Raw genomic sequence first — 144,179 nt, forward strand, 5'->3', positions numbered from 1 at the left:
AAAATATATGTGTATGCACCTCATAATAGCGTCAAAGTATATACAGCAAACAGTGCAGATCTGTGAGGAAAATGGATATGTCTGAAATTCAGGTGGATGATATTTTTACAAACCCGTCCCAGTACCTGCTAAAATTAGCCTAAAAATAACGTGGTATGGGTAAGACTGGTTTTAATATGGTTAATTACCCTGACTTATGGAATGTAAATCACTATATCCCCAAACTGCATAATATATACTCTTAAACAAACAGGCAATATATCCAACAACTGACCATAAAACATAAAAACAAGCAGAGATAAAATAGATGAAACTCGTCTGTAATATCATATGAACATACTTCACCCTTCCCATAGAACTCCACACCCATGCATCAAAATCTAGGTACCTATTATGTGCCCAAGTAATTGAATGTTACTGAATGTACAGGATTTATATATTTTACAAATAAATTTCTTTTATACTTTCATTCATTAATGAAGTTATTGTAGATAATTTAGAGTGTGCAGCCTCATTCTTTCTCTAGTTCTTATGTCAGATAACAAATAACCATGAAAGGTACTCTGATTCACCCAAGTTTGGGCCCGTGCTCAGCCTAAGTCCAATTTACCATGAGGAAGGAAACAGGGTTATTTTTTTACAAAATATCTACTCAATTGCAGTTTCTGTGGGGGTGGTGAGGTGAATGAAGGACAGCTATACACGCAGAGCATCCAGTGACTTTGTGGTGCTGCTATAAAAATTAAGTGTATTTAAATGTGGTAATCACTGGTAATTATTATGATGATTAGAAGCATTCAGATTCAACTACTGATTCTATTTTGGTATGTTTACTTAAATCATTTCACTTCTTCTATAAATGTGCATATATAACTAAATCATATACATATGTGTGTATATATGTATATATACTTAAATATGTATACATGCCATTTAAATAAGATTATGCAATAAGTAAAAGCATACAAATTTAAACGATTCATTTTCACTATGTTCTAAACTTGTATGGGCTATATTAAGTTCTGTATAAAGTGTTTTTCATTGGCTGTGGTCTTATTCTTAATACACTAGTGCTATAATTGTTTGTTTTACCTAAATTAACCTTCATCTTCAAGATGAATTGGCAAGTTGGCCTGAACAGATTGAAAAGAGTGGCAGTAATATTCTAAAATGGGTTTGTGCAATTTATTCCATTTTCAGGCAATGATAATACGTTTTTGATGTCAGATAAAATGCACAGAAGAGAATTAACAGATATGCATATGAGCATATCCTTCATAAACACAATATACCAAATTTCAAATTCTGTTACCACTAATTGTTAGTAACATCATTTGACAACTGATCAAGCCTTTGACATTTATGTTCTGTGATATTTCTTGCACTGTATAATTTTTGTGTTTCTTTTTTTTTTTTTTTTTTTTTTGAGGAATCTCAATAAAGAGAAAATAAACAAATTTTCAAAAGGTTTTTCTTCTTCATTATAGGGCTTTGGAGTGAAATTGGCTCTGGTAAATATATCTTGCTTATAGGCCAGATATACTATTGGAAGCAAGAAATGATTGATTACTATTTGATATTAGTTGTATAATTATTTTTCTTAAAATTATTTCACTAAGCTATTCATTTTTCAATATTTTAATGGTTTTGTCCTTTAAACGTAGTACACAGTTGGTTTGAAAGGAGGTAATTGAGTTTGCTTTGCTAGTTTTGGGGTAACATATATTGGGTTCTTACTTTAGGTTCTTCTTTTTATAGTTCATTCTGAGAAATCCTGTTCTCTCCTTATCTATGAAATCAGTGCCTGCACTTGCTATATTGTCTCAGTATGGTCAAGCCAACTCAGTCTCCCCATAACTTATCATCACACTTTGTAATGTTGGTGGCTGGGAATTAGTTTATGATTCTGTACCCTAATAGCTCTGATATTTGGAAGGGGAAGGAGGAGAAGCGAAAAACGTGATGCCTCTCTATGGTGGTTTCTATAGCAACAGTGCAATTTTCCTTGTTAAGTTATGACTTGGCTCAAGCTGATTGCTTGAGATTATCTTTTCCTTGAGAAATGTGGAGTAAGCTATATTAGATGGAGCTACATGAACGCGATTATCTCATTCTTGATAGATAACTTTTGTATTGGTTGACAAGATCTGTATTTAACTGGAAACTCATTTGTGGATGACAAGGTAAAATCCATGTGGTGTCTTGTCTTGGAATAAATTCCATGCTCCATTGTCTAGTCTTGGAATAAATGATTGGGGATATATTATTAGCAATCACACAGAGACCTGGCAGTAATTAAAAGGAGATCTCAGAAGGCAGCCAAGTCTGATTTGTTTCCTACTAAATAGCATTTTTTTAACACATCATTTGAAATTCCGGACATATATCGGTTTTTTGTTTTGTTTTTTTCAAAATTATTTTAATACCACATTAACTAAACTATAATCATTTTAAGGTCAAGGATCTATTTACTTAGGGGTAATTTTTGCCCCTGTTTAATAAACATAGTTTAGATTTTTTTAATATACAACTTGGATTGCCTAACGATTCTTTATTTAATGTATCCTATGTTTATTATATGATTATAAAGTGTGCTTATTCATTTTTTAAGAGCTGATTAGACTCACAGCAAACTGAGAGGAAAGTACAGAAATTCCCTATATGGCCCTATCCCCACAGATGCAAAACTCCTCCATTGTTAACATCCCCACCATAGTGGTACATTTGTAACAATGGATAACTACCTTAACACATCATAATCAGTAAAGTCCATAACTTACCTTCTTTTCAAGAACTATTTTGTGTAGAAAAGAAGACAGAAAATAAATGGGGAAGATGGAAATAAAAATATCTAATATTTTTCCTAGAAGATGATGAACAAGGATATGACAGGGAAAATACGGAGATTCATAGAGCTCTGGACAAGATGGAAAACGTAGGAGTGGTGAGTCAAGACCAAGAAAATTGATGTTATAAAATCTTTGTGAAAAAATGATTCTGTGTTGAGAAAAGTGGGGCATCTGCTTGATGCCTATATTATAGGCGAGGGACATCTATTAACATATATCATCTCCAAAGATTTTGTCTGATTTATGTTATGTCAAGATAATAAAAGAGTCATGAGATGGAAGTGGGTTTTGTAATGCTAAAAGTTGGGTTCCAAAAAAAGTGAATGACTCTATGTCTATGTCTAATAAATGTCGCTGCATCTTTTTGTTTTTAATTTATGGGGGTGACAATTGTTAGTAAAATTACATAGATTTCAGGTGTACAATTCTGTATTACATCATCTATAAATCCCATTGTGTGTTCACCACCCAGAGTCAGTTCTCCTTCCATCACCATATATTTGATCCCCCTTACCCTCATCTCCCACCCCCCACCCCACTTACCCTCTGGTAACCACTGAACTATTGTCTGTGTCTATGGGTTTTTGTTTCTCATTTGTTTGTCTTGTTTTGTTTATTTTGGTTTATATACCACATATCAGTGAAATAATGTGGTTCTCTGCTTTTTCTGTCTGACTTATTTCACTTAGCATTATACTTTCAAGATCCATCCATGTTGTCACAAATGTTCCTATATTATCTTTTCTTACCGCCGAATAGTATTCCATTGTGTATAAATACCACAACTTCTTGATCCATTCCTCTATCGAAGAACATTTTGGTTGTTTCCATGTGTTGGCCACCATAAACAAAGCGGCAATGAACATTGGAGCACACGTGTCTTTATGGACAAATGCTTTCAGATTTTTGGGGTGGATACCCAGGAGAGGGATTGTTGGGTCATACGGTAATTCTATTCGTAATTTTTTGAGGAACCTCCACACTGCCTTCCATAACGGCTGCACCAGTCTGCATTCCCACCAACAGTGCATGAGGGTTCCTTTTTCTCCACAGCCTCTCCAACACTTGTTACTCTTTGTCTTGATGATAGCCATTCTGACTGGGGTGAGGTGATATCTCATTGTGGTTTTGATTTGCATTTCTCTGATGATTAGTGATGTTGAGCATTTTTTCATATGTCTATTTGCCATTTGTATGTCCTCTTTGGAGAAATGTCTCTTCAGGTCCTCTGCCCATTTTTCAATTGGGTTGTTTGTTTTTCTGTTGTTGAGTTGCATGAGTTCCTTGTATATTCTGGATATTAGCCCCTTATCGGAGGCAATGTTTACAGAAATCTTCTCCCATTGATTTGGTTGCCTCTTTATTTTATCGATGGTTTCTTTTGCTGTGCAGAAGCTTTTAAGTTTCATATAGTCCCATTCGTTTATTTTAGCTTTTACTTCCATTGTCTTTGGAGTCAAATTCATAAAATGCTCTTTGAACCCAAGGTCCATAAGTTTAGTACCTATGTTTTCTTCTATGCAGTTTATTGTGTCAGGTCTTATGCTTAAGTCTTTGATCCATTTTGAATGAATTTTGGTACATGGTGACAGATAGCATTCCAGTTTCATTCTTTTGCACGTGGCTATCCAATTCTCCCAGCACCATTTATTGAAGAGTCTGTGTTTTCTTCATTGCATGTTTTTAGCTTCTTTGTCAAAAATTATCTGTCCATATTTATGTGGTTTTATTTCTGCGTTCTCAATTCTATTCCATTGGTCTATGTGTCTGTTTTTCTGTCAATATCATGCTGTTTTGATTATTGTTGCTCTGTAGTACAAGCTAAAGTCAGGAAGTGTGATACCTCCAGTATTTTTTTTTTTAGTTAAGATTGTTTGGCTATTCGGGGTCTTTTGTGGTTCCAAACAAATCTGATGATTTTTTGTTCTATTTGTTTAAAAAATGGCATTAGGATTTTGATGGGGATTGCATTAAATCTGTATATTGCTTTGGGTAATACGGCCATTTTAACTATGTTGATTCTTCCAATCCATGGGCACAGAATGTCTTTCCATTTCTTTGTGTCTTCTTCAATTTCTTTTAAAAATATCTTATAGTTTTCAGCATATAGGTCTTTCACATCCTTGGTTAAGTTTATTCCTAGATATTTTATTCTTTTTGCAACAATTGCAAAAGGAATTGTTTTTTGTATTTCTTTTTCTGAGATTTCATTGTTAGTATATAGGAATGCAATGGACTTTTGTACGTTGCTTTTGTAGCCGGCAGCTTTACTGTATTCGTTGATTGTTTCTAATAGCTTTTTGCTGGAGTCTTTAGGGTTTTCTACATATAGCATCATGTCATCTGCAAAGAGTGACAGTTTAACTTCTTCATTCCCAATTTGGATGCCTTTTATTTCTTTCTCTTGCATGAATGCTCTGGCGAGGACTTCCAACACTATGTTGAAAAGCAGAGGTGATAGGGGACAGCCCTGTCATGTTCCTGAATGTAGAACAAAGGGCTTCAGTTTTTCACCATTAATTATGAGATTAGCTGAGGGTTTATCATCTATGGCCTTTATTATGTTAAGGTATTTTCCTTCTATACCTATTTTATTAAGTGTTTTAATCATAAATGGATGTTGTATCTTGTCAAATGCTTTTTCTGCATCAATTGATATAATCATATGATTTTTGTCCTTTATTTTCTACATTTTATTCTTTAATCTATCTTTCACCTATCTTTAGAACTAAATATTTTTTATCACAGCTACATGATGATGTAAGAGAATTCCAGCCACTAAATGTTTATTAAACACCTTTGTGTTAGTGCGACAAGGAATGCAAAGGTGACGAACAGAAATATTCTCCCTCAGAAAGCACTTAACTTAGCAGTCCAAATAAGTAAAATGTCAAACTGTGGGCTAGAGGAGACTATCAGAAAAGCTATTTTAACTTCTACTAAGTATAATTTTAAATATTGGTTTAATTTTTCTTTCACATAAATCTCACATTATAATTTAATTAATCATAAAATTATTTTTAAAAACCTTTTGAAAGATCTATTTTTTTCTGTAATTAAGTAAGGTCCACGTATATTATTAGTGATAGTTAACATTAGGTGGCACTGTTTTCCTTTTGCAAAGAAAAACAAACTGCACTTGTGTTGTAAGTCAGCTCATAATAAAATCTTAAAGTATTTACACAGAGGTAATTTAATTAAAACATGACAGATGTTTCAGAAATGTATTGCCCACCAAAAATTTTACACACTAGGTGTTCTATTCACAGTAATGTAATATGTTACAAAGGGAAGAGTAAGAATACATGTAATCGGTTATGAGTCAATATCCAATGGGTATACTTTAAATTATGTTTCCATCTGCTTATTCTGACTTGTGTTTACAAGGTTTTACATAGTTCACAGTACCTTGCAATCTAAAGTTCTAGTGGTCGGGGGCGGGGGGAAATTTACATATCAACAGATATAAAATTTAAGTTAGGATGACATTGTTTATATTCTTATCTTTGTTAGTAATTATTGTGTTTGCTTCAGCATCTAAAATAAGAATTTTTGTCCACTTTATATTGCTCTATGAAAGTTTTTAAGTTTCTTCAAATTTAATTTAAGATAATAACCTATACATGACATCTAAATATTTGCATTTTGATATGCACAAATCCTTTTCTAAGATCTTAAATGCATACCAGCAACAAATGATTGGGGAAACACACACACACACACACACACACACACACACACACAAATCACACAATCTCATTAACCACATATTTAAAGACAAATCTAAGTTTTTGCTACACTTTCAATGTTTACTACCTCTTACCAGTACTATTGTAATTACTTTTTAAACGATCTTACTTCCGTGTTTTCAAATCAGCCTCTACCCTAATGCCATGGTATTTCTTCTAAAACACAAATCTTCAAAGACTTCTTTTCACTATGAATATAATATATAATTACTTCTTTTGTCACTTGACCTATCTGTCGCTAAGTGTTTTTCCAAATGTATTTCCATCATTTTCTGTGTAACATGGTATTTACAGTTCCTGAGCAAGTGTCTAACTAACTCTTCCTCATTCCTACCTTTGCACATACCAAGCATCCTCTACTCCAAATAGTTTATCCCTCTTTTTCATTCTGTCAAATTCATGTTTGTGCATCAAAAACATCAACTAAGCTGTCAATCATGCACTGAAAGTACTTTCCTTTCTATCCTATTTTTGTATTTAATGGTGCTCATACCACATTGTTCTGGAATTGTGCATGTATCTTCTCCCCACTGGATTTCAAGGACCTTGAAGCCAGGGGCCATGTGCCCGTGAGGCTCAGCACATAAAGAGGCAGCACAGTGTAATTATGAAGAGTCCAGTCTGGCATCAGATGCCTGCTTTTAGCTCAGAACTTATTAACTGTGGGATCTCAAACGAATCATTTAACTTTTCGAGCACACGTTTCTCATCTGTAAAATGGGAATAATAATAAGACTTCACTAATAGAATTGGTATAAAATGAGCTAATAGTCAGGCCTGGAACATTATAATTATTCAATAAGTATTTATGGTTATTATTATAATAGATAGCCTCAAGAATAGTGATTGCACGAATAAGTTAATTTTGATGTTGTACTCCCCTGAAATCACAAGCATTCTGAGGAATGTTAATACAGCAGAAATGTGTGTAACAGTTTGCAAAATGGCTACCTATAATACGTTATATTCAAAGAGTTTGCATGAGCATCAGGATTTTCCATTTTTGTTTAAACTCAGAAAATCTGGCCACTTTTGACCTTCTTCCTAGTTGACAAAAATAAGCTTGAACAGAAAGAATTACAGCATCTCCCTTAACATAGGAAACATACCCCCAACTTTCCTGTGGTGTCCACCCTTCCCAGCACTGTGTCTATCATGTGTCATTAGCACTTGGATGTTATTTTTAAAGAGGTTTACCAATATATACTTCGCCCATTTAAAGTCTACAATTAAATGGCTCTTAGTGTCTTCATAGAGCAGTGCACTCATCATCACAATCGATTTTAGAACATGTCCTTTACCCTCAAAAAACACACACACATATATCTTGCTTCTCAACCCCAGTTTTGCTGTCCCTAGTCCTAGACAACTACTAATTTACTTTCTTTCCTTATAGATTTTCTTATTCTGGATATCTCATATAATGGACTTCTACAAAAGTGGTCTTTCATAAGAGGCTTCTTTCACTTACCATCATATTTTCAAGGTTAACCCAAGTTATAGCGTGTGTCAGTACTTAATTTACCTGTATTGAAGAATAACATTCCACTGCTTGTATGTAACAACTTTTGTTTATCCCTTTTTCAGTTGATGGCCATTTGGAATGTTTTCATTTTTTGGCTGTTATGGATGAGGCTGCTATGAACGTGAGTGTAAAAGTTTTTGTGTGTACATATGTTTTCATGCCTGTTAGATATATTAGTATGCTTAGGAGTAGAATTTCTGGATCATATGGTAACACTATGTTTAACCCTTAAGGAACCACTAGTCTATATTTCCAAGCATCTACATCATTTTACATTCCAACCATTTGTATAAGGGTTCCAATTTGTCCATATCTTTGCCAACACTGTTATTACCTGTCTTTTTTGTTCCATCCAAATAGTGGGTATGAAGTGGTATCTCATTGTGGTTTTGATTTGCATGTCCCTAATGACTAATGTAATGAGCATTGCTTCGTATGCTTATTAGCCATTTGCTTGTCTTCTTTGGAGAAATGTCTATTCAGATCCTTTATACATTTTTAATTGGTTTATTTGTCTCTTTATTATTGAGTTGCAATGGTTCTTTATAGATGCTAGATAGGCTATATGATTTACAAAAATATTCACCCATTCTGTGGATTATCTTTTGACTTTTTTGATGGTTTTATTAGAAGCTCAAAAGTTTTTAATGTTGATAATGTGTATTTTATCTCATTTTTCTTTTTCTTATTTATGCTTTTGGTATCATATTTAGGAAACCATTACCTAGTCTGAGATCATAGAGATTTACACCCTCTGTGTTTTCTTCTAACGGTGTTATTGTTAGCCTCCTACATTAAAGTCTTTGATACATTTTTTAGTTAAGTTTTTTATGTGGTATGAGATAGGGGTTCAACGTCCTTCTGGTCATGTGGTTTTCTTATTGTCCCAGAAACATGGTTGAAGAGAACATTCTTTCCCTATTGAACTGTCATGGAACCTTTGTTGAAAATCAGTTGACAAAAAAATGAGGGTTTAATTCTAGATACTCAATCTTATCCATTGACCTATATGTTTATCCTATGCCAGCTTTACACTGTCTTGATTAGTACATCTTTGTAGTAAGTTTTGAAATTGGGAAGTGTTCGTTGTTCTTCTTTTTCCTTCTTTTGGCTATTTTGAATCCCTTGAATTTCCATATGGATTTTAGTATTAGCTTGTTAATTTCTGCAAAGAAATCAGCTGGGGTTTTGATGAGGTTTTCACTGAATCTGTATTATCAGTGTGTAGAGTATTGCTGTCTTCATAAAATTGCCTTCTAATCCATGAATATGAAGTAACCTTCATTTATTTAGATATCCTTTAATTCCTTTCCACAGTATTATGCAGTTTTCAAAGTGTACATTTTACATGTTTTTTGTTAAACTTATTCCTAAGCATTTTATTTTTAGGATTCTATTGTGAATGGAATTGCTTTCTTAATTTTGTTTTCAGTTTGCTCATTGCTAATATATAGAAACACAATTGATTGCTGTATATTGAAAATGTGTTCTGCAGCCTTGCTTAACTCTTGATTAGTTCTAATAATTTTTGTGGATTATCTATATACAAGATTATGTCATCTGCAAATGCAGTTTTATTTCTTCTTTTCCAAATACACCTTTTATTTCATTTTCTTACCTAATCACTTGACTAGAACCTTAAGAACAATATTGAATAGAAAAATAGGGAGGTGATAACTTTATCTTATGCCTGATTTTAGAGGAAAAGGATTCAGTCTTTCATTATTAAAAATTATATTAGCTGTAGGGTTTTTTAATTAATTATTTATTTATTTTTTAGTTACAGTTGACATTCAATATTATTTTGTATTAGTTTCAGATGTATAGCATAGTGGGTAGAGATTTATATAATTTATGCAGTGATCACCTCGATTAGCATAATACTCAGCTGGCACTATACATAGTTATTGCAACATTGTTGACTATATTCTCTATGCTGTGCTTTACATGCCCATAACTAGGTTTTATTTATAGATGTTCTTTATGAAATTGAGGAAGTTCCCATATATTCCTAGCTTATGGAGTGTTTTTACCATTAAGAAGTGTTAAATTCTGTCAAATTCTTTCCTTATGTCTGTTGAGATATTCATGTAACTCTTGTCGTTTATTCTATTGATGTGGTATATTACATCAATTGATTTTGAATATCATTTTTATAGAAAGTTCAGAGGGAAGTGAAATATTTATTAGATCCATATTTCAATCAAAGTAGAAAAAATTGTTTCCCACGTTAGTACATATTTATTAGGAAATGAGAATAAATTGTAAAATGAGACATCTGTCTAATTCGAAAGTCAATTATCTTAATCCTTTGAAGAAAAGCTAGTGAGAGTTCACAATGGACCCTTCATTTCACACTACATTGATTTCTTTTAGTATCATGATTGGAATTCATAGACAGTATTAAAAGTATGAATGGTATGTCTGGATTTTAGCAATAAATATGTCATAGTATTATACTATACTTTTAAACAAAGGAGAGATATAGACCAGAGGCTTCATGAGGATTATCAGCAATACAACTGGCCATGTCAAAAGATTTCCAATAAAATGAACACATCTTAAAAGATTCACTAAGATTATGTCTTCAGCTCATCTTTCCCAAGTTTTGAACAATGACTTAGATTACTATGTATCTTTCTGCATTTTTGATAGTTGTGGCAGCATATTAGTGCCCAGTGGGATATAATTTTGCTATGATAAAGATGTAAATCCTGCCATTTGCAACAACATGAGTGAAATTGGAGGACACTACGCTAAGTGAAATTAGCCAGAAAGAGAAAGACCAATACTGTATTAATCACTTATATGTGTAATCTAAACAAAAAAACGTCAAATCGAGAGTAAAATATTGGGTACCAGGAGCTAGGAGGTGGGGAAGATGGGGAGATGCTGGACAAAAGTACAAATTGTCCTGTATAAGATGCATGAGTTCTGATGATTTAAGGTACAGCATGGTGACTTTTGTTAATAACACTGTATTGAATACTTGAAATTTGCTAAATCTTAAATGTTCTCACCACCAAAATAAGAGAGGTAACTATAATAAGCGAGGTAATGGTTGTGTTAATTAACCTCATGGGGGAATCACTGCACAAAGTATGCGTATATCAAATCATCATGTTGTACACTTTAAATATATACAGTTTTGTCAGTTATGCTTAAATAAATCTCAGAAAAAAAGAAATCTACCCTTGAGAGTTAATTAGTTAGCACAAATAGATTTTACAAGTAAATGTGTCACTGGTGAAATGAGTTTTCAGAAACTGAGCCTTTTGAACCACTACTGCCCTAGATGGGTACAGTATCAGATGAGATTAGGTTCCAGAGCCTCACATTTTACAAGCAATGCTGCATGTCTGCTGATCTGTAGGCTTCAGGCCCATCTTTCATGGGGGTCTCTGTTTCCTGATACTATGTAGGGCTGGCTGGTTCTGCAGTCATAGTAGTGTTTTATATGCCTCAAGTACACCATTCATATAAGAAACCATTGGTGTCACCTGAGGACAGAGAGAACTACCCCAGGTTTATTAGAATAGGCTGTGTGATATTTTTATTCCTATTTGCTAATAAATGTAGTTTGTCAGAAAAAAGAAATGACAAAAGTTTTATGTTTTTATTTTTTACCATTTTATTGGACTTTAATTTTTAATCATGTAATATTGGTTTTGTTATCATATTGACTTTAGTTATCATGTACTTTGCTCTGTGATTTTATTGCCTGTGTTTTGGAGAGATTCCTGTTGGGGGATCCATTCATTCAAGGTAAATAGTTCATCACTGAAAATTTTCTCATTCATTTATATTTTATAATACTAGATTTACACAAAGTTACAAAACTAATATGTAGATTTCAAATATGCCCTTTATTAGCTTCCCTAATGTTAGCATCTTGCATAACCTTACTGCAGATCTTAAAACTAAGAAATTAATGTTATTATAGTAGACCTCTCAGAAGATAGGCTTTTCTATAGTATCCTTTGTCTTTCATATTATGTTATCTATTTAAAATATTGTTTTTCAATGAAACGGGTTAAATTTTTACATCCTCACTGCCTTCAGTGTGGTTAGAATTGAAATATTATAAAATAGTTATTTTTATAGTTTGTGTTCCATTTAAATACCCTCCAATATCCTGGATGTTTATTTTTTTAAATTTGCATATAGTAAAACTCTATCTTTAGGGTTTACAAACTTATAACTTTTGACATGTACAGAGAGTCATAAATCTACATGCCATCAGGATACAGAACAGTTTCATCACCACCAGAATTCTCTTGTGCATCTTTTTTGTAGTCAACAATTCCTTCCATGCTCAGTCTATGAAAACCACTAATTTCTTTGCCATCTCTATAATATTGTCTTTTTCAGAATGTCTCATAGATGTAAACATACAATATGCTACCTCTTGTGTTTGGCCTCTTTCATTTAGCAAAATTAATTTATGTTTTTTTTATTTTAAGCATTTTAATAAGTATGTAGAAACATCTCATTTGATTTTAATTTGTATTTGTCGAATAATTAATCATGTCAGCATCTTTTCTTATGTTTCCTTGCCATCCATATGTCTTATTTGGTAATATGTTTACTTAGCTCTTTTGACCAACTTATTATTTTTTCTACTGTTTAGTTTTGAAGGTTCTTTATATCTTGGATATAATTTTTCAGAAATGTGATTTTATAATATTTTTATCCCTGTGTCTTTTTTTTTTCATTATCTTAACAATATTTTTCACAGAGCAAAATATTTAAATATTTATAAAGTACAATGTGTCATTTATTTTCTTTTATGGGTTAGGCTTTAGTGTCATATTTCAAAAATCCTTGCCTAACTCAAGGTCACACATATTTTCCCTGTGTTTTCTTTTAGAAGATTTATAGTTTTATATTTTGTACTTACGATTTTTTTTGAGAGATACTTCTCTCTCTCATATTTCTACCCATCTTATCCATTGAGCAAAGGTACTAACTGCCACTAAGGATGTAACAACTTAAAAATGTGGATGGCATAGTGAGTAAAATTGAAGGACCATGTGAATAGCCATGTCTTTTTTTGTCCCACATCCCATGCTTCAGAGGAAAAAAGATATAGGGCACTGAAAAAAACACCTTAGTCAGAAGCAAGAAAGGGAGAATTATGGAAGAGAAAATATAGTGGAAACAATGAAGAAAAGTTTCCCTCAGATTGCAAAATGAGAATGAAATATCTTATGCTCAGCATTGCAGTGAAACTTCCTGTTGGGACAATCAGGAAATTGGCAAAAACTGAAGAGAAAAGGGTTGTGTGGTATGGTAATAACCTCTCAGGACAATCTGTGGTCCCTCAAAAATGCTAATGACCCTAGTATGGGTGATACAGAAAAACTAGAGTGCTAGGCATGCTAAAGTGCCCAACTGAATGGAAAGACGAACACCACACCATGCCTCCCATTGGTGCCCAGGAAAATATAAGATTCTGGAATGATGGCATAATTTTATACTGTGGATTTGTGGTGTCTAGAACAATGACTTAAACATTCCCAAACATAGTAGAAGTGAACTGAAGTATAAAAAGTACAGGAAAATTAATATCTTGACATGGAGTTTATGATTGAGCTTCATACCTGCTCTAATTGCTCAATGAACTTAGTACATTGCATTATAAAGTGGTGCATTCTCTGTGTCTCCCTTTCTCTACAGTCTCCCCCAAAGTCGTCTTTTCTTGAAGAATGAGCTATGTCTTACTGCTTCTTATTTAACACCCGAGGCTTTACCTTACTCATATTAGACCCTGAAATAATGTTAGTGAATGAATGAATAAACAATGTTTATGAAAGTGTTTCTAAACTAAAATAGCTAAAAGTCATTATTTTAACATTTGAGGAAAAAGCTGTTGTCTCATAATTATATTCTGGTCAATAGCTTAGGCTAATCTACTATTAATTTCAAATGGATGATTAGAGATAGGTTTTTGAAAATACACAACTTTTACAGAAATATTTTCTTAAAACAAGTTTTAATGTTCAAGAGAATTTGGGAGCCATTCAAATGTGAAAAAAAATATTTATCCTTCCCATAGTTATCCAAAGGAAAGTTGCTAATATATTCAATTGTTATGCAAAAATATTTTGCCATTACTCTATTTTCCACAATAGGAAATGAAATTTGTTCTACCTATTGTATGGACTATTCATTTAATGAATTTTCTTTTCCTTTACCACTTAGCACATGAATTGGGGTTTATGAGGCTTCTTCTTTTCCTGAGAAGGACAGCAACTGAAATAGTATAATACCTCATATTATGCAACAGAGAATGTCTGATAAACTGCATGTAAATTAATCTTGATGAACAAATTATATTTCCCCTTTGAAAAGTATTCATCATAAATTGAGAAAAGACTACTGTACTGGATTTATCCCATTGGTTTTACCTTTTCCACATAGCCACTAACTTTAAATCATCTCTCCCTATTTTGTGAGTCTGGGCTGATACTCAGATTATATCTGTAGGCACCCTTGCAGGCCCCAAACTGGAGTTTGGCAAAGACCCAATGGATGCTTTGTTTCACTTGAAAATGTTGCTGTTTACATATGAATATTTTCCTTCCTAGGGGATTTCATGATGTTGTATACAATATGTTGCTTCTTCTCTCTTTAATGCATCCTTTTAATTCCTTTATGATTTCCTTAAGATTTCCTTAAAAGCTATTAGTACCAGCTTCAGGTTTAAATTTAATTATAGGAGAACTGACTCTGGGTGGTGAATACACAATGGGATTTATAGATGATGTAATACAGAATTGTACACGTGAAATCTATGTAATTTTACTAACAATTGTCACCCCAATAAATTAAAAAACAAATAACAGCAACATTATTCATTATAATGATTTTAATTTACATAAACATATATGACCATCCATGGACTAGGGACGCCTTCAGCATATAGTCAGAAGACCTGAACTCACGAAGCTTCCTTCAACCCAGAGCTGCAGCTTCTTCATTTTGTAAAATGTGGTGATATTCCCCACCCCAGCGAACTCGGTCTGAGGTTGGTTGAAGAAATAAAGTATGTGCCAGTTCTAAACTATAAAGGGCCACCTGAATATAAAGCTATTCCTATAATCTGTACATCAGGGATAACTACTTTTCTAATTAAATTCAGTCATCTAGGATTTATCTATTAGTTAAACAAATGTCAACTGAAGTTCTACTATGAGCCAGTTACTGTGCCACATCCTGGTGATGCAAGAAGTGACACAGACGTTATCTCTACCTCCAAGGTCCATTATGGAGCCATTTCTGAAACACCAAGACGTGATGTTGGAAACTAACAAAACTAATTCTAATTAGAGCCCGTAAAGGTGTTAGAACTCAATCCAGGTACTTAACCTATCTAAACTACCATTTCTTTATGTGTCAAATGGGGTGATAACTCCCATTTCAAAAACCTGTTCTAAAGATTAAGCCATGATGCAAAAGTGTTTGGCATGGGACCTGGCACATAGTAGGACCTCAATAAACCTCGCTATCACCATTTCCATTATGAATCCCATTGTTTGCTGATTTAATCACCAATATATCCTCAGTAAATTTTTCTTCAAGTCATTTGATAGCATTTTTTTTTTCACCAGGCACATTTCAATTTCAATCAATACCACATCTTTCACTATGTAGGAAATACATTAAAAAAAAAAAAAAAAGTGGAAAAAAAAAAGATGTTTCTCTATAGATTGAAATTCTATTTCCATAAGAAGCTAATTAATATGAACTATTTTAAAAAAGTATTTCCTAAAACCTATAATATTTGTACATATGCATATATATATATAGTAGCACATATACAGTATAATGCATGTATAATGTTTATATATATTTAACAAAGTAAATAACTTGGCCTTTTAATAAAAATGAATGTAGAGTATAAGCTTGTTAAAACATTAGGAACGTATTTTCTTTTCCAAAAGCGTCTCCCATTTAACAATGGGCTCGATTATTTCCTTTGAGATTTGTTTTGAAGATTTCATGCAGAATTAGAAATTAAATGTCATGATGAAATAGTGGTATTTCCCAACTGTTACTCTGTATAGTCACAGCTTTTTAAATACTGCTTTGAAAAAATTAGCTATATGATACCTGGACCTGAATTCAGATCCTTACCAGAGTTTTTGTTTGTTTGTTTGTTTTCCTTAGATATTGTATGTTTCTTTTTGTGTGTATTTGTTTCAGTTCATTTTCTTTTTAAGTTTATTGGGGTGACAATTGTTGATAAAGTTGCATAGATTTCAGATGTACAATTCTGTAATATATCATCTGTATATATCCCATTGTGTGTTTGCCACCCAGAGTTTTAATATGGTAGGGACTGATAAAATCCTGATGCTCACTGTAGCACTGTGGAGGAAGGTACTCAGCTGGAAGGATTTAAATTAGTGATGGCCAATCTAAGCCTATAAAATATTTCTTGGAAGATGTGACCTCCTGTTCTGAACACAGCCAAGCTAAATGAAAGCACATTCTATGGATAGCCTCTGGTTCTGAAGTATGTCAAGCTCAGCTTAATAAATAAACCTGATTTATGGGCATTAAATATAAAGTTTATTCACAGCTGTATAATGGATGTTTTGCAGAGACCATTTTTACATAAGCAATATTTCATTTTCCAGAGTGAAAAGAGTGAGCGCTTCATGGAAAGGAGGGTGCTCTATTTTATATGTGCTTTTTTGCACTTTCAATTTTGAGTTTGAAATACTATTTTTCTTCATTAATCTTGATGCTTTAAGTGAAGAGAAAGATGCTGAAATAAAATGGAGAAGGGCATATTTGTCAGCTCCACAAATTTTCCAGAGTGAGCTTAAGAATAATTATATTAATACATACTATTTGTGGATTATAATTATATAATTACATTATATATATAAAGATCATGTACATAAACATACAGAGATGAGTATATTACACACGCACATGCACACACACAGACACACACACATACACACACAGAACACATTCAAAAAGTGTTTTGTTTTTCAGTTAGCATCTCGAACTTTAGCACTTTTCTGTATCTTATTATTAAATATTTGATGCATACAAAATAGTATATGTAAAATATACACAAAGTATAAACATACAGCATAATAATCTCCAATATACCTACTACCCAAATTAAGAAATAGAATATTATTAATATCTGCATGTGTCTCTCTATGAAGATTTTCTTTATTATTTGTGTGTGTGTGTGTTAGTACATATGCATCTAAATACAATATGATGACAATTGTTTTTTATTATCTATTTGCTTTTAATTATGTATGCATATGTAAACGTGTTCATATATTTAATTAGACATTTTATTAGTAATTCTTTTTATAATCATTATTATGTTTTTAAGACTCATGTTTGATGCAGCTCTTGTCCTTTCGTTTCCACTGCTATATAACATTTCATTTTGTGAATATACCACGAAAATTAAACTATTTTTGGATTGCTTTGCACAATAATGAAGACTGCTGATATTAAAATTATTGAACACGTATCGAGCATTAGTTTCTGGGTCTTTGAGTGAAAGCATGTTTATTCTTACTAGATAATGTCAAATATTTTTCAACATTTGTTTACAAATATATACTCTTAATAGCCCTGTAGGATAGAAATGTTTCCCTTGGTTATATCTCAACTACTTGATATTGTCAAACTTTTACATTTTGCCATTTTTTAATGGAGAAAACATTAATTTGCATTTCTCTATATTATGAGGTTGATCTTCTATTTGCTAATCTTCTGTTCTGGACCATTGTACTTCCTTCTCTATGAAATGCCTGTTTATACTTTGCCCATTTTCTTGTTTGTAAATTTGTCTTTTCCTCATTGAATTTTAGAAATTGTTGCTTATTTTTTATAATAGTATACTGTCCATTTTACATGCTGCAAATATTTTCTCCCAGTTTATGGCCTGTATTTATCACTTAGTTTATGGTGTTTTTGGACCCTTTAGCTGCACCTCTCATTGGCTCCTGGCAAGACAAGAGAGTATAAGGACTTATTTATACTTCCAAAGTTGTAGAATAGACAGGGCCTGAGCATGGAAATAAATATTCTAACATTTGTATGCCTTCCAGTCTCCTCTTGGCACCTCTCATTTGTTGCATCCAATGGGATAACAGAAGGCCAAAAAGTGGGTCATGGCACTCATAGGGATTAGACCCTGACAGTGGAGAACAGAGAATGAATCGGGGGATCACATATGGGAGTAACAACACAGCTTATTATAATTTATTTCTGCCAAGTAAATTGTAATAGTTTTAGGTTTAATTTTTCCCTCTTTGTGAAGTCAATTTTATTTCCGAGGAAATAAAATTATAAGAACAGATTGACAGCTATGGATAGATCATCCAAACAGAAAATAAATAAAGAAATAGCAGCCCTAAATGACACATTAGATGAAATAGACATAATTGACATTTATAGAGCACTTCATCCTAGAACATCAGACTATACATTCTTTTTAGTACACATGAAACATTCTCAAGAATATATCACATATTGGGACATAAAACTAGCCTCAGCAAATTTAAGAAAATTGAAATCATACCAAGCATATTGTTTGATCGCAAGGCTTTAAAATTGGATATTAACTGCATAAAGAAAGCAGGAAATCCCAGAAATATGTGGAAATTAAAGAACATACTTTTAAGAACAACTGGGTCGAAGAAGAAATAAGAGGAGGGATCAAAAGATCCATAGAAACAAACGAGAATGAAAATACATCCTACCAAAATTTTTGGGATGCAGCAAAAGCAGTTTTAAGAGGGAAATTGATATCATTACAGGTCTATCTCAGGAAACAGATAAAATTCCAGATAAATAACCTCACGTTACACCTTAAAGAACTTGAAAAAGAAGAACAAATGAAACACAAGGTCAGCAGAAGAAAGGAAATAATAAAAATGAGAGCAGAACTAAATGAAATAGAGAACAAAAAGATAATAGAAAAAAATTAATGTGACAAAGAGCTGGTTCTTTGGAAAGATTAACAAAACTGACAAGCCTTTGGCTAGACTCACTAAGATAAAAAGAGAAAAGACACTAATAAACAAAATCAGAAATGAAAGGGGGAAGTTACCACAGAAATACAAAGGATTATCCAAGAATACTATGAAGGACTATATGCCACCAAATTCAGTAACCTAGAAGAAATGGACAAGGTCTTAGAAACATATAACCTTCCTAGGCTGAATCAGGAAGAATTGGAAAATCTAAATAGACCGATCAACAGTAAGGAAATTGAATCAGTCATGTGACACCTTCCCAAAAGCAAAAGTCCAGGACTAGATGGCTTCACTAGTGAATTCTACCAAACAATCAAAGAGGATCTAATACCAGTCCTGCTCAAACTCTTTTAAAAAATTGAAGAAGAGACAATACTCCCTAACTCACTTTATGAAGCCAACATTACCCTGATACCAAAACCTGGTAAGAATAACACAAGAAAAGAAAATTACAGACCAATATCTCTGATGAATACAGATGCAAAAATCCTAAACATAATTCTAGCAAATCCAGTGCAACAATGCATTAAAAAAAATTATACACCACGACCAAGTGGGGTTCATCCCAACAGTACAAAGATGGTGCAACATATGCAAATTGACCAATGTGATATACCACATAAACAAAATAAAAGATGAAAATCATCTGATTATATCAGTAGATGCAGAAAAAGGAAGGCTTTAAAATTGGATATCAACTGCATAAAGAAAGCAACTGCATAAAGAAAGATACAACATCCATTTACGATTAAAACAATAAAATGGGTATAGAAGGAAAATACCTTAACATAATAAAGGCCATATATAACAAACTCTCAGCTAACATAACATAATTATCAGTGAAAAACTGAAGCCCTTTGATCTATGTTCAGAAACAAAACAGGGCTATCCCCTATCACCTATGCTTTTCAACATCATATTGGAAGTCCTAGCCGAGCAATCAGGCAAGAGAAAGAAATAAAAGGCATCCAAATTGGGAATGAAGAAGTTAAATTGTCACTTTTTGCAGATGACATGATGCTATACATAGAAAACCCTAAAGACTCCACCAAAAAGCTATTAGAAACAATAAACAAATACAGTAAATTTGCTGGCTATAAAATCAATGTACAAAAGGTCCTTGCATTCTTATATACTAACAATGAAATCTCAGAAAAAGAAATAAAAAAATAATTCCTTTTGCAATTGCAACAGAAAGAATAAAATACCTAGGAATAAACTTAACGAAGGATGTGAAAGACCTATATGCTGAAAACTATAAGACATTTTAAAAATAAATTGAAAAGGACACAAAGAAATGGAAAGACATTTCATGTTCATTGATTAGAAGAATCAACATAGTTAAAATGGCCATTTACCCAAAGCAATATACAGATTTAATGCGATCCCCATCAAAATCCCAATGGCGTTTTTTAAAAGAAATAGTACAAAACAATCATCAGATTTGTATGGAACCATTAAAGACCCTGAATAGCCAAAACAATCCTAAGAAAAAAAGAACAATGCTGAAGGTATCACACTCCCTGACTTCAGCTTGTACTACAGGATAACTATAATCAAAACAATATGGTATTGGCAGAAAAACAGACACACAGACCAATGGTATAGAATCGAGAATCAAGAAGTAAACACACATAAATAAATATGAACAGATAATTTTCTACAAAGAAGCCAAAAATATATAATGGAGAAAAGACAGCCTTTTCAATAAATGTTGCTAGGAGAATTGGAAAGCCACATGCAAAAGAATGATCTGTCACCGTGTACCAAAATTAATTCAAAATGGATCACAGATCGAAACATAAGACCTGAAACAATAAACTGCATAGAAGAAAATATAGGTAATAAACTTATGGACCTTGGGTTCAAAGAGGATTTTATGAATTTGACTGCAAAGACAAGGAAAGTAAAAGCTAAAATAAATGAATGGGACTATATCAAACTAAAAAGCTTCTGCATAGCAAAAGAAACCATCGACAAAATAAAGAGGCAACCAATAGAATGGGAGAAGATTTTTGCAAACAACACCTCCAATAAGAGACTAATATCCAAAATATATAAGGAACTCATACAACTCAAAAACAAAAAAGCATACAATCAAATTTAAAAAAGGGCACAGGACCTGAAGAAACATTTCTCCCAAGAGGACATACAAATGGCAAATAGACATATGAAAAAATGCTCAACATCACTAATCATTAGAGAAATACAAATAAACATCACAATGAGATGTCACCTCACACAAGTTAGAATGGCTATCATCAACAAGACAAATAACAAGTTTTGGAGAGGCTGTGGAGAAAAAGGAACCCTCATACAGTGTTGGTGGGAATGCAGATTGGTGCAGCCGTTATGGAAGGCAGTGTGGAGGATTCTCAAAAAATTAAGAATAGAATTACCATATGACTCAGCAATCCCTCTCCTGGGTATCTACCCAAAAAATCTGAAAACATTTATCCATAAAGACGTATGTGCTCCCATGTTCATTGCAGCTTTATTTACGGTGACCAAGACATGGAAACAACCAAAGTTTCCTTCGATAGATGAATGGATAAAGAAATTATGGTATATATACACAATGGAATACTATTTTGCCATAAGAAAATATTAGATAGTCCCATTTGCAACAACATGGATAGATCTTGAGATATAATGCTAAGCGAAATAATGCAGACAGAAAAAGTCAAGAACCATATGATTTCACTGATATGTGGTATATAAAACTGAAAACCGCAAAAGAACAAGACAAGCTTATGAAGAAACAAAAACTCATAGACACAGACAACAGTTTAGTGGTTACCAAATGGTAAGGGAGATGGGGGGTGGTAGATGAGGGTAAAGGGGATCAAATATATGGTGATGGAAAGAGAACTGACTCTGGGTGATGAACACACAATGTGATATCTAGATGATGTATTACAGAATTGTACACCTGAATTCTATGTAACTTCACTAACAATTGTCACCCTAATAAACTTTAATTAAAAAAAAACAGAAGTGATATAGTCATTGATTAAATCTATGGCTATTTTAAATAGTAAAAAGAGTAGAAAAATATTAGATCAGAAACTAATGGATATAAATATGAAACACTGAATTTGTAGTTAATTTGATTATAAGTTTTCGCTGCAGTATTTTTAGAAAATCTATAAACATTTTTTTGAAGAATACAAAATGAAAAATGAAGGACAGATATATAATAAAATAATACATTGGAAAAAGATATATGTATGTATATAGATATAGATATACATAGACATATACGTTTCAAAGCCCAATACTGGGCACCAATCTTGAGTCTTCTCTTGCACTGCCTCCACTGTGATCAATCACCACAGTCTCTGAATTGAACCTTTTGGTTTTCCTTTTTCACTATCTCCATATTATTCCATCCCATTTCAAAATTCTACCAACCTTCCTAGATTACTTACAATAAGCTCATGATTTGTCTCTTGCCTTTACTAACACCTCTTTCAATTCTTTCTTCAGCTGAAGATAGAATAATCTCTCTTAGAATCAAATACTGTCTTTTTTGTGGTTGAAGTGCATTCTTTACTATAAATGTATGTTTGGAAAGCCAATATTTATAACTTTTTATTATTATTAATTACCTTTCTTTCTGTAGTGTAAAACTGTACTCCAGTTTTACAGATTTCTCTCTTGTTCATCACTTTATATCCAGTATTTTGTACATGTGCAAGATATATGGTACACAGTAGTATATAGTAATAATATATATGGTCTATAGCATATGGCCAGTAAATATTCATTGCCTTGATTCCAGGCTGGAGTGGCCTTATCATAGGCTCATTCCATCCCTATAGTCTTAATGGCTGCATGTTCCTATTGTTCCACTGCTGCCCCTGCTGCCATCTCATGCAGATGCCACCTGGCAAGGAGAGACTATTGCACTTGTACTTTGGCTAGCATGAATACACAGATGTTCTGGTTGTCCAACAAGGTGCCAGTAAAGGCTAAATTAGCAACACGGACTCACAGGAAAGTTGGCACCTACGAGAAGGATTTGGATTTGACCAACGTAAGAAAAGCAATAGGAGAAATCCGGCAGATAAATTGTTTGACCTTCCTCCCCACAGTGGATCATTTCAAGATACACTACTTTCATATATGCCTTCTCTGAAGATATTGACCATGACTGAACAAGCTGCTGTGTTGGTTGTGAAGATTTGGCTAGCTCAGTATTATTCCCTTTGAATTGGCGACCCCTTCATCCATTCTTGTCTCCTCCCCATCCTTGCAAAATGTTAACATGTAATTTTTTCTTGAGGCCTTTTTATTTCTTCCTCTAGGAAAATACAGACTAGAACTCTAGTTACAGCCTTGGAAAAAACTGTATTGAAATTGTAATACTCAATATATATCAATAAAAGCTGAATACAAGTCATGTGTATACATTTTTTGGCACCCCTGGTATATAGACAGACATCTTGATCATCTTAACAATTGGGAGAATATCATGCTGGTCCTTTAGATTGGTGATATTATGCAAATGGAACTAGCTGAGCAAAAACTCAAGTAACCTAAATGTGCTAATAAGATAATTGCATGCCAGAAGGTGAAAAATAAACCTTATGAAATTTAGATTCCTGCCAAGCCAAAGTGTTTGGGTTTCAGTGGTTCCAGGCATTTTATTATCTCCTCTAAAGCGAAGATAAAAATGGTATTACACATAACATCTTAGGGAGATGCACAGCACTCCGTTGTCCTTTTTGGATTTGAGAGGCACATGCAGTGATCTTAGGAATGCTACTCTGACTCATTTGTCAGGTTACTTGCAAGGCTGCTACCTTCGAGTAGGGCCTGGAACAAGAAAGGGCTTTGCAAAAACTCCAGGCTCAAGGGCAAGCTTTCCTGCAACTTGGGCCATAGGACCCACCATGGTTCTGGAGGTATCTTAGGCAGATAAATATGCCTTGTGGGCATGTCTGGTTTACCTCAGTAGGGGAGTCTCAGCACAGACGCATACATTTTTGGAGCAAATCTATAGTATGGAACTACTTTATTTTTGAAAAATAGCTCCTGGTACTGTTTTGGAATGAAAAAAAATACTGCTTCTACTAATAAGAACCTGACTACGAACACTAATTGTCTGTGACCTGATCATCTCATGACCAGAGCGCTAATAAATACAGTACATCAAAAAGCTACACAAGCACAGCAACAATCCATTTCAGACTGAAAGTGACACATTCAGGATTAGGCTTGAGTGGCATGTCTAAAAGGTATAAGGAAATTACACGAACAAGTCACCCACTTCCAGACCTCTGGTGCCTCTCCTTCAACAGACCCATCAAGGCTTGGCAAATTCCCTTTGAGAACAGAGGAATAAAAGTCTCAAACCTTGTCCATGGATGAGCCAGCACAATGTATTGATGCTAGATGTAGCATTAAAGATTCATTATGGATAGCCCTGAATGACACTGGTGAAAGAACATCTTCCCATTGTTGTAAACAGTATATTTGTTCTTCTACTTTGCATGGAAGGAGAAATATTCTGAAGGATGAATTTACTCTGATTCCCTTTAGAGGCCAGCAAGAAACAAGAGTAGAATTTCTGTGGCAAGGTAGTCCCAGGATGAGGTATGTGAATTCATTTAAGGGAGTGAGTAAAAGGATGTGCGTTTTTGTATCTCATGTTAAAGTCCATCAGAAAACACCTACTTAAGAAGAGGTTCTCAGTAATCATATAGACAGGTTGATACCACACATGCACTTCAACCAGCTTCACTTTCTCAACTACCCTCAGTATAAGAGCAGTGCACTCACGATAGATGGCAGGGATGATGACCATGGCTAACTATTTCTTATCAAGGCTGATCCAGTGAAGGCCATCATGGGCCCAATCTTCCAGAGCAGAAACTGATGCTAATCCCTCGATGAGCAACATTTTTCTGGCTCATCAATTAATTTCTTGGATCCCTTTGATCCTATTGGGCTATCAATACCTCTGTAAGGGACTATATATAAATACACACACATGTTCATATATGATATTGTCTTCTCTGCCTTTAGTACCTCGACCAGCACCTCCACTTAAGACAACTTACAGAATGCTTAATATGTTGAAATGCCATCACATAACACTGACTTGGCCCAAAGGACAGACAAGTCTTTTGACAAAGCAATTATAGTAATGACCACAAGATTCACTGTTTTTGTTTGTTTGCTTGGTTGATGTGCTTTAGTTTTTAATGATTTACTCCTCCAAATGTGAGACAGCCACTGTAGTATAAAGTTGAATAGCTCATGGATTTGTTAACTAAGGTGCCAGCTCATTGCACATGTTCTGAGAAATTGGTGCACTATATTCCAACAAAAGCATATGAACATAACCAATGCCTGATATCTGAGCTGTACCCCAAAGAGCTGGAATATACTTGTCTGGGAAACTGTATTCAAGCAGAATTTGCCCTTTTCACCATCACTTCTGGTATCCACATGTAATTTATGCACAGTTGAATTGCTTTGGCCCATGTTATGTTTTTGTTACTTCAAAAAATTGTGTACAAATTTGACTGTTTTAACTAGCAATTTGGATATTTCAATCTTTTTATTACATTTTCTTGATTTCATTAAAATTACCACATTTAAATCATTCATATATGTATAGAATAAGGGACATATTTTTATTATGCCAGTTATTAAATAAATGTACTTGGACACGTAACCTCTAATAGAAGAAATTATTAAAGTGCTTGTTAATTATGGATGATTGATACTGAAAGAAAAATAAGGTTCTAATTGAAGATAAAGTAGACTTGACATAAATTCAATTGAAGGTGAAAGAAAAAAATGGAACAGTTGGGAAGGTAGGAAAAATAAAGGCTATTTCTGATGGATAAAAAGACAAGTTAAAAAGTGTTTTTTCCTGTTGCTTATGTATAGATGATGAATTTTACAAATAGAATTCCAGTTTTTCTGCATTAATCAACTTTTCTACACAAATTCTTTGCAATATTCCACCTTGATATAAAATGACTATCAAATAGAATATCATTTATGGAGCAACAATGGATCCAATAGATTTTTTTCTTCTCTAAATAGCCTGAGAGCTCAAGCAGCTCTATTGTAATGCAAATTCTATTATTATAGTAATTTTGGATGAATATTTTCAAAATCAGTTATTGCCTGTCAATAATGTTTATGATTACCCCAGATGCTTTAATGGCTCTCTTGAGATGCCAAATGCAAGGACAAGTAAACAGTTTTCTGAATAGACATTAATGGAGGCAAATAAAATCCTGTTAGTAGCTTGCTTTTTATAAGTTCTTTAACTTTTTTAAAAATTCCTCTGGATCAAGAAAAGTAGTATATATTACTGATGTTATTTTCAAAAATCCTTCCGTACTTTTCTTTGATCCTGACTTATTTGGGGAAGAGAATTATTAAATCTTTTTTAAGGCAACACCTTGAGTAGGAAGTAGAAAACATGTTAGTAGTTACTATTGATGATATTGGGTGACAATATCATTACCATTATAAATGAGAAAATCTACATAATATACTTGCATAATTTAACATGGATGCCCAAAATATTTGTCAGAATTAAACAGAGGTGAAATTTAGTGGCTATTGGCAATTCAAATAAAACATATAAACTTTTTATAATTAGCTTAAATATAACAAAGAGACACAAAAATGGTTTATGTTTAATGGTTTTGTAAAACACATTTATAAAGTAATTTATTGCAACACATCTTCATTTATAAACTCGCTGAAAAATAAGTAGCCTTCATGAATTAGTAAACTATTTTAAGAACGTATTATTCAACTCATCAAACAAACTGTAGCAATTAAACAATAATAATATATATGCATAGTGCTTTATATATTTAAAAGTATTTTACATACTGCATGTAACTTCACTGTTATAATAAGCCTATACTTTATTTTATTTTCATTTAACATACGCAAAATATTTTAATATGATTATTTAAATCACTATTGAATTCCCTAATATATGTGTGATCTTATTTCTAGCATGCTATTTTATACTTTCTCTTTTTAAACATTTCTTCATGTGCTTTTTGGGGGTGGGGAGGAGTGGACATTTTCTGTGGTGAATTCTCAAATTTATGTATTACTATAAACTACCTAGACTTTTGCTTTTTTATAGGTTACATTTTTACTAGGTATTGTAAATAAAGACATTAAATTGATAATTGAGTAATTCATGCATAAAATAAGCAGATCTTAAAATAATTGCATTGTAAATTCCTTTGTTAAAAAAGTATTATAAATCAAGTAGCAATATCTTACTAATGAAAATTTATAAGATACATACCTAAAATAAAGATGTGGCAAATAAATATGAAAAACTGAAACCAAGAATCATGCCTATAAACTGACATTTTAAAATGAGAAACAGTAAAATTTACACTTATAATTTTTAAAATGTATTGCAGTAATTATCTTTGCATTAAGAAGAATATAGTAAAAGTTCTTAATATATAAACTTGGGAAAATGCTTTATTTAGTTTTATTAGTTATATTTTAATAGCTCAATTAAGTAAAATAATATGAGCGGATATTAAAATATAAATTTTAAAATCACTGTAGATTCTTAAACAATGTCAATCAGATTTATTAACCTTTCATAAATATATATGTTAAACTAACAGATGCTGTTTACAAAACTAATTTCATACAAGGTCACAAAGAAAAAAATCTGTTTCTAAAAGGGAAATTGTACATGAATCAATCTATGACAACAATAAAATTTAGGAAGTAGTTATGAAAATTAATAAAAATAAAAATTAAAACTGAAGAGACAAAAATATACAAAAAAGGAACATATGTCTGTATCTTATTTTTGTTGGCTAAAGAGGAGATCAAATTAGATATGTGCTTCCATCACTGGGAAGAATTATATAAGGTCAGGGGACCTGATTTAATCAAGTAGATAGAGCATTTGTTGAGATATTGCTATTATTGCACACACACAAATAAAGGGGCACAGAGAGAGACAAAGTGTTAATGTTTCAAGGATGTATGTCCATAAAGAAGAATTTCTGTTTATTTAGTCGTTTACTTACAGTCAGAAATTTTTAGGGTTCTTACTGATGGGATCATTGGAAGGCACACTTATGTATGTCCTGAAGTGATTCAATAGGTTCAAGATGGAACACTTATATGCACACCTGAACAGTAAAATGCATATTTATTTTGAGAAAAAGGAATAAAAATAAATTTTATATAAATGTGTTATGATATATATGTATATATATGATGTATAAATCTATAGCTATCTATATCAAAATATCCATCTATATGTAATGTCTGATTTATGCATTTGTATACATATATGTATAGATTTTCCTTCCTTCTTCTCTCTTTTCTTTCCTTCCTTTCTTTTTTCTACACACACACACACACACACACACACACACACATACACACTCAAAAACTCTTAAGAGTCTCTTATTAGAGTTAAATGATAATATGAGGAAATAACAGTTGTAGAATATTGACAATCTCAGGTAATTTTTAAAAACAACTTAGCAAAATGTATATCTTACGTCTCAAAAAGCTTTAAAAAATGGTGAAATTAAAAACAAACAAAGAAAAAGCAGGGGTTTTACTATATGTTTCTTACTGCCATTCTTTTCCATCGTCCTATTCCACATCCTAGGGGAGAGGACAAAAGTGGTTAGGAACCAGCTGCACCGTGCAGCATAATTGACTTAGGTGAATTCTCGAAGGAAATCTATCCTGTGGAAAAATTGGACTGAGACAGAGCATTGACACAACAGTCTTTTGTCGTTTCATCACCTGGTGGCTTGTTGCTCTGTGGTATTGCACGAGTAGAACTTATATTTAGTTTTAAATGGAAATTTCTCCTTCTGCTTATAGCCATGGGAGATGTGCTCAGGATGTTTTTATACTACCAGAATATTATTAGTTCTCTCTCTTAGCCAGGACATAGTTTCAAAATAGGGACATTTTCTTTTTCAGCCATCACTCTTCTTAGTAGTATTTGTCCTGTACCTCCCTTCCTTTTCTCAATGTTTCCACAACCTCAATAGAAACAAAACAAAACAATAAGCAGATAAGAGTGAATTAGAAAAACATTTTATTTTAGGTTTACCTGAATTTTCTCTCTCTCTATGTGTATGTATTTGTGTGTTCTGTGCAAATATTATGTAAGGCAAGCATATGGCTTCATATTGCACTTAGAATAAAATATAAACAATGCCTAAAAATTAAAGAATGTTGTTGACTACCATGGCTTGATCATATGGTTCCTGCCCACCTGTCCAAATGTGTCATCTCATGCAATTCTCATCCTTACTTCTGTTATGTTTGTGTTCTATGAACTTTGTACGAATTCCTAGTAAATAATAAGGTCTGTTCCCTCCCCCCATTTTGATTGATGGCCCCTTATTATTTATCAGATCTTCTTCTAAATATCACCAGTAAGGCCAATTTCAACCACCAAATCTAAAGTTCTTCTTGCTAGTCTCAATACCAGTGTCCTGCATTTCTTTACTTCTTTGTCTTCCTTAAGAAAATTCTATATACCCTGTAATATTTTTGTCTATTTGTTTTTACTTGTCTTCCTTCACTATAATGCAAGTGCTATGATAACAGAGATTTGTTCATTTTGGACACAATTTTAAGTTAGCACATAACATTATGCCTAATGCTTAGTAGGCCCTAATGAAGCTTTATTGAATAATAAATGAAAACTTAAAATATGGAATTTTCAGGAATTATGGTAAAAACACTATTGAGTTGCATATTCATTTATCCTAACTCTTTTCAAGTTACACTAAAAAAAATAGTGTACTCAAAAAATGTGCACTGTCTACTCAAAATGTCAGCTCTTTATAATTAAAATTGTTTTAGTACAGGGGGATAACAAAGGAAAAAACTGGAAAGGAGTAAAATCATTCCTATTCACAAGACCCCCAAAATGGAAATGCTGTTGCCACCATTTAAGCATTTGCAAAGTTTTATACATAATTCCTGAACAAAATAATCTCTTAAGACCTAAATAAATTTATTAATCCAAAATAAATTTCAATGTAGATAAATATTATTAAAAGTATCACAGTTATTTCTAAAAATAAAAAAATAAGTTAAAATTTCCTAATGTGGATGATAATGCCTTAGTTTTTAATTACAGAATCATATTTCCCAAATTTGGGCCTGCTCCAATTTGCTATTTATCTAGAAACAAATGATTAGTAGCTTCAGAATGAATTCTGCAACAAACACTCCAAGCAAATAAAGTGCTACCTTTGTGTACTTTTGTCAAGAAGGTGTACAAAATGTTTGTACACATAGACTAGAATAATAGTTTTAGGTAGTCATCTGGAGAATTTATGCCATAATTTTAAAGTTTTCCTTCCTTCCATAAATTAAAAAAAAAAAAAGGAATCAACATTCCCATAAAGGGAGAATTATTCAATTGACTTGGTATAGTATTCAGACTAACTAAAAATTTCAGAAGAAAAAAATCATTTTAGAATATTACTGAATGTGCAAGCCATCCCATTCATGTCTGAAAATGTATTCAGCCTCTTGCTACTAACTCTAACCATATAGGTCAGAGACGAACATAGATATTTGTCACCTAGTATATACAACATTATCTAACTAAACCAATGAGTGTGTAAATACAGAAAATTGAAGCTTTAATTACATTGTTGTGGTACTTGAACAGAATTTAGCTGTAACCTAAAAAACAACTGACGTTTAGATAAGAGCAATAATAAACTCTACAATGTAAGAAATAACTGGTGTAAAATTCACTTTAAGAAGAAGAAAAAGAGCAAAAACATATAGACAGAAATTATAAATTGAACACAAAATAAACAACCTCTGATTTCATGTGTGGGAGAGAGAGGATGGATGTTAAAAATTAAATTTTCAAAGAAATCTATATGTATTAAGGAGTTTTAAACAATAGTTTACATTTTGTCCAAACTATTCCTTCTTGGTTAGGAAAGAAAATAAACTATGGTACATGTCTTATACAGGGAATTGTTTTTCATTCTCAACTCAAGCTGTTACTAGCCTTTTTACTTTGTAGTTATTAAATATATTTTTTAAAATATCAGTTTTCTCCTATATAAAATATGAAAAATAATATATACTTGGAAAGGTTTCTGGGAAGATTATATGGGAAATGTGTTTAAAAATTTTTGCACACTTTTTTCAAAGTATAAAAGTTATTAAAATATTTTAGCACAATTACAGTGTTAAAATATTTTATTAATGTTTTCAACTTTCTTCCTGAAATATCATCAACATGTGCATATATATTTGTCGTATCTAGGAAAAGTTAAATTCTGGGATTGCATATATTAAGGACCTGTGGAGAAACTCTTGTTGATTTCTTCATCTTAGTTCCAAGGATTTGACTTTTTCATTCTACTCATGTCCTTTCTTATATGACCCCTTGTATCTTAAAGGGCATTCTTACTGTGATTTTAGTTAAATTTTCTACATTGACATTTCAAAGATAAACTTTCTTTTTTTAATTTTCAAAATATCAATTTTGTCTATGACTTTCTTTGGAAGGAATAAATATATAACACAATATAAGATGAAATGATGGATATATAGTGGGTATCTGGATATGTAGCTAGAAACCAGTATGGTAAAATGTTAATTATGAAATATACGTGGTGGGTATATGGATTTTCATGCTAAAAGTTTCTCAATTTTTCTGTATATTTGAACATTTTCATAATAAAATGTTAAGTGAAAAATTTACCTTTTAATGCTTCCTACAATTTATGAATTTACCCCATGTGTTTGTCCAACCTGACTATTTTCCAGTCACTTTATTTGTTTTTTTCCCTTGAAATTGAATAGGAAAGTAAATGGTAATAAATATGGTAAGAAATAGAACCAGTATAATTCCTGTCACTGTGCACTACCCTGTCCCTATATTAAACTATATTTAATCCCAGCAATAACCTAGATTCTTGCTCTAGCAAAAATCTGCCCTGAAAGGTAAGATTGCAAACAATCTAAATATATTACTTATCAACATTAAAGCTTACTAATAAAAACTTGCTTAAAGACCTTTCACTTTCTCTGCCTACCAATTCAAAGCAAATATTGTCATAAACTCTGTCCAATCTCATCCAGTTTACTACCTTCTAAAAACTGCTTTAAAATTACCTCACCCATATCCTAAATTTCTATAAATCCTTTCTTAATTTCCCCACATTTGAGACACCACCTAACATTCTGTTAAAGTGGATTCCTCCCTTGTTTCCATAACTCTTATAAACTAAGATTTACATGATCAATAGTTTTCTTATCTTAGTTGTCTTCTGATGTGTCAATACTGGAAAATAGAATTTTAAATGATGAGTTCAGTGAGAGAATTATTAAATTTATCCTATTTTAAGCATTTACTCAGCAATGTACCTGAAACTCTTTCAAGTTCAAGGAGCTGATAGAAACTCTAGAAAATCTGATTCTTTGATATTTTCTTTGTAAACACTAGAATCAGGCATATATTTTGAGTTTTAGAAATAATCATACCATTGTGTAAGTCTAGGCTTTAATAAACATTAGTAATAATCTTCAACAATTCTCTAATCTCTCTAGGAGATAGAAATAATAATGTCTACTGCACTAAGGCTGGTATAGGTAGGGATATATATATATATATATATATATTCTGATATGTATTATATATATATAACTTCATTCATTGTAGATGCTCAAATAATAACTTTTATGACAAATATTTTTTTCATGTGTTGATATTAGTAAAATAGATATATACGAGGTCTGACAATTACGTTCATGAACTTGCCCCCATACACTTACAGTGGCAACACTGTACAAACAGCTCGGTAAGGTTTCATAAGCTTGGTATATCAGTTTCTCACAGCTGTGTTCATGTTGATGTGTAGCTGAGTGGCGTTCATTAGTGTTGTGTGTTTTTGTGTGCCTTCGTGAGAATGTCTGAGCTTGAATTAGAGCAACAAACCAACATTACATTTCTTGTTAAACTTGGCAAGAGTGGAAGTAAAATCAGGGACATGTTAGTCCAAGTTTATGGAGATAATGCCATGAAGAAAACGGCAGTGTACAAATGGATTAAATGTTTTCTGAGGGGAGAGAATGTGTCACTGATGAAGAGAGATCAGGGTGGCCAGTAACGAACAGAACTGATGAAAACATTGCAAAAATTCTTCAGTTGTGCATTAAAATCATTAGTTGACTATGAGAAGCATAGCAGACTGAGTAAACATCAATAGAGAAACAGTTAGGAAAATCTTAACTGAAAATCTTGGCATGAGAAAGGTGTATGCAAAAATAGTCCTGAAGGAGCTCACCGATGAACAAAAGCAAAGGAAGTTTGCCAAGACCTTTTGGAGAGGCAAGACGATGTTTTGGGCCATGTTATCACTGGTGATGAAACATGGGTGCACCCATATAACCTTGAAACAAAGCGTCAAAGTGCACAATGAAAGTCAGCTAATTTTCCAAGACCAAAAAGTTCTGTCAGTCCAAATCAAGAGTCAAAACGATGTTGCTAAACTTTTTCGTTATCAAAGGGATTATTCATTATGAATTTGTACCAACTGGACAAACAGTTAACCAACTTTACTATTTGGAAGTGCTGAAAAGGCTGTGTGAAAAAGTTAGACAAAAACGACATGATCTTTTCACCAACAATTCATGGCTCTTGCATCATGACTATGCACCAGCTCACACAGCACTGTCTGTGAAGGAGTTTTTAGCCAGTAAACAAATAACTGTATTGGAACACCATCCCTATGCACCTGATCTGGCCCCCAGTGACTTCTTTCTTTACCCAAACACAAAGGAAATATTGAAAGGAAGACATTTTGATGATATTCAGGGTAATAGGATGGGAGCTCTGGTGGCCATTCCATAAAGAGTTCCACAGTTGCTTTGAAGGGTGGACTAGGCACTGGCGTGGGTGCATATCTTCCCAAGGGGAGTACTTCGAAGGTGACCAGAATAATATTCAGCAATGAGGATTCAGCATTAATATTCAGCAATTCAGCAATCCTTTTTCTAGGATGAGTTCGTGAACTTAATTGATGGACCTTGTATTTACTGGCGATAAAACTAGTATGAGTTCACTGAAAGCTTTCTTCATCATTATCTAACTTTGTTACAGTCAGATGAATAATCCATATTATGATGATCACTATAGAGAACACATTTTTGGATGAATATTAATTCTCAAGGTCATATTTTATTTAAGCAATTAGTAACATACTGTTTTTCCCTGAAAATAAGACCTAGCCGGACAATCAGCTCTAATGCATCTTTTGGAACAAAATTTAGTATAAGACCTGGTCTTATATAAGACCTGGTATTCTATTCTATTCTATTCTATTCTATTCTATTCTATTCTATTCTATTCTATTCTATTCTATTCTATTCTACCCGGTCTTATAGTAAAATTAAACCAGGACTTATATTAATTTTTGCTCCAAAAGATGTATTAGAGCTGATTGTCAGGCTAGGTCTTATTTTGGGGGAACTACGGTAGTGTCATTAACTTAAAAAAAATCTAAAGTCCTTCATTTATTTAGATTTCCATTTTTTTTTTTCAACCTAAATTTTCTTTTGTGCCAGTCAGAGCACTCCACATTTTCATCCAGTAGAGAGCTTCACATTTAGTTTTCAGGTTTCCTTAGGCTCCTTTTGGCTGTGACAGTTTCTCAAACTTTTCTTGTTTTTGATGACCTTGATATTTATAGGTTTTCTGGTCACTTATTTTGTAGGATGCCACCCTATTTAAATATGTCTGTTCTTTTCCTCATTATTAGACTAGGTTTATACATTTTCAGGAGGAAGACCACACAGTTAAGATGCCATTTACATCACTTCATATCAGGTGTACCAACCATCAACATGTTTGTCACTAATGATATTGACCTTGATCACCTGATGGTGCAATACTAGTCAGATTTCTACACTTTAAAATTATTATTTTCTTCCCTTTCCATACTGTACTGTTTAGAAGGAAGTAATTAGGTACAGCTTATATTTAAATAGTAGTAAGTTAGGTTACTCCTTTTTGAGGGTGGAGCATGAATTCAAATTTTTTGTGCATACTAACCTGTATATATCCACATCTACAGATATTTCAATATGTAACCATCTTTATCTATATTAAGCTAAACATGAGTTCATATTGATGTCACCAACTCTAATCTGTTACCATATGGATCATCCCAGACTCATGCCCTCGCTTAACTGGAAACTCCCACTCTAACAATGAGAAAATCAACATTCACTATCCAATTATCGATTTACTTAATTGTATAATTCTAGTACACATGTATAGTAGTATCAGAATTGTTAACTTATACTTCCATGGGAAATAAAATATTTTATCAACTAGACTACAAGTTTATGTACAGTGTTTTTACCTTTAGTCTTAAAGATCCCACTAATTATGGAAGTTACTTGGTGAGCAACCTTTATCCCCACCTCCTTCACTAAGGATGTTACATGCATTTGTAATACAGTTAGATTATCTTGTCATACTCTGCATTTCTTCCAGGGGTTTCTCAAACTTCTAAATGATTTTTTAAAATTTGCATACATTAAGGTTGACTCTTTGTGCTGCAGAGTTCTGAGCTTTGCCAAAAGTATAACATTATGTATCCACCATTACAGTATGTATTCAGAATAGTTTCATGGCCGTTGACCATTCATTCCTGTGATTCACCTATTAAGAATTCCTATACTCCCTCCAAACCCCTAGCAACCACTGGTCTCTTTTACTGTCTTTATAGTTTTGCCTTTTCCACAATGTCATATGATTGGAAACATATAGCCTTTTCAGACTGGCTTTTTCATGTAGCAATATGCTTTTAAGTTTCACTCCTGTCTTTTCTTGATAGCTCATTTCAATTTATCATTGAGCTATATTCCATAGTATCTGTGTACCACCGTTTGATAATGCATTACCTATTGAGGGCATTGTGGTTTCTCCTCAATTTGGGCATTTATAAATAAAGTTGCTGTAAACATTTGTGTTCAGGTGTTTTAACTCCTTTGGGTAAATACCAAGGAACATTATTGCTGAATCATATGGAAAGACTATTTGTCCCTGTAAGAAATTGCCAAAGTATCTTCCAAAGTGGCTGTGTAATTTTATATTTCCAACAGCAATGAATAAGAGTTTCTGTTGCATCAGCAGTTGCTTTTGTCAGTTTTTTGTTTGTTTGTTTGTTTAGCCATTTTAATAAGTGTATAATGATATCTCAATTTTGTTTGTATGTCTAATGTCAAATGATTTTGAGGAACTTTCCACATGCTTATTTACAGTCTGTATATATTCTTTGGTAAGGTCGCTATTTTGATCTTTTGTCTGTTTTTTAAAATTGGGTCTTTTGTTTTCTTATTATTGAGTTATATAAGTTATTTTATATTTTAGATATGAATCCTTATCAGATATATGATTGAAAATATATTTCCCTAGATTTGTTTTTTCATTCTCTTACCAAGGTCTACTATAAAGTAATAAAATAAATGAAATTTTAATAAAACCAACTTGTCATTTTTTTCTTCCAAGGACTGTGCTTTAGTTGTTGTGGTTAAAAACCCCAATTCCAAACAATAAGGTCACTTAAATCTTAAGTTTTATTCTAGAAGTTTTATACTTTGGTGTTTTACAGTTGTTAAATCTGTGTTCTATTTTGAGGCTTTTTGTTGTTGTTGTTTTTGTTATAATGTAAAGCCTGTGTTTAGGTTTTCGTTTTTTTTGCCCCCCATGGGTGTTCAATTACTACAGCACCATTTGTTGAAAAAGACTATCCTTTCTCCATTTACTTTTTGTGAGTTGATTTCTGAGCTCCCTATTAGGTTCTATTGATTTATATGTCTTTTTGTTTGTTTGTTTTTCATTCTATGTTGCTTCATTACTGTAGCTACAGCAAGACTTAAAACCTGGTAATGTAAGTCCTCAAATTTTGTGTGTTTTTCAGTATTGTGTTGGCGACTCTTGGTCTTCTTCCTTTTTGTATAAACTTTAGGATCATTTCATTGATAACTATGAAAGAGCTGTTGGAATTTTAATTGGGATTGAATTGAATTGATAGAACGAGTTTGGAAGAATTCACATCTTAACAATATTGAATCTTTATATCCATACACATGGATTAAGCCATCTACTTACTTAGATCTTCTTTTATGTCTTTTATCAGAGTGTCAAAGTTTGTCACATATAGGCCCTGCATTTTGTTAAAATTATATCTAAATATTTATTTATTTTTATTTGGTGCTATTATAAATGGTATTGTGTTTTTAATTGCAAATGCCAATTGTTCATTGCTGTTACATAGGAAAGCATTTCACTTTTGTATATTAACTTTGTATCCTGAAAATTTTTGTCTGTTCTCTGAGATTTTCTAGGTAAACAATCATGTCATCTTCAAGCAAAGAAAATTTTCTTCCTTCCTTTCCAATCTGTGCACATTTTATTTCTTTGTATTGCCTTAGTAGCTAGGATTCTTTCATTACAATATTGAATAGGAATGATGAAAGGTGACATCCATGACTTGTTTTCTATTACAGACAAAAAGTATCCTGTTTCTCATCATTATTATAGTAGATACAGAGTTTTTTGTAGATGTTCTTTATTTTGCAGTTGTCTTTATCAAGTTGAGTAAGTTTTCCAGTATTCGTAGTTGGCTGAGAGTTTTTATCATAAATTGGTGTTGCATATTTTTCCAAAAACTTTTTTTGTGCAATTGATATAATGGTATGATTTTTCTTTGTTGGCCTGGTTATGTGGAGTGTTACTTTATTTGATTTTCAAATATTGTACCAGCTTTACATACCTGGAACAAATCTCAGATGGCTATAGAGTATATTTACTTTTATACATTGTTGTGCTTTGTTAATATTTTGTGACAATATTTACATTATTTTTCTGAAAGATAGTGATCTGCAGTTTTCTTTTATGTAATAGCTTTATCTGGTTTTGGTAATAGAGTCATTCTGGCCTCATAAAATGAGCTATGAGATGTTTACTCTGCTTCTGTTCTTTGGAAGAAATTTTAGAAAATTAATATTATTTCTTCTCGATCTGATGATTTCTAATTTGGAAGTTATTAATTACTGATTCAATTTTTTGACAGATATAGGCCTATTCAGATTATTTATTTTCCTTGTGTGAGTTTTGGTAGTTTGTTTCTTTCAGTTGTTCCACAGATGATAGGTAGGTAGGTAGGTAGGTAGGTAGATAGAATGATAGATAGATAGATGATAGATAGATAGATAGATAGATAGATAGATAGATAGATATAGATGTAACATTAAAATACTCTAGCAAAGCTGTTTTGCATGTAAAATATATTAATTTAGAACTAGTTACAATGATCTGTAAATCTTATAAAGTTTGGAATATAAATAGAGTTGATAACCTTCCAGGGAATTTAATAATTGTATAATTATTGAGAGATTTAATACTAATAAGATAATAATAAGCTCTTGGTTTAAATATCACAATTATCAAATAGCTTTGCATGAAAAATAAAAAAAAAGAAAGAAAAGAATCCCATAGGTATAAAATACCCTTCAAATCTTTTCAGCTGAAAGCTGCATTGTTTAGATCACAAATTACTGATTATCTGATTCTGATTCTGTGGAGGTTCTGTACTTTTCCTGTGTTTTAACCTTCTTGGACTGATGGGGTGTCTTAGCAGAAATATATTTTCTCACAGTCCTGGAGCCTAGACTTAAGACCAAGTTTCCAGCTGATTTAGTTTCTTATGAGAACTTTCTGGCTTGCAGATGACCTCCTTCTTGTTTTATCTTTGCATGGTCTTTTCTCTGTACATGTACATGGACAGAGAGAGAGAGAGAGAGAGAGAGAGAGAGAGAGAGAGAGAGAGAGAGAGACTGGGACCCACACATATGGCCTCATTTAACCTTAACTAGTTATCTTTATTGGCTCTTGATATCTTGGTGTATTTATTTTCTTATACTGACTAAATGTAATTAAAATATTTTTCTATGACTTTACCAATTTGAGCAGGTATGAATATTTGACTCTTTGGTTATTTGAAATTTGAGGACAGACATTGACAAGTCTCAACCTATGGTATCACAGAACACTTTCCAACTAAGTAAAATTTATCTGTATGAGAAACATTAGCTTATTAAGGCATATTAAATAGCCTCAGGGTGCATGTATCTGAAGTTAAAGCATAAGGCATTGTTCATCCCTCATGTTTTAGCAGCAGTTTAATGAAAAGTGCCAGCTTAGTGTGTAGTTAATCTATCTGATAATTAATACAATAGCAGCCTGGAACCAATGTGGATATAACTCCAAAGTCCTTGTTCATTTGCAAATTAATGCAGAGACTTGCTTTTATAGCCAGTTTGTTACTTGGGAAGAAGACAGGGGTATTTAAAATTCTTAATTTCAAAGCTTCTATTTGATCACATTTCATTTGTACACACTACATAAAACAGAATTTCAAGGGATAATGCTTAACAGCCTAGTATAGAAAATTAATCTCGTTATGGTTATAGAAGTACACATGTACCTCTCAAGGCTAAATGGAGGCCAATGTGTTTTTCACGCACAAAAGAGGCTAATTTGAGAGCAAATCCCTTTCTAATGCCCCTAATAATATGAACTTCCTTAATTTACCTCTCTATAATTTAGCCAAATGTGATCAAATATAAGAAAAAAAAGAAAAAAAAAACTTATGTCAAATTGACTGCTGGAAATTTTTAGAATCCTAATTTAAAGATGTTTGTAATCAATTAACTTCATGGGTATAAGCAGTGTAAGATTCTGAGATACCTTTTTGGAAGTCAATTATTAGAAGGAAACATTACCCTCAAAAGCATAAAATAATGAAAATTGTGAAGGGTAAGTTGGTTTGAGTCAAGGAATATTTTAAGATTATAGTTGCAATTATGATTAATAAACAAGTGTTGCTGGGAATAAGTATGAATAAGTCCTAGTCCCTGTATTCAAGGACACCATTTTAAATCATTGATTAATTATATAATTATAGATTATGATCACTCTTGTGAAAATATATTGTACCTATGAGAAGAGTTTGCTCCTAAAAATGTCAAAAGGATACCATATGATGCAGAAATTCCATTCCCAAAAGAAATGGAAATATGTGTTCACATAAAATCTTGTACACAAATGTTCATAGCCAAATTATTCATAATAGCCCCAAAGTGGAGACAACTCAAATGTCCATTGATTGATATGTGGATGATGGACTATAATATTATTCAGCAATAAAAAGAAATGAAGTACTGAAACATGCTACAACATAGATAAAACTAGAAAATATGCTAAGTGAAATTGGATTAGTGGTTGCCTAGGGCTATGGAGAGAGTTTGGAGGGGGAGGAATAGAAATAGGAAGTTAATGTTAATGGTATGAGTTCTTTTTAGGATGATGACAATATCCTAAAATTAGATTGTAATGATGGTTGCACAACTCTGGAGTATATTAAAAACCACTGAATTGTATACTTTTAATGGTTGATTTGTTTGGTATGTAAATTTATCTCAATAAAGCTGTCAAAAACGGACATAGAGCTAACCTGAATAATTCCATTTATATAATGCTTATATATACAAATCTTAAGTGCTCTCCAATGTAAAAACACATTCTAATTCAGGAGAGTATTGTTGTTTTAGACAATAATAATTTCCTAGAAAAATATTTATTCTAAAAATAAATTCCAAATAGACTTAAGATTTTAAAAAATATTTTTATAAGAAATCAGATTTTCTTTTCATTTTTAGATTTGAAAAAAGTGATTTCAATAAAAAAAACACACAAAAAAAAAACAACACATGGGAACATAACCAGAAATGAAACTATACACACACAAGTTAGACAATGGACAGTAAAGACTTAGAAAATGTGTTCTGAGAAGGTCAGCCAATCACCTCTTGCAAATGGCTTGAGGAAAGAGCTGTCTATATTCAGATATAGATGGTAATGATTGAGGTGAAAACCTACCTAAAATGGTATGGATTGTTAAAGAAATGTAGGGAACATAAATGACATAAATGACATATGTGACATAAATGACAGGAGATTATGGTAAACATTTTCATGAATATACACACAAATAAACCATTTGAATAAACCTTATATTGCTTTGCTTTGGGTATATATAAAATATTTTCATTAAAGAAATGAACTAAAATTAAATCTCGTAGTATTTTTAGTTATTTATTTTTATTTCTCCCAATTCTTATTTTTAAAATTTCCAAATTTACATTAAATCTGTAAAAATAATACAATAAACACCCATATTTTGCTAATATTTTAACATAATGGTTTCAAATATATTTATTTTTCCTGAACTATTTCAGTTAGTTATTTTAAGAACAAAGGCATTCTTCCACATAAGTATAATAAATTAGAAAACTCTAGAAAACTTAACATTCACTAACTATTATCAAATATGTAGTCCTAATTCAAATTTCCACAATTGCTCCTATAATATGATACTTAAGCATATAATAGTATGTATTTTATTGAAAAACCATCAGCTTGGATCTTCAATTTATCTCTGGTTCAAAATTAATTTTCTAGTAATTTTTTGTTGTAATAGTCAATCATCTATTATGTATCATTAAGCAGAATGAAATATGTTAGTCTTGAAATATACTCATTAAACCTCAGATAAAATATTTTTGTTGTCTTTTGGTTTAATATTTATAAACTGAGAGACATTAACGGTGAAATAACTGAGAGAATAAAAAGATATCTGTAAATTAAAAATGTCCATTGTGTATTAAAACAAAAGCTAAACTACAACCATAACTCTAAATGGCAGTCAAATAATTCTTTCACTCTATATTATTTTGGGGATAAAATACGTGAGGAAAAGGAAGAAATGAAGTGTGATAAAAGTTAATAGGCTGACCAACAAAAATATACCTTTAATAATATGACTTCTGTTTTCTTTATACTCTTTGTTATGCAAATTATATTCAAGTAGGTGGACTTATTGATGTTTAAAAAAATATATTAAACAATGTTTTGCCTCCATGATTTGATACATGCCCCCTTTCCCTATAGTTGTATTCTTATGAGAATAATCAGTGAGAAAACAAAAACTGATAATGTGGGAGAGAAGTAGAAATTCTAGAATAATAACTTGAGTAGATGAAAAGTTTTAAGTTCCACTCCACAGACAAGAAGAGTAAGATCAGTTTATCTACAGCAATGGGAGGGAAAGTGCAGTATAAATGTAGAGATACAGTTAGATAAGTAAAAATGTCTATTAGATTGTGAGGACATTCTTTAGATTGTGTCTATTTTCTAGGAGAAATAGGAACTCAAGTTATCAGCTAAGAATGAGGAGGATGGAAGTTGCATTAAAGTCTGAGAAGTGATTAGAAATTTTGACGTAGGAATACATCCGAAATCCCAGTATAAGAAAGTTATCAGAATGCAGGAAAACAGGAAGATTGAGAGATAGCACTGTGGGTCTACCTGAAATTAGAGATGATTAATTAAGGCCAATTGGATAAGTTGAGTTTTTCTTCAATTATGTTCAACTGAAGGAGCACAACTGTGAAGCAGAAAAGTGTTGGATTTAACTGGACTTCAGGTTTTTTCACTTCTATGGATTTATAATATCTTCTTTTCATTGTGACTTGTGTCTTCACCTGCATAGTTTAAGATGAGTTGTCACTTACAGAAATTTGCTTTAATTTTAAATTATAATACAGTCTTATTTACATTGAAGAACCATCATAGTGAGGTTGATAAGAATTGACCTCTGGACCCAAAGTGTTAGGTTTGATCCACTCTACTTTCTAGCTGTAAAACTTTTTTTGTATATCTTAACCTCTCTATGCCCATTTCCTCATTTGTACAAAATATGATAATAATAAGACCTCATAGAGTTGGTAGTTATCAAAAGTAATATATTTAACCTAATAGCAGTGGATACAATGTCAATTTAGCTGTAATTATATTTGCCATTTTCCTCATCATTTGTGCTTTTTATGACATTTTTGCCTTTGCTGGACAGCCAGAAGACCAGCCTTTTTTTTTTTTTTTTTTTTTTTCTGTCAATCTCTTGGTTTATCATTTGGATGTTGCTGCACCTTTGTGAAGTGCAAGATTTGCGTTGATTATATTAATCTTTAAAAAAAAAATCTAAAATGTGGGGTAGACAAAATTCATGATGGCTTCCGTGGCAGGTAGGTAGAGTTCAGGATGTGCTGTTCACTGAAGGGATGCACCAGGTTGCACCCTTTGTGCAGCAGCCTCATTTCCCACCCTTATCTGCAGGGACCCAAAACAGTATCTCCAGTATTAAGACACCAGCCTGTAACCTATGGGGCATGCTGCACTCCTCCAAGTTACCTTTATTTCTGGTGCCTGGGGAATTTCCTTTCATTCTTTATAGTCCCTGTATATATTTAATCTTCTCCAATAATTTGATTTTATTCAGAGTTTTAGTGTCAGAAATGGAGGGCGGAGGAATAAAAGGAATTCTATCACCTTAGTCTGCCATGTTGTGGAAAACAGGCATCTCTTCTTTATTCCGTTTGCCTCTTCTCACTTTCTCCATTATACTCAAAAGTATTTTTCTTTTAAAATAACAGCTAGTTGTATTTTGTTGGAAACATAAAAATCAGAAACCTTGATAAATGAATTGAGTTTTTAGTGCCAAAGTCATCATGGGTCAGACTCAACTGAACTTCATGAAATTGTCATTTTTGTAAGTAAAACAAAACAAAACAAAAAACACTTAAAATGCGACAATTTCGTAGGGTTCATCATAATATTATTATAACAGTATAATAATCATTAAGAATTTTTGGGGTGATTATTTTTTCACCAAAATAAATTTATTTGACAGGTATCATTTAGCCAATTATGAGAAGTTGGTAATTAATATAACTGATTGCACTTTCCTGCTATTCTGCTCAGTTAAGGGATCTTTATTCTGCGAGTCATCCAGACTCCACATGCTGCACAAAGGAATTTTCCTACAGAAAACTCTGACCCATTCACCCACTCATCAGTAATTTCTAATGGCTATCTATTGCTCACAATTTAGTCTAAACTCCTCATAATGTTACTCCAATCTCTCTGTGACTTTTGTCAAATCAAGTCTATTCTTAAATCTCATTCCTTATTAATCATATTTCAAGTCTCAAAAAAGCACTTGGAGTGCCTTGAGTAACAGTGGTCGTTTCCTACCTTCTGAGATTTGTTCAATACAGCCCTTCTCCGTTATATGCTTCTTCATCTTTCCCTGTATCCCTATGAAACTCCTCCCCAAATTTTGAGGCCCAGCTCAATTGCATTTATTCTAGAAAGTTTTGTTTATTTCCTTGAGCATCAGTGACTTTTTTCTTCTGTGTTCCTACAGCTCATTTATTTACCATTTCACACTATGTTCTTGCATATTTATCTGTGATAATGAGTATCTTAGCTTCTTGAATGCAAGGATCATGTTTTCCTTCATGCCTTTGCACACAGTAGGCACTTAATAAATGTTGCAAAATTGGTTGGGCTATGAAGCACAATTTAAACATTGCATATCTTTGAGGAAATATTAAAATATTTTCCAATTATGAAATTTAAAAGGCAGTTAACTTGTTAAAATATAACTTAGGTTATTTTTTGAAAAATAATCAGATTATAATGATGGAGTGATCTAATCCAAATAACGTGTTTCCCCGAAAATAAGACCTAGCCAAACTATAATCTCTAATGCGTCTTTTGGAGCAAAAATTAATATAAGACTTGATATGATATGATATGATATGATATGATATGATATGATATGATATGACATTATACCTGGTCTTATATTATATTAAAATAAGACTGGGTCTTATATTAATTTTTGCTCCAAAAGATGCATTAGAGCTGATGGTCCAGCTAGGTCTTATTTTCCGTGAAACACGGTAATGTGTTATTTTTCTTTTTTTAATTGCATCTTCTCCATTTTAATTTTTTAAGAAAGTTTGAAGTACTTTAGAAAGTTGATTTGTTTAACCCAGGTAAGATTCACAGAAAACAACTGTTTTTTTTTTTTTTAACAAAGCCGTGCATTGCTTTTTGACCACCTATCCAATCTCATATATTGTAAATAATTAATTACTTGCTCCCCTTTGTTCTTGAATTTCGTAGAGCAGTGCATTGAAAACAGTTTGTTTCAAATGAATAGCCACAAATTATCAAAATCACTAGGTCTCTACAAGCTTTTTTTTTTTTTTTTTTAATATCCTTGAATTTATATTGCACTTTTAGAAACCACACAGTGGTTTCTTGACATTTCTAAACTAATCCCTAATTATAGAATTATAAGCACATTGAGAGCTCAGGCAAAGTACATTCTTCTTTTCTAACAATGGGAATTAAATTGTATCCTTATATCGCCTCTGTAAACTGGGCCATAGCTGTTGTTACTGACTCCAGCCTTTAAACACACACCTCGATGTCACAGGTCTTTTCACTGCATATTTGCACCTCTGGTTTTAGAAGTCAACTTCATGGTTTGGCCTTTCTTTGTAATGAAATTCTGAATATGTTCACTGCAGATTAATCCACTATTTTTTATACTCAGGGAGAAAATGCAAATGTCAGCCTGTTAGTTCTCTCTGTAATGTTTGAAAAACTGTATGTGTGGAAAGCACTTCACTCTGCTGGCTCCAAGTTTTATGCTAATATTTCTTTTGTGAATTATGCTCTGTAGGCTGTGAACTCTTGGATTAGTTTTGGTTTCTAGCATTTTTTTCCCCTTCTTTTCTGTAAAGTAGATGTTGTCAACATAAAAACCTGAATGCTTTATTATAAAATTCACTTTGGTGAGAGCAGTTTTTTGACAATAGGGTGTATTTTCTCTCATGGTAAGTTTGTTTTTCCATTAGCTATTACTGTTTTGCTCTTTCTTCTTGCTACTGCCAACCCTTCAATGTCATTCATTAATCTTGACAGTATAATTTTTGCATAGCCTACAGAATAATTCAGACCAAAAATATATGATAAATTCATAACTATGTTTCTAGCGTTGAATTTCTAGCATCCTAAGACTTAAAAAATCCTCCTCATGCTAAACCATGCTGGCTTATTTTTTTGGTGGTTGTGAGCATGCTTGGAATAGTTTTTCCTATTCTCTACTCCATTCTCACCTACCCATCTGACTCAACCAGGTGGCAACACCTCCTGAAAACTTTGTGGCAAATCCTGCTTCTAAGATAGACTACGTAGCTTTTCCCTTTTCTGGGTTCTCATAATACCTTATCTACAGATCTATAATTGCAATGTCTAAGTGTTTTATTGAACTCTAAACTCCTTTAAGATTCTGATATTGTCTTAATTATCTTAGCTCCCTAGATTGTGGCCCAGTATTGGGTGATAGCAGAATAAATAAATTTCTACAAAACATTGCATTCTGTACAACCATGAATTATAAAAAAGAAAAATAGAGTTAATGGGGGAATGAGGTTTGGGTAGGCCACTCAACATCAATGTGGATTTGTAATCAAAGCACTAACAGAAAACAAAATTGTATGGGTTTGTAAAGGTCTGGTGATTAAGTTTTGCTTCTAAAACATTGAAAAATATTAAATTCATACACATACAATAGGCCATTGTAAAGAATGCACTTTAAAAATAAATGCTAAAATTAGCTTGATAGAGTGAGTAAAAAGTGGATTTGAGGCATGAAGGTAAGAGAGGTCACAAAGAGCATGGAGAACAGAACAGGCCAATAAATATTTCCAAGACTGAGCACATGGCGAAATATTGCAAAGATGAAAAATGTGGGATGAATTGTCATTGAGTGCAAGATTGTATTGCTTCATTCAATGCTCAGCTGTGTTGGTATTCATACGGACTCTCAATAATATCAGAAGTGAACCAATCTGATGTCTGCTTAATACTGATATATTTTTATTCATTAATTATGTGTAAAGCAACTTGTATTACATAAATATGCTTCAGAATATATTTGACAAAGAGAATTCAGTACATGGAGTATTTTCATTAAAAATCCTCAAACTTCTTAATTATGAAGTTTCCAATAATTTAATAAAAAATTTTTTAAGAACCATGGAAAATGTACTTCCTGTACTTTTGAGTATTTACCTTAGCTGCTATGCACTCTTCCTGAGATTAACAAAAATTTGGAACCCTTCTTTAGGAAATGGTATACAGTCCCCCTTAGGAAAATCAGATACAAGTATTTCAGAAGTAATTCCTGAATAATTTAGTACAGTGTTTGATAGTATTTGGTCCACTATTCTAGTTGTAATACATATTGGTATATTGGAAATCTTTAATTTGATTTGGTGGGAACCTTTTACATGGTGAACCCAAGATCAGAATTATTAGCATACTGTATATCCCGGTTTATTTGAGTTTGGTAGAATTTTTCTTCTAGTGCTTTTGGGTCCATTTCATTTTTCATTGGCTCAGAAGTAAGTTCAGTAGATAGGAAAGACATCTGTCAAAGGGTGAGAAAACCTGCACAGCTGTCAGAAAATATGACAAAATCCTGAATCTGACAACCGGTAAGTACCCTAGCAATTCAAATTTAGGCAATTTCATTCAACAAGCATTTTTTGCATACTTACCGTATGCAAGGTACTATGAAATACTGAGCAGAAAGATGATGAGTTGAGATTCTCTCCTCACAGATCTCACAAGGAAAGTGACTAGCCCAATCTTTTCATTCATTGTGTACATGGACACGGTTCTTATTCTCTTAAAAAAGGACTTTTTACTTTTGCACTATGCTGAGTGAAAGTAAATGCCCACATGGTTTTAGTATAAATATAACTATGCTTATTTGCTTTTCTTGTGTCTTTGGGAATGCAGCCAGGCAGAGTTGATGTCGTTTGAGCAAAGGGACTCTTGTCATAGTCTCTGATTGAAGTATGCCTGTACCTGTGATCTCAGGCAATTAGCTTCCATTTCAAATCTCTCATTTTCTCACTTTATAAAATGAGGACTTGAACCAGGTTGCCACTATGCTTCCTTTCAGTATAAGAAGGTAGGCCTCTGTTAAGTTCATTAAAGAAACAACTTGAATCAGTGTCTGGAAATTAAATGCCACAAGATCATAGGTCTTCAATTGGTATTGTTTTGAAAATGAACAGTTTAGTCAAATGCTTGAGATTGAAGAATGAGGGATTATAATGTCAGCAAGGGGATATAGTTTTATAATATGAATATAATGATGCAGTGTACAGGAGGCTGTGTGCATGGTTACCGCCCAGCTGGATTTCACATTGGCTAATTTTGTTACAAGGACCGTATTATAGGTACATAATTTCAATACTTAAATTCATACCATGGAGCTTTTTCCAGTTTCTGAGCCAGCATCGTACCTATTTAAGGACTCTAATTATATTATTTGAAAGAGTCACAACTATTAACCTTTGTTCTCAAAGTTCAGAAAAAAAACAAAAAAAAAACCCCCAAAAATGATAAAGCAATTGTTCACCAAACTGAATGAGAACTTTAAATTGCTTCTAATACCAACGTACTACACTGATTCATTTTTAACAAAATCAGCTGTCACTAACTTAAATAGATCCCATAATGGTCACACTAACTCATTTTTTGGTCACTTTTTCTTTTAATCTGAAAATAATAAAATTTAGGCTGTGTTAACTCTAGATTAATACAATTAATATACACAATTGCTATATGCATAGATACGAGTATGTAAGGCTGAGCTTGGCTGTGGAGCCATACGTAAGTTGAATTCCAACGATTCCAGTTTGTGAAACACGGTTTAAAAAAAAAAAAATGTTTCAATGATATCACCATTTTCATGTGTATTTAAGTTATTTACCAACATGCAAGTCCACATATGTAGTTATAAACATATATACACAAAATACAAGTCTGTGCTTACCTTCTTCCACACATTAAAGTACTTCAGTGAATGAGCTTATTTTATATTCACAGCCAATCTAAGATAACTGTTATTATTACTACCTTTATACCATTTTGTAGATGAGGACACTGACAATTAAAAATTTAAAGTAATATGCCTAAATTCACAAAGTGCTTGGATTTGCACCCAGGCAATCTAAATCTACGGCCTGTGCACTCACTAACATCTATAATATGTCTGACACAGAGTAGGTAATCACATGAAGGCTATTACTTATTAGTATTATTCTAGTCTTCCATAAATGTTGCTGATACTAAAACAATGTGCAATTATACCTATGATGAAGTGAGGTGCAATACCTGTGCAAACACACTTTATGTATCTACTAATTAGGTTAAGTCACAAGTCAGATGGGGCATCTTCAGGCTGTAGATGGTTTTGCACCGAGTACTAGAAGCAGGCAGACCATGATGGCATTGCTTATGCATATGTATGGAAGCCTGACAGGAATCAGTAGACCTAGGTGATGCTGTGTTCAGCTTTGATCAATGGCAGATGTTCTCAAGCAATCTTAACTGACTGCCCTTGTATATATAAAGCTGACTTGGGATGCCCTAGGTACCCAAAGAGCAAAATCCTTAGCTTCAAGCTAAGAGTAAAAACAAATATCAATGTGGGAAAACAACACAATTGTTGGAAAATACAGATATGCAAAAAATATTTAAAATTTAAATAAAAGTTTCAGGTAATAATACAGGTTGTTTTACAGTCCAGTTCACAAGTAACTGCTCGATTTGTCCAGTTAGAGAATCTCAAAGTACGGAGAGATTACCTTAGTGAGGTGTTCAGGCAAAATTTATATAGGTGGTAAAAATGAAGTCTAGGTTAGATTTCTATAGGGAATAAGTAAGATTTGTACACTAAAAGCAATTGCATTTCATTTTTAATGTTTTAAATCATTATTGTAAATACCACACTCATTATTTCAAAATAATGTACATAATGACATAATTAGTGGTTCTGTTGAAATGAAGGCACAGACTAATTTTATGGTACAATTATATACCGTGTATTTTATACATATTTATTTTGTTTCTGATCTCGGCTATGCTGGCTACGCATGTGCAAAAACAAAACTAATCATCTTTGATGTATTACTAATTTTGATTCACTTTTTGTGATTATTACTAAGATATATTTTTATATAAGGAAAGAAAATATAAATTTTATTTAAAACTTTCTTATTTGATTTATAATTTTAAGAATTAACATATGGTATGTGTTCACCATCTGTTCTCTTGCTTTGGGCCCTTCAAACATTAGGAGTAGATCTGGACAATTATCCATTACAATTGTATCACCATGTTCCTATGGTTACTGATGTGTCTGGAGACCTTGTGCTTTATGACAATAAAAAACTATTATAAGGGTAAACTTTATGGTAATTTGTCAGGACAGTAAGTGAATAGTCTGGGGAATGACTGTCTTTCACAAGTTCTTTTTAAGTCTTACAGATCTCTGTTAACTGTGTTTTTAACTGAGATTTGACCTAAAATTTCACAATATAGTAGACCATGATTGTTTGTCTTCAAATGTCTCACAATTGGGGGTATTAGAGTATTTTTCATTCTCTCTTGGATGATACTATTTTTTTACTGTCTAAATATGAGGATGTGCAAAAGCCACAAAGTAAGGGCCTCCTCAGTTAATCAAAAGCTGTATGCCATAAAGCTGAAGTACGCCATACATTTTTGCCTTTTTATTTTTAGATCCACTTCCACTCTTCCTGTGCTCTATCCATTTCTCAGGGAGAAGTCTCATTCAAACTACATTTTGAAAGTATCTTAGTTCACGGTCTCCCTTGCCCACTTGTTTCCTTAACTACCGTACTGGATTGGATTTGTCCTATATGGGATATGGCACAAATAGATAGGGTAGGAGGATTGAAGAAGCCATTATTAATCTCTCCTTGTGCTTCTGGAAAGTCTATGTAATTATAGGACCTGCTAGGAGGCCCAGCCACCATGTTGCCAGTCCTCATCTGGCAGTTTTTATCTTAATTCTTGCTCCAGGACTCAAATAAGACCACTGTTTCTTCCTTCCAACTGTATAAGCATTTGCTGTTTCCATTTGTGCTAATTCCTCAAGTGTTGGGATTATTAAATTCCTTTATTGAACCACCTATCTTAGGCTTTCTTTTTCAGCTAGATTCTACTAGAGGTACCCCAATCTAGTTCTTTAATGACTTCTGGTTCAGGAAGTACAGTCAACCATAGGAATTGCTACAATTCTGCAGGTGTCATATCTAATAAAAATTAAAAGAGATGACATACTTTTGGGGCATCTCATAGACTAGAGTGCTGAACAATTAAAGTTGTTCAGAAAATCATTTTAAATTAATTAATTTAGATTATGAGTGGCTCTTTTTCTGAGACTTGCTGTGATACATTTTATAGGATCATTGGATCTATTTAACTCAAGATCTTTGCTGAATAATAAGATAAAAACACAATAGTAAGATAACCAATTGAGTGAAGATCTACTAAAATTAATTTTCTCTATAAAAGGTAACTATTCTGCTTGGAATGCTATCCAAAACTAACTGCTTATTTGTAATTGTTGAAAGAAAACTATTATAAATTCAAAAATTCAAGTAAAATTACAGATTAGTTCTCTCTCTCTCTCTCTCTGAAATAATTACAATTATAGGATTCAATAAAAATCCCTAGAAATAGAAGGTAAACTATAGCAAAGATGATGATTGGACTTTTCCCTTTCTCGTGAGATATCTATAACCTTTAGCATGACTTATATATTCAATGTGGAACCTAAGAAATTTCCAAGAAAAACCAGTCAATGCAATGTCCTTTCCCTGCACATACATTATTTCCATTTTCAAATTAGTGATATTAGTGACACAGAATGTACCTGAATTAGTTTTATAATTGGATCTGTTGTTTCATGAGAAAGTCATCTCCTAAGTCTTGTGATAGATTTCATTATTGTTCTGAATATTTACTGCCCCTCATTTGAAGATGAATATAAACTCCCACCCTGTTAGTCTCTGGAGTTGCCATGTAACTTGTTTGGCTACTAAATGTGACTGGAAATGACATGTGTCATTTTGAGCAGAAACTTTGCAAACCACCTTCATTGTTAATTGCCACTGAGAATTTAGGTTTGTTTGTTCATGCAGCACATTCTACTCTATCCTTATTGATATAGTAATTCACACAAAACTGTGTTGTATGAGTCAGAAAACTATCTTTAGATTTAGATCAGACCCTAAGTTTACTCAGTGCAGTTGGGCAATTTACTTGGCCTTCCTACCTCAAATGCAATAGAGCTGGTTTTTAGAACTGGAAGTTCTTTTATTTCTGAAGTGATGTAATTTTATTTCTACAGAGAATCTGTGAAGAGGCTTATGAATAAAACTAGAGAATAATTTTACAAACAGCTGGGATTAAGAAATTGTCTCTTTTAAAAAATGATTTTAGTAAGATTGTTCTATTGTAATTGACATTACTTAGAATTTAGGTTTGTCTTTATGAGCAGCACCAAATCGTTATAATAGCCAATAAAAAATTGTCTTTTTGGCTGACGTATATTTCAGAGGGCCTGTTTTGACATCTAACTGGTAAGAAATATACCACTTGTTTAGAACATGTGCATTGAATAAGAACTGACTCCAGATATATATGCCTATGAATATACCTCATTCAGCAGTATTGCTTCTAAAATTCATATGAATTCTACATTTTAACAGATTATATCTATTTAAATAAAACAAGTACTAAGTTTTATACATAATTAATATGTAACGAGATTATATTTTCTATAGAGCTGGCCTGCTTTTTACAATTCTGATATAGAGTAGGTACTCATTGAAAATATGATGATGAATAACTTTATGAGGCCATATTCTGAAATTAAAAATAACCTTTTTTTGTGTGCACAATTATGTTCCTTAGAGCCCAGAAAAATCCAAAACTGACTGTTATGTCAGGCATGATGAGTTAAAATATCATCTTTGTGCTTCTAGCATTAATTCATAAATTAAATTAATTCATTTATTTATCCACATATTTATTTATTCACTTGACAATTATATATTGAACCTCCTATTGCTAATCAATGCATTAAGTACTTTGGATACAAAAAATGAAAATCGGAAAAAAATTACATTTGGAAAGGATCATTGGAAATTTTGAAGTGTTATGTTATTTAGCTAATAAATATAATTTGTGGAAAGCATTATACAACCAAAGTACTAATAGTTACATACATATAATAGAGCATGTTTTGACATGCTCTTATTAATGGTTGCTTCACATGATATAATTAAGTGGCCTCAAACTCTGTACACGAATTGCTTAATTAAAACATGTTAATGCCTAAAGAATAAGAAATCAATTATTTCATTACTAACATACTTTCCATAATAACCATAACGTGAGCTCTTACAATGGCTTTCTCCTTGTATCCCAAGACTCAAGCTCATGTGATATATGGAATTCCATTTTTCTTAATGATGGAGAAGAAATGTAGATCTTAGGTTAAAAATAATCATTTATAAAAATAGCAATCAAATAACAGGAGCTGATACAAAATAAAGGTAAATGGTAGTTTGAAGAAGTATTTGAGATTAGATTTATAATTATTGATCCATCTGTACAGTTACTGATCTATGTATCTAACACATGAATACACTGACTTGATATTACTATAATTCTTTAAATTAATATATTCATTACAATAATTTCATTACAAATTAAATAAAACATGATAAACAACTCAGACTGTGCACTTTCATATCTTTTTCTATTCTTCATGGTTTTCTTTTCTCTATCTTCAACAATACTCTACAAACCCTTTTCTCTCGTGAATGCCATCTAAATCATTCACAACACAGTTGATTAGTTATCTCCTTTGTGTGACCTCCTTGACTCTTCTTCCTCCATTTTCACACAGGCAAGTAGAGGTATTTCTTCCTTTTTACTTAAAATTGCTGATTTCCCCCCCAAATTCTAGGTATAGCATATCACATTTGGTTGTACATATTTGTGACTTCTTTATCTTTTCTACTCTATCAATCTTTTATAACAAGAAATACTTCCTGGTATGCTTATGGACCCAGAAGACAAAACAAGACAGATGGTACACACTCAAATATTAGTCGTATAAAAAAATTCAACAACATTTTAGGTGAAATACCATGTTTTGATAATAATTCTTAAAAAGATAAGTTCCATTTACATACCTCTAGTCAGCAATCTGCATTTCCTAATGTCTCCTGAAAATTTCCATTGTATTACCTCAAATCAAATATGAAAAAAATTACAAGTCCCTCCTACTTTCTCATCTTTTCTCCTGAGCTTGAGAACTTTTATTATGTGGATATTTATTAGTTTTGTTCATGATACTATTAACATTTTTGTTTTTCAATTAAGCTATGTGGGTTTTCCTCAGCTTCTCACTTCATTTCTCTCAGGTTAAATTCAATATATCTACTAAATAATGGGTTTCTCAATTCCATCATGTCTAGAATTTCTAAAATATATGTCCTACATATAGCTGCTGGCTTAAAGAACTTTCCTCTAAACTAAAACTTCGATTTTTGGAGTAGTCTTCAAAGTGGTTTTCCTATTGTCATTTCACATTTCTTTATTTTTTTCCCCCAATACAATAAAATGACTTTTCATCTAAAACACAAAGTAATAATATTAATATTTTGCATTAATCCTGTCATTTATTCTTTATTTATTTCTTTATTGTTTCTTATTATTTACTATTTATAAAATAGAGTAAAATTGACTCTGCCTGATATATATGACTTTAGCAATAGCTCCAGTGCCATCCATCATCCAGGCCTTCACCAAATGTTCCACACATATCTTGACAAATCAAGTTTCCTGAAAGGTTTATGCTATGTCATGCCTAGACATTGTGAATTTCTTCTGCATTTAGTGCCATTTGTTCACTATTAAAGTGGATGTTTACTTTTATTATAATATGCATCACAAATATTTGTTTCTACTTCTGTCTTCCAAAAGAGACAGTGAGCTTGCTAAATATAAGGATTGTATTCTGTTAATTTTTGTATCCCCAGTACCTAAAGCAGGGTCTGGTATATGAGAGGCACAATATTGTTGAATAACTGAATAGACAGGTATGTGTGTGTGTTTGTGTGTGTGTGTGTATGTACACATATCCATTTACACATATGTTTACGTACATATAGTTTATATGTATACATATCTAATATGCTTAATAACTGATTGAATAAATGAATGGATTATCATGTCTTGTATATTTATGAGTATCTACCTTAACTTTTAAAATCATAAGTAAAAATTAATTTTTCCTCAAAAAGGAGAAAAGTTTTCAAATGTAGTCTTCTAGAACATTAACTAACTATATTGTTTCAAAAGACTATAAACAAGTTGCAAAGTATAGATAGCTAGTCATTTTTCCTGACATTTAAACTTACTCTTGTAGATGGAAACTGCTTAAAGAAAGTTAGCAATATAATTACGGCACATTTCTTTTCTCTACTTCTGACACTTTGTGAGTTTTCTCATCTGTAATAAAATCTTCAATTACAGATTTCACTTAATGCCATATATTTGCATGTTGATTAGAAATGACATTATCAAATACACCAAACCTTTATAGAATACATACTTGAATAACTGTCAACAATAAAAGAGGTCATCAAAATGTAACCTTATTAAGGTGCTTTTGATTTCATTAATAACTGATTAAATTCCATCAACCTTTCACACAAGATTATCTAATATAGCATGCAGTATGGTAAATTATTCCCATGAATTTTTATTTATCTTCGTTATTACTGTTATAGAAGGAAGTGAAAAGATACACAGTGTAAAGGCTGACTAATGAATTCCATTTGCCCTTTCTCCTGATTAATCATACTTGAAATATTTCAAAGTAAAAAGTTCCATGCAGTCAGTATCAACTTATCTTGTAAGGAAAGTTATTCTTGTATATTTTCCTTTTCCTTTTTAAATATTAAAGTTTTAAAGTGGTTTTCAAAAAATAGCAATGTAAACCAAAGGTTCCTATGGTAATCGTGGATCATAAGGATTTCTTGAGCCCAATGAAATTATGTGAACAATTTTATGTACATTTGAGAAGACATATACATAGTTTTTAAATATTCAAAGGAACCTATGACTTGAAGTTTAACAATCACAGATTTATGTTAACAAATGTTATACGTTTAACTGTTTCCTTGACTATATAGAGTTTCCACTTTTAAATTTAGTAGAACTCGGTAGCTGGGCAGTTGCTCTAGGGGGCTTTGAGTATCCTATTTAAATGTGCTTTACTTCACTTAAGGCATTTTTGTATTTTTCTACTGACTTGAGAGGAAGTCATTCCCAAGAAAACTTGGAAGTGAGATTTTAAGAGGAAAAAAAAAATGAGAGAAATTTCTATTGAAAAACATCTTCTATTGGTGAAGCATTGTTTTAAGTGCTTTATCATTTTATTCTGTCAAAGATAAACAAAGCTGACACTAACGTTGGTAAGGACAGGTTATATTCAGCAATAATATCACAATAGGGAAGAGAATCTAGAGTGATCAGAAATTAATTTTAAAACAGAAATCTGGAGACTGTTTGAAGCTGGGGTATACTAAGGGAGAGGCAGTGAGGGGTTTGAAGTCCACTTGAATATATTAATTGAGAGGAGAAATAAACTTCTATTTTTATAACAGAAGGCGATGGTGGAAGTTGAAGCAAGGCATCCCTGGAAGTTGGCACTTATCCCCTGGTGGAGGGACTGGTAGAGAGAGGGAGTGTTGTCTCCCTGAACAGTGTCATTTCAAAGAAAGAGCTCTTAGGTCCCTTAGAAAAGATTTTGGGGTGGTAGTTTTACATCTAAGGACAGAGAAAGGATTTTTAATTTCAAGCTTTCTAAAGTAACTGCTGAGAGGGGGTTCTGGGACTATCTGACTATCACCAGATTTTGGCAGAACAAACAGTACATGTTCCTGGCAGCCCTGAGATTTGTCAGTCAAACATTTTAAGGAGGGGCGAGGGTCATCCTACAGACATGGACTTAAGCTTCTAGAAGCCATGAAATTACTTGGTCATTTCTTAGTGAGCAAGTTTGGAGTTGTTATGTCCTGACAGTTCTGAAGTCCTCAATTCCCATAACATTTTGGAGAACTAAGGCCAAGGGACTATTTATTTTTCTGAGACTTTGCTGTTAGAAATGCTGAAAATTGTCAAGTGGATTTTCAAACCTAGGTATGTCTAGTTACAAAACCTGTGCATTCTTTCTGCTATACCACATCACCTCCATTTAAAGTTAAAATCAATATTTTCCTCCAATTCCAGCATTGAAACTGAGATCTTTAGAGTAGTTTCACTGTAAAATACAGATCTAATGAATTGAACACAAGTGTTCATCATATACTCTAAGAAACAGATGTTTAGCACTTTAGAAGCTCAGTCGGTTCCGTCTTCTACCACAGCCTTGTCCCTGTACCCCAAAGGGAACTACATCATAGTACTGTATTATTCATTTTCTAAGCTTTCTTATATATTTTGTCATTTTTATTCTTATATAGGTATACTTTGTTTTATTGTGCTTCACAGATGTGATTTTTAGAAACTGAAGACAAGACCCTCCACCAACAAAAAGATTCTGACTCCCTTTACCTGTGCTACTTGCTTTATTGCAGTGGTCTGGAACCAAACCCGCGATATTTCCGAGGTAGGCCTGTATACTATATCCCTAAACCATATACTGATGCTTTTAAACTTACAATGGTGTTATGTGCAGATAAACCTATCATAAGTTGAAAAGATCATGTCAAAATGCATTTAATACACCTAACTTACTAAACATCAAAGCTAAGTATAGCCTATCTCAAAGGTGCTAAGAAAACTTACATTAGCCTATACTTGGGCAAAATCATCTAACACAAAGTCTATTTTATAATAAAGTGTTGAATAGCTCAGGTAATTTATTATGTATATGAGTTACTCACCATCCTAAAGTTGAAAAATCTCAGTTGGACCATCCTAAGTTGAGGACTATCTATATGTCTAATATTTTTTATATATTTACATAAAGTGTCTTATATACATAGACTTCTGTTATTTTATTGTTCAATATCAGGCTTTTTCTAGTCATATGTACGTTGATACCTTTAATTAAAGATCATTCATTATCATTGCACACAATATACGTGTATATCTATTATCTTGGCTGTGTATATTTGTGGTGTTTTCAGGTGATTCCCATTACAGAACTGCTACAATGTTTCCTGATATACATGTGTAAGAGTGTATCTTGAGCCTATAGCTATGGGTATAATTTCTGGATTTTAAGGAGTGTATACCTTCAATCTCAGTAAGTAAATGAAAACTAGATTTCATAAATGTATGTGATGCCTAAGTTGAGAATTTCCAAAGCTCTAGCTCCTCTAAGAAACTTCATGGTATCTTTATTTTTTCTTTTAGCCGCTTGGCATGATGATACTTCAGTGCAATTTTTAGATTGCATATCCCTGATTGCTAATGAACCTGAAGCATATTTCCATGTGTATATGTTATTTTATGAAATATCTGCCCATGTCTTCAGCACTTTTCTTCGGAATAAATTATTTATCTTTTTCCTAACTAAATTTTAGGATTTCTTTTCTATATTCTGAATTGGATTAATAGTGTTGCAAACAAATTCTCTCTGTGCCTTATTTTTTCATTTTTATACTGTCTTTTGATTAACATAAACTCTAACTTCAACATAATTGAGTCTATTAATCTTTCTCTTATGGTTTGCATGTATCAAATCTTGTTTAAGAAATCTCCCTCATTCTTCAAATCACAGAGCTTTTCTTAAAAAAAATATTTTTGCCCTTCCAATTTAAATTTAAAGTCTATGTGAAGGTAATATCTTATAATTTGAGGTTAACTTTTCTTTTCTCTATGTAGAAGTAGTTATTTCAGTACCATTATTAAGTAGCCCATCCTTTTCAAATTATTTTGCAATTCTTAAATAAAATAAACAATAGTTAGCCATTATAGACATAGATAAAATTTCCATACTTGTGTTAGCCTGTCAACTCTCTATACTGTTGCACCTGTCCACTTGTATATTTGTGTATCATGTGATAAGTAGTGTAGTCATCTACTCAAATTGTTGTTTAGGAATTATGGACTATTCTTGGACTTTGTAGTCCCAAATAAGTTTTAGAGTCAGTTTGTCAAACAGGATCTTTTTGCCTTTACTGCCAACAAATGATTTTATAGCTATTTTGCTTCTAGTTGTATCATTCAACTTCTCACCCTATCTGCTTCCTTTTCTGTGAAATTGCATATGGGCTTTATTTACTTCACAAGTCTATTGTGAGAATCAAGCAGAGTAATATACGTATGTGAAAACTCCAATGTATAGAATACATAAAGCATCATGCAACGCTGTTGATGAAAGAATAGCATATTTTTAATTTGAGGGGAATGTACCGCTCATCTTCCCACTCTTTCCTTACCTGACCAACCTATACACAGCTATCACTATTTTAATATCAATGGAAAGCCTGACAGAGCTTATTTGTAGCTTTACAAATTTACATAACTTTCCCCATTTGTTTAATAAGAAACTACCTTTTCAGTTCATAGATTTAAACTAATCTTCAAATTTAAAAAGTAGTCTGAAGAACTCTTAGTTATTGGTTCAAGGGTCAAGAGAACAATTGGTTTATTTAAGAATGAGGCCTTTAATTAACATAGCGGTTTGGTGATGACACAAGCTCAGACTTCAGGATGAATTAATTGCTTAGCTTTGGCAAATTTATTTAATTTTTTGAGTGTCATTTTCCTAATATATTAAAACAAGAATTGGAATAATATTGACCTCATGATGTCGTTCTGAGAGGTGCATGGGAGGTGAAAAAAGTGCTTGTATTCTATAGTGTGCTATTTAAATCATACTGTGATTATTAAATTGTAGATGTAAACTTGCCATATTGTATGAGTCAAAACAAATTTTAAGTGTCTTAATGGCAATTTGCTTTTGAAAGATATCTGGCAAATCTCTTTATAGAACAAATAATCATTTTGTAATCCAGATAAACCCACACAATTTGAATATATAAACTGAAATTGTTGAATAACTATTTCCTTCAGTTATTTACTCATTCTGAAACAGTTTTAATCTACATAAATGGGAAACATTTCTGTTACTGCATATAGCAGGAAAAATAAATGAAGAATCAATTGAAGCATTAAAAGAATATCCTGAGACCATGAGGCAAACATATTATTGGGTACTCATCTGTAAAACCACTCATGTGCTATGTGTATTAAGATTTGTTATACTTTGAATTAGAAATTAAATTTTCTACTTTAATTTGAGGTTGACTGATCACTATAAAATTTTTTCACTTTAAGAGGCAAAAGAGGTCAGTGCTTAATGTACAAATTGATAAATGTTTTCTATTTAATATAAGAATAGTGGAGGAGAGATATAAGAAAGTGTAAAATTATTAATTTTCCTGTCTTCCAAAAGAGCACATCAATCAATATTGTCTAAAAAATTGAAAAATTGATTTTTAAAATAATTTCAACTTTTTAATGTTTTTCATAATCATTTTTACTTATACTAGAGGAACAGGTTAGGGTACTATATTTTTGTGATAAAGAATCATTATTTGAAAGTATATGAATTTTTTGGGATTCTTTTGTTTCTTTTAGACATTATTTTAAAGTTTAATGAAATCTATACATTAAAAGAGAGCACAGATTTACTTTTTTGACATTAATAATATCTAATCATACGGAATCAAGTCACACATGTTTAGCAACAACAATAGAAACATACATTTTCCTTAAAGTCATAGAATTCTGCTACAGAGAGAATAAGATAAAAAATATTAATTTTGTATATTTCTATTTTTTTGTTTTGAAAACTAAGTGCTCTAGTGAAGCTGAACTACATTGTGACAATAATACTTCTAATTACTTTGGCTGCCAAATGATTAATGCCTTGAAACATGTAGAACAGTACTTAGGATTGAGTAAGGGCTACATAAATATTAGCCACTATTATTACACATTATATTACACTGTAACTTCTAGGTGAAGTACAATCTTTTGTGAAATATATAGAACAACTTGAACAAAAATAAGGTTAGTTCATGAAAAATTAACACTATTGTTTTTCTAACTTAGTGACTTAATAACCTAGTAAGCAAAGAGTGTTCAAGAGTGGGAATCCTCAGGAGAAATTAAATTTGAAGGTATGGACTTTGGATTTGTTCCTTGGAATAACTGGAATAAAAATTAGGCATTTCAGAAATGGAGAGTAAAATAGTGAACTTGTAAGAAATATTGTTGGAGGTAGGACTTTTAACCTGTATAAACCAGAAAACTTATTTTTCTTTTAATGATGTTATTTTCTGCCTTTTTCTCTAATGTTTACTTTTCGTGAAATAAATTGAAGGTGTGTCTTACCACAAGTACAACTGGTAAAGCATCTGTAGGTCCCACGTTGCTCGTTGCCTATTTTAATAAATTTTATTAAGGTATAATTTACCTATAAGAACCATTGGATTATTTTCATGAATTTTAACAAATACACATTTTAGTAACAACAATCATAATCAAAGTAAAAAATATTGCTATCATCCCTTTCCCAGTCAAATCCCCTCTACCCACATCACCATTGATCTGTTTTCTATAACTATAGATTTACTCTGACTTTTCTAAGATTTCATGTAAATTGAATCAGTTTGTACTCTTAAGACTAATACATTTTAGTCTACATATAGAAAATATATGTATATATATATTTTTTGATTCATCCATGTTGTTGAACATATTGGTTTGTCTTTTGTGCTATTGATGCCTTTGCATAGAATTACACCACATATACCACATACCATCCTATAAACCAAACTTATATTATCTAATGACACGGTAACGGATATTTGTCTCATTTTTAGCTTTGGGCTATTATATATAAAGCTGTTCTGAACTTTTGTGTGTACATCTCTGTGAGGACATGCACTTTGTTGATTTTAAAATTTTATTGTTTTCTTAGTATATATGATATTGTTTCATTGTCTTCTAGACTATATAGGTTCTGGTAAATCTTTTGTCATCATTACCTTTGTTCTCCTGAAAATAATGTGCTTTGGAAATGTGCTCAATTAAGATTTTAAAAAATCACTGGTTTTCAGAAATTTGATTTTGATGTGCCTATGTTAATTTCTTTCGTTCTCATGTTGAGTTTGTTTATTTTTATATATTTAGTTTTTTGAGCTTCTTGGATTATGAGTTTATACTTTATTATATCTGGAAATTTTTATCTATTGTTTTCTCAAATATTTTTTTCGTGCATCTTTTTTTCCCCCTCCAATTGCTTGTATGTTACATTGACTGATATTATACCATACATCTTGTGTTTCTGTTCCTTTTATTTCAGTCTTTTATATTTCTTCACTTAAAAAATATATATATTTTGCTGTTTTATCAAGGTCACTGATATTTTATCCTCCAGTCTCCAGTGCATTATTAATCTAATTCATGAAAATATTTATTCCAAATATTACATATATTTATATATTTTTAAGTTTGTTCTTATTTTATTTCCTTTCCACCTACTTTCAAAAGGCTTTGAGACAACTTACAATAGAAGCACAAGAACAATAAGACCAACTATCAACAACACAGGATAAAAGGCAAAATTTTAGTAGGAAGGGGGGGAATGGAGGAGTGAATAGAGTGGGGCAAACTATATTAAGAAGCCCTATTTGAGAAAAGCCACAGCAATTAAGCATGAGTATTTAGCTCCATGTTCACTAGGAATCAAAGTAAAGAGTAAAATGGAATGAATGAAACAGTCCCACTGTCTGGAAGTAAATAGACTACCTTTTTAGAAGGCATACTGATTCTTGGGGACCTGAACTCTGGAGACACTTAATGTAATCTAGCATGAGACTCTTCATGTTAGAATATGATGAGGCGAATGATGAGGAGAATAAAAGCAATAGTAACCCTGATGAAGGAGTTTCACAAGTTATCTTATTTTACATTTGCGAAAATGGAGGCTACCAGAGGATAAATAGATTGCCCAAGATTATGTATTTGTAAATCTCTCTGACTTCAAAGTATGTGTCTTAATACTTTGCTAATCTGTCAAGGTCTTCACATTAAATCACATTTTTTTAACAAAATTCTTCAGGGGTCAGCATGCAAGTGTGCAAAGAGGCAACTCTAATATACAGTCGATTAGACCACCACTTAGAGCAGTGGTTCTCCACTCTAGCACACCCAATGCCCCCTTTTTATAATAACTATTTTGTATTTCCCCGCTTTCCTGAAATTAAACTCATAAGTAATATCACCTCCCTCTAAAGATCAAATATTATATTTTTTACATTTAAGAGTTGTAGTTAGAATTTCTTTTTATATCTATGTCTTCCTTCGCTATATTTATTATATTTATGTTGAGCTAAATACTTAGGCATTGAGCATATTTATACTAGCTTTTATAATACCTTTGCTTACTAATTTTATTTCTGTTTTTAATTTCTTTCATTTCTGTTTATGCTTTTATTGACCAATTTTTTCCTGGTTATGGGTAATATTTTCATACTTTTTCACAGATCTGTTAAATTTTTATCGAGGCTGGCAATTAGAAATTTCACACTTTTTACTATTTTTCTCTACTCCTATTTTTCTCTACTCCTTTTCTCTACTCCAAAAGTGTTAAGTTTTGTCTGTGAAGACAGTTAAGTCATTTTTGGATCACTGTTTCTTTAATTGTTTCTTCTTCTTCTTTTTCCTCTTCCTCTTCCTCTTCCTGTTCCCCTTCTCCTTCCCCTTTCCCTTCCCCTTCCCCTTCCCCATCTCCTCCTCCTCCTCCTCCTCTTCCTCCTCCTCCTCCTCCCTCCTCCTTTTCTTCCTCCTCCGCCTTCTTCTTTTTCTTCTTCTTTTTTAAATATATCATTTGAGGCACTGATTTTCTGGTGCTTTCTGAGAGAAGAGGGGACAGGTATAGAGGACTTTTTATTCCAGGACTAGTTTAGGTCCATTAGTAAGCTATAATGCTTCTGGGATTGCTCTTTAAATACCCTTGTATTTATCATGGTCTCTCCACTCTGTCTGGTGAGAATTTAAATGATTTCCTCTCATTTATGTGCTTTGGGAATGTTTTAGATTGCAACTACCCAGTGATGTTTTTTCTTTCCTAAAATTCTTCTTTGCTAGGACTTGTAGATTTTTACCATACCCATGCATAAACTGATACTCAGCCAAAGATTTATGATACCCCCTACATCAGTTTCTGGAGTTTTCTTTTTTTTTTCTCTGTATAGTTCCACAACTCTGTTATTTTGCCCTGCATATTCTAGCCATCTTGTCCTCCCCAAACTCAAATTCTATTTGGCTTCCTTATTCTTAAGAAGTAGTATGGAAATTGCCTCATACAGAGGCTGGTGAAGGCAGGGATCACCTTGTTTGTTTTTTTATACCTATAATTGTAGTCCTATACTATATGTTGTTCAAAATATAAAAACAGTATTTCATATTTCTTCTTTCCAAATTGGTTCCTGTTATTCACTCATAGTTAGGGGAAGTGTACCTCTGCATTGTAGAATTCATCAGGCTGAGATGTAGACACCGGGAAAGGACCCAAACCATTGGCAACTGAGCTTTTAAATTGCATAATTTGGGAAGTACCAGGCCTCCCTTTCCTCCTTGCCTTCTTGCCTTTATCAGAGTCCAGAATGCAAAACATGGCAAAGCCTGGGTTCTCTTTGTATCCTATCAGCTGAGTTATAAGGAATAACTCTCTTTCAGAGTCAGAGGGAAGCCAAAGCTGTATAAATTCAGTTTATAATGTGGCAAGTCAGTGTCAGAATTGACCATGTCAGCATTTATTCTGGTAAAACAACAGCTCTTCCCAGGTATGATCAAGGGCTAGAGTTTAAGGATAGTGAATGACTGAGAATCGATCGCATTAATCACTGGGTTTTAGCTGTTTTCCCTGAGGCTTTTCAAGAGACCCACTTCTCATCAAAAGTCAAGCTTGTAGGAGATTAGCTATGGACAAATGACCTTGTCCTACATAAACTTTTTAACTTCTTTAGAACTAGATTGAGAGAATTTTAAGAACCCTAACATAGACTGTTATCTATAAGGGAGTATAAAAATATCCTGGTATTTGAGAATTAAACTATTGCTGAATTATACTTTAAGAATTATGCTACTTAAGAATTACACTAGAGTTCCATTTAAGAATTAAAATTTTTTGTTTGTTTCTCAATAACCATTTTATTTTCTGTTACTGCATAACATTTAAACCCAAAATTAATAGCCTAAAACACTTATTATCTGTTTCTAAGGGTCCCAAAACACTTTAGCTCAGTGGTTTTTGGCTCAGGGTTTCTCATGAGGTTTAAGTCAAGTATGTTGGTGAGGTTTTGGTCATTTGAAAGCTGGACTTGTGGCTGTTAGCAACAAATTTTAGTTCCTCATCAAATGGGTTTGATCACAAGATGGTAGACACCTATCTTCTCACTGTTCTAACATGGTACAAGGATGCTTTTGGGGTCTCTTTTATAAAAGCACTAAACTGATTTATGAAGGCTCCAACTTCATGACCTAATCGCCTCCCAATGGCCCCATCTCCAAATGCCATCCCATTGCAAATTAGGTTTCAACACAGGAATTTTTGGGAGGGGGGGAAGAAGCTCAATGTTTAACATTCCACCTCAGGCCCCACCAAATTCATTCCTTTTTACATGAAAATACATTCATTCCATCCCTGTAATAACCTCCAAAGTCTTAACTCATTCCAGCATTAACTTAAAAGTCTTATACAAACATCATCTAAATCAAATATGGGTGAGACCCAAGGTCTGAGTCATGCTGAGGCAAACTCCTGTCTAGCTGTGAACCTGTAAAACCTAGCATGTCATGTGCTTGTCAGACACTGAGACAATCATAGGATAGAGATTCCCATTCCAAAGGGGAGATGCAGGAATGATATGTATTAAATAAGTTCAAAACCTAATGGGACAAATTCCATTAGACCTTAAGGTTTGAGAATAATTTTCTTTGACTTACTGCTTTGTCTTCTAGGCCCAATGGGGTAGTAACTCAACCCCATGGCTCAGTGGGACAATCCTAATATTGCTCTTTGCTGGAGCCCTGCTCCTGCTGCAGTTCTCTGCCGGCCTGTGGCTCTCCCAGGCTGTGGTACCACTCCTGCAGCTCTGCCAAGCATCCCTGTCCTTTGATACCCAGGTGAAGACTGCCATGCCCCCCAGGCCCATTCACACTGGACCTGTGTTTGCAGTGGCAACTCTAATGATCTTTGAATCACCTTTGGGGTCATTCTTCCATTGTCTTGAACTGTAGCTTCTGATTTCTGTTTGGATGTGGCTGATTCATACTGATTTTCTTATCAGATGGTCACTTGGCCATACCCTTAGTGTCATTTTTTTGCAATATGGATAGGCTGAAGATTTTCCAAGTCTTTAAGTTCTGCTTCTTTTTCACTTAACAAGTCCTTCTTAAAGTAATGTCTTTCTTCCACATTTTAATATAAGCAGTCAGGAGAAGCCAGGCTACACCTTCAGCACTCAGCCTAGAAATATCATGCAAATACAGCATACTTCCATGTATATGAATTATCTAAAGTAATCAAACTCATAGAAACAAAAAGTAGAATGGGGAGATGAAAGAGGGGAAAAAGGGGTTGCTGTTCAATGAGTATAGTTTGTCAAGCAAGATGAGAAAGTTCCTGAAATTTGATATATCATGCTTATTTTTAACAATGTATTATGTGTTTTTTTCCACAGTTAAAAAAATATCTAGTACATTGAATTTACTAATATAGGATAGGACTCGGATTCAACTATGTGGTTTTTGATTGCAAGAACACTGCTCTTTCAATGTAATCATTGCTACTTCAAATGACATTTTGTCTAATCCTAATTATTTATTACTATAATATAGTAAGTTTTCAAAATAAACATTATTACCATTTCACAAGAATATCAATTAACATATTAAATTAAGACTAAAGAAAATAGGGAGAGTCACATATTGTTTTACAATAGTAGAGATGTTAAAATGAAAACTAGCAATTAGAATCAATTTTAGTAGTTTTAATATTTTATCTTAAAATAATCACCAAATGCACATATTTGCTTAGGTACAGTTTGGAAACTAAATATGCCTACCACGAAGAAAATTATGTTAGGCAAATTAAGAAGGCAAATGTTGTTTGCCTGTTCCTTAAATACACTATAACGTTAGATAATTATACCAGACATGCAAACATTGAAAAGATTGAACTGAGTTTTGGTGAAGGTTTAAGAATATATTTTGCTAATAGAACAATGTAAGTTTAATTAGATTATGTGCTTCTTTTATAGCAACACAGAATATAACCAATAAGAAAATTATTTAAGACTTGGTTTTATGCCATAAAAGGCAAAAAAAAATTGTTATGGGATGTAAAAATCCAAAATCAATGACTTAATTTTTGTACTAATTTACAAAAGATTTATTATTTATTTTATATGTAGTTAGCCTTGTGTGTGGCTGCCATATATGTAAATCTCCCTCTATATGTAGATATATAGATATATAGATATAGATATAAATCTATTTCTAGATCTAGATATGTTGCTACTTCACATGACATATCTAGATATATATCTAGATATAAATCTTAATAATATTGCCTTTTCTACCTAATATTGCTATTATTACCTAATTTTACCTAATTTCTTAAGTACATATATTTAAGATGATATTCTGGGTATTAACTAGTATGGAAAATTTGATACTTAACTCTCTGCATTCTCTCTCAGAATTTTATTCATTAAAGACAAAACATTGAAAATATACCTTTTTTTTTTTTTACTTTTGTATCCTGAATGTCTGTAATAGTCTTTGGAATATAATAGGTTCTCAGTAAATATCATTTGAATAAATAAATGAGTCCTCTGTTAGTCAGCTCTGGTTGCCATAACAAATACTACAGACTGGATTACAATGTGTTTCTCACCATTCTAGAGGCTGGAAATCCAAGATCAAACTGGTTGGGTTTTGGAGAGGACTTTGTTCTTGTCTTGCAGCACCACCTTTTCTCTCACTGTTGTTCTGTCATGGTGGAGTGAGAAAGAACTCATCTCTTCCTTTCCTTCTAAGAACATTAATCTCATATAAATTCTAGGAAGAGTTTACTAAATTCAATGACAAGTTCCTGTTGGGATTTGGATTGGAATTACATTAAATCTATAGAACAATTTTTGTCTCAATAATATTGGGTTTAGTGTAGTGTACATATGGTATATCCTTTTGTTTATTTAGATCTTCTTTAACTTCTCTCAGTAAAATTTTATAGTTTTTATTGTAGATGTCTTGCATAACTGTCATTAGTTCTAATTCTAGATAATGGTTGTTGTGTGTTATTATATAGTGCAAGATATTTTAAAATTTCACATCTCAATTATTTTCTGCCTACATATAGGAATATGATTTATTTTTGTATATTGGTCTTATAAACAACACGCTTGCTAAACTCATATGTTAATTTTAGTTTTTGCCTAGATTTTCTAGTTGTATAATCATGTCAGAAATGAATATTGTTAGTTTTAATTCTTTCTTTCAACTCCTTATGCCCTAATTTTATGTTATATGCCTTATTGCACTGACTAGAACCTTCAGTATGAAGGAGTTCAGAATATGTCTCCCCAAAGTCTACATATTATTTTAGCAGATTAATTATTTTGAATTAAAAGTACTTAAGAAACAGCCCATACAAGAAGGACATTCTGACCTTCTTTTGCCCTCTTGAAAGCAGAAGATAAAATCTCCTATGTGAAAAAAAGGTATTTTCCCTCTACCAGGAGGATGAAAGACTTTCTTAGTACCCATGATAGAAAATTTAAGGCTGAGAAGGCTGCATAAACAAACCTTGTTAAACTAACCTTTGTCTTCCTAGTTACTTCTTCACTATTTATTACTCATAGGACAAATCCTTTTGTCTTATCCATTTTTCATCAAGATCTGTTGTTTCTTTGTTCAAAATATATAAACGTTTCCTGTTCTGGTCACATCTTTGGGTTTTCATTCCCTTGTGATAGCTCCCACATACATTTAAAAATTTAATAAAACGTTTATGCTTTTTTTCTGTGACCTGTCTTATGTCAGTTGAATTCTTAGAATCAGCCAGAGATCCAAAGAGGATAGAGAAATATTCTTCCCCTACAAGTACAATGTTAACTTGAAGTGAGTGATAGTAGAACTCCTGTTTTATTCCTGACCTCAGAGGGAAAGTGTTTAAAACGTTACAATTATATTTGATGTTAACTGGAGGGTTTTTTGGTGATCTTAAATCAAGAAACTTAAGAAATTTTATTTATTGTTACAATTTTCTCAGAATTTTAAAAGTAAACAACTGCTCAAATTTTCAAAATTTAGTTTTACATGTACTGAGATGATCATGAATTTTCTACTTCATTCTGTTAATGTTGTGGGATTAAATATTTCTTTTGTATTCTATTCTATTTCTTCCATTTTTTTTTCTTCTTTATGCTTCACTCTGGATATTTCTTAGTGCCCTATCTTTGAGTTCGCTCAAGCTATCATTTTGTGTGTATCCTCTCGGCTGTTAAACTCATTCAATGAGTTTTCAATATCAAAAACTTTATAAATTTCTGTTGAAATTCTTCACATTTTATCCACTTTTATATTTTTCTCCATCCTCTTTAACGTATATTATATTTTAATACTCACATTTTCCTCTTTCCATTTTTATTAACATTTAATTGCATCTCAGATATACTTTTTGTACATAGAAATTATAAGACAGGATAATTTAATCTTCTAGTCAATAGAGGTGGGTTTTTGTTTGTTTGTTTGTTTGTTTTTCTTGATAAGCAGATGTCTAGATAGAGTAAGACTCCAATCTTCTAAATTCTAGGAGCAAATAGGTCAGTTGAGGGCTATGCGACAGGTTTGATGAGATTCTGCCTGCCTCTATTTTTTGTTTTGTGAGTATGTGTACGTATGTATGTAACGTAGGCTTTCCATTGAGAGCCTGGCAGCTCCCCATGTATCTTTAGCCCAGTCAGCCCTTCAGAGATTTGGATCTTTACTCATTGGTCTCCCACTTCACTGTGCTTCTAAATTCAGTAATGGCTTGAGGGAGAGGTCATGGTACATTTGTTACAGAAGATTTCAAAAGAATAAATGCAGCATGGGGAAATAGGCCTTATATATCAAACTTTATGTTTCCAAGTTGTGCCAACTCGCATGGTCAGAGCCCAATATGCAGTCCGTATCTAGAATTAGCAAGTGACCCCAGGAAAGAGAGTAGCTATTGACATATTGTTCATTTAAGAAAGGCTATTCTTTCTATAAAATTTGGTTCATGTAACCCTGTTTTCCTCCATAGTTCTATTCAATGTCTTTAAAAATATGACTTGCAATATCTGTGGAATTTTGTAGTTGATTCAGTAGGAGAATGGTCTGTTATTACTTTTTACATCATAATTAGAATCAGATTCTTTTTTGGTGATTTATTCTAATACATTGGTTTTGCTTAAATATGTATAACCATAGACATTAATTTGGCATTGAGATGAACCCCAAATTAAGCAGTCTTGAGTAATTATTTCCAATTCATTTTATTGTTGTTTTAAAATAACATTTTCTCACCATGATAATGTGTGAGCACACAGATATAAAAATGTAGACTGGCTGATTCTGAAATTGTCAACTCCTACAGCCACAGCAGCTATTTTGAACATGATATGTATTTATATTTTAGTGTAAAATTTCAGTTAATATCTTACCAGAAGTATAGGAAATATTTTTACCCATTTTTAAATAATTTACAGAAAAATTTGTCTAGCAACAGCACAAAAACTAGCATCCTCCAAAATTATAAAAATCCCCAAGTTTAAAGGACCCCAACATATTCTAAGGTTAAAGGAGAGTAACTTCAACATATGTAATAGAGGTATTGTCTACTTAAGCATGTGGTAGTTAAATTTTTAAAAGGTATAACTTAGTAAAGTAAACATAAAATATTGAAGCAAATGAAAATAGTAGTAGGTCAGGTAACCACCAAGTAAAGAAAAACATTTTGATATATTTTATGTGGAATGTGCACAATTTAGTGAGATGCAACATGAAAATGTTAAGTAATACAGCAGTTCTCTTTAAGTTTTCTTTTTCTAAGATAAGGAAAATAGGTTTTTTTAAAAGACATGTGATTTAAACAAATTTTATATGGGATTGACTAAGGTGAACAGAGATAAAGGCAAATCCTTGTCTGTGGGCTTAAGGTCAAAAAAGCAATGCTATTCTTCCAAATCAAACCTTTTGACATCTCTTCAGGTAATATATTTATTAGTATTAATTGGATTAGTAATTATTTCTGCTGGTTGGGGTAAATTTACTTCTTCTTAGCCCAAGAATTTTGCTCATCCTGGGAAACAGACAGTAAAAATTGGACATTAAAAGGCAAATTATTTTCTTTTTTCTTCTTACCATGTTTCATTTTTCTAATCAATTTATCTATGTATTTCATCTTTCCTTGGATGCTATAGATTCCTTCACCATTTTAGGTAATGGTTTGATAGAAATGAAACTTTCTGTGATCTTTTTGTATTAGCAGTGGCTTCTAGAATTCAATCATTCATAAAAGACAAACAAATAAAGTATCTTTAAACCCACATATTATCAAGACATGAAAATACTTGGTAAAATAGAAAGTAAACTCAAACTAAATAAAAAGCATTATTTTCAGGTAATTCAACATTTGTGAGGTGTTTAGATTTACCAATGAGTTTATCAAGTGCCAAAGGCTCATCTTTACCCTTTATAAAGGTACTTCTGATGAAATTAGCTAAGTAAATTTTAGGTTATTCCTTCCTTATAAGGTTCATCCATTCCTGAAAAACTGGAAGTCATAATGGGAAAACATTTTCAGCATTTCTGATCTCAAATATTCATATAGCAACTACTATATGCCAGGTCTTTTTCTAGGCACCTAGCATTTATTGGTGAAATAAAGAAAATAATTATTTTTGCTATTCTAATAGCTGTGTAGTGGTATCTCATTATTTCAATTTGCATTTCTATTATGACATATGAAGTCAGACACTTAAGTTCGCGAACTCATCCTAGAAAAAAGTCCTACATACCTCATTGTTGAATATTACTAAGGTCTCCTTTGAAGTACTCCCCTTGGGAAGCTATGCACTGATGCCAGTGCCTACTCCACCCTTCAGAGCAATTTTGGAACTCTTTTTCTGGAATGGCCATCAGAGCTGTCGTTGTATTACACTTGATGCCCTGAATGTCATAAAAATGTCTTCCTTTCAATATTTTCTTTATCTTCAGGTAAAGAAAGAAGTCATTGGGGGCCAGATCAGGTGAGTAGGGAGGGTGTTCCAATACAGTTATTTGTCTACTGGCTAAAAACTCCCTCACAGACAGTGCCGTGTGAGCTGGTGCATTGTTGTGAAGCAACAGCCATGAATTGTTGGCAAAAAAGTTCAGGTCATTTTCGTCTAACTTTTGCAGCATTTCAGCACTTCCAAATAGTAAACTTGTTTAACTGTTTGTCCAGTTAGTACAAATTCTTAATGAATAATCCCACTGACATCAAAAAAGGTTAGCAACATCGTTACAAGTTCTTAAACTTAATTGGCAGACCTTCGTGTATGTATTTTCCCCTTTGCATTTAGTTTTATTAAAGTCAGCTCATTATTCTAGCTGATAAAGACAGGTTAGTTCCTACTTCAGGCCTTTAACTGATTACTTCTGGTTTTGTATATTTTGAAGATTTGATGAGCATTGCAGCAATGCCATTGATATCTATGTTGAATTATGTAAGAACAAGGACAGCACATCACTAGAGATTTGCTTCCAGTCAATACTGTGATATGTTCACTTAAAACCGTTTAACTAAAAGTTGTTCTACTATTCTGATTGAATGTCTTTCTAAGTATTTTTGCAATGAAAGTTCGAGGATTTGAAAAGGAAGGGATACAAGTCTTATTTAAAACTATTTGTCCTTCTTCTAGATAAACTATTTCCAGACCAACTTATTTAAGTCAATGTTCATACAGCACTGTTCATGCTGAAAGCCGCTTAGAGGTATGCAGAGGAGGTGAACGGAGATGTAATTTCAATTCCTTATTTTTTTTTCTTTTTATAAGTACAGAGCATCTAATATCCCTAGGGTTATTCTGTCTAATTTAAAGGAAGGATCTAACATTTGACTTGCTCATTTTACCTCAGCAATCTTAAATGAGAAATTGGTTCTCATTTCATATAAATAAAGGACGTCATCACAAATGCGAATACTGGGGACATTTGTACCTGTCCAGTGCTGAGAAACTTTGACTACAGCCAAGGCCAACAAGAAACAAGTTCAGGAACAACACTACTGGGGATTTCTGTTCAGCAATTTGTTGTCAAACGCATAGATGTGAGGCCCCAAAAGACTCCCAAACTGTTTGCTCCAATGACAAGAGCAACAAAATGCTCATTTCCAATTATCAAGGGGTTTTAAAGTGTAAACTCTATTCCTCTTCTGTCAGCTGCTCAGAACCCTGAAAACAGAAATCAGCAACATTTCAACACTAAATTGCTCAAACTGTTGCATATGTTTATGAAGCATTCTGGCCAGTGTACATTTGGTGAATAAAATGTTAATGTAGCGTGTTTGAGATATTGTTTCCTGTGGGATAGATTTTGTTTAGAACAATAAAATTGTCTTTTTCTCAAATCAGACATTTCATTTAGAGAAAGTGTTCAAGTGTTATATAAGCAATACTCTCCTCACTTTTAAAATTGTGATAAAGGCACTTTTAATATAATCTTGTTGGTAAAAAGGAAACGACTTCTTACAATTATAAATCACATATAGAAAAATAACAAACATAAACACTTTAATTTGGTGACCTGAGAGTTAATTTTGGTCTCAGACTTTTATTTTTTAGTAGTAGTTTTTATTTTATTTTACGTTATTTTTTTTTTTTTTTTTTACTTTAAGGTGTAGTGCAAGCTTGATTAGAAATAGTTGACAGGATTGAAAAAAATGTTTAAGTTTTATGTGAAGACACTTGGTAACCCACTTTCTCTGGATAATTTTCCATATATACTCTCATCTGCTATCCAGATTTCTATGGCTCACCATTTCCTATTGATTTCCTCTCCTTCAGACAGTACCTCATTTAAATTATTGGCCCAATCTCTAAAGCATTTGAATCAGTAACCCTAATACCATCTTCTTTAGTTCTTCAAACTAAATTTTGAATTTCTATTCATCCTATCTAACGGATGTCAAAGTATAAAGAATAACTAATATCATGACTCGTACTAACAGAAAAATTCACATGGGAAAGATTTTCTTTATTTCACTAATTAATGAATAAAGCAGTAAGGTGTAATGACTGAATAACATTTTAGAAGCTTAGGGGTGTGTGTGTCGTGTGTGTGTGTGTGTGTGTGTGTGTGTGTAATGATTGCTAGATTTTATATAGAGCAGGTTAATGTTCATTTGGGACATAAAATTATATATCCACTTAACAGCAATTATTTTTATCTCCAACAGGCAAAATCAACCAGCATGCAATTTACTAAACGTGGGATCTTTAGTCAAGAGTTAGCAGTTTTCACTTGTTTTGAGTTATTTTTTTTAATTTTCATTTTGATTTCTTCTTTGACTCATTGCTCATAACAGGAGATTGGGGGTGGAAGACTTGGGGAGATGTTGGTAAAAGGATACAAACTTCCTGTTAGAAGATGAATAAATTCCAGCGATCTAATGTATAGCATTGTGACTATAGTTATTACTGTATTGTATACTGTATTGTATACTTGAAAACTGCTAAGAGAATAGATTTTAAATGTTCTCACCTCAAAAAAGAAAAGGTAATTATGAGATGATGGAATTGTTAGCTAAGGCTACAGTGGTAATCACATTGTAATATATAAGTATATCAAATTAACATGTTGTATACTGTAAATGTACACAGTGTTATGTGCCAATTATATTGCTGTGAGGTTGAAAAAGATAAAGTTAATAGTGAACTTCACAAAAAATATACACCTAGAATCATATACAATCTTGAGTGCTGTATTTCTCATATGATATTGAAGGGACAGAGCAAGGAAATATGTGAGCCCACCTTTTGCCTCAATTCTAAGATCTGCATTTTGTAAAATTTGACACAGGTGAGGAACTGAATGTAAGAGAAGACAGTATCCAGCAAGAGGGAAAGCACTCTAATTAAAATTTACATTTTCTGGCTTGAATTTTTGTGACCTTCCCAGTACATAACTGAATACTAAGCTACTTCTCCATGAAAAATAAATGTTTGAGTAGTTTTTCTAAATTGAGGAGAAATGTTTGTAAATTAATTTCTTAAAAATTTAGCCCTTACTATTATGACTATTTTTCCTTTATGAAATGACGTATTTCTTATCCAGTTCCAGGATCTCCTCAAGGATACTACATTACTACCATTTAGTAGTCATGTCTCCTTGAGCTCCTCTTGGCTGTGAGATTTACTGACTTTCTTGATTTGCATAACTTTGGCAGTTTTAAAATTACTGGTCAAGTACTTTGTAGAATGTCCTATTGAGATGTATCTGATGTTTTTCTCATGATTAATTTGGGGTTATGGTTGTGGGGAGCAAGATCACAAAGATGAAGTGTCATTCTCATGAAATCATAGCAAAGGTATAGAGGGGGTGCCAAAAAATGTATACACATTTTAAGAAAGGAAAAAAAAAAACTGTATTAAAATGGTAATACTCAATACATACCCATAACAAAAGATGAATACAAGTCAAGCATATACATTTTTTTGGCACCCCTGGTATACTAGCTATATGACTCATCACCACTACTGTTGACCTTGGCTGAGGTAGTGCATATCAGGTTACTCTTTAAAGTTAATCTTTTGTTCCCTTTTTCTATACTGTATTGTTTGGAAGGGAAGTCACTATTCTCAGCCAACACTTAAGGAGTGGGGAGTGATGCTCCACCTCATTGAGCAGACTATCGCTATAATTTATTTGAAATTATTTTGCATGGGAGATTTGTCTACTGTGTCACATTTACCTATTCAGTAGTTTATTTATATCAGAATGGACTTGTGGATACTTATTTTGTACTTTGGGTTATAGCCTAATACTGATGTATATATTTTGTCACTCAAATTGTTCTAGCTTTGGCCATTGCGAGCTCTTTGAATTGACTTCTCTGTCCCTTTGACATATTCTCACCTGTTGATTGTTTGTATGAACATGTAGTTACTTCTTAGCACTACAGGATGTTCTACACTCATCTTGTATATTTCTTGCCCCACACCCTGGATTCAGCCATTTCTCCAAGGAGCTCTGGCTACTTTTCTTAGAGAATACTCTTAGAAGCCATGATCATGGTGCTGGGTGTACTTGTTGCTACACGGGTGCTATTTCCTTTAGACCTTCTTAGCTAACAAAGCAAGGCAATCCATTTGTGCATATGAATAATTTATATAGGCACATCTACAAATATTTCATATGTAGCCACTTGTATCTATAGCAAGCTAAATATGAGTTTATTTGTATTAATATCTCCAACACTAATCTATTACCTGAAGGATCATTCTACCTTCCTCCTTGTGTTTATTGATAAATTCCCATGGCAACAAGGATAATGAATCTGACCACCACTATTTGTCATACGTTCATTTATTTGTTGTATCCAGTGTGCATGAAGGGCAGTATCAGAATTGCTCACCCCTTATCTTCTTGGGACAAAACTTTATCTCTTACAGTGCAATGCTTGTGTGCAGCTATGCTTTTATGTCTTTAATCTTATAAATTCTACTCATTTCCAGTTACTTTTTTAAAGTTTTCTTTGGTGTCCTACACTTTCAATATGATATTCGTTGGTGTGCTATCTTTTTGTTGTTATTTATCCTGCTTGGTGTTTGTTCTCTTAACTCTTGGCTCGGAGATTTGTTGTGTGCCATTATTTTAGAAAAGTGCTCAACGATTATTATACTAAATATTCATTCTATTCTATTCTTTCTCTTTTCTCCTTCTTGTTTTCCAGTTTTGCATATTATACCATGTCACATTGTCCCACAATTTTTGAATGTTCTGTGTTGTTGTTTTCTTTCTTTTTTTGCTTTGCCTTTTAATTTGGGAAGATTCTGTTTACCGATCTTCAACCTCACTGTGTTTTTTTCCTTGTCTGTGTTGAATTTACAGATAAGACAATAGAAGGCATCCTTCATTTCTGTATTGGTGTTTTGTTTTGTTTCATTTCTAGCATTTCCTTTTGATTTTTTCTTAGGTTCCGTCTTTCTGCTCACATTCCCATCTGTTCTTGAATATTTTTACATTATTATTACAGCAATTTACATATATATATATTCACACACATATATGTATATATATACACATATATATGTATATATATGTACATATATATATATATACACATTATGTACATATATATATACACATATATATGTGTGTGTGTGTATATATATATATATGTAACATTTGAATCCTTTTCTGACTCCCGCATTTGTGTTTTACCTCATTCTGGTTCTAATGTTTGTTTTCTCCCTTCAGAATATGGCGATAGTGTGCGTGTGTTTGTGTATTTGTGTGTTTGTGTGTGTGTGTGTCTGTGTGTGTGGAGGGGGTTCCTTATGACTTTTTTGTTGAAAGCCAGAGATGTTTGTATTGGGTAATAAGAACTCAAGTAAATAGTGTAAGAATTTATGTTAATGTACTTAGAAGTTAGGCTGTCTTTAATGTTATCTAATGCTACCAAAGTCTTCCAATTCTTCTAGTGTCTTTTTCTTTTTTTTTTTTAATTATCGGGGTGACAATTGTTAGTAAAATTACATAGATTTCAGGTGTACAATTCTGTATTACATCATCTATAAATCCCATTGTGTGTTCACCACCCAGAGTCAGTTCTCCTTCCATCACCACATATTTGATCCCCCTTACCCTCATCTCCCACCCCCCACCCACCCTTACCCTCTGGTAACCACTAAACTATTGTCTGTGTCTATGAGTTTTTGTTTCTCATTTGTTTGTCTTGTTCTTTTGTTGTTTTTGGTTTATATACCACATATCAGTGAAATCATATGGTTCTCTGCTTTTTCTGTCTGACTTATTTCGCTCAGCATTACACTCTCAAGATCCATCCATGTTGTCACAAATGTTCCTATATCATCTTTTCTTATGCCGAATAGTATTCCATTGTGTATATATACCACAACTTCTTTATCCATTCATCTATCGAAGGACATTTTGGTTGTTTCCATGTCTTGGCCACCGTAAACAAAGCTGCAATGAACATTGGAGCACACGTGTCTTTATCTCTAAATGTTTTCAGATTTTTTGGGTAGATACCCAGGAGAGGGATTGCTGGGTCATATGGCAATTCTATTCGTAATTTTTTGAGGAACCTCCACACTGCCTTCCATAATGGCTGCACCAGTCTGCATTCCCACCAACAGTGTATGAGGGTTCCTTTTTCTCCACAGCCTCTCCAACACTTGTTACTATTTGTCTTGTTGATGATAGCCATTCTGACTGGGGTGAGGTGATATCGCATTGTGGTTTTTATTTGCATTTCTCTGATGATTAGTGACGTTGAACATTTTTTCATATGTCTATTTGCCATTTGTATGTCCTCTTTGGAGAAATGGCTCTTCAGGTTGTCTGCCCATTTTTCAATTGGGTTATTTGTTTTTTTGTTGTTGAGTTGCATGAGTTCCTTGTATATTTTGGATATTAGCCCCTTATCAGAGGCACTATTTGCAAAAATCTTCTCCCATTCAGTTGATTGCCTCTTTGTTTTGTCGATGGTTTCTTTTGCTGTGCAGAGCCTTTTAAGTTTCATATATTCCCATTTGTTTATTTTAGCTTTTACTTAGCTTGCCATTGGAGTCAAATTCATAAAATGCTCTTTGAACCCAAGATTCGTAATGTTGTACCTATGTTTTCTTCTATGCAGTTTATTGTGTCAGGTCTTATGCTTAAGTCTTTGATCCATTTTGAATGAATTTTGGTACATGGTGACAGATAGCAGTCTAGTTTCATTCTTTTGCAAGTGGCTTTCCAATTCTGCCAGCACCATTTATTGAAGAGACTGTCTTTTCTCCATTGCATGTTTTTTGCTTCTTTGTCAAAAGTTATCTGTCCATATTTATGTGGTTTTATTTCTGGGTTCTGAACTCTATTCCATTGGTCTATGTGCCTGTTTTTCTACCAATACCATGCTGTTTTGATTATTATTGCCCTGTAGTACAAGCTGAAGTCAGGAATGTGATACCTCCAGCATTGTTCTTTTTTCTTAGGATTGCTTTGGCTATTCGGGGTCTTTTGTGGTTCCATACAAATCTGATGATTTTTTTTGGTTTTATTTCTTTTAAAAAATGCCATTGGGATTTTGATGGGGATTGCATTAAACCTGTATATTGCTTTGGTAATATGGCCATTTTAACTATGTTGATTCTTCCAATCCATGAGCGCAGAATGTCTTTCCATTTCTTTGTGTCTTCCTCAATTTCTTTTAAAAATGTCTTATAGTTTTCAGCATATAGGTCTTTCATATCCTTGGTTAAGATTATTCCTGGGTATTTTATTCTTTTTGCTGCAATTGCAAAAGGAATTGTTTTTTTGCATTTATTTTTCTGAGATTTCATTGTTAGTATATAGGAATGCAATGGACTTTTGTACGTTCATTTTGTAGCCAGCAACTTTACTGTATTCGTTGATTGTTTCTAATAGCTTTTTGGTAGAGTCTTTAGGCTTTTCTATGTATAGCATCATGTCATCTGCAAAGAGTGACAATTTAACTTCTTCATTTCCAATTTGTATGCCTTTTATTTCTTTCTCTTGCCTGATTGCTCTGGCAAGGAATTCCAACACTATGTTGAAAAGCAGAGGTGAAATGGGACAGACCTGTCGTGTTCCTGAATGTAGAGCAAAGGGCTTCAGTTTTTCACCATTAATTATGAGATTAGCTGAGGGTTTATCATCTATGGCCTTTATTATGTTAAGGTATTTTCCTTCTATACCTATTTTATCAAGTGTTTTAATCATAAATGGATGTTGTATCTTGTCAAATGCTTTTTCTGCATCAATTGATATAATCATATGATTTTTGTCCTTTATTTATTTTTTTACGTGATGTATCACATTGATGGATTTGCAGATGTTGAACCATCCTTGTGCCCCGGGGATGAAACACACTTGGTTGTAATGAATAATCTTTTTAATGCATTGTTGTATTTGATTTGCTAGAATTTTGTTTAGAATTTTTGCATCTGTATTCATCAGAGATATTGGTCTGTAGTTTTCTTTTTTTGTGTGTTGTCCTTACCAGGTTTTGGTATCAGGGCCTCATAAAATGATTTAGGGAGTACTGTCTCTTCTTCAATTTTTGGAAGAGTTTGAGCAGGATTGGTATTAGATCCTCTTTGAAGGTTTGGTAGAATTTACTAGTGAAGCCATCTGGTCCAGGACTTTTGCTTTTGGGAAGGTTTTGGATGACTGATTCAATTTTGATACTGGTGATCGGTCTGTTTAGATTTTCCAGTACTTCATGGTTCAGCCTTGGAAGGCTATATGTTTCTAAGAACTTGTCCATTTCTTCTAGGTTATTGAATTTGGTGGCATATAGTCCTTCATAGGATTCTTGGACGATCCTTTGTATTTCTCTGGTGTCTGTGATAACTTCCCCTTTTTCGTTTCTGATTTTGTTAATTAGTGTCTTCTCACTTTTTATCTTAGTGAGTTTAGGCAAGGTTTTGTCAATTTTGTAAATCTTTTCAAAGAACCAGCTCTTTGTCACATTAATTTTTTCTATTGTCTTTTTGTTCTCCATTTCATTTAGTTCTTCTCTGATTTTTATTATTTCCTTTCTTCTGCTGACCTTGGGTTTCATTTGTTCTTCTTTTTCTAGTTCTTAAAGGTGTAACATGAGGCTATTTATTTTGGATTTTTCTTGTTTCTTCAAATAGGCATGTAATGATATAAATTTCCCTCTTAAAACTGCTTTCACTGCATCCCAAAAATTTTGGTAGAATTTATTTTCATTGTCATTTGTTTCTATGTATCTTGTTCTCTCTTCTAATTTCTTCTTTGACTCGCTCAATCTTTAATAGTATGTTGTTTAATCTCCATTTATTTGTGTTTTTTCTGGCTTCCTTTTTGCAGTTGATATCCAATTTCAAAGCCTTGTGTTCAGAGAATATGCTTGGTATGATTTCAATCTTCTTAAATTTGCTGACGCTGATTTTATGTCCCAACATATGGTCTATCCTTGAGAATGTTCTATGTACACTAGAAAAAAATACATAGTCTGATGTTTTAGGATGAAGTGCTCTATATATGCCAATTATGTCCATTTCATCTAATGTGTCATTTAGGGCTGCTATTTCATTATTTATTTTCTGTTTGGATGATCTATCTGTAGCTGTCAATTATGTATTTAAATCCCCTAGTATAATTGTGCTTTCGTCAATTTCTCCCTTTAGTTCTGTTAGTAGTTGCTTGGTTGGTATATTTCGGTGCTCCCTAACTGGAGGCATAAATATTGATGACTGTTATGTCTTTGTCCATCTTTGTCTCTTGTTACCTTTTTCACCCTGATGTCTGTTTCATCTGACATCTGTATGGCTACACATGATTTTTTCTGGATAGCATTTGCTTGGAGTGTCAATTTCCACCCTTTCACTTTGAGTCTATGCTTGTCCTTGTAGCTGAGATGTGTCTCTTGGAGACAGCATATGGTTGGGTTTAGTTTATCGATCCAATCTGCTACTCTGTGCCTTTTTATTGGTGAGTTCAGTCCATTTGCATTTAGGGTGATTATTGATATGTGAGGATTTCCTATCATTCTATCTTTAGTTTTCTGCTAAGACTGTGTCTCCATTGTTTCTTTGCCTTTTTGTTGTTGTCTATTATTTCTGTGTGGTGGTATTCTATGCTGTTTCCCTCTGTTTCTTCTTTTATTACAGTATATATTTCAGTTCTGGATTTTTGTGTGTGTGTGGTTACCCTTAAGTTTATGTAAAAGAAAGTTTGATATTTAGAGTATTCCATTTTATTCAGCGTGCTTACTTTCTCCATTCCCATATTCTGGTTCAGGCCTTTACTCTCCTTTTTATGTTTTGATTGTCACAAATTGTCTCTGTTGATGGTGGTCGAATAGCCTCCTTTAGTATTTCTCGTAGTACAGGTCGTGTATTAGAAAATTCCCTCAGCTTCTGTATGTCTGGAAAGGTCTTTATTCCTCCTTTATATAAAGGGTATCTTTGCTGGGTATATTATTCTTGGCTCATAATTTCTCTCTTTCAATAGTTTGAATATTTGGTTCTACTCCCTCCTGGGTTGTAGAGTTTCTGCTGAAAAATCTGATGATAATCTAATGGGATTTCCTATGGAGGTTACCGTCTTCTTTTCCCTAGCTGCCTTGAGGATTTTTTCTTTTTCGTTGATTTTAGACAGCTTCAATACAATGTGCCTTGGAGAAGACCTGTTGGGATTGAGGCAATTAGGTGTACTATTTGCTTCTTGGATTCGACGGTCCAGTTCTGTCCACAAGTTTGGGAAGTTCTCACCGATGATTTGTTTGAATATATTCTCTGTTCCCTTCTCTCTTTCTTCTCCTTCTGGTATGCCCATTATTCTTATATTGCTCTTTCTGATGGAGTAACAAAGTTCTTGTAGAGTTCTTTCATTTCTTTGAAGTCTCAAGTCTCTTTCTTCTTCCATCTGTGTAATATCCAGGTTTCTATCTTCGATGTCACTGATTCTTTCCTCCATCTGGTCAACTCTACTACCTAAGGTGGTTATTTCGTTCTTAATTTCTTCTATTGAGTTCTTAATCTCCAGAAATCCTATTTGGTTCTTTTTTTAAAATTTTCATCTCTTTTGTAAAATGCTCATGTTGTTCTTTGATTGTGTTTCTGAGTTCATTAAATTGCCTTTCTGTGTTTTCTTGCATCTCATTGAGTTTTTTCAGAACTGCAATCTTGAATTCTCTGTCATTTAAGTCACATATTTCCATATCTTTAAGTTCCTTTTTTGGAGACTTTTCACTTTCTTTCTGAGCTGTCTTGTTGCCTTGGTTATTCATGGCAATTATTGATTTATTATTTCTCTTCCTAGACATCTACAGAAGTGGCTTCTGCAACAGGTTGATAGGAAGAGGTCTTTCTTTTGTTTTCCAGTCCTTGTTGGTGGAATGTTTTATTTTCTCTCCAACTGCAGCCTTTTTTATTTCTCTCACATGGTAGTGCTATGTTTTCTCTGCACTATTCCAGCTTCTCACACAATGGGGGGATTCCCGGGGAGATGGGTTTCTCCTCTATTAATAGTTTGCCTGGGTCACAGGGCGCAGTGTCCATGTGGGTATGCGGAGAGCTTTGGACGTTTCAAAGCTCTTCCTGCACCAGATTCAGAGCCTGTATGTTTCAGCAGTTCTGTTTACTCCTGCAGGGATCCTCCCAGATAGGTGGGGCCAGGGGCAGGGTGAGTTGTGAGAGGTGGCCCAGAGCAATGGCAGCAACCACCATCACAGCTGGTCCTGCTTCCACAGCTCCCTACCCTTTGCAGGAAATAGTTGGGCTGCAAATCTGTGTCTGCGATCCACAGTTCTCAGAACACCAAATATTCTTTTCTTTTGATCTGACACTGCTACTGTTCCCCTTCTAGCACCAAGCAGGTGGGTGTGGGGCGAGCTCTGGGAGGGTAGGGAGGGGGTACTAGGCTCATTGCCTAAGGCTTCTGTTCTCTGCTCGGCAGTGAGGGCTTAAACCACTGTTTTCAGCCTTATTCCCTCAGTCTTTTCTACGAGGTCTCTGCCGTGAGTGTTGGTTCAGCTGTGTTATATGCTGTCGCCTCAGCCCTGTGGGCCACAAACAGATCCCTAGCAGTCCGAGTTCTTCCCTCTTCCACAGCTGTGGTAGTTCCGGAATGCAGCGAGCTCGGAGCACTGAGCTGGGTCTGCATCCTGCCCCCGAGCAGCGCTGTCTCCACACTTCTCCCTTCCCTCCTCCCCTGCTCGCGCAATTCACCACTTTTAGGTAAATTCAATAGTGAGCCTCTTTGTCTTGCCTGTCTGCTGTGCAGGGAGTCCTTTGTGGAGTTAGAGTTGTTCGATTAGTTGTAAATTCCAGGAAAGATTTATAGAGGCTCACCTCATGCTGCCATTTTGATGACGTCTTGTCTAGTGTCTTTTTCTTTTTCTCTCCTTCTACTTTGGGGTTCCCTTAGAAATTCTCCTCACAAAGACTATGTGTCTTACATCTCTTTCAGCTGTACTCTCTTCTAGTTATGATACTATAGTCTTGTTGATGTGGTGGTGAGGTGTGTGACATACAGGGAGAGTTCTTTAATTTTTCAGTTTAATTTCAGTCTTTTCTGTGGCCTTGTGTGTTTGGGCTCATGACCTTCATAAGTGTTCCTTGAGTGGTATAACTTTTTCCTTTTACCCTTACACCCATCCCTGGCTGTAGTATGCCTCATTTATTTTCTTGATGTCCTGACTTCTGGTGACAATGCCGACAGGAAGATGAAATGAGCAGGAATTAGTAGAACGCCCTTCCCACAAGGATATGGCTCTGGAAACATCTTTTCCTCTGGAGAAGAGGTCTTCATTACGGGGAAGTCTCTGGGGGTATTTCACATGATTAGTCTTCTCTTCCTTCTACTAGAGTCACAAGGACATAAGGACATCATTCTCAGATGTTCACTGTGAGACCATGGTCAGTTTACTGAAGATAAAGCCCACAAATGTGTTGGTTCCCCTAAGACTGCAGACCCATAAGAATTTCTCACTCTCCTGCTGGTTCACACTCAGCCGCCAGCAATTCATCAAAATTACCATTTGATTTTAGCTCTTTCTCTGTATTCATCTGTCTTTCTGAATTTTGGAGTTATGCTTCGGCAAAGTACACACCACAATGTATGCAGATTTTTTTCACATCTTGTTGCTTTGCCATTTCTAACAAACTGCCATTTTCATCAACCTTATTTCCTTGAGGTTATTAAGTTGATCTCCAGTTCACCTTACATCCTTATACTTTATTATTAAAACAAACTTAAAAATTTAAAAACAGCTTTTCTTTTTACTTCTTTTAGAAATGAAGAAAGCATTCCCCAAAGCCTCCCTTCCTCAGAATTCTTCCTTTCTTGGTTTATTGACCAGAATTACTTCATATTCTCCTCTTTACACCCTCCATAAGGAAATTACTATCTTTGATCCATAGTGGAATTCAGGAAACTACTACCCATGGGCCAAATGTAACCTACTGCCATTTTTACATAGCCTGAAAGTTAAAAATAGTCTTAACAATTTAAATGGTTGAAAAAAAAATCACTATAGTATTTCATGACATAGGAAAATTATGGAAATTCAAATTTGAATATCTGTTATGGCTTGAATTGTATCCTCCAAGAGATACGTTAAGTCCAAGCCCCTATACTATGAATGTAACCTTATTTGGAACTAGTGTCTTGACAGATGTAATTAGTTAAAAAGAGACATAACAAATTAGTGTGGGTCTTAAATTCAGTAACTCATGTCCTTGTAAAGAGAATGACATTTGGAGACACAGGCACACACAGACAGAAGAGAGCAATGTGAAGATGAAGATAGAAATTGGAGTGATGCAGTTACAAATGAAAGAACACCAAGGATTGCAAGACACCACAAAAAGCTGGAAGATAGTCAAGGAACGATTCTTACCTAGAACTTTCTGAAGAAGCATGGAATTTCTGGCACTTGGAACTCAAACTTATAGCCTCAATAACTGTAGAATACATTTCTGTTGTTTTAGTCCACTTGGTTTGTGGTAGCTATTGAGGCATCCTCAGAAAATACAGTATCCATAAATAAAGTCTTATTGGACTTACTCATTTACACATTGCACATGGATATTTTCACACCTTAGTGACGATTTTACTAATCATGACAGAGACAGTCTGGCCTGTAAAGCCAAAAATATTTACTTTCTGATCCTTCCAGAAAGATTCTGCCAACCTCTGGTTTAGAGTTTAGCATAATGATTCATCCCATGAATCTGGGGTCTACCTTTCCTGAAGCACATGACACATTGTGTGTGTTGTATTAGGTATAGAAGGCTGGTCGAGATATTAGTGTACGTGTATATACAAATAGCAGAGTGCTTCATAAAGAACAAGTATGATATGTGTTTCTACTGCTACGAAATTACCTCTTGACCAAAAAATTATATGTTTCTCAGAGTTCTTCCTACTTTTACAGCTATAAATTATTATTTATAGTATCATATTTTATATATATATATATGTTTCCCTTTGGCCCATATTGGAAATTGTGAAAAAGTGGAAATTTGAATAAGCTTGATTCTAGTTATACACGAGGTCCAAGATCCTGATTCTTGAGTCATGTCATTTCCAATCATTTCACAGAGGCCTGGTAGCCATAGCACAGATTCTGAAATATAATATCAATTACCTGGAGAATGAAATACCACTGGTATTTGCCTCAGGCACTTACTCCAGAACTGACCAATAATTGGGAATATAATAGAGATAGGCAGACTGCCAAGCCCAGGGATCACCTCAAGCTAGTTCCAAATAGTTCAGTGCTCAGAGTGATTATCCACTCTCAATTATAGGCAATGTGACATGGAGCACAGCTCCTAGGGGCTCTTTCAACCATTAGTGCCCTTCAATTAAAACAACTAGCAAATGCAGTAAAATTGTACTGATAAATTTATCCACCAATTTTGAAAGAAATCATGTTCTTGAAAGGCAGTAATATGGAAAGACAAATAGGCCTCTAAAAATGGACTATTATTGTGAGTCAGTTCCATGATTCTTTGGCATTTCTACATGTCCAGGTATTAAGAAACACTGTGCTCTAGAAGGATCTTTTCAGGAACATTTATAGTGACATATGGCTCTGGCAATATAGGTGTAGTGTATTCTGAACAAAATTGTGTACATTGCTGGATAAATAAAGGTAAACTCAGTGGCTTTCTCTAGATAGATTTCAAGGCATCCCTCCCTTAGAGACATATGCTTATATTCCAGGGCAATAAAAATAATCTCTTTTTCTCTGGAGAAGAGAATGGTTAGGTGTGGACAGGTTTGTCAGTAGTCCCTATTTAAGGTCAGAGTCTACAAAACTTGGGGTCCTCTCCTATAACTCCCTGTCCCTGTGTGTGCCGTTACAACCAGATTCTCACCATGACACACTATGGAAACGGGTTCAGGAAATGAACACTACAATGCTACCGTGGCTGCCTTTTCCACTGCAAGTAATAAACTCTTTGTCTCTGGCTCAAAGGCCTCCGATTTTATATATAAGCACACAACTTGTGGTAGGCTGACTTATTAGATTACAAATAGTGTACGATTGTGGACCTTTCACAGTACCTGACTTTATATTAAAAATCATATTTTCTGATTAAAAATATAATATATGTCCACTCAAAATTTAAAAAATTAAAAATGTACAAATGTAAAATTTAAAAAAATAATTCAAAACCTTTTTTCTTCTTTTCTACTATGCGTTTTTGTTGTAGAGTTTTTTATTCACCATGGTTTATAAAATTTACAATTTTTATAACTGTAATTTCCACAGCAGCTTAACGTGAAACTCTTATTTAAATAGATTCATTAGTTGTCAGGCATATGGATGCTTATTTTTTCTGTTCATTTCTTAGTCATCTGGATACAATTTTTAGAATAGTGTTTGTTAATTTGAAAATATTATCTTTATATTCCAATGTCATATTTGCAGATTATAATATCCTGGATCACAAATTTTTCCCTGAAGCCTTACAGGAATAATTTTACTGTCTCCTGGAAAAAAATGGTGTGCAAGATCCTATAGTCAGCCTGATTTTTTATCTTTTGCTTAGATGACAATTGATTATTTCTTTTCCTTTGTCCTCCAGGATTTTAACTAGGATGGATCTCATTGTTAATAATTCTGTAAACTTATCCATAGACACCATGCAATGTTTCAATATTTGTGTTCATTATTTTTCTGAAGTTTTTTTTTTAACATATGTATAATTTTCTTTTTTTATTTTCCCATTTCTCTTCATCAGAAACACTAATCAAGAAGTGTTGATTCTCAAACATCACATGTAATAGCCTGGTTTTCTCTATAAGCCTCTCTAACAATATGATCATTTCCAAAACATTTTGCTCACTTTATAAAATCTATCTTTCCACTTTTGTTATTGTTTTTCAGCATTATTTAGTCTCTTTAAGTTGCTTCCTGTGTGGAACATGTCTGTGATAATTGATCTAACTTCTTTTCCTGAACACTGCCAGTTCTTGTTCCACCTCTGTAGTTGCCTAAGCTCTTCTCCTCAGTACTGAAATATATGTCTCTTCATTGAGCTACTTCATGCATAGTGACATGTTTAGTCCCACTTTTCATTTGCTTTATTTAGTTGCAATTTTTTTTTGGGGGGTGGAGTGGGGGTGGGGGCAATTGATCATTTGATTTATTTATTTTTTCCTGATTCTTTCACCTTTGTTCTTTTCGCATGTTATTCCATGATGCCAAGTGAGGTTCAGGGAAGTACCATCACCAACTAGAATTGCTGGCCCTATTGTGCCAACAAGGAGTGGTTTGATTTATCTTTTAGGCTGCACCACCTTTTTTTGTAAAACTGATCTGCCAATGCTCTTTCAGTTCAGTAGTCATCAATCTTTATTCTTCATGCTTTGCTATATCAAGACTCGATGTAAATTGCATTTAATAATACTTGTAATTAAGGATTAGAGATTATATTTACATTCTGATTTTATATTGTTTTTGTTGTTTGGAGGTAATTTTAAGGGAACAAGAAAAGTAAGTCTTTTTCTGTCATCTAAGAACCATTTATATTTTAATTGGCTCCCTAGAAGAGTTCTTTTTCTTAGCCTAATGATTTTTCCATTTATTATCTTTACTTTTCCTAGTAGGCAATTATCTGAAAATAATGAAGCATTTGGTATCCCTTTTACAAAGTTATACTACATAGTATCTCTAAAATGCATACAAAAAATGATTAATATTTTATCTTCAATTTATGATGCAGTTTCCAGGAATTTTTAGACTCTAAATTCATGGTCTGCCTAAGTATTTTTGTACATCAAAGCTTCTATATTATTAATCCAGTGGGACTTTCAACTTGTGTTTATGTTTATTCTTGTCTAGAAAATATATGCTTCCGACAAAGAGTTCATTTTATATATGTTCAATCATAATAATTAGACGTTCACCATTAATAATTCATGCATGTGCAAATTAGTATGATACGATTCTGACATTTACTATCTAAACTTACTGTGTTTGGAAATGTTTCGCATTACGTTGAGCACTATGACCCAATGATTTCACTAGAAGAGAAAAAAGGATAAAAGCTTTTAGTTTTTTAAACTCTTGTTACATATGGATAGTTAGATAACTTAGAAAATATGACATGGCAATGTTTTTTAATGCTAGGGATTCTAATATCCTTCACAAATTAAAAATGTTATGTCTGGCTTATAGTGCTGACATTTGTATTGCAGGACACACTAGCCCACTTAACATGATATAGTAGAGTTATATTTTCTATAAAAGTCACTCCATTATCAGCCTGTTAAAAACATCCATTGGCAGTCGTAATTTAGTTGTTTGAATAAAGTGAATTTGTTCAATCAATCACTTTTTCCCTTAATGACATCTGAGTTTCAGTTTACTTTTTATTTATATGTCTCTCAATGTTTTTATACTATCTATTGCATACAGTATATCCAGCTAATGTTTGCTGTAAATGCATCTCACTTTTTTCTAATAAATTTTCTTATCATAAAGGAATTTAATTATAAATCAGCCAATCTAAATTTTTTTTCTTTTTTATTTCTTAGAATAATTCTGGCTATAAATCTACAACTACTTTGAATCTACGTCTTTCTACTTTGAATCTACAGCATTCAAGTAAGAAAATCTAGTATTTATCCTCTTAAAATGTCCCATTTTAGAAATGTTTGCATTAATTGTTTGCATTTTCTGATGATGCATCATTTTATATTTTGTGAATTGAAATAATTGTGTGTAGTCAAACAACCATCAGAATTTCATTTACTTTGAGAAGCCATAATGTTACTTAAGTGTTTGGTAAACCTCAGCAGCTGCAATTTAGACCATTTAGGAAATATACTCTTTATACTATATATTCTGTCATACATGCAACTAAAGACTCATAGAAGGTATTATTTGGGTGGGCGGGGAAGAGTCCTTAGAAAAACATTAATTGAAAAATTATTTTACACATTGAAAGACCCTCTTGGTTGTGGAGTGATAGGAAATGTAAAATTGTGAAATATAATTATGAGAAAAATATGCGTAATTTATATGTATATATATCACTTGGGCTTGATGTTTGGCATTTAATTATGGAAAATTTTAAATATTCATAAAAATTGAAATAATTTTATACTGAACATCCATATACCTACACATAGATTCTATAATTAATGTTTTTTAATACTTGCTTTATCATATCTATGTATTATCTATCTTTTTTCATTTATCAATCCATTTTTATATGGTTTTAAACAAACTATTGGTAATAGTAAACTTCCACCAAAATACGTCTACACCCATATCATTAACTAGTGTTCTATATTTGTTTAAGATTTCTTTTCTGTTTCTTTTTAGATAAAGTTTACATACAATGAAATATCTAAATCTTAAGTGTATAATTTGATTTCTGGAAAATCACATACCCTGTATAACTCCAAAATCTATCAAGTTAGAAACTTACCCTCACCTGACAGAGTTCCTTCATACCTTTTTCCATTAAATTCCTGCCTCCAACTTCCAAAGGCAAACTGTTTTGGTTTTTTCAACTATATTAATTTTGTTTATTCTAGAAATCCATATAATCATATAGAATATAAAGTGTTCTGTAAGCTTTCTTTGACTTAGCATATTTCATATTTTTTTCTTTAAGATTCATCTGTATTTTTCTCCATACTTTGAACTTGATAAGAAGTATTCTTTTGTATAAATATACCAACATCATTTAGCCATTTACTATTTGATAGGCATTTGCATTCTTTCCAGTTTGGATTATTATGTATACAGTTGAAAGTATTTTTGTTCAAGTCCTTTTGGTCATATTCTAAAATTACAAGTGTATTGATGCTGTTAATATCTAGGAGTATTTTATAAGAACGTATCCAAAGTTTACCACAGTGATTGTACAACTACACACTCTTGTATACAATGTGTAAGAATTCTAGATCTTCACTACATATGGCTATCTAAATTTAAATTGAATGAAATTAAATAATATCAAGTTTTGTCCTGCAGTTATACTAGACGTATTTCAAGCCCCGAATGACCACATGTGGCTAATGGCTACTCTACTAGACAGCATATATATAGACATTTTTATCATTGTAGAAAATACTATTGAGCAGGACTATTCCACATATTTGTCAATGTTTTGTATTGTAACTTTTTAGTATAAGTCATTCCATTATTCTCGTATGTGTAATGGCATTTCATTGTAGTTTTAATTGGCATTTTCCTCATGAGAAATGGTATTTAACACTTTTTCATTGCTTATTGGCAATTTATATAACTTCCTCTGTGAAGCTCTTGTTCAGTTATTTAATCTCTTTGTTTTTGGAGGGGGATGTTGTCTTTTTATTATTGAATTGAGTTATTTTTAGATCCCAGATACAATTTCTTGGTAGGAATATATATTGCCAACATTTCCTCTTATATATGGCTCTCTGCTAATTTTATTGTTACATCTTAATGAACATACTTTTAAAATTTTCATTAAGTATAATTAAGCATTTAAAAACTTTATAGTTATTGCTTTCTGTGACATATTGAAGAAAACATTGCCAACCCTCATGTCCCAAAAACATTTATCAATATTTTTCTAGAGGCTTTATAGTTTCAACTTTTATAATTTAGGCCACCAATGCATCTCTAATTATCTTTTGTGTATGGCGTGAGATACATAGCATGTTTCATTTTTGGTCCATATAAACATCTAGGTTTTCCAGCACCATTTGTTGAAAGTACTTTCCTTTACCCGTAGGGTTGATTTGGATCTATTTAAAATATCAAAAACTCTAAATGTGTAAACCTACATTTGGGGTCTCTATTCTCTTTAATTCTTCTAAGTATCTGTAATTGTGCCATTACACAAAAAAATTTCAAAACTGTAGTTCTATAATAACTCTTTAAGTCATGGGATATAAGTTTTTCATAGTTGTTGAATTTTCTAAAATGATTTTTAGGTATCTATTTTGATGAACATATTTTCTCTCCATTCATTAATACAGTGATTTTTATTGTTTGTCAAATGATAAACCAATCTCACATTACTGTTATAAACACCACTTGGTTACAATGCATTATCATGTATTTATTAATAGATTTGATTTGCTTATACTTGATTAAAATACCTGTTTTCAATGAGGATATTCATCCTTAATATTCTATTCTTTTTTGTTTGTTTGTTTTCGATTTTGTCAGTTTTTGGTATTATGATTATGCTAGATGCATAAAACAAGTTAGGAAATATTCCCGATACTATACTCTATTTTCTTGAAGAGTTTATATCAGATTGGTGTTAGTTTTGTTTTAATTGTATGACAAATTGTATAAGAAAAACCATCTCCATCTGAAATTTCATTGTGGGGAGGTTTTTAAAAATAATACTAAATTCAATTTTTTAGATACATATAAGAGTGTTGCATCTTGGGTTCTCTGGAAAGCAAATTCTTAGACTTATTGTACAGAGTGTTTACGTGTATTTGTGAGAGTCCTTAGCAGCAATGCCTGTAGAAGGGAGCAGTAAAAAAAACAGTTTTGAGTAGAGAAGAAGTCAAGAACAGACCTCAACCCAAGCTCACACACAGAGAGTTCTGTAGTTAAAATAACTTATTAGAATTGCCCAACATTGGACCAATATGGCAGTCGTTATACACCTCTTCCCTCACCAATATTTAATCACTGGATGAAGGTCTTTGAGGAAAGGCCTCAACCTTGAGTGAAATGACTCTCTGAAGCTGAAACAACTCTTAGAGATCTGACAGACAAAGTTACCTGATGACAGCATTTTTAGCAGCTGCAAAAAAAAAATAATAAAAAAAATCAACCTTTGGAAAAAAATCAGTCTGGGGAATGCATTTCTGTTTATATCACAAAGCCTATTTATAGTTTCTATTTCTTCTTGCTTCTTAGTAAGTAATGTTTTCAGGGCCCTTGTTTTACCAAGTATTTGTAAGGGTATGGAGGAAAATGAACACTTTTACAGTTTTGGTGATATTGTAAATCTGTCAAGCTTCCGTGGTGGGGAATTTGACTATATCTACAAAATTTTCTGTGTGCATGTGATATGATGCTTTTTTGGAAGAGGAGAAAACTGAAAGGAGTCATAAGGTTCAGTTAATTGCCTCTAACAATTATTGTGGGTTTTTTCCTTTCTTATATTATAGTGAATCTTAACTCTTTGAAATTTCTTATATATTTAGCTTGTTCTGAACTAAATTGGTAAACTATTCAATCAGTGCTGTAATTTGTTCTTCACTCCACTTTCATTTTGTGGTTCCCTTTATAGAGTAAATAAAATATGGGATGTCCCCACTAAATATTGATTAGAAAGCCAGTCTTATGCTTCATAATTCTTTTAAATAAATAATTAATACTGTTCTTATCCATCAGTACCAAATTGTTATCGCTTACTATTTATTCTGGCAAGTAAAAAATGCCAAATGTTGGTATTTATTCAAAATTGTTCACATACAAATTCCTTCCCTCACTAACATCTCCTCCCTTTCCAAGACTGTTGCCAAGTTTGCGTTATTTAGGATCATTAATAACATAATACTCATACAGAATGTGTGTGTTTTCATTTGGGCTGCCAGAGGTATTATCTAGTAACTAATAAAATTTCACAGTAGCAGAAGAGCCATCAGATACCTTTCTGAAATATAAGGCCTGATTTATGATTTATTAGCTTCTAAGCTTAAAATATTTGCTCAATGGTCCTTCTTTGGGTTCCAGTATCCAAGGCTGCTGAGGTAATTCATCCATGTCCTGTTAGTAAACATTTCTAAGTGACAATAAAGTATATAATTAATATATTACATGCTGGGGCTTCAACTGGTGATATCTGAAATTGTTACTAAAATAATTTCCAATATTTCATCCAATTTATTTTAGGCTTTTCACTGTGGGCCAGAAGAAGAATCAAGGGACCCATTAAATATTGTCTTGTAAATCTGTATCTTGTGTTTAGACTTTCTGCAAGGAAAATTTTTTTCCCCTTCTTCCTGGATTGCTCATGGTTTAAGATGTGGGAATTGAATTTTTTTTTTTTTTCTGTTCTTGTTCTGAAGGTAGATTTTAGGATCTAATTTACCAAAATGCCAATTCTGTGTTATTTCTGAATAGTTGGTTTAAACAATATTCTTATCAATAGTAACTTTTAATACAGAATAACCTATTCTATCAGTTTCTTGCTTTTAGGCCAACATAGCACTTTCAGAGGGACTCTGGAAAGCATTATAAATGGGCAATATAATAAGAAATGGAAAATTCCAGAAATGTTAGCAGATGAATATATCAAAGATCAAGGTCTATTATTGACCATTTGGATTGCAGGGCAGGGGGGAGGTGGCGGGGGAAGGGGGTGTGGGGAACAATAACATCGAAAAGTAGCTTCAATATCTTGGGAGGTGTCTGATCATTGGAACCTGGCAACAGTGGAAAGGTCATAACGTTTTCAGGAATAGAGGCAGAAACAAGTAACCCATAGAAGTTTTCCTCATATGGATTTCTAAGGTGAAATTCAATCATGTTTCTTATTTTTATGTATGAAAATGCATCTGAATTTAATAACCATTCATAAAGAGCAGTGTTGCATGGTTGTTCAAATGTGAAACAAATTTTGATATAAGCCCCACTGTGCCATTCATCTGGCTATTAACTTCAGTTTTTATAAGCTACTTTGTCTAAACTTCAGTTTTCTCATCTTTAAAATTGCAAAGAAAAAAATACCCAAAAACAAAACAAACAAACAAAAACAAAGAAAAAAAACATATACCTCATGAGTTGATGAAATAATTGTGCAATAGAAATAATAATATTTTGGAAACTTAAGTCAAATGACCAAAGTAAGTAAAGTGTACTACAGTTGGACATTTGTTTGTTGAAACAGACCATGCTGCACAGGTGGGTTCTAATCAGACAAGACAGTAAACTGTGACTGTCACCATCTCGGACAAAAATGTAGCCTCTGAAATTATAACATTAAATTTTGATGAAGCATTTTACAAAGTAAACTACTTAATTAAGACCTCTTTCTGGATTTTCTCCACATTATCTTGTAGCTGAAATGATTTTTGCTTCCTATGCTGTGTATCTATTACAGAGCTAGGAACAGCACGTCTAGATATACATTAGAAAAACAGTCTCTCAAAATTGCATTGAACTCTGCTTAACCTATTTTATTTATGCCTATTGATTACATCCTGATTTATTAATGTAATAGTGTGAGAAAATAAAAATAGGATGTTCTTTGGTAAGGCCAAGATAAACTTGATTTATGTCAAACAACCCTACATTATTATAGGGCCATGTATCGTATTCAGATAAGTGAAATAGAGATTTTGTCCACATTTCAACAGTGGTTAAAAAATTCATTTGCCAGATAATTTTATAGTCCAGTTAAGTTCATTTTCACTGACTAGGATTGTGTAATCAACTACCCCATCCAAGAGTTTCGTGACAACTCAACTTTCTCAGTTTCCATTAATTAAAGCATATCATTACCTAATTCCATATACAAGAGAAGAAGTGAAATTGTACCTTCATTTTTGTTTTCTGTGCTCAGTTTAATTTTTCAGAAATGTTAATGTTTAACATTTGATATTCAGCTAGATCTACTAATCATTCTCTAAACATTTACAAAGCATCAACAGTTCTATTCAAATATACTTGGATATCACCTGGCAAACCAGAACTGACCTGTAATCACAAAATTTTATTGAGAAGTTTTATAGTTTTAGCTTGAATTTAGATTATGATCTATTTTTAGTAATTTTTGCACATATTTTAAGGTAAGGAGCTAAGTTTATTTTTTTCTGCACATGGTTATTCAGTTACCCCAGAACCATTTTATGTAAAATTTATCCTTTCACCATTTAATTTCCTTGACATTTTTTAAAAAATCGATTGAAGAAAAAAATAGTAAGGATTAATGTATGGAGGTTTTATTCTGCTCCATTGATTTAAATATGTCTTTCCCTACACTAAGACCACAGTCTCTAGATTGTGGTCTCTTTATACTGAGTTTCAAAGTATATCTGAAGTTAGGTAGTGAGTCATTCAACTTGGTTTTTCCTTTTCTAAATTGCTTTGTTTAATCTTGGTCATTTTCATTTCCATATTAATTTTATGATCAGCTTTTCATTTTCAATAAGAAAAACCCTGACCGTTTGAATTTAGTTAAGAATTTTATTGACTTTATGGATCATTTTGGGAATAATTGCCATCTTAATTTATTGAATTTTTCTATACATTAACAAAAACAAGTCTTCTTTTTAATCTAGACATTCTTTAATTTTTCTCCGCAATATTTTGGAGATTTTAGTTAACAAGTTTTACATTTCTTGTGTCCAGTTTACTTATTAGTATTTTATTTTTTTAATGCTATTTTAATTTAATTATTTTCTTAATTTTATTTTTGGATTGATCATAAAAATACAACTGTTTCTAAATGTTGAATATTTAAAGCCTGCTAAGTTTATTAGTTCTAAATGTTATTATCTAGACTCCTTAGGACTTTGTACATAAAGATTCATGTGGTCTATAGTTCAAGGGAAATTTTATTCTTTTTAATTATTTTTATTTTTTAATGCTATTTTAATTTAATTATTTTCTTAATTTTATTTTTGGATTGATCATAAAAATACAACTGTTTCTAAATGTTGAATATTTAAAGCCTGCTAAGTTTATTAGTTCTAAATGTTATTATCTAGACTCCTTAGGACTTTGTACATAAAGATTCATGTGGTCTATAGTTCAAGGGAAATTTTATTCTTTTTAATTTTTTAAATTTTTTTTATTTTGTTTGCTTTTTTATTTTGTTTTTGTTTTGTGTTTTTTGTTTTTTTGTTGTTGTTGTTGTTTTTGGATTCTTTATTTCTATCCAGATTCCTTCAATTAATTTTCTGGTGTTATTGCATTGACCAAGCAAAATGGAAAAATAACTGATGAGTATGGAAATATTTGTTATGTTCTAAGCTCAAAGTAAAATATTCCAGTTTTTTACCAATAAGCATGATGTGAGCTATAGGGTTTGCATATCTGTCATTTATCATGGTAAGAAATTTTCCCTCACTTCCTAATTAATTAATTAATTATTTTTTTATCTGCTGAGATGATTGTGTTGTTTTGTCCTTAATTCTGTTAATATGGTGTATTATATAAATTGTTTTTAGTCTGTTCAACCTATCTGGTATTCCTGCAATGTATCCCACTTGGTCATGGTTGTGTGATCCTTCTGCTTTTTTCCCCCCAAAATTGGATTTGCCAATTATTAAGGATTATGCATCTGTGTTCATGAAGTTGTTGGCCTATATTTACTGGCTTTGTTACCAGGGTAATGTTGGCTTCGTAGTATCAGTTGGGAAGTGTTCCCTAGTTCTTTATTTTTTGAACGTATGTAGAATTGGTGCTGCTTGTTCTTCAAATATTTGATAGAGCTGACCGCTAACATCATCTGGGTCTGGTTTTTCAACGTTGGAATTTTGTTTTAATTACAAACTCAGCAAATTTAGTTTTTATACATCTATTAATATTCCTTAATTCTTTTTGAGTCATTTATATTAATTTTTGTCCTTACTGGACTTTGTTCATTTTATTGTAGTTGTACTATTTGTTGGCAAAATGTTTTTCATAGTATTATCTCATAATATCTTTAATTTCTGTATGTGTCCCATCCATTTAACTCCTGATTTTTTTAATTTGCATGTTTTAAACATAAAATTTATTTTTAACTGTTGGTTACTACTTTATAGAAATACATTTATATATATATATATATATATATATATATATATATATATATATATATATATATAGTATATATTGATCCTATACCCTGAGACAGTTCATATTAACATATTAGTTCTGGTAGATTTTAAGGTTAATCTTTTAGAAATTCCTATATAAATATGCATTTCATCTAAGAATAAGAACAATTTTTCTTCTTGTTCTCCAATTATTTGTACCAATTATTTCTTGTTCTTTCCTTTTTGCCGTGCTTAGACCCTCAAGTACAATGTTACATAGAAGTGCAAAAGCACATTTTTAATTTTTTTCTGATCTCAAGAGGGAAGTGTTCATTATCTCATCTTTATATATAATATTAACTATAATTTTTGTTGTTTGTTTTAAGTGCCTTTTATCATACTAAGATTATGTGCTTTATTCTCAGTTTGCTGAAACATTTTAACATAGTTTTATGTTCCATTTTGGCAAGTAATGAGCTGATCAGATGTTGCAGTGTTTCTCATTTAGTCTGTTAACACAATGTTGAGTTTTCCAGTGTTGGGTCAAATTAAGATGTAGGCTTCACTCCTGGTGGTACCCTTCCATCAGTGTCTTTAGGTTTCAGTTTTTCAAGGATATTCACAGAACCCAAAGGCTGATTTCCCAGAAGCTACCAGGAGAGTCATGGAAATCATGCCACTGCATTGCCAGTTGCCAGTGTTTATGGTTGGAACTACTACTGTATCTGATAGTTTCAGAATGCTAACTTTCATTCTTGATTAATCAAAGCAATCTTGGCAACAGCTCTTGCTCCGTTCTGGTTTATGCTGGTGTAAGATTTTTACCTCCAGCACCACAATGTGAATGCCCCCACCTCCTTCCGGCAATCCCTCTTAATCACAGACTCTGTTCCAAAAACCAACAAAATAGAACTGCATACCTATTCCATTAGTCCTAACTGTGGTATTAGCTGTCTCTGGCTTGCTTACATTGATTGACTTTCACATGTTGAGCCAACCATAGATGCCTGAGTTAAGCCACACATTTATTTTTTTACTATGCTTATTTATATAGTAATGTAATGTGTTGGTCACTCCCCAGAACCTTCAAACTGTTGTATTTTATATATTCTTACCTGCAGTTTATCATTGCTATCAGGTAAGAGGGTTAGTTTACCCAAGCTACTCAGTAACTAGATGCTGTACCACTAGTAGGCTTAATTTTACCAAAACTTCAGTGAAAAACTATTGATGCACATTCAGTAGTGACATGATTTGTTACCATAGTGCAATTTAAAAATCATTGAGGTTTGATAAACAAGTCCTTAATCTTCTTAAAGTTTATGTTTTAAGAAAAATTTAAATAATATTTAGTATTTAGAAATAGTAAATTTTTAAACCTTAATGACATAAATAAAGCACTTTGCAAAAAAATACATTTCATGTCCTCAATTTTATATAATTATTCAAGTTACAAGTATGTATAAATGAAAATGTATTATCTTAATAACTTCAACTAAGTGGAAAACTGAACTCTTGCTATTTGGATTCTCATGTTCTATTTTGGGTTTTTAAGATATTCATTCTATTCTACTTACGGAAGATATTCTATACTAATAGTATTTTTATTGATTTGAATTTTCATATACATAAATTAACAGAAAGTACCCATTTTAGTTACTGTCTATAAAGAAGCAGAAAAAATCCTCTAACTGTAGCCTTATAATTTCACAAAAAATGCCATTTATCTTAAATCAATTTTTATTGTTTACAGAAGATATTCTAATATGCTTCCATAAGTTTTGATGTTATTTTATTGCTCTCAGACTTTTGGGATTTAGTAGTTAAAGTAATCTACATTTTGAAGAGACTATTACTTTAAAGTATATAAAGTAGGCTTAAGAATATGATATAACATAAAAAAATGAAATGCATTTGGTTATAAATATAATAAGATTCTCCACAAACATAACTCTATTCTCATTATCAGCAATCACACAATCTTCCCTATTCAAAATATACCATAAAGAAGAAAGCATTTCAAATGAGAGTAGTATAGTATGATCATTTCTTGTAATATCAATTTTAAATTCATTGTAAATCCATGTAGAAGAAAGGACAGTCTTTTCAAAAAATGATGCTTGGAAAACTCACTATCTACATGAAAAATAATGTAGTTGGACTTGTACGCCATATACAAGAATATGTTTTACTCAAAAATAAATTAACTCTAAATAAATCACACCTAAATATAATACCTAAAATTTTAAATTTTAGAAGAAAACCTAGAGGGTAAATCTTCATGATATTGGATTTGGCAATTATTTCTTAGATGTGACTCCAAAAGCACAGATATCAAAAATGAAAAAGAAAAAAAAAAAGATAAATTACACTAATTAAAATTAGAAACTGTTGTGCATGAAAGCATAATGGCAACTGAGTGGGAAAAAACACACACCCATATAACCTTGAACATCTTTAAAACCATTGTTTTGAACTCTATATCTGGTAGGTTGCTTGTCTCCATTTTGTTTAGTGCTGATTCTGGAGTTTTCTCCTGTTCTTTCATTTGGGATGTATTGCTTTGATTCCTCATTTTGGCTGTCTCTCTGTCTGTTTCTATGTATTAGGTAGATCTATGTCTCCCAGTTTTGGCTGGGTGGCGTTATATAGGTGCCCTGTGGGGCCCTGGCACAGTCTACCTGATGACCTGCTCCGGGTGCTCCAGGAGTGTCCCTTGTGTGGGTTGTCTCTGCCCTCCTGTTATAGTTGAGTCTTAATTGACATTATTATATCAGTGGGTGGGATTGACCATCAAGCTGACTGGCTGTGGGGTTTGGCCACATCCACAACTTACAGGCTGCTCTGTGGGGGACTTACTCCACTGAGTAGGATTTGCCCCAACAGTCTCTGGTGTCTGTCAAGACCATCCTCTGGGTGTGACACTTGTGGGGCTAATTGGGCAGTGCATTGCTGTGGTCTGAAGTCAACCTCCAAGTGTATTGGTTCTTGGGCTTGTTGTAAGGGGCTCTGGGGCAGACCCAGCTCACTACTGCCTGTGACCAGCTGGAGACTACCTGGTAGGAGCTACAAAGTAATTCACAGTTGCTTGCTGCCTGTGCTAACCCTGGAGGTGCTTGGGAGAGTCCATACTGCAAATGGAGGATATCTGCCACCAGTATTGGGCCTGGGGTAGCTCCACAAAAAGCCAGGACACCCCAAGGCCTGCTGCCACCTGCCAGATCCCTTACGGTTCAGCCACTGATAAAGCCTCATGTGGTACATAAATTGAGTGACGAAGGGTCTTGGGGAGTCACTAAAGTGAGACTAATTGTGGTCAGCAGGTTCAGGTAGACACTGGTTTGGTGCCAGTGCTGAGCCTGGAACTACTCAGCAAAAGTCTCAGAACACATCACGGCCAGCTGCTGCCTGCCTGGGTCCTGCAGACTCTGATAGTTTTTCAAGAAAGAGTGCCAACGAGCAGGCTTGGCTGCTCTTGGGGAAAGTGCCTCTGGTGTTAGGCAAGTTGGGTGGAGTGGGGTCTCAAGGAGTCAGCAGGGTTCAGCAGCAGAGCTAACCAGACCAATCAGATTCAGATTTGGCCTGAGGTGGAGGGCTCAACACAGGAAAGATGGCGCCTGCCTGCTGGCTGAATGAGAGAAAGATACCACACAGGGAAAATGGTGACTGTCTTCCAAACCTCACTTCGAAGCCACACACCTCAGCCTGTGCCTTTTATGCCTTCAGTGCCGCTCATTACTGTCCCTCTGCTGGACCCCAAAGTGAGTGCCTGGGAGTGGGTGAGTCTGTGCATGGGCTGTTTAATAGGATGTGTGGGTTTCCTGCAGCCTTCTAACCCACTCAGATTGTTAGAATTCCCACTGTTTCTCACAGCCAGATGTTGTGGGGACTCCTCTTTCATCACCAGTACTCTAGGTTGGGGAGGCTGGTGTGGGGTTGAGGTCTTGGGTCTCTTACTCCTCCAGGAGGAAGAGCTATCTCCATGGTCAAGTTATCCCTCCCATTCTCAATTGCCTCACGGAGGTTTAGGGCCAGCCTGTTTCACATCTCCACCCCTCCTACAAGTCTCAACATGGCTTCTTCTTTATATCCTTAGTTATAAAACTTCTGCTCAGCCAGACTTCAGGTGGTTCTCTTGGTTAATTGTTCTATAATTTTGTTGTAATTTTAATGTGTTTACTGAAGGAAGCAGTTTACTGATGAAGCAGTTTATCAAATCCGTCATCTTGGATCTCTCTCTATGGTGCAACTCTTTATGTTGTACATTCTGTGGCTGTGGATAGATAATATACCAATGTGTATTCATTATTATGGTATAATATAGAGTATTTTCTCTGCTTATTCTTCTATCCCAATCATCCACCTCACCTGACAATCACTGATCTTTTTGCTATCTCCATAGTTTTAAATTGTCCAGAATACCATATATTTGGAATCATAAAGTATGCTTTCTTCTCAGATTGACTTTTTATCATTTACTAACATGCCTTTAATGTTTCTCCATGTCATTTCATGTCTTGATGCTGATTAATTTTTAGTGCTGAGTAATATTCCATTGTCTGGATAGACCAAAATGTAGTTGTTCATTTACCAACTGAAGGATATCTTAGTTGCTTCCAACTTGTCTGTTAAAAGTCTTTGGCTTGTTTTTTTTTTTTTTTTTTTTTTAATTGAGTTATTTGTTTTCCTATTGCCTAGTTTTAAGAATTATTTATATAATTTGAATAACAGTGCTTTATCAGATGTGTTTATGCTAATATTTTCTTCTAGTTTGTGACTTATATTCTCATTCTCTTGACAATGTCTTTTACACAGCAGACACTTTTAATTTTAGTAAAGTTTATTTTATCAGTTATTCCTTTCTTGAATCTAATCTTTGTTGTTGTATCTAAAAAGGCATCACCATACTCAAAGTCATCTAGGTTTCCTCCTGTGTTATCTTCTTAACATTTTATAGCTTTGCATGTTACATTTAAATCTGTGATTCATTTTGAGTTAGTGTGGGTGAAGGGTATAAGGTCTGTCTCTAGTTTCATTGTTTTGTATTTGGATGTCCAGTTATTCCAGAGCTATTTTTTGAAGAGACCATCTTAGCTCCAGTGAGTTTCCTTTGCTCCTTTGTCAAATCACAGTTGACTATATTAATGAAAATCTATCTCTGGGCTGTCTATTCTGTTCCATTGATCTATTTGTCTCTTTTGCAAATACCACACTGTTTTGATTACTACTACTTTACAGTAAGTCTTGAAGTTGGGGGGTATCCATCTTCTAAATTTGTTCTTTCCTTTCAATATTGTGTTGTCTATGCTGGGTCTTTTGCCTCGTCATATAAACTTTGAATCAATTTATAGTTATGCACAAAATAACTTGCTTGGTTTTGTTTGGAGTTGCATAGACAAGTTGGGAAAAACTGACATCTTGACAATGTTGAGTCTTCTTATCACTGAACATAGAATATTTCCTAATTTATTTAGTTCTTTGATTTTTTTCATCAGAACTTTGTAGATGTTCTATATACTAATTATATATAATCTGTTAGCTTTATATGTTCATTTTTTGGTGCTAATGCAAATAGTATTATGTTTTTAATTTCAAATTTCGTTTGTTCATTGTTGGTATATAAGAAATAAGTTAATTCTGTTTATTAAACTTTTAGCCTGCAGCCTTGCTATAATTGATTATTAGTTCCAGGAGGTTCTTTTTTTTTTTTTTTTTTTCCTTTTCTTTTGTTTTCCTTCTTCTTTTATGTCCTTAAACTCCCATGGAACTTTATCCAGTTACGTTACATATTTCATCATGATAAGTACATTCTAATGAAGACAGGATTAGCATTATCACATGCATTATGTAATGAAATATATTAAGGTCTAATTAAAAGTCACAAAGCTAGTTCGTGTCAGATTTTGTAAGCGAAATCATATATTATGACTTCTGGTTCTATGTTGTACTATTATTCTCAAGAAAAGTATGTTAAATAAATAATTTGCTCACTAAAGTTCCAGGATCTCTACCACCCACCAGAATTAGTCAATAGTATCAAAGACTACTTGGGTTAAGGATGAAACATGGGTCATAGAGTGAATCACAGCTGGAGTACATTATGAGCTGAAGGAACATATTGAGGATCAAGGATGGGCTGAGATTCAAGGATGAATTGGAGGTGTGGATTACTTGAAAATTAATACTGAGATGGCCAAAAGAGTCAGAGATAAAGTAAAGAGATGATTGCATGCATTAATATGTATAGTGTCGGAATATTCCTGTGGCCAAGTCAAAAAGGCTACTTGTTTGTCAATTCAACAAACCCTACTGAATACCTACTATGTGCCATAGCACTTGTAATATAGGTATAAATAAGAAAAATTTGTATCTTCCTAGAATTTCTCATAAATATTATATTTAAAGTTTTTATGCTGAGAATGACATATTGATTCATTTCTAGTATACATATTATACTATAGTTTGATTTTCTCACATAAGATTACCAAAGAATGATAGTGATAGAAAAGGACTTACTCCTGGAAATGATGCAAAATCCAGATAGATATGGAGTGATGGTGAGCCTAGTGAATCTTTATAAATGTAAAGAATATGGAAGAGAAAATGAACTTGTAAACTGTCTGCCACAGATAAACATTTAGAAATAAATCATACAAAAGAAAAGTCTGCAAAAGATCAATTACTTATGTTTTTCAAACCACATATATGTAGAGACACTGCTGGGTTTATTTCTTATATTTGGTTGTCCAGGTCTACCTTTACTCTCCAATCATAAAATGATTTATATGAGGCTAAATTTGAAGCAGTAATGAAATTTCTCAACCATGACAATCATGACTGTTGATTTTCACTTATTAAAGTGTTCACATTAAATAAATTTTGTAAGGGACATTTTATCCCCTCTCACTAGAAAAACAAAATTGATAAGATAATTAGTAAAAGTATATTACCCAAAAGCCTTTTAATTTTTCTCTAATCCAGACTCATAACTTTCCCAGGAGTGAACTAATATATTTTAAACCAATAAGCTAAATAAGCTAGAATATGCATCCCTCAGGAAGTTCTTGCGAGTTGAACTTAATTAGACCTGGATTAATCAGTACAATCATTCATTCCCCAACTTTGTTTTTAAAGCATTGTGCCTATGCTGGGTATTATGCTAGATCCTGATGAAGATAAAGTGAATAGGACTAGTTTTCTTTTTCTTTTTTTAATTGTCCAAGGCTTACAATCTAGTGGCACATATTAGCAAATAAAAGCAAAAAGTATTTGCAATGTAGGATATTTAACACTATGCACATAATACAGAACATTCATCACTATGTAAACACAGAATAGGATACCTTACACATATTAGGCAAGAATGAAAATATTCACCATAGAATGATACAGCACTGCTCAATTTTGGAATAGAAATCAGAATAAGCCAGGAAAAAAAGTACAACATATACATGGGACATTTTAAGCATAGGAAAAGCATGAAAATAATGAGTTTAAAGTTGTTCAGTTTCCTAAAAAGTGTACTGTGGCTGTTTCATAGAATTTATAAAACAAAACATTGGCTGGAGAGGAAAGCGAGGACTGTGCTATAGAGGAAAATATACACGAGGCTGTAGAGATATGAGTTTGTCCTGGTAGCTAATGTAAGGAGTTTTAAGAAAGTTCACAGTATGATGAGATGCATGTTTTTACTAAGAAATTTTTAAAAATTTAAATAGTGTTCATTGCATGCTTCTAGTGGCACAGTATAGGTTTCAACATAACATTTTGGGTTGCCTTCTCCACTGTTAGATTTTTCAATAAGCTTGTTAAGTTTATCTTAAAAAAAAGTTAAAATTGAAAAAAAATCTTGATATTAGATATTAGATACTAGGCCAGAATGGCTTGCAACTCTGAGTTTTACCCAGTATTGCAATGGTGGTTCTTCATACAACAACATTCAATGTAATGCACTATATCAACAGATGATGAAGTATCATAGGTGATAAACCAAGTAATTTTCCCCTAAGGTCAGGAACATGACAAGTAAATCACTTTCATTGATCTTATAAACCATGTCCATGGAAGTCTTAGTGACTGCACTAATTCAAAACAAAGTGATGTAATTGCATTCATAGACTCCATGGTGGTCTATATATATAAAAAAAACCCAAAATAAAACAAAACAAAAAAAAATGCACCAAAAAAACCACAAGAATCCAAAAAACATGCTACAGTAACTAATAAGTACTTTTAGGATGTTTTAGGATATAATGTCAACATACAAAAAATATTGTCAATATACACTTGGAAACTGAAGCTAAAACAAAACAACAACAACAAAATCACAACAAAATCCATAAGCAATGAAAAGCCTACAATCCCAATATATAAATTTAACAAGTTATGTAGATGCCTTTTATGGTTAGAATTATGAAAAAAATAAAAAAGAAAGAAAAGAAAGAAAGATATTAAAGATGATCTAAATAAATGGAAGGATATTCCATGTTCATGTATTGGAAGGCTGATATTGTTAAGACACTAATTGTCCCCAAAATGATCTATAGGTTAAATAGAATCCAAATTAAAATATTTATTAGAAATCAACAAAATTAGTCTACATTTTAAATAAAAAGGCAAAATAATTAGAAAATGCAAAACTAATTTTTAAAAAAGGAAAGTCAAAGAACTTAAACTGGTTTTGAGATTTATAAGTTATAGTAATTAGGACTTGTGGTAACAATATAAAGACAAGACATATAAATCACACAAAAGAATAGAAAGTTCAGGAATAGACTCCTGCATATATATATATATATATAGTGAATTGTTTTTCAATCAAAATACAAAGGCAATTCAACATATGAAGAACAATATTTTTAACAAATGATGCTGACACAGTTGAATAATTATGCCAAAAAATCTCAACTAATATAGCACATCATATACAAAATGAATTCAAATTATATCTTAGAGTGAAATGTAAAATCTAAAACTGTAAAATATCTATAGGAAAATAAAACCAACAACATAAGAGGCAATCTTAGTGAACTTGTGTTATTCAAGATTTCTTAGCCATGACACCAAAATAGGATCCATAAAAGAAACAATTAATAAATTGAACTTCAAGTAAATTAAAATTTTTGCTTTTCCAAAGACAATGTTAATAATAGGAAAATAAAAGAAAGACACTGGAAGAAAATATTTTCAATATAAATTTGGTATATAGGATGTATAAAGAACCCTCAGACCTCAATAAGAAAAAAAAAAGAAAACCCTATAAAAATGTTAATTATAGTTGAATAGACTTTTCACCTAAGTAGACATATAGGTGGCAAGTAAACATATGAAAATTTGCTGAACATAATAATTAGGAAAATACAAATTCAAATAACAATGAAATGCCACTATATACCTGTTAGAATGGCTAAAATTAAAAAAAAATAATAATAATAATAACAGCTAACAATATCAAGTGCTGGTGACAATGTGGAAATACTGGAACTCATGCAATGATGGTGGGAATAAAAATAGCGCATCACTTTGGAAAACAGTTTGGAAGTTTATCATAAAAAAATGAACATATTTTAAGATTATCTGACAAAGATTTTAAAAAGAATCATCATAAAAATGATTTCAACTATGAACATTCTTTAACCAAATAAGCAAGTGCAAATCCTCAGCAATAAATAAATAAATAAATAAATAAATAAATAAATAAATAAATAAATGATATAAAGGAACAAATGGAAGTTTTGGAATTGAAAGATATTTTGAAAAATATAAACATGATACACAACATTAATAGAGTAAAAGTTAAAAATCATATGATCATCTCAATCAATTAGAAAAACATTTGTTAAAATTCAACATGCTTTCGTGATAAAAATACTAAAAACTTAGGTGTAAAAGGAACACATCTCAAAATAATGAAGGCCATATATGATAAACTCACAGCTAACATCATATTTAATAATGAAAAGCTGACATGTTTTCCTCTAAATTCAGAAAGAAGACAAAGGTGCCCACTCTTACCACTCTCATTCAACACAGTACTGGAAGTCCTAGCTAGAACAGACAAGAAAAATAAAATGCATCCACATAGGAAACGAAGAGTTAAAATTGTCTGTTTGCAGATGATATATTATACATAGAAGACCCTAAAGACTCCACTAACACTGTTAGAAATAATAAATCAATTCAATGAAGTTGCAGGATGCAAACACCAACATATGACATTTTCTTTTGTATTTTTATACACTAACAATGATATACTTAAAAAATAAGAAAACTAATCCCTTTTATAATACTGTCTAATGCAATACAGTACTTAATAATACATATAACTAAGGAGGTGAAAGATCTGTACACTAAAACTATAAGACATTGATGAAAGAAATAGAAGATACAAATAAATGGAAAGATATGTTCATAGATCTGTTTACACAATTTACATAGACATGTAAAATACTTTAAAAAGCCAAAATAACTTCATAAAGGAAACAGAATTGTAGTCTTTACTCTATCTGATTTCAAAACTTAAAATGGATTTTAGCATAAGAGTAGACAAGTTGATCTCTAAACAGAATAGAATCTAAATATAGATCTAAGACATCCAAGCATTCCAATGAAGAAAAGTAAGCCTTTTGAACAAATTATACTAAAGAGCTAGATATCTGTAGCCAATGAATATAAAACTTTGATTCCTATATCACATTATGCACAAAAAATAATTTGAGATTAATCATGGCCCTATATGTAAAAGTTTAAAATATGAGATTTCTAGAATTAAACTAAGGGAAATAGTTTTTGATGTTAGGTTGGGTAAGTAGATTTCAGGACACAAAATAAAAAAAAAAGTGGTAAAATTACAGTTTAGGACATATATGTGTATTTGAAAAAGGACTTGCCCATACTCAATAAAAATCTCCTACAACATAATAATGGGAAGATAGTCCAATAAAAGTGGGCAAAATATTTGCACAGATATTTCATTATACAAAATATGTGAAGAGCCACCAAACACATGAAAACATGTTCAGCATAATTAATCATCAGGATATACAAAGTGAAAGCATAATCAGAAACCATTACGTATATAACAGAATGCCTAAAATTTAAAAATCTGATGGCATCAAACAATGGTTATGTTATAAATCAACCAGAAGTCTCATGCATTACTGGTGGTAATGTAAAACAATAAAACCACTTTGGAATATTTTTTATTGGTTTCTTATAAAATTTAACATATATTCACCATATGACTCAGATATCCCCATCTAGATACTTAACCAAAAGAAAAAAAAAATGTCTGTACACACACACACACACACACACACACACACACACACACACACCTTTTACAAGCAAGACCACAGCAGCATTATTTATAATAGACCCAAATGGAAAATAATCCATGTGTTTTTTGACAGGTGAATGGGTAAAGAAATCATAGCATAATTAGCGAATGGAAATCTATTCAGCATTAGAAAACAAACGACTGAAATTTGAAACATGGATCAATCTCCAAAAGATTATGCTAGGTGAAAAAGCCAGACACATGAAAAAAATAACACCAAGTTATTCAATACATATGAAGTTCCAGTAGGCAATACTGAACTAATTTAACAGAAATCAGAACAGTGGTCACGGGGTCCAGGGTTGGTAGTGGTGGGAGTGGGATGAGTGCATAGGAGAGGGCGGCTTGAATACAAAAAGGCAAAGGAACTTTGTGGGGTAATGGGAATATCCCATATGTTTTATTGTGATGGTGGTTACACAAATATATATACATATATATATATATATATATATATATATATATATATATATGTTAAATTTTTCATTCCACTTATAATCTGTGCATTTCATTGTATGTAAATAATTTCTCAATTTTTAAAAAAATGCATTGAGATTTAATATCTTTGGATATAACATACATTCTATATACCTTTAATATTTGCCCTTAAATTTTTCCATGGATGAAAACTGTGGAGTAAACTAATCACTTAACAATGGTATATTATAGTAATAGCTTTCAAAAATTATACTTTTTCCTCCCTGTTGATAAATTTAAATACTATATAAGATAGTGATTATTTATAATCAATGGCATTCTTTCCATCTCTAAGCCTATGATATTTGCACTGATTAATGTTCAAAAATATTTGGATGACTTTGGATTGACCCTAGTCTATCAGTGGTGATATCCAGTGATCAGCATGATTTCTCAACCTATAATCCATCACCTTGAAATACATAGTATATGATGCAAAGCTGATTTACTGTAGCAGCCTCTTCAGCACTTCCTATTATCACCTAAGGGAACATTCTTAAAGATTGATGGAATAAAGAAGGTTGGAGCACAATCTCACTAAATAATTATTTTTAAAAAGAGAAGTTAACCACATTTTCCGTTTTAAATGAAAAGGCCTAATGGACTTTTCTTGGCCATCATCGCAATTTGTTTATATATTTCTCATAGACATTACTCATTTTTTTCTTCTGCATCTACATATTCATGAAAAATATATATACATACGTATATATGTATATATATACGTATGTATATATATATATATACACACATATATACGTATATGTATATATGTATATATGTATATATACATATGTATATATGTGTGTGTGTGTATATATATATATATATATATATATATATACACACACACATATATACAGCTAAACTGGCCTGAGTGGAAACTAATAAAAATGTTTAAATGCTTTCTTCTGCAAAACTTACATGCAGAGACAGTATAGCATAATGTTTAAGTGTATAGGATTTAGCATAGGATTGCTCAGCCATACCACTTTGTGATATGTATGTTATTCGTTAACTTACAGTTCTGAACTAATTTCCACCCATTTAAAAGATTATAAGTGACTACTCCATAAGCTCGTTGGGAGAAATAAATGAGGAAATACGTGCCTGTCAACTCCAGTTTCTGACAGATTTTAAGCACATAATAAATGCTAATGTTTATTCTTTTCTGTATCTTTTGTTTATTTGTTTTCAGGTTTTCAAGAGGCCCCTCTGTCACTTTAGAACCCCAGTCAGAATCACAGACTTACTGAGAATGTTGATAAATTAGAGTCTTTGCACAAAAAGTAGATAAAATAGTTTTGCTAAGGCAGGCAAAGACTTAAATAAAACTCAGTGGAATGAGTATTTGCCATAAATTGCCTGGACCACACCAATCACTTTTGTTTTGTTTGAAAATCCAGAATCTATATTTTATTTTATTTTTTATCTTTTTATTTTGAAATAATTTTAGATTTACAGAAAAGTTGTAAAGATAGTCCAGAGAGTTCCCATTTCACCTGTCTTCACCCAATGTTAAAAATATATATAACCACGATACATATATCAACACTAAGAATGAACATTGCTAAAGTACTATTAACTAAACTGTGTACTTTATTTATATTTCATCAGTTTTTCCACTAAGGTCCTTTTTCTGTCCAAGGATCCAATCCAGGATATTATGTTGCATTTAAGTCTTCAAGTATCTTTAATCTCCTGTTATCTGTGACAGTTACTTGGTTTTTCCTTGCCTTTCATGACCTTGACAGTATTGAAAAGAACTGGGGAGATGTTTTGTAGAATTGGACTTGTCTAATATTTTCTCATGATTAGACTGGGATTATAGGTTTTGGACAAAATACCAGACTTGAAGTGTCTTTCTCATCACATATCATATCAGAGAGTACAGGATATCAACATGATATTCACTTGTATTACTTGTTGAATGTGTCTATTTGTTAAAACGAGTCACTAAGTCTAAGGAAAAGGGAATTATGTTCCACCCATTGGTGTAAGAAACATCAAAGTACCTGTAGACATGTTAAAACCACCACAGAAATTAAGAAGTTTTTAAGGAAAGGTACTTTGATGGTATGCAACTAGACTGCTCATTAAAGTTTTGTCCACTGATTTTAGCATTCATCAGTGGATCCTGCAACACATATTTCTGTGGTGTTGTAATGATGTTTTTCAATATTCCTCTTTTGCATTTATGTTTGGAATTCTTTTGTAAAGAAGATTTATCCCTTCATCATTTATTATATCAGTCACTCATCTATAGCAGTGTAGATTCATCAATATTTATTTCAGTCTTGAGGTCACAATATAATCCATGTTATTTATTTTGTAAAAATTTTTCTTACTTGTGCCATTGGGATCTTTTCCAGATTGGCTCATGTGTCTTTTCAACATGCTCCTGTCCTTTCGTTTTTTGAGCACTTTGTAAAGACCTTCCTTCTAGCACTGTAATATGACCCAGATATATATACGTGTATACACACACACACACATACACTCACATATATTTCCTCTTGCCCCCTTTGCCTAAAACCAGCCATTCTTCCAATGAGCTCTGACTCTTTCCTGAAAAAATAGTATTTAGAAACCAAAATGACGAGTTCATACTAACATCTCCTCCTCTAACCTAGTGCCCGTGGGTTTATTATAGCATTCCTTCATGGATTATTTGTAGCTTCTTTCTCTGACAATGATTAACCGGTACTGGTTATCTACACAGTTTACTTTTTCTTTCATTCCTGGTATACATGTAAAGTAGTAGAATTCACACTCTGTAAATGTGTGAGAAATACATTTACTATCTAGAGTACAGTCTTTGTCTAGAGTTCTTTTTATAGTTAGCCTTAGAGTATCAAGTCAAACATTTTCCAAAGTCACTTAGTCCCATTCCTTTCACTGAGGTTATGTCATACATTTACAATACAGCTAGCTAGATAAATTTGTCACAGTTCACATTCCATCCTGGGTTTCTCAAACTTTCTGGTTGAGTTTCTGTAAAAAAAATGTATATGTTGAGGTATGATCTTTATTGGGTACACGTCTATGGATTTTGGTAAATGTATAAAGCTATGTAAATATGTGGTATCCACTAGAGTACTTTACAGTACAGTTCTATTACCCGGAAATTTTCTATGTGTCATCTTTGTAAGTAAAATCTTTCCCTTGTCCAATGCCTGGCAACTACTGATCTTTTTTGCTATCTCTATAGTTTTGGTTTTTCCAGAATGCCATATAAATAGAATTTTTAAATATATGGCTTTTTCAGTCCAGTTTCTTTTATATACCAAAATGCATTTAAGTGTTATCCATTTTGTGCTTGAATCATTAATTTGTTCCCTTTTATTGCTAACTATATGCCATTCCATTTTACGGATGTGCTCCAGTTTGCTTATCTACACACCTGTTCAAAGATATTTGGACCACTTTTAGTTTTTAATGAGTGTGAACAAAGTTGTGAAAACATTCATGGAGATCTTTTTAAAAGAGCTATATTAAGATGTAATTCACAAATTAAAAATTCAGTCGAAGTATGTAATTTAATAGTTTTTAAAATTTATTCAGAGCTGTGCAACATTTACCACAGTCCATTTTAGAACATTTCTGTCATGACAAAAAGAAGCACCATACCCATTAACAGTCACTCCTATTCACTCTCCATACTCCTGCCCAAGGCAACCACTAATTTGCATTTCTGTAGATTTTTCAATTCTGGAAATTTTATGTAATGTATGGTCTTGTAACTGGCTTATTTCCCTTAGTATGATATTTTCAAGGATTATCCATTTGTCACGTTTATCAGTACTTCATTCCTTTTTATTGCAATAGACTATTCCATTTTATAGTTATATAACATTTTGTTTATCTATTACCAGCTGATGAGCATTGTGTTCTTTCCACTTTGGGGCTATTATGCTGTGATAAACATCCTTGTACAAATTTTTGTATGGACATGTGTTTTTATTTCTTTTTTAATGGATTATAGTATATTTTGTAAACTCATTTGTATTTGGACAAAAAAAAGATTTCCTAGTATGCTGGACGCTATTATGCAGCCTTAATTCTAGTTGCTGTTTATTTCTCTTTTACCAACATTAGGTAGGCTTTTGTTTTGTTATCAATAAAAATAGAGACATCTGAATTAACTATTAATTAGATAAACTTTTTTGATTTATGTCATGGATATACTCATAATTTAAACAATATCAGACTATCACAAAATCAGGTAAGATTTTACATTTTAAATAATTAAATAAAATAAATCATATAACATGTTGTTTTATTGTCATACAAATTGTTTCAGTTATTTTTGTTGTTGTTTATATTTACCACGTAGAATAACTTTATTTCTGGAAGTGGACCATAGTCCTGATATTATCTCCGCTGGAATTGTTTTAAAGAAATGGCAGACATACATTTTAGCTTTTGATAGATTCACCTATCAAAGATAGAAAGTCTGGGAATGTCCAGCAAGACATTTCTGAGTAACTGATGCTCTGTAACACAGTGCAGAAATATTCCTAGACAAGAAATAGGCACAAAAGAAACCCATTGCTGTTGTTGAGACTTAAAAAGTCATTTTGTTCATTTAGTATATTTTCTGCATGATTTTATGTAGTAAATATTTTACTAAGAAATGATACCATGTAAACAAAGTTTTACAGCTTATTTTATTCATATAAAAGTTATTTCAAACTATAAATTTACAAATTAAATTTATTAAAAAAAATTAGGATGGTCTCTTGTCTTAGAAGTCAGATACTCCTAATCAATTTGGAAATCAAAATCTCCTGCAAGTTTAAAATTACTTTTTTTATAAAACATAAATGTATATATTGATATATACTTACATATATAATGTATATGAAACAGGCACACATATATACATTTATTCAGTAGAGTAAAGATAACATTTTTGGCAATAATTTATACATTTCTCAGTACCTGAGTCTGTGTTTGTGTGTATTTGTACGTGCACACACATGTGTTGCCCACATATATGTTCAATTGGGTTTGTGTTGGGAAATATAATTACTTAGATTGATGTTTTTCAGTTACTGAATTAATGGAATAAGTTTTAAGAAAATTTGTAATTTTTCCTCTAATGACATAGTCAGAGTTGTGCCTGATATGATGTGCTAAATACACACGTGGAAACAAAATTCAGGCAATAATTTCGATGAACTGTTCTCTCTACAAATTTTCAAACATTTAGATAATGTCGTACCAGATAGTGTAGTATTACATATATTAAAAAAAAAAAAAAAAATCATTATCCAAGTTTACCCTAAGGTAAAAATTTACCCTTTTTCCATTTGATGAATGGGGAGATATATACCTATAATCTTTCTCATAAAAACATATTTGTTTTTATGAGAAAAAGTGTGCTGCATTTGTTGGGTGCTTTGTTTTTCTCTGTCTGGTTTCCTTAAACTCTCTCAGCTTACCAGATAAATATTTTACTTATAGATAAACTAGTGCTATATTAATTACTTCACATTAATGAAAAATAACTTGGTTACTGAAAACGTTTTAGCTAACACATGTGAATTTATTTTGTCACATCTATAATCTTTTGACACTTACCTTTTATGTTACTGTTCAATAGTTGACAATCTTTAACCATATATTACTTAAAGAAAAACATCTTTGCTCTCTCTAACTATACTGTAATATCCTTGAGGACAGAATCTGCCAACCCTCTATCTCTGGAAGACTCAACAAGGTTAAAGATGTGTGACATTGTTTGTTAATGTCCCTACTGCATGGGGCAGCTACTGTCTGCCATATTGTTAAAAAAAAAAAAAAAAAAAATCATGTGCATACACAAGAAAAATATAGTATGATGTAACTTCAAAACCTGTATCGCTTACATTGATTATATAATATGAGTGTCAACAGGTTTTCTCAGCCTTATCTGTCACCCAGACACGTGACTACTTAGCCCACCTCAGCCATTGCTCTGCACCCCTGGTGTCCAGCATTGTTCCTCCAGAGGTCAACCAGGGAGCTGGGGTCTCTCCTGCTACTACCACTTTCGTGAAGTGGTGTCTGCCCAGTAACCACCAAAGAGGATGGGTGAGACAAACTGAAAGATGAATAGATATCCATGTGGCAAATTTTGACTAACAGGAAGTAGGAGACAGGGTACGGGGTTACTGGAATATACTCTCTCTATTCTTCCAGGGTCACCTTGCTGCTTGTCTTGAAGTAGTGGCTACAACGACAATTAGTCACCTTCTTTGGCTTCAATAATTTCCACATTCTCACTTTCTTGAAAAATTATTCCATCTGGTAAAACATCAGCACTTAACACCTTTTTAAAGAATGTTTCTTATGGAAGGTGGACTAAGATATCTTAAAGTCTGTTGTAAAGGCTGTCCACGGTCCTATATTTGCATATGTGTTTTTTTTTTTTCTTCTATTGAGTTATCAGCTCAGGCTCTGTCTGCAGAGGTAAACGATGTACTGTTTTGACTAGTTGTTTAATTATTAAGGCACATAAATATTTTAATACACTAATTTTCATTCAATATATTCACTCGAATAGGCAAATAATAATAATTGACCTATTATTTTTCCTCCACTGATGATATTACCCAATTATAAAGAAACAAGTGCTCACTTCTGATTTATCAGGTGCTCATAGACATATTTTGTAATAGCAATAGGAAGCCTTGACTCTAAATTTAGAATGTAATAATAGTTGCCACAGGAAAAAATATATGTATGTTTTTCTAATTCCCCATGAGTTTTGGAAGAGAGTTTGTATTTTGTGACTACAGGAGTCTTGCTTCTGTGTTTGAGATGTGAGTAATGGTGACATTTTTTAAATTTTAGCAGTTTTTTTTTGTAATCTTAGAAGTCAACCTCAGTAAAGTAATGACAAAAGGCAGAATAGTAAATAAAAGTCTCCAATTCATTTTAAGACTTTGTAGGTCTTACACGTTTAAAATTTTTCCTTTTACATCATAGAAAATATATTAAAATATACCCTCCTAGATATGTATTTTGCTGGAGAAAATGCAATTAATTTTACAACTTGGTCTTTAAGATTATTTTAATTTGTGTGTAGCTAATTTTTTCAATTATTTATAAGCCAATAAATTATTTTTTTACTAAATGCTTTAAAAAATGTATTGGGGCGAACATGGTCAACAAAACTACATAGGTTTCAAGTGTACACTTCTATAATACATCATCTGTATATTTCATCATGTGTTCACAGCAAAGAAATTCTTGATAAGCAAAGAAAATCTAACAAACATTTTGGCAGTCATGGTAACACATTTATGAACATTAATCATTAATGATGTTGCCATAATATGAAAATCATTAAAATTAATGTAGATTGTTAAATGTTCTTTTAGTATTCTGGAATAAACATATGTTTTATGTCAATTATTTAGTTAAGACCCTGGAATGCTCACTGGTTTTAGGCAGTATTCTTATAGTGCCAAGTAGATACAAATCATTGCCTCATTTTTATCGTGGATAAAAGTCTAAAACCAGAGAGTAAGTAGATTTTAATATTTAGATTACAATTTGAACAGCATTTACTTAGTGTTTTGTCTATTTGTACATTTGAGGATTCACAAAGGGATAAGAAAGACCAGGTTCATACACTCTAGAAAGTTATAATTAAGGATAGGAACTTAAATACTATATTATCTTTGTAAAGTAAAAATAAAATATTGTATACATTAAATAAAACTAAAAGAGAATATATAGAATTTTATTGCCTAAGTATTTTCCTGCTAAAGCCAAGAATTCATTTGTAGTTAATTCTGTATTATAATAGTTAGCAAGAAAGGTAAATAGAACACGTTTTCATTAATTTCATAGAATATTATAATTTCACATGTTCTGGGAATGAGTTCATGAAAATATGACTTTGGTTGATTAAAGCATAACTATTATATATGACTTGTCATTTGAAAATATTTAAGGCTGATAGCCATTGAGAGTCTATAATGATATATTCTAAGTTTTACGTTTTTTGATAGAAAATCTTTACAAACCTTGTAAGGTTTTTTTGTTTTTGTTTTTGTTTTTTAAAGTTGAAAAATGGGAATAGCCTTATTACTGGTTTTTGTTTGTTTGTTTGTTTTGTTTTGTTTTTAACTTTTATTTATTTTAAGTGTGTTTTTCCAGAATCCATCAGCTCCAAGTCAAGTAGTTGTTTCAATCTAGTTATGCAGGGCACAGCTCACCGTGGCCCATGTAGGGATTTAACTGGCAACCTTGTTGTTAAGAGCACACGCTCTAACCAACTGAGCTAACCGGCTACCCCAAATCTTGTAAGGTTTGAAAACCAACCAAATCCAATGAATTCACTGCTAATTGTTCTCACTTTATCTCTTAGTACTAGTATGTCCTTCACTCAGGTCCTCCAAAGTAGAGTCACATAGGCTGCGTATGCTGCATAAGCCTGGCTTCATGTGCTGAGGCCATTCTTATGATGACTCAGCCCCACGTTCAGCAGGTAAAGTTCAAAGTATGACTTACTTGTGGGGCAAGAGTGTGTGAATTGAATGGGATCAACCCAAGATTTCTGGTCCTCAACACTAGTAACACTGTCAGCCAAATAATTCTGTGTGTGTGTGTGGGGGGGCTGTTCTGTGCATTGCAGGTTATTATAATAGCCTCTATGCAGTACATGCCAGTAGCACCTTCCCTTCAAGCTGTATCAACCAAAAATATCTCCAAACACTGTCAAATGTTCCCAGGAGTGAAGATAAAATTGGAACTGGATGAGAAGCACTGAATTTGCCCTGTCATGTAGCGCATGGCTATCAGCCACTCTGTTGTTCCAGAGAGTCTGCCCTCCCCCTTGAATTATACTAGCACTTCAGCTTCCCACTGAGACTGGAGTTGCCTAAGAACCCCTTGTCTGTGATCCCGGAAAGCAATGTGTTGGAGCAGTTAAGGATATGAGTTCTAGAATCAAAGAGACTTAAACTTTATTTCTAGCAACTGCACTTACTATTTTATGACTGCTGTGGACTGAATTGTGCACTCCACTCCCACACACACACACTCCCCACCCCGCCAATTCATATACTGATTAACTATTATAATACAGAATTAACACTAATTCCCAATGTGACTGTATTTGGAGAAAGGGTCTTTGGGAGTTAATTAGATTAAATGGGGTTATAAAGCCTTGATCCAATAGGATTAGAAATAGGGACTAGAATGTGCATTCTCTTTCTCTCTATGAACCATAAAGAGAGCTCTCACCAGAAATCAACCATGTTGCCATCTTGATTACAGAATTCTAGCCTCCCTAACTGGGAGAAAACTGTTTTTGTTGCTTAAGCCATGGTCTGTGGCATTTTGTTATGGCACCCCAAACAGACCGAGACAGTAACTTTGGACAAACTTCTTATCTCTCGATTTCAGAGCCCTCACCAGTTACATAAAGGAAAATAATAAAAATGTTCCTCATGTGATTATTATAGTGATAAAACGAGATAATACAGATAAGGAGCATAATATAGTATCTGCATAGAATTTGCACTCACTAAATATTATCTTGGCCCCCTTCTTAGAATAAGAATTATATTTTAAAGTTTTTATTCAGGGTCTAGTTCAGAGAAATCAATTTTTGATTTTTTTTCCCCTTTTCAGTGTCAGAGTGACTGGATCTTGCCACATATCCCATAGGCATCAGCTGAAGTCATTTCTTTGAGTGGGATCTAGAACTAAGATGATTTCAAAGACTTCCCAAGAATTTCCTGCTGCATTTTTTCCTATGTTTGTAACTCACTCATTGATTTAAGACATTCTCACATAACTCATGAACCACTTTCAAGTTTGCTGAATAAATGTGTACACTGTGCCAGACATACATTTCTGCCCTCATAAGTACGCCAGCAACAGTGTCTGCTTCTGCAATCCAGCTTCATCCACATTACTGAAACCTAGCATGTCTCATGAAAGTGCTTAACTGACATATCTAGTTTTGAAATGTAATGCCCCAAACTGTGTGTTTGTGTTTGACCATTATAACAGTGTCCCACTACTCCCTTCCTCAGGTTCATAATAATGTTTTAAAGTGCATAAAACATAATACATAGATCAGAAAAAACACAATCTTAAAGTTATTATATTTTAATATGTAATATGATAATATGCTTGCTTCTTTATTAACTCATTAAATAACAAGATCTAATTGAGTGTGTAATCACTGATGTAGTTGCCTAGTAATATTTCAAAATACTTTCCACAAAATTTGGAAATATCTGTGATTTTGGCTGGTGAAAACTAACACATATTAACACTACAGCAGTTTGTTGTCAACATTCATAACGGAAAGAAATGCTAAACTTACCCAAAGATTAGTGAAAACATAAACTATTTTTTAAAAAATACAAGTTCACCCAGAACTTTAAATTGTTGTGATTCTGTCCATAGATTTTTGGGCTCCAGGATATGATCCATAGCGCTAATAGTACTTGACGTTGCTCACATGGCACTTAAATCACAGGCATATGCTTTAAATGTAGTCATCTCTCTACTCACTGGTCACTTAGAGCTTGTTCTCAAACATTTCAGTCAGTCTTACTCAATCCTCACAGCTGAGATGCAAGTTTCATTTATTCCCATTTCAACTCTCAAATAGATAAATAAAACTAATGTAGATAGGGCTGTTCAGATTCAGACCAACTTATTCTCTGAACACTCCTGAGAGGAACAATTTCCTTTCTCAGTGGAGTGAGTCTGTGTCCTCCGGTTGATTGAAAACTCTATGGACAGGCTCCTTTTGATGTATTGCCTGTTCTGTAACCAGTACTTAAAAGCTGGAAATGAAGTCCCGCAGCAGTTTTTCCAGTTTGTTTGTAGTAAAACCATAGTAAAAGAAAGAACATCAAAAGTGAAAATGGGAACAAAGAAAAAGGGGTGAAACGGTAGTCCACTGTCTTTTATCTATTGATGGAATGGCCATTGTGTATTGGAGGTTTGACTCCAAATGTTTGAAACCACAAAGTTGAATACTTTCCAAATTCAATACTTGAAGTCCTACCTTTTGTACCTTTGGAACTATGTTCTTGTCAGTCTTCCCTGCACTTGCAAGTAAATTTGGAGGCTTTCCAGAAGTCTGAGATGAGACTTAAAAGTACTTAGTCTTTCTTTTGCTTTAAAAATGTAGGACTTTGAAAAAGTTGCTTAGTATTTCTGGGCCTCTGATGCTGCCTGCATAACATGAGGGATGGAGAGAGGTGAACCTTGGATTTCTTGTTAGTGCTGAGACTCAGTTTGTTACTGATTTACTTGCCTGCATCCTAAAAACAGAAGCAGAACTTAAAGACCCTTGAACAATGAAAGGGAAAACACTGAAGGTGTTAGAGACACGAGAAGGAGAAAGGTCCAAAATGACAGGTAACAAACATGAAAATTTGGTAGACTAGGTATGTTTTAAGAGGTGTAATTGTTAGGCTTGAGTGAAAACCTGTGCTCTCCAGACACAGAAGAAATACTTGCATATCGATCAGGTCAGGACTCTGGTTAGTTTTCCCTCTTACAGGGAGTCCCCATGTTCTCCTTATCATTCAACCCATTCTTAGGTTCCTCCGTCCTAGATCCTTAAGGAGGGTAACTATGTCTTATTATTTTTGCCTCCCTAACCTTATACATCATCTGGCATGTAATAGGAGTTCAGCTAAATATTTGTTGAATTAAACTGACAAACTTTTTTTATCTCCTATTATGTAGTAATACACTACGTGCTGCAAATTATTGATTCCAATTCTCAAAAATGCTTAATATTCTTTCTGTATCACTTTGGCATTCCTTTCAAAATATATATGATTTAATAGGTATAAAATTGAGTCCTAAAAATGTGCTAAAAAATAATGGAAAAATAATGTTCCTTGTGTAATGTAGACATTGTACGCATTGCTTAGCATATGGCTTGTGGGTTTTGGAATGCCCATAATACAAACAATAACAGAGAAGTTTCTTCAGCACAAAAGTTAACTTATTTATTAATTGTTTCAAGAGTCATAATTTAAAATTCATGTCTGTTTTTTGGGACGTAAATTTTACTTAGACAGAAAGTGCAGAGAGAGCACACAGGTACTGAGTACAAGATAGAAAGCTGATTTACCGTTGTAGCTTCATTCTCTAGAATTTCTTCTATGCTGTATGACAGTGCGAGTATTTAATTAAAAATGAATTCCTTAATTGCTAAGGAGCATGTTTAAGAGTTGTCAATCTGGATAGAGCAGGGTTGCCCAATATAATCCCAGGAGTATCTGCTTATTTTTACTCTGATTTTTGGGCCCAAATTTCTTTGAATTGAAAAGTATTTCTGCCCTGTTTCCATATGTCCCCAGCTTATACCTACTATGTATGTAAGCTGCTATGTTTCAATAAATAAATAAACTTTATTGGGATACACTTTTAGGAACCCAAAATCTTATTACTGATCTTACCATGTGGTAGTCTCTGTATTAAAATATATATATATATATATATATATATATATATATATATATATATATATATATAGAGAGAGAGAGAGAGAGAGAGAGAGAGAGAGAGAAAGAGAGAGATCTATATATATTGAGATAGATAGATAGATAGATAGATAGATACATAGATAGATAGATAGTAGATATCTGGTTTAAATGAAACATTACAATTTACCATTTGCTAAAGTATACAATACTTTTCACCAATCAGATACTTGGCAGACATTCTTAGAGTCTTCATTTCCCCATAGATAGCCCCTTTGACACTCCACTTGACAGTAGTTGTTTGAATTACCTGGACTGCCATATAGTATCTTCTAGTAACAAGAAATTCCAGTTGCAGCTCTGACTCCCCATGTTGTCAGCTGTGGTCCCTCTGTTCAGCCCTGTTTAGTTGCTGCGCTATGTAATCAGGTGGTTCTTCCTACCAGCCACATGCATAGTGCTGGTTGTTAGCATGACTCATTGACCTAACTTTCATCTGAACTGGGCTTTATTTAGTTATTTTGGAGAAATGAACCTATTCCATTCTTTAGAGTATTAGTTTTTTTTGCCAGGGAAGGGACAGGTTCACATGGGGATCAAGTAACCAATGTGTATTGAATTAAAAAAAAGGCTGGTAAATTAAATACATCATATATTTACATTATATATATATATATATATATATATATATATATATATGTATGTATATATATTTATATTTAAATTTACATATGTATTTGCATTTAAACATATATATTCTTGTTAATTCATTTTGAATTTGTAAATAGACTGCATTTGCTGTTAAGTAAGTCATCATAAAGTGCAGACATGCATAAATCAAACAGACATAGTCAAGCAAAGAACCTTTGTATGTTTTAAATATCTAAGTGTATTTTTCATTCCCTGAGAGCCTCTATTGAAGTGGGATTTAGTGGATATAGTAAAAAAGAACACAATATCAGGAAAACAATTCTAGTCTTAAAATGAATTACAGACATAGGAAATCTATTGATATGAAAGGGAAAATTGATTAATATGGGGTTTGTGTATGTCAAAATAATTTCAGATTATATATGTGAATAATTACCGTGTTTCCCCCAAAAATAGACCTAGCCAAACAATCAGCTCTAATGTGTCTTTTGGAGCAAAAATTAGTATAAGACCTGATATTATATTGTTATATGATATTGTATTGTATTATATTATACTATATTATATTAAAGACCTGGTCTTATTAATTTTTGCTGCAAAAGACGCATTAGAGCTGATTGTCCGGCTAGGTCTTATTTTTGGGGAAATATAGTATATACAATAGAATGTTATTCAGCCACAAAAAAACAAAACAAAAAACAAACAAACAAACAAAAAACACGTGTAATCTTGCCATTTGCAACAACATACATAGACTTAGAGGGTATTGTGCTGAGTGGAGTAAGTCAGAAAAAGAAAAATGCCATACAATTTCACTTATATGTGGAATTTAGACAACAAAATAAAGGAACAAACAAAACAGAAAGAAACTCATAGATACAAAGAACATTTTAATGGTTGCCAGATGGGAGGGGTGTTTGGGTGAAAAGGGGAAGAGATGAAGTACAAATTAGTAGTTACAAAATAGTCACGGGGATGTAACATATAACGTATGTAATATAGTCAACAATATTGTAATAACTATGGTGTCTGATGGGTAGTAGATTTGTCGGGGTGCTCACTTTGAAAGTTATATAAATGTCTAATTACTATGTTGTACACCTGAACCTAATATAATATTGTATGTCAACTGTAATTGAAAAATAACAGATATTTGAAAGAAAGCAAGAAGGGAAGAAAAGAAGGAAGGAAAGAAGCAAGGAAGGAAGGAAAGAAAGGAGGGAGGGAAGGAAAGAAGGAAAGCAGAAAGGGGGAAGTAGAGAGAGAGAGGGAAGGAATATGATAATTATGTGAGATTATGGATATGAGGTTGGACAATTAAGATCACAAACTTATTGCAACGATGTTGCTGATCTTGTTTGATATCAGAGGATTCATTATGAATTTGTACCAACTAGACAAACAGTTAACCAAGTTTACTCTTTGGAAGTGCTGCAAAGGCTGTGTGAAAAAAGTTAGACGACCTGAGCTTTTCGCCAACAATTCATGGCTCTTGCATCATGACAATGCACCAGCTCACATGGCACTGTCTGTGAGGGAGGTTTTAGCCAGTAAACAAATTATTGTATTGGAGCACCCTCCGTACTTACCTGATCTGGCCCCAATAATTTTTTTTTTATTTACCCAAAACATAAATGAAATATTGAAAGGAAGACATTTTGATGACATTTAGGACATCAAGGGTAATATGATGACAGCTCTTATGACCATTCCAGAAAAAGAGTTCTAAAATTGCTTTGATGGGTAGACTAGGTGCTGGTGTCGATGCATAGCTTCCCAAGGGGTGTATTTCAGAGGTGACCATAGTGCTTATTTAGCAATGAGGTCTGTAGCACTTTTCTAGGATGAAATCACAAACTTAATTGTCAGACCTCGTATATCGAATAACGTGTATGTGTTAATGAAACTACAGTGAATGAACTATCTTATATCCCCCAAACTTTTGTGGCAGGTAAGGTCAGGAATTAGAATATATTTAGACAGTTGATTTCTGTAGTGAAGCATCCCTGGCCACAGTTTCAAGGCAGGAGTCAGACATTTTACATCAAAGGAAGTAAGTAAGTGTTCCTAGCAGTGAAGTGAAGCAACAGAGACCCAGAGAAATGCTGCCCTGGGGCCTTTAATTCTATTAGACCACCAACCCTTAAGTATGTCACAGTCTAGGCCTTCACACTGAGTGTGAGGTTTCAGGAGGAACACCATACCTGGTAGTATTAATCTTTACTACTCTCCCAGTACTGAGGTCCTCAATCCCGGGCTACTCCTTCAAACCCACCTGTCTATTAACCTGCTATTGATCTTATAGTGAAACTACATAACACATTACAATTCTGTATGATTCGGAGCACTGGATTTTAGCCCATACAACTATGACTGTAGACCACGCTACTCTACTTTCAGCCATGTAAGTTTCATAAATTAAATTAAATTACATTGAAAACTTAAATTCCCGAGTTGCAATTATTTCAGATTCCTAAAGAATGGTAGTGTAATTATTTAATAATTATTCACTATCTACCAGACATGTATTAATTGCTTTCCATCATGTATCTCACAGCCGTATTATCTCACTTATTAAACAGAAGAATAGAAGATCAGAAAGGTAGTGACTTATCAGGAAGGTAAGCAGAATATCGACTTTATGAATAGTTTTGCAATCAGAATGCCTAGGTGCAAAATCAGCTCAACAAATAAAGACCAAGTGAATTAGAGAAAGTTCATAATATCTCTGTGTCTCATTTTCCTTATTAAAAAAATGGTTTGAAAATAATAATGCCGACTTCACTGATTTGGAATTAAATGAGTAAGTACATATGTAGGATTTACAAAAGTACCAGCCATTTATTAAACAGTCAAGAAATATTAGTCATTATTATTACCTAAGATCATATAGCTAGGTGGTGACAGAGTAGGGACTTAAACCTCAGTCTGAGAACAAGGAAAAGAGAGGTGTCAGGTCACCTAGGGATACATAAATGTCACTGTCTCCTGTAACTCCCATATAATCAGAAGGATAACATATGTCAAGATTTTGTAAATTGTAAAGCCATGTGCACATATAACATGATACTCCTAATTGTGTACAAACGTGGAAGATCATCTATATAATTAAATTATACTTAAATTATTTATTTATTCTTATTATCTTTAAATCTTTTCTAACTGCTTTTAATGAACTGCTGGCAGGACGTAAACTGTCACCTGTTTTGAAATGAACAATTTAACTTGTTCTCATTTTCCGCTGCTCATTTTGTGAGTGAGAGACTTTCCCCAGCATAGAGTTCAAGTATTACCATCTATGCCAGATCACTGCTTCATAAACTGCCCTGCTGAGAATATGTAGGTTTCAGCCATGGTGGTTTAGGCTCTGTCACATTAAGTTCTATATGGTACTTTCTCGAAGAGCCAAGAAGGTTCTTTGGGATCTGTGGAATGAAAGGACTGTGATGAGGGAGGGTAAAGGAGGTAGAGAAAAAACCTGGGGAACCTGAGAAACAAAAAAGAAGGGGGAACTTAGCCCAGATGCCAAAAGCACTGAGCAGCCAACCCCTCACACAACCAAATGCATCTTCAGAAAATTTATGCTGTTTGGAAAGCTATCTTTTCTTCTTCTGCCCTAGAAGAGCCCTTCCCAGATAAGTGCTAAGGGACTCGTAGCAGCACCAGCCCACTTCCAGTTTCCCACGTCCAGTTTCCATCAGTGTTCTCATCACTGTGCCCTCTGCAGGCAAGTGAGAAAATAAGTCAACATAATTATTCAATTTCAGGACATTGACAAAATGTGCATTTCATTCACTTTTTCTCATTTCAAATAAAGTCATCTTATTTCTTCATCTAAAGAATCAGAAACTACGTTGAGAACTAAACATATTTTTAAAGAAAACCCTGAATTAATTATTTATTGTCTTTAATTTATATACTCTTGTTCATTTTCTTCACCAAAACTAAAATTCAATGCCAGACTACTCTTTTAAATTCTTATTTTCTTCATTATAAATAACAGTTAAAAATAGGGTCCACTAATGATCATTATAAGCTTTAGATAACATACAGGGTATGTTGTAGATTTTTTATTTTTTGTTAGTTTTCCTTGTATAATTTATCCATATTTTCCCGTTTACAAATAATTCCTTCCAGCTGAGCATTTTCCTCATTTAAAATCGTCTTTGAAATGAATGTATTTCTAATGCATTAAACTCATTTTTGCCTCTTTTCAAATTCTTTGTAATTACACCTGCCTTCCCCACAAAAAATACTATTTATTTTCTGCTTTGCTCATCATTACATTTTCATGTCTGTGAAAGGATCTTGATATCCTTTTCTCTTATAACTGTTTACCTGTGTCTTCATGCTATTGAACATTGCAATTTTGTCTGTAATATTGTTATGCCATTGTTTAGTGTAACATATTTACTGCTGCACCTATGACTCTAGCCTTTTCTACTGATGGGTATTATTTTATAATGACTTTGAAAAACTAATATGAGATATCTTTACTTCCTTTCAAACTTGTGATCTCCTTTTATTTTCCAAAATATTTGAAATTATTGTCCTCTAAATCTCTTTCTTCATTGTGTTCTTATGTTATTCGTGTATCACTTTATGCTTTGTGTTCATCTTCATATTAGAAATCTGCCATTTTTCACCATTTTAGCATCCTTTTTATAATGAGATCTTTGTCAATAGTCCCAGTTAAATTACTTTTACAGTCCCTTTATCAAGAAACCTGATTTTTAGTAATCTTTATCTTGTGTTGACTCAGTCTCGTTGTTTTTATTTAAAATCCTTGTTTATCTTCTCTTTATGTTATAACTATCTTATATGGTTCACATTCATTTGTGTTTATAGTGCTTTTATTGATACAATATTACTTTATAAATCTCTGCATTCAACTTCATTTCATTTTGAAGTGTGCATATGTTTGTGTAGATTGGATATATATGAATATAAAATCATACTAAATTTAAAGTGTGTTTAGAATACACATCATATATATATAATTTCTATTTGGGGATCACCTCTTTGAAAAGACACTTTCTGTTCAGCTATCTTTGGAAGCAACCTGATAATCTCAGCAGGCACCGTTGTATCCAGATTTTACATATCAAAATAAATTCAGTGACAAAATTTATTATAGAAGACATTTGGCTAGCAATTTACCATTCATCAAAGACATATCTACTATTACATATATGTATATATAGATATGTATTGTATAAGATATATAGCCATAAAATATATCTAATATTTATAAGTGTCTTTAAAAGATCCCGCCAAAAGTTGGGATCTCCAGATATATAGGATGGATTAACCGAGGTCACCATTCATTGGGAATCCACAGGTAAGTGTTATTGAGAGAGCCCCATTCTTTCACAGTAACGGAAAGGACAGAATTCTCTGCTCAGGAGGTTTTCGAGACAAATTTCATTGCTGCTCTGAAAAATTAAAAGATGTAGAAAAACTAGAGCAAAGTTCACAAGCTCAAAGAATTTTAGAAATCAGATATGCAATATGAATGCATGGGACACACAAGGTAAGAGAAAACTAGTGTTGAGCTGTTTGTATTTGTATCAAGCCCCAAAACATGACATTCCATATCATTGTTCTAATTTTTTTTATTGTAACACGAATCCCAGACCCAGAAAGCCATGCAAAAAGAGGCTATAGTTTAAGAATTATTAACCACAAGGATGTCAAAAAATATATAACATTGTCAGTCACTCCAGAAGCCCCTCCATGTGCCCCCATCATAATCAAAGCCCCTCCTTTTCTCCACAAGTAACTACCGTATTGGTTTTCAGAAAAGCAACTTTCTTAGTGTATTTATAGTTTTATCATCCAAACATGGATTCCTGGACACCGTACTTTAGTCTCACCCATTGTTTTTGAACTTCATATCTCTTACATTTCTTTAACCTATAGGTTCTCCCTCCAACTCTTTCTTATATCTATAATTTATCTGTTGAAGATCCAAGGCTTTGTGACCTGTAGGTTTTTCCCACAGTCTAAATTTTGCTGATTACATATTCATGAAATAATTTGCCATGTTTCTCTGTCTTCTGTGTTTCCTATAAACAGACAGCTGGGTCAAGATAGTTGATCAGAATCAGATTTAATCATGGTGGCAAGATTATAGCTGATGTTGCATCTTTTATCACAGGCACACGATGTCTGGTTCACACTACTGAAACATTTATTTGAAACCATTGATGCTTAAAGTCTAAATCCATTAATTCATTTGGGAATAGCAAAATGATGATATTTAACTCTATCACTAAATCTAAATTATTAGTTGGACTAATTTCACAAGGAGTTATTTTTCTTCCTGTAATACTGAATAACCCAGTAGTAGTACTTACAGAGGAAGTTCAGGATAAATGCTCTTTTGCTTTGCTTATCCAATTTTCAAGATAATTTGTTGTTTCCATCATACTCAGAAGATGACCAATTAGTTTAATTTGTCTTCTTAATGTCATTATGACTTCATGGATTTAAAAATATTTAGTAGTTTCAATAAATCACAATTGTTAACCTCATTGAAGCCTTAATTTTGCTATCATGTTAAATGGGACCTTCTTCAGTTTGGCTCTGTCTTTTCTGGCCTATATCAACAACCTCATATTACACATAAACAGTCTTATCTAATGATACTGCGACCACTAATTATGATTACTAAAAACAGTTAAGTTTTGTACTTTAAATATGCTATCTTCATTTCCCCCGTTTTATATGTCCCTATACAACATTATATATAAACTTTCCCTTTTAACCCTCATTTAGTGTTAAGTTCTACATGTAACTGTGTATTCTCATTACCAATGCTTATGCTGAGGTCTTTGTAGTTATTTTATTGTCTGCAGCTCATTATTTAGTAGATTTCTTAAGAAGGGCTCATGGGAACAAAATTATCTGAGATTGTGCATGCTTGTACCCTTTATACTTAAATGCCAATTTTTCTGGATACAAAATTGTTTTCTTACTTTTTTTTTTTAGTGTTTTAAATATTTTTTTCCATAACTTTTCTGGCATAAACCATTTCTGTGGAAAATCTGATCAGACTCTATTGTCCTCCTGCACAAATTTTAAATTCTGTATTCTTTTTGTGAGATGACCAAGGGATTTTAAAAAATTCTTTCTTTAAAGTCCAACAGTTTTACTAGAGTATGTCTTGGTCCTAGTCATTTGGGAATGATATGTTTAGATTTATGTAGTGTTCTTTAACACCTAACTTAAATATTAATTAGTATTACTATTACTTAAGGAAAGTTTTCTTAATTTATGTGTTTTGTTACTTGTTCTAATCACTGGTTTTCGTTTCCTACTTTAGGGATTTCCGTTATCTGTGTGTTGTTGCATGTTTGTTGCTTATCTTCATTATTTGTGAGACTCTTGAATTTCTTTTTTAAGATCTCTTCTTATATTTTATTTTGATTTTTAAAAAAATTACTTTGTCTCATCCCATTTATTTTCCCATAGAATTTATACAAACCTACATTTTTCTTTTATTAATGTATTTTCCTTTAAAATGTAATATCTTCCATATCCCCACTTACTGAAACACTTAACACTCATTTATTAAGTGAATGAATAAATAAATGAGTTTGAATCAATGACCTTTTTGTTCATACATGTAAACCTTATCATAAAGTTTGAATATATTTTTTATTACAATTGGAAATACCCTTAAGTTAATCTTGCTAATTTATTATGATAGACCAGTATTACTTTAAAATAGGAAATCTTTGTTTTTATTTCTATATTTTTATTACATAACATACCAGTACATATCTATATATCTATAATATATCTATATTTATATCTATATCTATATCATCTGTATCTCTATGTGTGTGTATATATACAGTGGGGGGAGAATGTGTAAGAATGTATTTGAAAATTCAATAAGATGAGAATCTGTGGAGGTTTTGGCTCGAATAAGTTGTTTTCCCTTTTACCACTTTTCTGCTTTGGTCTTTCTCCCACAGATCAGTCACTGATGTCTGTAGAAGCCTATTGGCAGGTGAGTTAAATGTAGCCAAAGCCTTCGTGTCAGTTTGAGTCCTGGCAAAAGATGCTAGTGCAGGTTTCTCTCCCTGTTGGGTTGTTGAATGAGAATCATAGGCATCTGGTGGTGTAAATGTGTGAAACACACACACTCACATGCATATATGTGTGTGTGTGTTATTTTATGTCAGAATATTATAATTATAATATGTCTGTGCAAACAGGTTCTGGGAAAATCATGTTTGATGTTTAGCACACTCCTTAAAGCCAGGTGCTAGATTTTATAACCCAGATCAGCTGATGACCATGTGCATGACTTTAAACAAGTTACCGATTTAATAAAGTCTCAGTTTCTGTATTCGTTTCTTGCTGTTGTAACAAATCGTCACACGTTTAGTTGCCTAAAGCAGCACACATTTAGCATACTTTAATTCTGAGGTCAGAGGTCCTGAAGTCAAGATCTCAGCAGGGCTGAGTTTCTTCTGGAGGCTTTAGGGGAGAATCCATTTACTTGCTGTTTCCAGCTTCCATCTTGTAGAGTTCACCTGCATACTTTGCTCCCCCTATTTTCAAGGCATTCTGTGTAGCCTCTTCACTCTCTCTCTGACTTCTGCCTCTGTCTTTACATTCACTTCTCTGACTCAGATCCTCCTTCTTCTCACATAAAGGATTCCTGTGATTGCATCAGGACCACTTGGGTGATCCAAAATAATTTCCCTGTATCCAGATCCCTAACATTCACAAAGTCTCTTTTGCTATTTGGGCATCATAGCCACAGTTCCAGATTTGGAGGAAGACATCTTTGGGAGGCCATTATTTTGACTACAACAGCCTTTTATTCATTAAATTGGGATAGTGATTGTATTTTTTTCATACAATGGTTGTGAGATCCCAGTGATACTACATGTAAAACACTTAGAATAATATCTGATTCATAGTAATGGTATTAGTGATAATTTGTGAAATGTTTGGGTTTGTGAGTGTTGCATATGCGTGTAACTGTACAACTATATACATCACATATAGGATTGAGGCATTGCATGTAGATTCAGTATGAGCATTTGTGTGTAGAAGTGTGTGGTGTGTGTGTGTGTGTGTGTGTGTGTGTGTGTGTGTAGGTGTGTGCATGGATGTTTCCATTTGAAGATGTAGGTTTTAATTTGTCAGGAGGCATTCTATTCAAGTGAGCTGGTTGGCCCCTGCTTTTGCTTTTGTGTGAGGAGGCCAGGGAATAAGGAATTTTCAAAATTTGCCTCAGGAGTATATGGGCAGCTGTAACTTCCACACGACAATCTCAGATTAAGAGTAACCACTTTGCTTTCCATCTTTGGTAAGAGGTAGGGTATTCCAGCAACCTGACCTGACCTCCAAACAGCAGAGACCCATTAAATATTATTTCTGAATACTGAAAGAACAACTTACATGATCATGAATTTTTTTTTTAATTTTATTTTATTAAATTTAGTGATCACGAATTTTTAAAAATCAGTTGTTTATTAATCCAAGATGCACTTACTAATGGAATGAAGTTTATAATAATGTGATGATCTAAGAGTCTATGAGTGACTGGCTGGTGGTGTCACTGTGACCTGATCTAATGGAAAGGGTGGTACCCATTCTAAGGGACACTCACAGTGATCTGATGACAGTAATTATAAGTTTCTGTTCTTTACACGTTTGGGTGAGTAACAAGTTGTTCATTAAATTCAATTGTGGAAATATAAAACATGCCTCATTAATTATGACAGATAATGGGAATAAAATAACCAAAATAATGCATCTCAAAAAAGATGAGGTTAAATTGTTCTTTTTGCAATCATTAAACTTTTTTAGAATTAGGATAGCGAAACTAGAACTACTGTTAACCTGGAACAGCTCACATCCCAGAGAAGAGATCTCCTCTATTTCTTGGAGTCAATTAGGCTGCAATAGAAGTTAACATTCCATTTAAATCCCTGGACAGTAAATTTGTCAGTTTCCATATGCTAAACACCATCCTAGAATGTGATTCATTTGGATTCTACTATTGTAAATTGTTACAAAAATCCAGAAAGCTTAGGCTATAATTTCCCATTGCTCTTGCCATAGAAATCCCACTTTTTTTCTTAAGCAAACAAAATAAACAAGTTTACATATAGAGATGTTTAACCCACTTAAGCTGAAATAAAAACTGTGCAAATACTTTTTTTATAAAGAAGATTCTCTACAGAATTCTCTTAACAGTAATTTATTAGCTTAGTACAAGTTTCTGAATACACTTGAAAGAAAAAAGATTGATTTATATTGTTAATTTATGCTTTTCATTCTTTCAGATTGGTTTTCTTCCAATCATCATAAATTAAATATATTTTTAAATTATTGGAGAATCTTTGTGATTAGTATTGCTGAACAAATATTACATTTAGGAAAACAATTTAAAAGATATGTAAATGTATCCCTTAGCACATAATATTTTTATATAGAAATGATCCACACACTACAATTTTTCTGTCTCTTCTAAAATAATTTGTATATATTATTTAGTAATAACAATTTGCATAGTTTCCTTTCACAATTCTTTTTTAAAAAAGCAATTCAATCAGAATATTCTGGTTAATAATATAAGAAAGTTTTTTGACTGTTATATACAAATGGTTACTTTAAAAAATAAACCTTTAACAAGAGTATTGCCCAAATTAGATCTTATTTTTGTTTGTCTGCTTTCTGAGTCTCAGTTTTTTTGGTAGGACTGAGAGACAAGGTTGCTGTGAGGATCAAAAGAGATAGTACATGTGAAAACCCTCTGTGCAAATCATTATAGCAGCCTAATGTGTCATGTTGTCTAGGAATTTTGTGACAATGGATTTTGGATGACTGTAAAACAGCCAAATAAATGGGGAAAAAAAAATGCTTATACTATAATCTTTTAAAATCTCATGTTGAAAATTGCACCAAATTTTTCTGGAGTCCAGGATGTTTCCCTGTTGATTGCTTTGTCATAACAACTGCAACCAATGGGAACAGGATCACATGATAACTCAGACTACAAATACTTAGCAACAGTAGAACTATCTGACTCAAAATTCAGCCTATGATGATTCTAGACCTGAAGGACCAATTCAAGAAGGAAACCAAGTTTTAATTATGATGTGATCTCAAGTCTCTTCCCATGTTGAGGGTGGTAGAGCTGCCGTCCAGCCTCTGTCGTCCAGTTTCATTCTATTATTATTCCTTAAGCTTTTATGGTTAATTGCATTGACCTCCCTAAAATATCACCAATGTGCGAATAAAACAAAAGAATGGTTATCCTCACTCATTGCAATGAGGAAAGATAGCAATTTTAGATTGCCACAGTTTCTTTAAAGAGGGAAATCACAGGTTGGGTCATTAGTGAATATCTTATTTTTAAATTATGGTTTAGTTGTTAAAATTAAAAACATAATTTTGGAGATTTAAAAGTACATATATGGTGTAATTCAATTGGTATATAGTTTTACTTTTTATATTTTCTTTGTCAATTAAAATTTTTAATTCTAATTTTGAAATTTAACTCTTCAGCATAAATAGCATATTTAATTAAGTTTTTACAGTTATTACAAAATTCTATATACTAATAATTAATATAAGATTTATGAAAGCTTATTGGTGTCTGTACCTCTTCTCAATTTTATTAAAGCTAAGAATTCTCTCCCCAGAGAAATGCATATGCATGAAAAATACTAGAAAAAATTCCATGGAATCAAGGTGTTCCTGAAGGTCATTCATGAAAATTTGGGGGATGATTTTATATAAGGATAAAACACTAGAGAAAGAATAATTAAAAACAGAGAGAGAATTATGTCACTTAACACTATTATTACTTTTTTTTTTCAAAAGTTTCCAATAGTAAGAAGTTAAGCAAGCAGAAAAGGCATAATAATTAGAGGGAGATAAAATTATAACTTTTCAGGCATTGTTTTTATGAACTCAATCCCAAGAGAATCTTGAATTCTGAAAAAAACTACAATTGCAATTAATGAATTCAGCTAAGCATCTAGGTACAAGTAATATATGCAAAAATTAATAGCTTTCTTATTTCTCAGTAATAATTAGGTCAAATATAAAATAGCAAATAGATAATATTCCATTCAAAATATTAATGAAAAAATTTGTGAATACCCAGGAGTATGCAATAAGAAATGTGCAAGAATTATATAAAGAAAGCTACAAAGTTTACTAAGAGATGGAAAAGTAGATTTTAATAAATAAAGTGGCATAGTATACTTCTGTAAAAGAAAACAAAATAGTATAAAGATAGCAATCGAATCAAAGCTTAATACAATTTAAACTAAAACACTGATGACTTCTTGTTGGAACTCAAAAGCATGTTTTTAAATTAATATGAAATTAAAAACAAACTGGAAAAGCTATGAACAAGTTGGAAACATTACATTAAAGATTGCAGATAACCTGTCTAACATAATGCAATATTTTATACACCTGTAACAATTAAAACAGAATGAATAAAGTGATACAAAATAATGCATAGACAAATCAATGAAATTGAATATTGACTCATGAAATAAAACATACAACATTATTAATATGTTCTTTGAGAGTTTATTAGGTAAACCTTTTCTTTTATTGTATTTTTGAAGGTGGGTTGAATTGGGGAAGAGTCTAAATCTAAGTGAGTTTGGAATACTCTGGATAAACATAATTGAAATGCTTTATGTTTTCAAATATAGAACTATAGAATTATGTAATATAAATCTCTAAGAGGGAACTACAATGAACACTTTTTAGCTAATGGATATATTATTTATAAGGAATATTCCAAGATGTCCACTTCAAGACTTAAAATAATGAATACCCATAAAAGTCACAAATATCATTTAAAAGCTCAGGGATAAAAATCAGAATAAATATTAAAAACACAGGGTTAACATCCATAATTAAAAAATCCAACTAGTAATAGTGCATATAAATCCATCCTTATGTACTTATTTAAATAAAGCAATAATCCCAAATGGGAAAAATTTAAAAATAATAAAATTTAAAAATTTTTATTTAACCATCTTAAAAGCCAAATTAAAAATAACTGGTAAAAAAAGCAAAACAACAACAATGCAGCTAGAAAGGTAGAACAGCTTACGTTGGTGGTCAAATAGTGTCAAATGCTAACCCTAATATTGCATTGGTTGTCTAGGGACATTGTCAAATTTTGAGATTGTCAGTGTCCTTTAAAAACCCAATATCAGTTTAAATTTTAGAAAGAATAATACTTGGTAAATCTTTTGGTCCTAGGAAATTTGGGGGACAAAATAGCAAACTAGCATATAATACTGACTTTTTATGCCCAGATAGTATGCTAAACAATTTTAATATTATATTCTGTCTTCATTAAGGACAATTTGCAGTTTTTTTTTAAAGCTTTCTCTCCCTACCTGTAAATATCAACAAAAAATTTAATACTAACCGTATGGAAACATGGCCTTTATGATCTTAAACATCTCACTATGTTATGCTCTTTTGCATGTTCTTCATAACACATGTTCTTGTGGAATTTACTGGAGTTTTTGAGGTTTCATCTTACACATTCCCCTACTTTTTAATATCTGGGAAAAATATCATTTGAAACCTGGTAAAGATTCTAGAGGTAATATCTCAAACACATACAAATTTGAAATGTAAGCAATCTAGGTTATCAAACTTTTAATGACAGTCACAGGAAGTTCATAAATTCTCGATAAGACTATGTCTGCAAACAACAACAGAATTTTTATAATATAGAAATTGGTCCTAGATAAATGACCCAAAACCCTTATTAAGTTTAAGTGGCATAGCAATGGTAATTAAAAATGTATGATTTTATTAAACTATAATCACTGTGATAAAAAAAGAAAATCATTGTAAGACCAAAGTAGCCCTGGTAATTGAACAGGAAACTGATTGTCAAGAATTGGTGGGGTCATGTTTGCTAGCACCATAGTATTACAGGAAAAATGTTAGTATTGGAAATGTAACACTAACAACTCTCTTTAATACATGTAATTTCCAATAAAAAGTTGTAGTTTCTTTGATACTTCTGAATTTTCAGAGCACTGAGAATACCTAACATATAAGTGACTTTTTTATTACTTTTTTAAATTAATTTCAGGTGAACAAAACAATGTAATAGTTAGACATTTATCATTTATATCTCTCACACAGTGATAAACCCCCTTCCCCCATCAACGATCCCTCTGACATTGCACACAGCCATTACATTTCCACTGTCTCTATTTCTAATGCTGTACTCTGCTTCTTGTAATATATATATATATATATATATATATATATATATATATATATATATATATATATATATATATATATATTTGTAGTTGACATTCATTATTGTTCAGCTTCAGCTTCAGGTGTACAGTGCAGTGATCAGGCATCTACATCATCCCTGAGGTGGTCTCTTTAATGAGACAAGTGTCCATCGGATACCCTACAAAATCTTTACAACATTATTGATTACATTCCCCAAATTGACTTTTGTATCCCCGTGGCAATCTTGTGGTTACCAACTGTCCTTTCTAATCCCCTCACCTTCCCCCTTATCCTAATCCCCCCTCCCAATCTAGCAACCCTCAGTTTTTCCTCTATGTGGTTCATTTTCAAGCTCTCCTTGCCTAAGAGTTGCTATAGTGGGGAGTTGTCTCTTCACTCTTCTCTGAGAAGGGCTCTTCAGCTTTACTCAAATTGTTCCTTATACATGCACTCAGCTGTTGATCTGTGTAGAAAAATGTCCATGTCCATGCTTCAATGATGCCAGAATGATTAATGAAAATAAAAGTAGGAATAGATGAAACATGAGATAACTTTTATATTGAAAGTTATTAGTAGCTATATAGGGAGTTCTGAAGAGCCCATTAAAACAGATTATTCTAACAAGGCAAACTAATGGTTTCTTCACAGTTTAGAAAATAAACTTGATTACTTATATGAGAAATGCATTACCAAAAATCATTTTTCATATCTAAGTAATAAATTATAGGCTATGTACAACTAATTTAGATCTATTTTTGCTTGACATATTTGACCTGCCTTTGTGTATGGAATAAATGCAGCTGCTAAATGTGTTTATATAATAACTAATTAATGTTTGGGGGTCCATCAACTTGATCTATGAACATTGTTGTAAAGAAAGCAAATAAAAACTACTAAATTGCACGCCATTCCCTGACATAGCCAAGGTTCTTCTGGGGAAAAAAAAAAAACTTTGAAATAATTTTTTAGCAGCGTATATTTTATTTTCTTGCACAATAATATGCAGATTAACTACATCACTTCAGAAGTGTTGTTTTTCCCATAAGTAAATTTATTATCAATAGAATCCTTACACATCTTTTTCTGTTTTAAAGTAATACATATTTATTTCAAAACATCACTTTAAAAATAATATATTTGACAAATATATATTTAGGGGCATGTGAAGTTAATAAAAACTTTGTTTGTAATATTGGAATATTTTATACATCTATTAGATTTATGCTTGTTGACTTTTTTCAATTCAAAATGAAAAATATAAAAACTAACTTTAAATTTTCTATTTAAAGTAAGGCCAGAGAGTAGGCATTTGTTTTTTCTCTCCATTTTCATTCAGTGAAAATAAAAAAGCATAATCCTATAAAACTAAACATAAGGTATATGATGTGGTTTTTGGCATTTGAGAATTCTAAATAAATATCTGAAAAACAGAATATGTAAATTGATGTATGAAATGAGAAAAGTCGGCCACTGCCCAGGACACACACACACACACACACACACACACACACACACACACAGAGCTTAAGTGAACATGCTTGGAGACTTCAGGTCCAAAAAAATGGGAGGACAGAGGGGGCTAAAAAAATGAAAGGCTGAACCTCTGTTTAACTATGGAACAACTAGGCAATTCAATAATCCTACATACCTTCCTTAATATGAGAGCAGAACAGCTAGTTTTTCACTCTCTGGTAAAATAGATAAATAAATAAAAGGATTTTCTCCAAAGAAGTTCAGTGAATTGTTTGGTTCCTAGTAGTGGAGATAACATATCTGAGATGCGTGCTCTTCACTCTGGCATCGCCTGCATAATGGGAGAGGAAACCAAAATTAGTTAGTATGAAACACATCAACTGGATCCTCCATTTTAGCTATGAACACTCAAATCAATTAAAACCAGCAGCATGAGAGTGAAAATTAAAAAACAAAACAAAACAAAAAACTAAAAAATGTTAATTTTATAATGGAGAAAAATAATATGAAATACAGAACAATATCAACAAAATAAAATAAAATTTAAAAGTAAAAAAATAGCAAGATTTAATTAGATTTAAAATATAATAGGAAACTAGAAGACGATATTTTTTTGGGGCGGGGGGATTTCTTCTTGAGAACAAAGGAGAAAAATAAAACAGAAAATAATTTGGGATGCAAGAAGGAAATTGTAAATTGAAGATAGGAGTACGATTAAATATAATCTTAGGATGACAGCTGTGCTCCAGGCCCAGAATGAAAACAGATCTCAGTAGAGAAGGGGTTTGAAAAGTCTGGGAGGGCATGTCTCTGGGAAAAGGAGTGGAAGACTGCATTAAATTCTAAATAAGGTAGACATATTGTGGATATCATGAGCTTTCATTATTCTTTTGTCAATAGAAAAGAAAGGCAATGAAATGCCCAAGAAACAAAATGTGCACAAGAACATTATCTTCTACATATAATACACAAATTAAATGTGATTAGAATTTAAACAAATGGTGGCGAGTAAGACAAATATTGATTTTGCTCTGATACAAGAAACGTTTTCTTTAAGTGGACAAGAGTCATGACATCGGGTCTAAAGAGAAGGAAAATAATTTTAATACACTAGTTAGTTCTGCTGTCTAAAAATTCAAATAATAATTTATAAATAAATTAATATTATATAATTATAATATAATTACATGACATAATTAATATATTATGTTTAACGTCATATATATTTTGTATTATAATATTTATAATATATTATAATATAATTTATAGTATACAGTATATCATATATAGTATGTAGTATATTATATATAGTACATAGTATACATATATGTATAATTTTTTAGATTTGATAATATAAACTATAGAGAAAACCAAAAGACAGACATTTCATCACAGAACAGAATGTAAACAGTAACAAGTAAAGGTACAGACAACAAATGCATCAAGGATAAATAGTGGAAGGAATTTGTAGGAAAGGTAGGTGCTCTTTAATTTTCATCTTAAATAGTGGAACATTTACAGAAAAATGTCTAAAATAGGTTGGGTAAGGAACAGAGGTTTAAGCATTTCTTTATATTTGTGGTATCTCAGAAAAGCATAAAATAAAAAATGCACTGCACAGTCATCACCACTAGTGCAGGATAATATTCCATCATGTGGATGCACCACAGTTTATTTATCTATTTACCTACTGAAGATATCTTGGTTGCTCCCAAGTTTGCCAATTATGAATAAAGCTGCTATAAACATCTGCTTGCAGGCATCTGTGTAGACTTAAGTTTTCATATCATTCTTGTAAATACCAAGGAGTGCAATTGCTGGATTGTATGGTAAGCCTCTGTTTTGTTTTGTAAAAAACTGCCAAACTATCTTCCAAAGTGGCTTTACAATGTTACATTCCCATCAGCAATCAATAAGTCGGCCTGTTGCTCCACATCTTTGTCAGCATTTGATGTTATCAGTGTTTTGGATTTGGTCTATTTTAATTGTTGAGTCGTAGTAGTTCTTTGTTGTTTTTAATTTTCATTTCCCTGATGATGCATGACCTTGATCATCTTTTCATGTTTATTTGCAATCTGTATATATTCTTGGTGAGGTATCTTCAGATATTTTGCCCATTTTTTAAGTCAAGTTGTTTTGAGTTCTTTGTTGGTTTTTGATAATAGTATTTTATCAGATATGCATTTTGCAAATATTGTCTCCTAGTCAGTGGCTTGACTTTTCATTCCATTTACAGAGCAGAAGTGTTAAATTTTAATGAAGTCCAGCTTATCAATTATTTCTTTCATGGATTGTGTCTTTGTTGTTGTATTTAAAAATAAACATATATTTTTTTTATCCTATGTTATCTTCTAAAAGTTTTATAATTTTTCATTTTATAATTAGGTCTATCATCTATTTTGAGTTAATTTTTGTAAAAGGCGTAAGGTCTGTATCTAGATTCACTAAATGTCCAGTTCCATCACTGTTTTATGGGACAGCCTGTCTTAAAATATAATCAAAATTATGCATGTAATATTCCTTTTAAGCCTTTCAGGGCACTTTAGGAAACAGGTTGTTACTCTCCAGGGCGACAGAAACTAGGGATAATGAGAAGCCCATGTGATGCAGATCAGGAGAAATTCTGTGACTTCTGACATTGTAAAGAGTGGTTTCAGATTGAAATCCAAATCCTAAGTAAAAAAGGTAGACAAAACATTGAAGGTATTGATTGGCTGAGGGGATGCTTGTCTTTTGAGTAATGCCGCTACAGGGAAAGTGGCATCAGAGCTTTATTTGTTTATTGAAACATGAGGATTCTCAGAGTTCTTTGAGATAGGCCAGGTTGGTATTCTGAATATATGGAAGCACGTGGCTTTAGCACATTAACAGTGTCTTGAATAGATCACTGCATCATAAACATCCATTTTTGTCCCGTTTCTAGGCTCCTATTCTAAATAATTTTGTTTGAGTATCAATAGGATTTTACAACCTAAGTTTAATGATTTATAAGCCACTGTATTTCTAGTCAACCATATGGAATACCAGCACTAACCCTCACAACCCCCACAAAGTCACAATCCCCACTGCTTTGGTCAATTAATCAATTAGCGGCATTTATATTTACATTTATTATGAGATTTGTGTTAATATGTTCAGAATCCCAATTTCTAAAATGTTGTTGATAATGCTTTTTAGAAGAGTTTAATTATGGTGAGAAAAGTCATTTCTATGTTGAATTATTTACTTCTTTTTTGCAAATATATTCTCAACATTTTTGTAATTTAAATCCTTCTATACAAATTTGAAGGAGCATTTTAACTTTTTACTATAAATTCCCCATAATTTCTAAGGATCATATTTTCAAATAAATATTTTAAAGTATTTCTAGAAAGTTAATGATTCTAACGCACAGATGGATAAATATTTAAATAAAAAATAGAAGGATATCTATATTTACTTATTTAGTTCATTCAATGTTAGAAACAATGATATCATGGGAAGTTACAAGAATGAGTCTTTTATTTTCATGTAAACATTTGGTGAATAAAAAAAATCTTTAGAAAACTACAGTTATAGTTTATAAGAATTAACTTTAAATATGTTATTGAAAATTTCAACCTGTGATACATTATGGATAAATTTGAAAATAGCAATAAACAATGCATACAAATATTCAATCAATTAATACCTAAATAAAGATCTGTTTCCAAATATATGTTTCTCAGTAATGGAAACTTTCAACTTGTATTACAACTTAAGGAAAGAAAACTTAGATATATTCAGTATGACTTCACAGTATAGACTTGTGCCCAAATAATTGAGTTTTTACCAAAATTTTTAAATTGAATTTGGTAATAATTATTATGTGCCCACAAAATCAAATGGATTATTTATGTGCAAAGCTAGAAAATCATCTGTATCCCAGAAAAATGCATCTCATTTTGCATATTTCTTCATTAGGTGAGGTTTGGAGACTTATGACTATTAAGATCCTTTCTGACATCTAAGATGCTCTGATTGTATTTCCCCTCCTCATTCACACAAACCTCCTGTAAAAGTACAACTTTGCTAACTATGGGTTTATAAAGTAAAGACATCTTTTGGATTTATTCTGTGGATTTTATGTACCAAGAGGAATTTTTCCTGATATTGAGTCACAGTTCCGTGTGTGTAGTCTATCATAGCTCAGTTACATTTTGTTGCTCAGCTTAATATTTATTTGGCAAACTAAATATTTATTTGGTTTTCAGGATTCTATATCGATTATGACCATCTCTCTGCAACTTTTCTTGACACCCTTCCATTTCAACCAAGTCCAATCAGCCTTTGTTTGTTTGTACTTTTATTGCATCTTCAACAATTTTTTTGTTTTAGTCATAAATCTATAGTCCATGATTTTTTACAAATCGCTTTTCTTTTGATAAATATAAGCTATACAAGGACAATATCTTCTTTAAAGTTTAGCATAAAATCTGGGACCTAGTATATCTTCATAAATTATTTTGAAAAACTTGATCAAATTAATGTGTGTATGAGTAATTCAGAGATGGCTGCCATAAATTTTCTTTGTTTACCAGATTCTTTAAATCTGTGAGATTAAAATTAGAAAATATATGTTTTCCTCTTTTTTAAAAAAAAATGATCTCCACGATAAAATAATTCAATGGCATACTATTTGGATAGCATGCTGTTTATATTAAATGTCAACAAGGAAAGCTTATCTATAACTAAGCTTTTCAATTATTTTATTCAATCATTGAATATCAATCATCTTTAAAAGCTGCTATTTATAAACCTATACAAAATCCACTTCAAATTTTAAATAACCTAGTAAAAGAAGAGCAAATGAAATCACTGACCAGGAGTTGGATGACAATAATATCATCAGAGAGGTGTGCTCGGTACCTGCTTCCATTTACTACCATATTTAAGACAGTTCATCTCACTTGATAGGTCGCTTCTGAGAGACTGAAAATAAAAGCTTTTTGTAGCCTGCTTTTTTCTACCTGTTTTTGCAAAAGTATATCCTAGGAAATACACAGGGTATTCTTTAAAATCCAATGTAAAATGTTTTGATGTCCATTATCAATAATAATGTGAAATATAAATCATATGTCATTCTACATGTTTTTGGTAGTTATTGTATGTATCATTCATTTTGATATTTTAAAATGGTGACTTTTTTTTCCTGTGGAAACCATCTATTAGACTTCTTAAATTGCTTCAGATGTTTCTTAATCATAAAAAATTTAATGACATATATATTTTTAAAGTGCATCCTCTGTTTCCATATCTGACTGCTCTGAAATGTGCCAGTTAGTTTGGGCAGTGGGAATCAGAAGCAAGTTTATATATAAGGTTCAC

General features: G+C 32.5%; 1 long non-coding RNA gene across 1 annotated transcript; it reads left to right on the forward strand.

The window, feature by feature from the left end:
• Window positions 1-8,188: 8,188 nt before the first annotated feature.
• On the forward strand, window positions 8,189-90,039 carry LOC141572800 (uncharacterized). The gene is made up of 3 exons (XR_012498295.1): window positions 8,189-8,244; window positions 57,642-57,759; window positions 89,970-90,039. It is a non-coding gene; the product is annotated as an uncharacterized LOC141572800 (long non-coding RNA).
• The last annotated feature ends 54,140 nt before the right edge of the window (window positions 90,040-144,179 follow it).

This window comes from Rhinolophus sinicus, linkage group LG07 (assembly GCF_036562045.2).
Source record: "Rhinolophus sinicus isolate RSC01 linkage group LG07, ASM3656204v1, whole genome shotgun sequence".
Taxonomy (NCBI): domain Eukaryota; kingdom Metazoa; phylum Chordata; class Mammalia; order Chiroptera; family Rhinolophidae; genus Rhinolophus; species Rhinolophus sinicus.